Source organism: Coregonus lavaretus (assembly GCF_964263955.1).
Source record: "Coregonus lavaretus genome assembly, chromosome: 14".
Taxonomy (NCBI): Eukaryota; Metazoa; Chordata; class Actinopteri; order Salmoniformes; family Salmonidae; genus Coregonus; species Coregonus lavaretus.
This window is the reverse complement of record NC_140001.1, coordinates 48956467-49100645: the sequence shown is the minus strand read 5'-3', so window position 1 is coordinate 49100645 and position 144179 is coordinate 48956467. Positions and strand designations below refer to the sequence as shown.

General features: G+C 43.0%; 1 protein-coding gene across 3 annotated transcripts; it reads left to right on the top strand.

Moving 5' to 3' along the window:
- The first annotated feature begins 47025 nt into the window (after positions 1-47025).
- Positions 47026-120203, top strand: LOC311141628 (hypermethylated in cancer 2 protein-like). 3 transcript variants are annotated; one of them, XM_084177018.1, is made up of 3 exons: positions 47038-47099; positions 96376-96542; positions 112052-120203. In XM_084177018.1, exon 3 carries the CDS (start codon positions 112092-112094, stop codon positions 113832-113834), a length of 1743 nt encoding a protein of 580 aa, XP_084033144.1. In that variant the 5' UTR covers positions 47038-47099; positions 96376-96542; positions 112052-112091; the 3' UTR covers positions 113835-120203. The 3 variants fall into 3 exon arrangements, with proteins under 3 accessions (XP_084033143.1, XP_084033144.1, XP_084033145.1); XM_084177017.1 differs by lacking the exon at positions 96376-96542 and having other exon boundaries at positions 47026-47099; XM_084177019.1 differs by lacking the exon at positions 96376-96542 and having other exon boundaries at positions 47038-47066.
- Positions 120204-144179: the final 23976 nt, after the last annotated feature.

Sequence of the window (144179 nt, the reverse complement as noted above, 5' to 3'; positions counted from 1 at the left end):
ACTGCTCTCTCCTCGTCTGACCATGTGTTCTAGCATACTCCGAGAGCATCTGGTCAGCGGGTTGGTGGCACAGGAATCCTCATCTCTCCCAAGTTGACATTTTCTCTGTTTCCCCTGACCCATCTGTCTATCTCCTCATTTGAATTCCATGCTGTCACAGTCACTAGCCCATTCAAGCTTAACATCCTTATCATTTATCGCCCTCCAGGTTCCCTTGGAGAGTTCATCAATGAGCTTGACGCCTTGATAAGTTCCTTTCCTGAGGATGGCTCACCCCTCACAGTTCTGGGTGACTTTAACCTCCCTATGTCTACCTTTGACTCATTTCTCTCTGCCTCCTTCTTTCCACTCCTCTCCTCTTTTGACCTCACCCTCTCACCGTCCCCCCCTACTCACAAGGCAGGCAATACGCTTGACCTCATCTTTACTAGATGCTGTTCTTCTACTAATCTCACTGCAACTCCCCTCCATGTCTCCGACCACTACTTTGTATCCTTTTCTCTCTCGCTCTCCTCCAACACTACTCACTCTGCCTCTACTCAGATGGTAATGCGCCATCGCAACCTTCGCTCTCTCTCTCCTGCTACTCTCTCCTCTTCCATCCTATCATCTCTTCCCTCTGCTCAATTCTTCTCCCTCCAATCTCCTGATTCTGCCTCCTCAACCCTCCTCTCCTCCCTTTCTGCATCCTTTGACTCTCTATGTCCCCTATCCTCCCGGCCGGCTCGGTCCTCCCCTCCTGCTCCGTGGCTTGACGACTCATTGCAAGCTCACAGAACAGGCCTCCGGGCAGCCGAGCGGAAATGGAGGAAAACTAGACTCCCTGCTGACCTGGCATCTTTTCACTCCCTCCTCTCTACATTTTCTTCCTCTGTTTCTGCTACTAAAGCCACTTTCTACCACTCTAAATTCCAAGCATCTGCCTCTAACCCTAGGAAGCTCTTTGCCACCTTCTCCTCCCTGCTGAATCCTCCCCCCCACCCTCCTCCCTCTCTGTGGATGACTTCATCAACCATTTTGAAAAGAAGGTGGGTCCCTGCACGCACAGGAAGCGGCACAGGTCCTAATCCAGGCACTTGTCATCTCCCGTCTGGATTACTGCAACTGGCTGTTGGCTGGGCTCCCTGCCTGTGCCATTAAACCCCTACAACTCATCCAGAATGCCGCAGCCCGTCTGGTGTTCAACCTTCCCAAGTTCTCTCACGTCACCCCGCTCCTCCGCACACTCCACTGGCTTCCAGTTGAAGCTCGCATCTGCTACAAGACCATGGTGCTTGCCTACGGAGCTGTGAGGGGAACGGCACCTCTGTACCTTCAGGCTCTGATCAGTCCCTACACCCAAACGAGGGCATTGCGTTCATCCACCTCTGATCTGCTGGCCCCCCTACTTCTGCGGAAGCACAGTTCCCGCTCAGCCCAGTCAAAAGTGTTCGCTGCTCTGGCACCCCAATGGTGGAACAAGCTCCCTCACGACGCCATGACAGCGGAGTCACTCACCACCTTCCGGAGACACTTGAAACCCCACTTCTTTAAGGAATACCTGGGATAGGATAAAGTAATCCTTCTACCCCCCCCTTACCCCACCCCAAAGAAAGAAGAAAAAATATATATATTGTAAAGTGGTTATCCCACTGGCTATAAGGTGAATGCACCAATTTGTAAGTCGCTCTGGATAAGATTGTCTGCTAAATGACGTAAATGTAAATGTAATGACCGCAGTCAAATTCGACGGTGACTGTTTAGTCACGGGAACTACGCTTCTCCAAAACTGCGCTCCTATGCTGTTGATGGTCATTAGTAGCCTACCAACTTGCTTACTGCCAGTCGCTAATGGCCTGGTAGTCAGCACTCTATTGTCCCTCTAATCACTCTGACATCAATACAAATTTTATCGAAAATCAAATCAAACACTTAATGAGAGGCCATGAGGTCATGTTGCGCATCATTTCTATAGGCTATGGAATTGCATGAGAAAACAGAGGTTTGATGGCCTCTATTAAAAAGAGGAGGAGCAGCTTTCTATGGGCTTGGCCTACTATATTTATTTCTCAACTTTCCTAATATTAAGCACATTGCTTCTCTTTAGTATAGCCTACCTGGCTGGCATGAAAATGAACCACAGGAAAAGCATCCTCCATTCACTATTTAAGTGCATAGATGACATGTATTCTTTTTCCCTGCCCCTGTTCCGACAGGTGCATGATAATGATCCATTCTAAATCAAAACTAATTTCACACATAGCCTATATTATTTAGTATTACGAATAGTCTGATGGGTGACAATATTATCACTTGTGAATGATGTATTATCACTTGTGAATGGTGCCCAGTGCGTGCATTAAGGCAAGAAAAAGGGCATGCCTTTTTTTGTAACTTTTTCAAATCATAGTCGCATACGTCATGTAGCATAACCCATAGGCCAATATGTTTTGATATGGTTTGTATCCCAACTAAAGTGGCCAAATAACTTCTTAAAATTAAGAACATTAATCCACTTTACAGCTGGTGTAGAGCCTAACTGGCATACATAGGCGGCGCGTGAGTTTCAAGTTTGGGGAAGATAATTTTCACCATAAAAATGCACCTTTATAATAAAGCATTGCATCCATAAACGCATTTGCAGATTTATGTAAGATAGCCTACTATTCGTAATGTGATGAGTATATTGGATAGTCAAAATGTAGGCTAATAATATAACTCAATCACTGTTTACAAAAAAGACAGTTCAATGCATGGCTGAGCGTGTATAGCATAGAGTAGGCTTAGGCTATATCAGATATGTTTCTTCTTTCTTTTCATGGGAAAAATGTGACCTTTTATAAACACATTTCATGCAATACTAGTACACTTTATATGTGACTGGAGACATTAGCAGAATCTTTTTAAATAGGACAGATTAAAGGGTAGCCTAGCCTTCTCTGCTGACAGTGACAAAAATATTAATAAAAACAATGTTGTCCATATAATAGGCCTGTGATAAGGGGAGACACAATTAAAATATGACATCCATCTAAACTGGAGGAAATTATTGTCCAAAAACCAATATTTAAGTAGCACTGACCCAACAACAACAAATAGTGAATATGCGCTGGGCGCACTCATTGTCGATGCTCTCCACTGGTGCCAATAAGAGAGGCTATACTGTTGTTCGCTCAATTAAGTTGAGAATTTTGAGAACTAAAAGACAGATTAGTACATTCATTGTCTTCTCCTTACAGCAATAACCATTTGCTTTCCAAACTATGTTTTCCCACAATTGTATTTTGAATATTGTACTATGACAGGCTTGGCCTCTCACTTTTTACAGACAGTCGCAACTCAACAATAACCTGCCCAAATTGTGCATGCTGCCTTTCCTTCCGACTACAGGCAATGTGATTTAAAACAATCCACAACTTTTTAAAATAAGCTAAATCGGCCCATCCTCTGTGGCCAAATCATGCTTTTGTAGCCTATTTTGCATGATTTTATTCATTTATGTATAGACAGGACTAAGCTAATTAGGCTACATCATTTTGGCAATTTTTTTTTGGAAAAACTTCCCCTAGCCTTATGGACACGTCGTGTGTGCTTGCATATTAAAAACGCATGTAATTCATTCGCTATTCCAGTGCAGGCTACATATGACATGTATTTTTTTGGTGGGCCATTCCAATCAAAAGTAATTCCACACATATATTAGTAGGCTATATGTAAAGATCAGATTAAATTAAGAATAGTCTGATAGGTGAGAATTGATGTGCAGTGGTTGTATTAATTTGGGATCTATCGCATCCCACAACTGTCCAAGAATATGTTTGGAATATTTATTTCTGGCACAGAAGGACAAGTTGACCAATAGAATAGGTCAACTTTTGTACTATGGGGGAAATTAAATGCACATAGGCTAGTGATGTTGCTGTTCGTTAGGCCTACTCATCATGTTTGCTGATGAAAGCTAAATGTGGACCGTTCTTCTAACATCTTCAATATGCACCTCTCGATAAGAAGGACGCATGCATGTGTGTCTGATGTGTCTGTCTTTCGGAGCTGTGATGCCTGTGAGAAGGACCCGATCACGTGACAGGCATTGGCTAATAATAATTTAGATATCTGAGAGAGCCATGTGAGTGAGAGGTGCTTCAGAACACAGTGATTGGCAGCCGGGAGAAGGGAATTATATTGATTATATTCAGCCCAAGGGCACAACGGCCACTTTGGCCGCAAGACATGGCTTTATTTAAGGAGCATTATGGCCACACAAGGCCTTCGATGCCGGGAAATTCGAAGCCTGGTAAGAATATTAAAAAGTGCTTGTCTGTCACGATCGCTGACAGATGAAGCGGACCAAGGCACAGCGTGAAAAGCGTACATTCTTTATTTAGTACACACAACACGAACCAAAACAATAAACCAAACGATACGTGAAGTCCTAGGTTATACACAAAACCTTACGGAACAAGATCCCACAATAAACTAGTGAAAACAGGCTGCCTAAGTATGGTCCCCAATCAGAGACAACGAGCTACAGCTGTCTCTGATTGGGAACCACCCTGGACAACCTAGAAATAAACGATCTAGAACAAAACCCATAGAAAACTAAACATAACAAGTCCACACCCTGGCTCAACATTTAAGAGTCCCCAGAGCCAGGGCGTGACAGTACCCCCCCCCAAAGGCGTGGACTGTGACCGCGCCAACCAAACACAACAGGGGAGGGGCCGGGTGGGCATTCCGCCTCGGAGGCGTGACCACCACTCTCCCTCTACCCCCCCGTAGCGCCCCTGGTCTGGTCTGGCCCCGCTGGCCGGAGCTGGACTGGACACCGGTGGAGCGGCACCGGTGAAACAGGCACGGACCGTGCCGGACTGACGACGCGCACCACTGGCCTGGTGCAGGGAGCAGGAACAGGCCGGACCGGGCTGATGACGCGCACCACTGGCTTGGTGCGGGGAGCAGGAACGGGACGGACCGGGCTGACGACGCGCACCACTGGCTTGGTGCGGGGAGCAGGAATGGGCCGGACCGGGCTGACGACGCGCACCACTGGCTTGGTGCGGGGAGCAGGAATGGGCCGGACCGGGCTGACGACGCGCACCACTGGCCTGGTGCGGGGAGCAGGAACGGGCCGGACTGGGCTGACGACGCGCACCACTGGCCTGGTGCGGGGAGCAGGAACGGGCCGGACTGGGCTGACGACGCGCACCACTGGCCTGGTGCGGGGAGCAGGAACGGGCTGGACTGGGCTGACGACGCGCACCACTGGCTTGGTGCGGGGAGCAGGAATGGGCCGGACTGGGCTGATGATGCGCACCACTGGCTTGGTGCGGGGAGCAGGAACGGGCCGGACTGGGCTGACGACGCATACCACTGGCTTGGTGCGGGGAGCTGGAACGGGCCGGACTGTACTGGGAACACACACCACTGGCCTTGTGCGGGAATCAGGAACGGGCCGGACCGGACTGGTGACACACACCACTTGCTTGGTGCGAGGAGCGGGACTGGGTTTCCTTCTAAACCGCCGCTCCCTCTGCTGCCTAACCAGTTCCTCTCGCAGTGCCTCTACACTCTCCTTCTGCTCCCTCTGCACCAATGACCCCCTTAATCTGGTGGCCTCCTCTGCTAACCGGCTGAACCGCTCTATTGCGGCCTCCTGCTGCTTCGTCGTACACGGCGCGAGCCCCCCCTAAAAAAGTATTGGGCTTGTTTCTCCCCCGTGATCATAGCCTCCATCCCTCTCACCAGACTCTCTCTCCTCTCCTCCCAAGTCCATCCTCTCTCCTCGTCATGCTGCTTGATCCAGTCGAGGTGGGATCTTCTGACACGATCGCTGACAGATGAAGCGGACCAAGGCGCAGCGTGATAAGCGTATATTCTTTATTTAGTACACACAACACAAACCAAAACAATAAACCAAACGATACGTGAAGTCCTAGGTTATACACAAAACCTTACGGAACAAGATCCCACAATAAACTAGTGAAAACAGGCTGCCTAAGTATGGTCCCCAATCAGAGACAACGAGCTACAGCTGTCTCTGATTGGGAACCACCCTGGCCAACCTAGAAATAAACGATCTAGAACAAAACCATAGAAAACTAAACATAACAAGTCCACACCCTGGCTCAACATTTAAGAGTCCCCAGATCCAGGGCGTGACATTGTCAAATTGTGAATGAGAGACTGATGAAGTGTGTGCAGCCTGCGCAAGAAACAGAGCAGAGCTCATGCCTTTCATGCAACTTTTTTCAAATCATCATTAGAGTCACATCATGAAGACTTATAATGTATTAAAAATCCAAACATATAGCCCAACATTTGTATCACAACTAACGTTGCATATATAACTCTAAATTAAGCATATAGGAGGACCTGTATCTTTGTTAACCTCTCAACACAGAATAGACGCATGTGCGCACTCCCTCATAAATCACTTGGAGAAAATATCCTTTCTATTTTATTCAGCTATGTTCAGTTGTATTCTTCATACCATAAAATAATATAAAAGAATGTCATGGAATTCTAAGCAAATATTTTCTGCTAAATGAACTAGTGTTGCCCATAGCCATGTCTTCAATCTAAGCCTATTAGAAAGTGTGTGACCTCAGGCCTGGAGGGAAGCAAAAGTCATTCCACTACCCAAGAATAGTAAAGCCCCCTTTATTGGCTCAAATAGCCGACCAATCAGCCTTTTACCAACCCTTAGTAAACTTTTTGAAAAAAATATGTTTGACCAGATACAATGCTATTTTACAGTAAACAAATTGACAACAGAAAGCATCTACTCTTCCTGGGGTCCAGCAAAATTAAGGCAGTTACACAATTTAAAAAACATTACAATACATTCACAACAGATTTCACAACACATTAAGTGTGTGCCCTCAGGCGTCTACTCTACTACCACATATCTACAACACAAAATCCATTACTTGATGTGGAATAGAGTTCCATGTAGTCATGACTCTATGTAGTACTGTGCGCCTCCCATAGTCTGTTCTGGACTTGAGGACTGTGAAGAGACATCTGATGGCATGTCTTGTGGGGTATGCATGGGTGTCCGAGCTGTGTGCCAGTAGTTCAAACAGACAGCTCAGTTAATTCAACTTGTCATTACCTCTCACCCATACAAGTACTGATAAAGTCAACCTCTCCTCCCTTTTGAGCCAGGAGAGATTGACATGCATATTATTAATATTAGCTCTCTGGGCCAGCCGTGCTGCCCTGTTCTGAGCCAATTGTAATTTCCCACAAGGACCTGCCTTGTTGATAGAGCAGTTAAGAAGGCATAGCAGTACTTAATTATGGACAGACTTCTCCCCATAGCTACTGTTGTATCAATATGTTTTCACCATGACCGTTTACAGTCCCGGGTTACTCCAAGCAGTTTAGTCACCTCAACTTGCTCAATTTTTCATTACAAGATTTAGTTGAGGTTTAAGGTATAGTGAATGATTTGTCCCAAATACAATGCTTTTAGTTTATGACATTTTTAGGACTAACTTATTCCTTGCCATCCATTCTGAAACTAACTGCAGCTCTTTGTTAAGTGTTGAAATCATTTCAGTCGCTGTGGTAGCTGACCTGTATAGTGTTGAGTCATCCACATACATAGAAACACTGGCTTTACTCAAGGCCAGTGGCATGTCATTAGTAAAGATTGAAAAAAAGTAAGGGGCCTAGACAGCTGCCCTGGGGAATTCCTGATTTTACATGGATTATGTTGGAGAGGCTTCCATTAAAGGACACCTGTTGTGTTCTGTTAGACAGGTAAGTCTTTATCCACAATATAGCAGGGGGTGTAAAGCCATAACACATATATTTTTCCAGCAGCAGACTATGATCGATAATGGCAAAAGCCGCACTGAAGTCTAACAAAACAGCCCACACAATGTTTTTATCATCCATTTCTCTCAGCCAGTCATCAGCCATTTGTGTAAGTGCTGTGCTTGTTGAATGTCCTTCCCTACAAGCGTGCTGAAGGTCTGTTGTCAATTTGTTTACAGTAAAATAGCATTGTATCTGGTCAAACACCAAAAGATTACTAAGGGTTGGTAACAGGCTGATTAGTCGGCTATTTGAGCCAGTAAAGGGGGCTTTATTATTCTTAGGTAGTGAAAGGACTTTTGCTTCCCTCCAGGCCTGAGGGCACATACTTTCTAGTAGGCCTAAATTGAAGATATGGGAAATAGGAGTGGCAATATTGTCCGCTAACATCCTCAGTAAATGTCCATCCAAGTTGTCAGACCCTGGTGGTTTGTCATTGTTGATAGACAACAATATTTTTTTCACCTTTTCCACACTCACTTTACGGAATTCAAAATTACAATGCTTGTCATTCAAAATTTGGTCAGATATACTTGGATGTGTAGTGTCGCCGTTTGTTGCTGGCATCTAATCTTCTAATCTGGCAAGTAAAAAAATCATTAAAGTAGTTGTCATATCAGTGGGTTTTGTGATGAAAGAGCCATCTGATTCAATTAATGATTGAGCTGAGTTTGCGTTTTTGGCCAAAGTTTCATTTAAAGTGCTCCAAAGCTTTTACTATCATTCTTTATGCCATTTATCTTTGTTTCATAGTGTAGTTTCCTCTTCTTTTTATTCAGTTTAGTTACATGATTTCTCAATTTGCAGTACATTTGCCAATCGGTTTGCGCAGCCAGTCTTATTTGTCATGCCTTTTGCCTAAGCCCTCTCAACCATACCATTTTTCAATTCCTCATCAGTCCACGGGGATTTAACAGTTTTTACAGTCATTTTCTTAATGGGTGCATGCTTATTAGTAACTGGGATAAGCAATTGAATAAATATGTCAAATGCAGCGTCTGCTTGCTCCTCATTACATACCACTGACCAACAAATATTCTTTATATCAGCCACATAGGAATCACAGCAAAACGTCTTATACACTATTTTAGGCCCAGCCTTTGGAACTTTGGTTTTCCTAGATATGGCTACTATATTGTGATCACCACATCCAATGGATTTGGATACTGCTTTAAAGCAAATTTCTGCAGCATTAGTAAAGATGTGATCAATACATGTTGATGATTTCATTCATGTGCTGTTTCTAACTACCCTAGTAGGTTGACTGATAACCTGAACCAGGTTGCAGGCAGTAGTTACAGTTTGAAGCTTTCTCTTGAGTGGGCAGCCTGATGAAAGCCAGTCAATATTTAAATCACCTAGAAAATATACCTCTCTGTTGATATCACATACATTATCAAGCGTTTCACAGAAGTTATCCAGATACTGACTGTTAGCACTTGGTGGTCTATAGCTGCTTCCCACCAGAATGGGCTTTAGGTGAGGCAGATTAACCTGTAATCCAGGTAGAATCAGAAATTCCCCAGGCTATCTGTTCTGCTCTGCCTTCTAAACAACACTATCAACAAGGCAGGTCCTACAGGCCCTAGTTTTGTTGCACCTGGACTAATGTTCAGTCGTGTGGTCAGGTGCCACAAAGAGGGACTTAGGAAAATTACAATTGGCTCAGAATAGGGCAGCATGGCTGGCCCTTAAATGTACACGGAGAGCTAACCTTAATAATATGCATGTCAATCTCTGATGAATCAAAGTGGAGGAGAGATGGACTTCATCATTACTTGTTTTTGTAATAAGTGTGACATCATAATAATATGCCATTTAGCAGACGCTTTTATCCAAAGCGACTTACAGTCATGCGTGCATACATATTTTGTGTATGGGTGGTCCCGGGGATCGAACCCACTACCTTGGCGTTACAAGCGCCGTGCTCTAACAGCTGAGCTACAGAGGACCACCTATGCTGAATGCACCAAGCTGTCTGTTTAAATTATTATCACACAGCTCGGACACCCATGCATACCCCACAAGACATGCCACCAGAGGTCTCTTCACAATGCCCAAATCCAGAACAGACTATGGGAGGTGCACAGTACTACATAGAGCCATGACTACATGGAACTATATTCCACATAAGGTAACTGATGCAAGCAGTAGAATCAGATTATAAAAAACAGATACAAATACACTTTATGGAACAGCGGGGACTGTGAATAGATACACACACAGGTACACACACATGCATACACACAGACACGGTAGCACACACACTCTACACACACGTACATTGTAATATTGTTGTATGGTACTTTTTCTATTATCGATATGTAGTGGTGTAATAATATGATATGATGTACTGTTTAATATTTTGTTTTATGTGTGACGTAAGTGCCTTAATGTGTTTGGACCCCAGGAAGAGTAGCTGCTGCCTTGGCAGCAGCTAATGGGGATCCCTAATAAATACAAATACAAATACATCCATATGGCATAGCTAGATCAGGGCCCCATTAGGACAACTCAGAGCAAGCTGTTCTTCTGAAATAGACTACATTTTCTTCATATCATGTTTCTTTAGACATGTCTAAAATAAATAATGGATTTATTTTGATGGTGTAGGCTATATTACATGGGTGTTTTAGACTTTTAAAAATGTAGATGTTCCAAAGGTCTGCATCAGTGGCTTGTAGGCTATGCATTTTCTTCATATCATGTTTCTTTAGACATGTCTAAAATAAATAATGGATTTATTTTGATGGTGTAGGATATATTACATGGGTTCTTTAGACTTTTTAAAATGTAGATGTTCCAAAGGTATGCATCAGTGGCTTGAAGTTATTTGCTTGACAACCACCGGCTGACAACATTTCATGACTTCCACAGCCGTAGTAATTAGAATACAATATCAGGATATAACAATAAAACAATATTACAATTAAGTAACATAATAACACTGCTATAAAAAATATAAATTTGCAACGACAATTGAATGACAATTTTCCCTCAGAAAAGCCTTGATTCTTTGGGGCATGGACTCCACAAGATGTCAAAAGTGTACCACAGGGACGCTGGCCCATGTTGATTCCAATGCTTCCCACAGTTGTGTCAAGTTGGCTGGATGTCCTTTGCGTGGTGGACCTTTCTTGATACACACAGGAAACTGTTGAATGTGAAAAACCCAGCAGCGTTGCAGTTCTTGACACAAACCGATGCGCCTGGCACCTAGTTAACTTAAATATTTTGTCTTGCCCATTCACCCTCTGAATGGCACACATACACAATCCATATCTCAATTGTCTCAAAGCTTAAAACTCCTTCTTTAAGCTGTCTCCTCCCCTTCATCTACACTGATTGAAGTGGATTTAACAAGTGACATCAACAAGGGATCATAGCTTTCACCTGGATTCACCTGGTCAGTCTATGTCATGTAGGTAGGTCTGGGGTCTGAATGGATAGTTAAGAGTTTCTGCTCTTTTCTATAACTTGTAGGGAACACAATACATGGTTTATACTTGGCATGTAGGTTTCTGACTTATGGGTGGCACAAATTGGTATGTGGAGAATGGGAATTGGCAGGTTTTATCCAAATTAAATACTGTAGTATTTACTATATAACTCTACAGTATACTACAACATTCTATAGTAAGTACTACACATGATCGAGGGATACTACAGTGTGTAGTATAGTACTCTACAGTATACTACAGTTTACTACAGAATTCTTTAGTAAGTACTGTAGTATTTTATAGTAAATTGTTGTATTTTTTCATGTGGGTGATTAGCTTCCCACATTGCCATGTGAAAAAAACCAGATTTATAATTAAATAATACTCCCTCGCAAATATTCTTTACTTGCAACATTATCCTAATTTGATATGCTGCTTCAATGTATTCACTCCCATATCAGCTAAAAATAAAATGTAATAATATTTTGTCACAGAGAAAAACAAGCACATGGTGATCAGTTTTTACGTTTCAAAATAGCCAAGAATAACATTATCACTGTCACGCTCGTCTACCAAAGATGAGGACCAAGGCGCAGCGTTGCAGGCAAACATACTCATTTATTGAGCGAAACGCGAACAAAACAACAAAAGACGGAAACGTGACAGTACACGGTATAACACCACCAACTTGAAACAAGAACCCACAAAACACAAAGGAAAACCGACAGTTTAAATATGGCTCCCAATCAGACACAACCAGCAAACAGCTGACACTCGTTGCCTCTGATTGGGAGTCACTCAGGCCAACCTAGACATAGAACAACTAGACACTCAAAACACAGCACATAAACACACGGAATCTACACACCCTGACTCAACATATAAAGTCCCCAGAGCCAGAGTGTGACAATCACTTCTAAACAAAAACCTTTTGGGGGGATTCTAAGAAGGTGACAATGTTGTTTGGTTTATTGTTGGAACAGTCGCTGAGATTATATTTGCTTATTAATTAAAAATAGGCTACTTTGATGCATAGCCGATAGCAGGGCTCTCCAACTCTATTCCTGGAGAGCTACCTTCCTGTAGGTTTTCACTCCAACCCCAGTTGTAACAAACCTGATTCAGCTTATCAACCAGCTAATTATTAGAATTTGGTGTGCTAGATTAAGGATGGAGCAAAAACCTACAGGACAGTAGCTCTCCAGGAACAGAGTCGGAGAGCCCTGGCCTTTAGCCTATAGATCAGTTCAAGGAACCAAGTGAGCTTCACTGCCTACACAACACTTCCCCCACGGCTAAGCAAGGAATGATAACAAGTCAAGTCAGAGGGCACTCCCTTTTGTGATGAAAACGACACTGCACTTCACTCTGTAGGTTCCGTCTTCGTAGGGTATAAATAGCCCTTATGGGGTCTATCCGTGGCTCCAAAAAACTAAAACCTCCTTCCTATCCAAACGGCTCCGTTTTTTTCAAGCAAGCATGCTAAAAGTGTGTTAAAGCTGGAAAATGTTGTAAAAAGTGTTGTAAAACTTGTCAACTTTATACGGGCAAGGGGGCTTAACCATCGTCAGTTCATTCAGCTGCTCAATAACACAGAGGCAGAGCACCAGGACATTCAAATGTGCGCTGGCTAAGCCTGGGAAAGGTATTTCGCCGTGTGTGGGAACTGAGAGGGGAGATAGGTATGTTCCTTGATACGGTTGGTAAAGCTGACGACTTCTCAGAGTTGAAAGACACAGACTGGCTGGGCGACTTTGCTTTCGGTGTGGACATATTGGGGCATCTGAACGATCTAAATGTGAAACTGCAGGGAAATTGTGTTTTTGTGCATGAACTGTATTCCAACGTGAATGCATTCAAGGCCAAACTTATGTTGTTCTCCAGACAAATGAGCAGCCGGTCTCTCGCTCATTTTCACTGAACGCGCCCACATCGCAGTGCCTTACTGAGACATACAGTAGCACTTTGATCGACCTGCATGCTGAGTTTTCCCGCCGCTTCTCAGACTTCACCAAGATTGAGACTGAGCTGGAGCTTGTATCATGTCTTTCGACAGTGAGAAAGCACCACCAGACACACAATTGGAGCTCATCAACATCCAATGTGACAGTGCTTTGAAGGAGAAGTACAAAACAGCAACAGTAGACCAGTTCTATGGCTCACTGAATGAAACAAAGTTTCCAACCAAAGGATGCTTGTTTTATTCGGGTCCACATATGAGTGTGAACAAACGTTCTCAGTCATGAATTACAACAAATCCCGTCACAGGTCAAATTTAACAAATTACCACTTGTCAGATGTTCTGAGAATCTCTACATCAAAGATGACACCAGACTTTGATGCCCTTGCTAAGAGAAGTGACCAGACCCATTGTTCACATTAAGACTCGAATAACCGTGACTGGGGTAGGCAAGGATAATGCTTTTTCATGGTGATGGTTATGCAGTGAGAATTATCCAGCAATGCACTTGGATACAGGTAATAACTCATCAGTCAGATTTGGGCTGAGGTGGTTGGATAACTGTAAATATGGCTCACAATGGAGATGATAATTGTTCCTTAATAAGCTTTCAAAAACAGACCATTCAAATCAAATCAAATCACATTTATTCGTCACATACTGTCACGACTTCGGCCGAGGCTGCTTCCCCTCCACCGGCTTACTAACCACTGCCATCCCTTGTCTTGTTAATCACACACACCTGGTTCTAATCCCCTCATTAGTCCGTGTATAAGAGTTCCCTCTGCCCCCTTGTCCTTGTGGGTGATTGTTAGTTGTGAGAGTAGTATAGCTCGGTGGAGCTACTCATACATTTTATTACCAGGGTAGATTTTCCCCTGTGCCGATGTATTATTGGATTCTACCGTTACAGTGTATTTGCCAGGGATGTGTTTCCCCTGTGCCTGTTACGTTGATCGCTATTTGAGCGCATTTGTGTGTCAAACGAAGGAATAAACTCTGTATTTGCTGATTACCCTCCTGCGCCTGACTCCGTTCATCACACTCATCACACATACACATGGTTAGCAGATGTTATTGCGAGTGTAGCGAAATGCTTGTGCTTCTAGTTCCGACAGTGCATCAATATCTAGCAAGTAATATCTAACAGTTCCACAACAAAAACCTAATACACACAAATCTAAGTAAAGGAATGGAATAAGAATATATAAATATATGGATGAGCAATGTCATTGTCAGAGTGACATAGTCTAAGATGCAATAGATAGTATAGAATACAGTATATACATATGAGATGGGTAATGCAAGACATGTAAACATTATTAAGATTCTATAGAATACAGTATATACATATGAGATGGATAATGCAAGATATGTAAACATTATTAAGATAGTATAGAATACAGTATATACATATGAGATGGATAATGCAAGATATGTAAACATTATTAAGATAGTATAGAATACAGTATATACATATGAGATGGATAATGCAAGATATGTAAACATTATTAAGATAGTATAGAATACAGTATATACATATGAGATGGATAATGCAAGATATGTAAACATTATTAAGATAGTATAGAATACAGTATATACATATGAGATGGGTAATGCAAGATATGTAAACATTGTTAAGATAGTATAGAATACAGTATATACATATGAGATGGGTAATGCAAGATATGTAAACATTAAAGTGGCATTTGTAAAGTGACTAGTGTTCCATTTATGAAAGTGGACAGTGATTTTCAAGTCTGTATGTAGGCAGCAGCCTCTCTGTGCTAGTGATGGCTGTTTAACAGTCTGATGGCCTTGAGGTAGAAGCTGTTTTTCAGTCTCTCGGTCCCAGCTTTGATGCACCTGTACTGACCTCGCCTTCTGGATGATAGCGGGGTGAACAGGCAGTGGCTCAGGTGGTAGTTGTACTTGATGATCTTTTTGGCCTTCCTGTGACATCGGGTGCTGTAGGTGTCCTGGAGGGAAGGTAGGTTGCCCCCGGTGATGCGTTGTGCAGACTGGCCCACCCTCTGGAGAGCCCTGCGGTTGTGGACTGTGAAGTTGCCGTACCAGGCGGTGATACAGCCCGACAGGATGCTCTCAATTCTGCATCTGTAAAAGTTTGTGAGGGTTTTAGGTGACAGGCCAAATTTCTTCAGCCTCCTGAGGTTGAAGAGACGCTGTTGCGCCTTCTTCACCACACTGTCTGTGTGGGTGGACCATTTCAGTTTGTCAGTGATATGTACGCTGAGGAACTTAAAACTTTCCACCTTCTCCACTGTTGTCCTGGGGTGAACAGGGAGTACAGGAGTGGGCTGAGCACACACCCTTGTGGGGCGCCAGTGTTGAGGATCAGCGAAGTGGAGATGTTGTTTCCTAGCTTCACCACCTGGGGCGGCCTGTCAGGAAGTCCAGGACCCAATTGCACAGGGCGGGGTTGAGACCCAGGGCATCAAGCTTGATGATGAGCTTGGAGGGTACTATGGTGTTGAATGCTGAGCTATAGTCAATGAACAGCATTTTTACATAGGTATTCCTCTTGTCCAGATGGGATAGGGCAGTGTGCAGTGTGATGGCGATTGCGTTGTCTGTGGACCTATTGGGGCGGTATGCAAATTGAAGTGGGTCTAGGGTGACAGGTAAGGTGGAGGTGATATGATCCTTGACTAGTCTCTCAAAGCACTTCATGATGACAGAAGTGAGTGCTACGGGGCGATAGTCATTTAGTTCAGTTACCTGAACATTCTTGGGTACAGGAACAATGGTGGCCATCTTGAAGCATGTGGGGACAGCAGACTGGGATAGGGAGAGATTGAATATGTCCGTAAACACACCAGCCAGCTGGTCTGCGCATGCTCTGAGGACGCGGCTAGGAATGCCGTCTGGGCCGGCAGCCTTGCGAGGGTTAACACGTTTAAATGTCTTACTCACGTCGGCCACGGAGAAGGAGAGTCCACCGTCCTTGGTAGCTGGCTGCGTCGGGGGCACTGTGTTATCCTCAAAGTGGGCCAAGTACTTGTTTAGCTTGTCTGGCAGCAAGACGTCGGTGCCCGCGACGTGGCTGGTTTTCCAATTGTAGTCCGTGATTGTCTGTAAACCCTGCCGTTGAATTGCGTTTCCAAATGAAACGGATGCTCTTATGTTTCACTCAAATTTTAGAATAGTTTGTTTTTACACATCCGCTGTTACGTTTTGCATGTCTCCAGTCATATAATATATATATATATATATATATATATATATTTAAGTTTGCATATTGTGACTGTAAGTTTGATTCTACTTTACAAGGGTAGAGATGCAGGATCTGTGTGTGTGGTTGACTGTGTCTGTGATATTATAAATTATATCAAATTTACGAAAATTGGGTGAAAAATGTGTTCACAAAAAACAAGGGTATAGATGGTACAAGGGTAGTATTGTTCTGCAAGCATATGTACACATACAGTACCCTAGTAGTAGCCAAAATGTTTGCCCAACCCTGATCTAGTGCATCAGAATTGCCATCAGACTTCGATGGTGATTTTCTTGACCACTCCACCTCGTTGACCAAACATTACCATTGCTACCAGACCAGAGGCTCAATAAACACAAGAGGAGAGGGAGAAGAGGCAAGGGTACAACACGGACGCAACAAGCGTGGTGCGCGCAGGGGCCAGACCCACTACTAGTCAAACTATCTGCTGATACGCTCAGACTTTCCTTTGTCACTACACCGAGAACCAACCACTTTCTAACGAAGGTAGACCTTTTTTTACATTTATTTTTATCACAGATTATCCATTATATTGACCAGATACTCTAGTGACCGCTATAACAATGAAAATACATGTCTTTAAAAAATGCAAGGCAGCCGGGAAGAGGCAAGATCAGGTGGGACCATTTTAGCCAATGAGAGGGCTATACGCATGTGAACAACAGGCACAACTCCGATATAACGTTTATTTTTTCTCAAAGTTGCCGGGATGTCTCGTGTCCTACTTACATTAGTACATTCGTAACAACAGCATTACAAAACTTCGATCAAATAAGGCACACATAGCAAATAAGCCATTCCATCTTTTGTTATCCAAATTCTCTACTCTCATTGACATACAATACCAGTCAAAAGTTTGGACACACCTACTCATTCCAGGGTTTTTCTTTAATTTTAGTATTTTCTACAATGTAGAATAATAGTGAAGACATCAAAACTATGAAATTGTCACGCCCTGGCTCTGGGGACTCTAGTATGTTGAGCCAGGGTGTGAGTTTTCATGTGTGTTGGTTCTAGTGGTTGTATATCTATGTTGGCCAGGGTGGCTCCCAATCGGAGACGGCTGTAGCTCGTTGTCTCTGATTGGGAGTCATACTTAGGTAGCCGTTAGGCATTCATTCATTGTGGTTTCTTGTTCCGTGTTGGTTCGTGTATGTAACCAGGGACGTCACGTTTTCGTTTTGTTGTTTTGTTCGTGTGATCATTATATAAATAAATATGTTCGCATTCAACGCTGCGCCTTGGTCCTCCTCTCTCACCGACGATCGTGACAGAAGAAACCACCAAAACTGGACCAAGCAGCGTGTCCAGGAGCCATCGCTAGCAGATCTCCGTGGCAACCTCGACTGGGTCAAGCCTAGTGAGGAGCAGAGAGGGTGGACTTGGGAACAGTGGAGGAAGAGCTTCGACTGGGTCAAGCCCAATGAGGAGCTGAATGGCGGGAGTTGGAAGCAGAAGAGTGAGAGTTGGGCGAGAATTATAGAGGCCTGGCCCACGGGGAGGAGAGAACCCCAGAAATTTTTTAGGGGGGGGGCTCACGACGTCGGGGCAGCAGGAGGCCGCGATAGAGCGGTCCAGCGGGTTGGCAGAGGAGGCCGCCAGGTTACGGGGGCCACTGGTCGAAGAGGGGATGGAAGGTGTAGAGGCACGGCGAGAGGTACTGGGGTGTGTTACCAGTCCGGTCCGGCCCATTCCAGATCCCTGCGTAGGACCAGTGGTGTGTGTCCCCAGTACGGTCCGGCCTGTTCCTGCTCCCCGTACCAGGCCAATGGTGCGCGTCGTCAGCCCGGCTCGGCCCGTTCCTGCTCCCCGCACCAAGTCAGTGGTGCGCTTCGTCAGCCCGGCTCGGCCCGTTCCTGCTCCCCGCACCAAGTCAGTGGTGCGCTTCGTCAGCCCGGCTCGGCCCGTTCCTGCTCCCCGCACCAAGTCAGTGGTGCGTTTCGTCAGCCCGGTTCGGCCCGCTCCTGCTCCCCGCACCAAGTCAGGGGTGCGTTTCGTCAGCCCGGCTCGGGCCGTTCATGCTCCCCACACCAAGCCAGTGGTGTGCGTCGTCAGTCCGGCACAGCCCGTGCCTGTTCCACTGGTGCCTGGTTCAGCACGGGTCAGCTGCTTCACGCCGGAGCTAGAGCAATCCGCTCCACCAATGTGCAGTCCAGCTCCGGTCAGCAGGGCCAGACCGGACCAGGGGTACTTTGGGGGGTTAGAGACCGAGTGGGGATCTTGCCCGGAGCCGGATCCGCCGCCAAGGCGGAGTGCCCACCCGGTCCCTCCCCTGTGGTATTTGGTTGGCGCGGTCGGAGTCCGCGCCTTTAGGGGGGGGTACTGTCACGCCCTGGCTCTGGGGACTCTAGTATGTTGAGCCAGGGTGTGAGTTTTCATGTGTGTTGGTTCTAGTGGTTGTATATCTATGTTGGCCAGGGTGGCTCCCAATCGGAGACGGCTGTAGCTCGTTGTCTCTGATTGGGAGTCATACTTAGGTAGCCGTTAGGCATTCATTCATTGTGGTTTCTTGTTCCGTGTTGGTTTGTGTATGTAACCAGGGACGTCACGTTTTCGTTTTGTTGTTTTGTTCGTGTGATCATTATATAAATAAATATGTTCGCATTCAACGCTGCGCCTTGGTCCTCCTCTCTCACCGACGATCGTGACAGAAATAACACATATGGAACAATGTAGTAAGCATTCTACTCTCTATGTTTGTCTATGGAGATCGCATGGTGGTGTGCTCGATTTTATACACCTGTCAGCAACGTGTGTGGCTGAAATAGCCAAATCCACTAATTTGAAGGGGTGTCCACATACTTTCGTATATATATAGTGTATTTACTTGCTTAAGGTTTTAAAAAAAAAAAAAAAAAATTAAATTTTTTGTAATTTAGCAGACGCTCTTATCCAGAGCGACTTACAGTTAGTGAGTGCATACATTATTTTATTTTTCATACTGGCCCCCCGTGGGAATTGAACCCACAAGCCTGGCGTTGCAAATGCCATGCTCTACCAACTGAGCTACATCCCTGCCGGCCATTCCCTCTCCTACCCTGGACGACGCAGGGCAAATTATGCGTCGCCCCATAGGTCTCCCGGTCGCAGCCAGCTACGACAGAGCCTGGATTCGAACCAGGATCTCTAGTGGCACAGCTAGCACTGCGATGCAGTGCCTTAGACCACTGCGCCACATGTGTAACTATTGATGTTATTACACATTTTCTTGTTCCACTATGTAACTAATGTTTTGTAATTACACGTTTGAAAGTCACCTGTGAATTATCATGTTAATGACTCAAACCAAAATCTGACCTTTTTATATGTAAGTACAATGTGCCACTACCATCGAATCCACCTGTAATACCAGGGTTGATAAATAATAATATAATATAATATAATATAATATATGCCATTTAGCAGACGCTTTTTTCCAAATCGACTTACATTCGTGCATGCATACATTTTATGTATGGGTAGTCAAGGGAATTGAACCCACTATCCTGGCGTTGCAAACGCCATGTTTTACCAACTGAGCTAAATAGGACCAAATATGCTATCAACAATTGTAACAACGAACGCCCTGTCATTAGCTACCAGTCATTTTCAATTAGTTTATTTCTATGTTATGACCTGGCTCAAAGACTATAGTGAATCAAGTGAAATGTAAGAACAATGTAGTTACATGGGCTATACAGTGCCTTCAGAAAGTATTCACACCCGTTGACTTTTTCCACATTTTGTTGTGTTACAGCCGAAATTAAAAATGGAGATTGTGTGTCACTGGCCTACACACAATACCCCATAATGTCAAAGTTGAATTGTGTTTTTAGAAATATTCACAAAGAAATTAAAAACAGTAGCTGAGATTATATTATATTTGTTTTGAGTCAATAAGTATTCAACTCCTTTGTTATGGCAAGCCTCAATAAGTTCAGGAGTAAAAATGTGCTTAACGAGTTGCGTAATAAGTTGCATGGACTCACTCTGTGTTCAATAATATTGTTTACCATGATTTTTGAACGACTACCTTATCTTTGTACTCGACAACTACAATTATCTGTAATTATCTGTCCCTCAGTCGAGCAATGAATTCCATACACATATTGAACCACAAAGACCAGGGAGGTTTTCCAATGCCCTGCAATGAAGGGCACTTATTTGTAGCAGACATTGAATATCCCTTTGAGCATGGTGAAGTTATTAATTACATTTCAGATGGTGTGTCAACACACCCAGACACTACAAAGATACAGTCATCCTTCCTAACTCAGTTGCCGGAGAGGAAGGAAACCGCTCAGTGATTTCACCATGAGACCAATGGTGACTTTAAAACAGTTACAGAGTTTAATGGCTGTGATAGGAGAAAACTGAGGGTGGATCAACAAAATTGTAGTTACTCCACAATACTAACCTAAATGACAGAGTGAAAAGAAGGAAGCCTGTACTGAAGAAAAATATTCCAAAACATGCATCCTGTTTGCAATAAGGCACTAAAGTAAAACTGCAAAAAAAATGTGCCAAAGAAATGAACTTTATGTCCAGAATACAAAGTGTTATGTTTGGGGCAAATCCAACACAACACATCACTAACTACCACTCTCCATATTTTCAAGCATGGTGGTGGCTGCATCATGTTATGTGCATGCTTGTCATCGGCAAGGACTAGGTAGTTTTTTAGGATAAAAATTAATTGAATAGAGCTAAGCACAGGCAAAATCCTAGAAGAAAACCTGGTTCAGTCTGCTTTCCAACAGACACTGGGAGACAAATTCACCTTTCAGCAGGACAATAACCTAAAACACGAGGACAAATATACACTGGAGTTGCTTACCAAGACGACATTGAATGTTCCTGAGTGGCCCAGTTACAGTTTTGACTTAAATTGGCTTGAAAAACTATGGCAAGACTTGAAAATATCTTTCTAGCAATGATCAACAACCAACTTGACAGAGTTTGAAGAATTTAAAAAATAATAATTTGCAAATATTGTACAATCCAGGCGTGCAATGCTCTTATAGACTTACCCAGAAAGACTCAGAGCTGTAATCACTGCCAAAGGTCATTCTAACATGTATTGACTCAGGGGGTTGAATACTTATGTATTCAAGATATATTAATTTTTTATTTTGTTTTACAAATGTTAGAATTTTTCTTCCACTTTGACATTACGGAGTATTTCGTGTAGATCGTTGACAAAAAATGACAATTAAATCCATTTTAATCCCACCTTGTAACACAACAAAATGTGGAGAATGTCAAGGGGCAGGAATAGTTTCGGAAGGCACTGTACTTGTAACTCTCATGTACCTACCCAGGAGAAAGCAGGTATAACCTTTAGAATTACTATGTAGTTAAGATGTAACAACCTTTGCACGCAATAGACTAACCAGGAGAAATTAGGAGACATGAGAACATTAGGTACAACTTTTAGTTAAATGGTTCTTACAATGTAAGAATCTTTAACAACCAACTCTGTAATTACATTGTTGTTACAAGGGATATACACGTTTTTACAATGTACTTACCCAGGTTCAAGCAACTTAATGTAAGTTCCATTTTAATTACTTTGTAGTGACAATGTAATAAACTTGGCAGACAATAGGCTAACCAGGATAAATAAGGAGACAGGAGAAAAAAAGTCATTTTACTTTTCTTTAATGGAATTTTTGTGTGAAAATATAAGTACAAACAACAAAGCAAAAATGAAACACAAATAAGCAGAAAGAACATAACACATAAACAACACTACCACCATACATGATCCATACTGTACCACAACATGTCCACACTTGTCCGTAAACACACAAAAATACAAAGTAGCTTCCCCAATCAATACACATATATCAAATCCTTTTCACATGGAAGTGTCACATATATGGCTTCCAGATCGGATCAAACACATCCGTTCTCTGCACAACTTTATAAAACACAGAATCTAGTGGAATGTAACTACTTAGTTTTTTTACATTTTTTTTTTTTTTAGTCATTTAGCAGACGCTCTTATCCAGAGCGACTTACAGTTAGCGCATACATTATTTTATCGAACCCACAACCCTGGCGTTGCAAACGCCATGCTCTACCAACTGAGCTACATCCCCTGCCGGCCATTCCCTCCCCTACCCTGGACGACGCTGGGCCAATTGTGCGCCGCCCCATGGGTCTCCCGGTCGCGGCCGGCTACGACAGAGCCTGGATTCGAACCAGGATCTCTAGTGACACAGCTAGCACTGCGATGCAGTGCCTTAGACCACTGCGCCACTCGGGACACCCAGTTGCTTATTCAGCCCTCCAGTTGCTTATTTAAGTCGAATATGATGCTTTCCGATTGATAGCTACTGTATAATTTTTTTTGCAGCAATTAGACCTATGTTACAAAATTTATTTTATATTGGTCACCAATAATTACATTTCCCAACAGACATAATCGTAGAGATGGATGGATATAAATTCCTAAACACAATGATATGATAGCCCAGAAATGAGCCCCAAATAGTGTCAGTTTGTCACAGGACCACGGCATATGTAAAAACAACAACAACAAAAATGTGTATCTCCTACAGAGATATGACATTTCTGGGTGCATGTATTCTGGCAGGTGTGTAGTAACTCCTATGGATTATCTCGAATTGCAATGATTTTTGTCTAAGGTTGTAGGAGCAAATATGAACATTTTCACATACACTATATATACAAAAGTATGTGGACACCCCTTCAAATTAGTGGATTTGGCTATTTCAGCCACACCCGTTGCTGACAGGTGAATAAAATTGAGCACACCGCCATGCAATCTCCATAGACAAACATTGGCAGTAGAATGGCCTGTACTGAAGAGCTCAGTGACTTTCAACGTGGCACCGTCATAGGATGCCACCTTTCCAACAAGTCAGTTCGTCAAATTTCTGCCCTGCTAGAGCTGCCCGGTCAACTGTAAGTGCTGTTATTGTGAAGTGGAAACGTCTAGGAGCAACAACGGCTCAGCTGCGAAGTGGTAGGCCACACAAACTCACAGAAATTGGACCACTGAGTGCTGAAGCGCGTAGCGGGTAAACATCGTTTGTCCTCCTTTGCAGCACTCACTACGAGTTCCAAATTGCCTCTGGAAGCAATGTCAGCACAAAAACTGTTCGTCGGGAGCTTCATGAAATGGGTTTTCATGGCCGAGCAGCCGCACACAAGCCAAACATCACCATGCACAAAGCCAAGCGTTGGCTGGAGTGGTGTAAAGCTCGCCGCCATTGGACTCTGGAGCAGTGGAAACGTATTCTCTGGAGTGATGAATCACGCTTCACCATCTGGCAGTCCAACAGACGAATCTGGGTTTCGCCAGGAGAACGCTACCTGCCCCAATGCATAGTGCCAACTGTAAAGTTTGGTGGAGGAGGAATAGTGGTCTGGGGCTGTTTTTCATGGTTTGGGCTAGGCCTCTTAGTTTCAAAAGGGAAATCTTAGCGCTACAGCATACAATGACATTCTAGATGATTCTGTGATTCCAACTTTGTGGCAGCAGTTTGGGGAAGGCCCTTTCCTGTTTCAGCATTACAATGCCCCCATGAACAAAGCAAGGTCCATACAGAAATGGTTTGTCGAGATTGGTGTGGAAGAACTTGACTGGCCTGCACAGAGCTCTGACCTCAACTCCAACGAACACCTTTGGGATGAGTTGGAACGCCGACTGCGAGCCAGGCCTAATCGCCCAACATCAGAGCCCGACCTCACTAATGCTCTTGTGGCTCAATGGAAGCAAGCAATGTTCCAACATCTAGTGGAAAGCCTTCCCATAAGTGTGGGGGCTGTCATAGCAGCAAAGGGGGAACAACTTCATATTAATGCCACTGATTTTGGAATGAGATGTTCGACGAGCAGGTGTCCACATACTTTTGGTCATGTACTATATTGTCATTAATTGCTGGAGGTAATGTGGGGGTTTTCCAAATAGGGGTGCCTGACGATATGGGTTTCTTCCATTTCATGATTATATGTACATTTTCTACTAAGCTAACATATGGAATTATTTTAAAATGGTCATACCAAGGATCATTTAGCTATTTGATTTGGAATTTTAGGACCCTTTTAGGTATATAATAAAAATACATTAAAAAAATGCATTTGATGAATTTGGCCTTACTGCTATTAGCCCATAGAAACGCGTTGTATAACAGATTCATACACGGAAAAACAGATAGTCAAACAATATATCAAAAGGAAGTTTGTTTTGAAGTGTCTGTCCTATACTTGAGAGATAAGTACGATCAGGTAATTATTGTAAAACATTTTTTACACATATTGAACTCCTTTTTTGAAACACTAAACTACTTCCATATACTGTATACTTCCAATTCTTCTGAGTCTTGTGAGGCTTGTGGGCATCCTAGCTAGTGTGTAGCCCAAACTGTTCAGACGCTACATACAGAAGTTGGCAGATCGGCAGAACAGACTTCAGACGGGTCACCATCGTGTTTGTGAGAGTCTCATCTTTACATAGAGGGATCATATTAGTGTGTAGCCCAAACTGTACAGATGTTTTTGTGAGAAGACAGATTTTCGGAATGTCTCCTTGTCAGACAACACCGCTGTAGTGCTGCCACCTTCCATTGCAGATGCGGAAGGCCGACATCGGCCGATGCGGTGGATTGAGACGCAGCCCATGCAAAAAGATATCTGTAGCTTAAACAGACAGATGTTGTTATTATGCTAATTAGAAATTGCATGTGGCTTCCATTTTGTCTCCTAATTTCTCATGGTTAGCCTATTGTGTGAAAAGGTTATTACATTGTAACTACATAGTAATTATAAAGGTTATACCCTACTTGGTTTCACTTCACATTAAGTTTCTTGCATAACATAGAAATAACCTAATTGAAAATTTGCAGTAGTAAATGACAAGTTGTCTTGTTACAATTGTTGTTACCAGGTCCTAGCCTTTTTACCAACCCTGGAATTATATGTGGATTCAATGGTAGAGGCACCTTGTAGTTACGTGTAACAAGGCCATATTTTGCTTTGAGTTACTAACATGGAAATTCACAGGCGGCTTTCAAATGTGTAATTACAAAACATTATTTACATAGTGGAACAAGATAATGTTTAAAAACATCAGTAGCTACACATGTGGAATAACCTTTAGCAAGTGAATATGATTCCGCAACAACCCTATTACCATGTAATTACATAGTAAAACCTATGAAACTACTATCTTGTTAACACAGTTATTACTGTGTTAGTTACATGGTAATAGGGGCAACTTAATGTAAAGTGTTATCTGTTTACTTATTTTGTATACAGTTTTTGTCATTGTTGTTCTGAACCTACTGCCCCCAAGTTGTTATAACGTTGTCAAGTTCGCCACCCCCCACCCCTACCCCGTCCGTTGGTCTGCCCTGTATGGGCTCACGTCTGCCTTGTTGTGCCTTTCCACTGGGCACAAGCTGGTTGAATCAATGTTGTTTCAAAGTAATTTGTCAAATTATTGACACGTGGAATCTACAGTCGTGGTCAAAAGTTTTGAGAATGACACAAGTATTGGTCTTCACAAAAGTTCGATATTTTTGTCAGATGTTACTATGGTATACTGAAGTATAATTACAAGCATTCCATAAGTGTCAAAAGGCTTTTATTGACAATTACATTAAGTTTATGCAAAGAGTCAATATTTGCGGTGTTGACCCTTCTTTTTCACGACTCCTGCAATCCGCCCTGGCATGCTGTCAATTAACTTCTGGGCCACATCCTGACTGATGGCAGCCCATTCTTGCATAATCAATGCTTGGAGTTTGTCAGAATTTGTGGGTTTTTGTTTGTCCACCCGCCTCTTGAGGATCGACCACAAGATCTCAATGGGATTAAGGTCTGGGGAGTTTCCTGGCAATGGACCCAAAATGTCGATGTTTTGTTCCCCGAGCCACTTAGTTATCAATTTTGCCTTATGGCAAGGTGCTCCATCATGCTGGAAAAGGAATTGGTCGTCACCAAACTGTTCTTGGATGATTGGGAGAAGTTGCTCTCGGAGGATGTGTTGGTACCATTCTTTATTCATGGCTGTGTTAGGCAAAAAGGTGAGTGAGCCCACTCCCTTGGCTGATAAGCAACCCCACACATGAATGGTTTCAGGATGCTTTACTGTTGGCATGACACAGGAATGATGGTAGCGCTCACCGTCTTCTCCGGGCATGGTGTTTTCCGGATGCCCCAAACAATCGGAAAGGGGATTCATCAGAGAAAATGACTTTACCCCAGTCCTCAGCAGTCCAATCCTTGTACCTTTTGCAAAATATCAGTCTGTATCAGTCTGGCCATCCTCCAAAAGTATTTGCCTCACTGTGCGTGCAGATGCACTCACACATGCCTGCTGCCATTCCTGAGCAAGCTCTGCACTGGTGGTGCCCCGATCCCGCCGCTGAATCAACTTTAAGAGATGGTCCTGGCGCTTGCTGGACTTTCTTGGGCACCCTGATGCCTTCTTCACAACAATTGAACCTCTCTCCTTGAAGTTCTTGATGAGCCGATAAATGGTTGATTTAGGTGCAATCTTACTAGCGGCAATATCCTTGCCTGTGAAGCCCTTTTTGTGCAAAGCAATGATGACAGCACGTGTTTCCTTGCAGGTAACCATGGTTAACAGAGGAATAACAAGGATTTCAAGCACCACTCTCCTTTTTAAGCTTCCAGTCTGTTATTCTAACTCAATCAGCATGACAGAGTGATCTACAGCCTTGTCCTCGTCAACACTCTCACCTGTGTTAACGAGATAATCACTGACATGATGGCACCTGGTCGTTTTGTGGCAGGGCTGAAATACAGTGGAAAAGTTTTTTGGGATTAAGTTCATTTTCATGGCAAAGAGGGACTTTGCAATTAATTGTAATTAATCTGATCACTCTTCATGACATTCTGGAGTATATGCAAATTCCATCATCAAAACTGAGGTAGCAGACTTTGTGAAATTTGGTATTTTTGCCATTCTCAAAACTTTTGACCACGACTGTACAAGGAAAATACATTGGATTTGGAAAAAGTAATCATCACTGTTGTTTTGACAGTGACATTTCAACCACAGGATTATGTCATTATGGTAACCAAATTTCAACAGAGACAAACCTTGTCTAAAATACGCTGAATTTGTTCCTTTAAAACAACATCAGATTTTCAGCATTATATCCACTATCAAACAAAATGGCTGTAGGCTGGATAATTGATCTACAGTGGCTTGCGAAAGTATTCACCCCCCTTGACATTTTTCCTATTTTGTTGCCTTACAACCTGGAATTAAAATGGATTTTTGGGGGGTTTGTATCATTTGATTTACACAACATGCCTACCACTTTGAAGATGAAAAATATATTTTTTTGTGAAACAAACAAGAAATAAGACAAAAAAACTGAAAACTTTAGGCAAAACTGCTCCAGCTCCTTCAAGTTGGATGGGTTCCGCTGGTGTACAGCAATCTTTAAGTCATACCACAGATTCTCAATTGGATTGAGATCTGGGCTTTGAGTAGGCCATTCCAAGATATTTAAATATTTCCCCTTAAACCACTCAAGTGTTGCTTAGCAGTATGCTTAGAGTCATTGTCCTGCTGGAAGGTGAACCTCCATCCCAGTCTCAAATCTCTGGAAGACTGAAACAGGTTTCCCTCAAGAATTTCCCTGTATTTAGCGCCATCCATCATTCCTTCAATTCGTTTCCCAGTCCCTGCCGATTAAAAAGATCCCCACAGCATGATGCTGCCACCACCATGCTTCACTGTGGGGATGGTGTTCTCGGGGTGATGAGAGGTGTTGGGTTTGCGCCAGACATAGCGTTTTCCTTGATGGCCAAAAAGCTCAGTTTTAGTCTCATCTGACCAGAGTACCTTCTTCCATATGTTTGGGGAGTTTCCCACATGCCTTTTGGCGAACACCAAACCTGTTAGCTTATTTTCTTCTTTAAGCAATGGCTTTTTTTCTGGCCACTCTTCCGTAAAGCCCAGCTCTGTGGAGTGTATGGCTTAAAGTGGTCCTATGGACAGATACTCCAATCTCCGCTGTGGAGCTTTGCAGCTCCTTCAGGGTTATCTTTGGTCTCTTTGTTGCCTCTGATTAATGCCCTCCTTGCCTGGTCCGTGAGTTTTGGTGGGCAGCCCTCTCTTGGCAGGTTTGTTGTGGTGCCATATTCTTTAAATATTTTAATAATGGATTTAATGGTGCTCCGTGGGATGTTCAAAGCGTCAGATATTTTTTTATAACCCAACCCTGATCTGTACTTCTCCACAACTTTGTCGCTGACCTGTTTGGAGAGCTCCTTGGTCTTCGTGGTGCCGCTTGCTTGGTGATGCCCCTTGCTCAGTGGTGTTGCAGACTCTGGGGCCTTTCAGAACAGGTGTATGTATACTGAGATCATGTGATAGATTATGTGACACTTAGATTGCACACAGTTGGACTTTATTTAACTAATTATGTGACTTCTGAAGGTAATTGGATGCACCAGATCTTATTTAGGGGCTTCATAGCAAACTGATACAGATGATTTATGCTTTTCACCACTGGGACTGGTAAGTGTGGAAAGTGACCTGTTGAAGTCGATAAATGACACACTGGGCATACTAGAGTTGGTCAGTAATGATGTAAAAGAGTTGAAGGCGAGTCTTGAAATGAGTGATGGAAAAGCTGCGATAATGAAGAAAGATACAAAAAAACTAAAAGAGACAGTCACTAAGATTGAAACGGACGTTAAGGAACTTAAAAAGGAGAACAACTTTATGAGAGAAGCCTTACTAGACATGCAAACTAGATCGATGAGTGAAAATTTAGTACTTACGGGTATCCAGGAAAAAGAGGGAGAGGTAACCGAGACTATTGTGAAGGACTTCTTTCTAACAGCGCTTCAAATCCCACTCGAGGCTGTCGATAAAATCCAACTCGAACGTGTACACCGTTTCGGACAAAGAGGACAGAGATATGAGCGTCCAATCATTGCCAAATTGCTTTTTTTAAGGATAAAGTAATGGTTAAAAGCCTAGGTAAAAGACTTGCTGGCACCAAAATAGGAATGAATGATCAGTTCCCGAGGGAGATTGCAGAACGGCGCAAAATTCTGTACCCAATCTTCAAGGAAAATAGATTAAAAGGGAAGCGTGTTGCTCTCGTTGTCGATAAACTGTATATTGACAACCAAATGTACCGTGACACAAAGACTACTCCATGGCTATTCTGAAAGTTCTAATAGAGGAGTCGAATAATGGAGCATCCAATACTAGCCATGGTAGGGATTGTAATAATAAAGAACATTTATAGTATGTATAGTATTTTATAAAAGGATAAAACGGTATTACAAGAAAAGATAACAAGCAAAAATAATACACCTTCAAATACAACTAATTAGAACACATTTACTCAATCAACATAGTGGAGATAAAAACATAGCGAACAGAAGACATAGAAGGCACAGTATGTGGGTATATGTGAATGAATGGTGATGGAAGGTGTGGTGTCCGTTTTTGTGTTTGAATAAGTGTGGCGTTCAGTGAGTGAGAGAGGAAATGGTTGCATATCCCAGAACCAATGTGTGTCTGTGAGCAGGGGTTGTGGGAGAGAGCTTTCAATTTTGTGCAGATGAGGGATATATATTTCAAAATATAGTATACATCTAATCTATTTTTTTATTGTCCTTTCATGATGGAACAATCCCCAACCCTATATCCTAGACACCCACCTGAGTGACCCATACACCAAAGAGAAGTCCCCATCTGTTTTATGGACCTGCTGTGAGTTGCCTATATGCAGCCTAAACAGAAAAATAAATGCAGTCAGAGACCTACTTGAGCAGCACCGCCCCCTCAAGATTCTGAGCCTGCCTGGCAGGGTTGGTCCTACAAAGCCAGAGCCCCCTGATGGGAGAGCATTATATACAAGGAAATTGTCAAAGCTGCTAATGAGAACCTTGACGACCTTGTACCTAGCCGGTGGGGATTCCGGTGGGGTACCCCCACCCAGGTAGTGGCAGTGCTGGCAACACTGGCTGCAGTAACACATGGGGAGGGAGTCATACTCGGACAAACAGAGTGGGGGCTTATTATTGTGGCCCAAGTGGCACAAAATAATCAAAGGTCTGACTGCACGGAGATGCTTGGGAAAAATGGTTACAACGGGGTACCAGAGTGTTTGTGTCTCAGGTGAAGAGGATGGATCTGATCTCCATCACCTAGGACTTGACATAGATTAAATAGATTAATCAAATCTCACATTGTAGTCCATTTTTGCTCAATCTTGCATGATTTCTCAAACAGCTGTAACTGTATATGCATTCATAAATCAGGTCCTTTCTTGAGTTGGGCTCTGGGATGTAACAACCGTTGAGCATCTGATCTTATGGTTGATTGTGGAGGAAAGTGGTTGAGTGTGTTAGAGTATGTGCGTGTATGTTTATCCCACATCTGTTGCAAGGGGGTAAGGATGTTAGGGAGAATATAGGAACCTCAATAATTGTTTGCTAAAATAATAATTGCTTGTCAAAAATATAATGTAATACAATGGCAATCCGGGTTATAGGTTAAAATCCTACGCATGAACTGCCGACATTATTACGTACATTAATCGATAATGATGGAAAATAAGATATGCAAGATATTTGAATGGATATATATTTTTCAATAGCTATATATATATATATATATACAGTGGGGAAAAAAAGTATTTAGTCAGCCACCAATTGTGCAAGTTCTCCCACTTAAAAAGATGAGAGAGGCCTGTAATTTTCATCATAGGTACACGTCAACAATGACAGACAAAATGAGAAAAAAATATCCAGAAAATCACATTTGTCACGATCGTCTAATGAGGAGGACCAATGCGCAGCATTGAAGGTGAACATATTATATTTATTAAATGATCACACGATCAAAACAACAAACGAAAAACGTGACGTCTATGGTTACAACACAAACCAACACGAACAAGAAACCACAAACACAAAGTGAAAGACAGACAGCTAAATATGGCTCCCAATCAGAGACAACCAGCTGACACTCGTTGCCTCTGATTGGGAGTCACTCAGGCCAACATAGAAATCCAAACATAGAATTACACACCCTGGCTCAACATAACAGTGTCCCCAGAGCCAGGGCGTGACAGTACCCCCCCCCTAAAGGCGCGGACTCCGACCGCGCCAACTAAATACCACAGGGGAGGGACCGGGTGGGCACTCCGCCTCGGATCCGGCTCCGGGCCTGATCCCCACTCCCTCTCCAACCCCCCAAAGTACCCCTGGTCCGGTCTGGCCCCGCTGGCCGGGGCTGGACTGCACACTGATGGAGCGGATTGCTCCAGCTCCGGCGTAACGCATCTGACCGGTGCCGGACCAGGCACCAGTGGGACAGGCACGGGCCGTGCCGGACCGACGACGCACACCACTGGCCTGGTGTGGGGAACAGGCACGGGCCGTGCTGGACTGACGACGCACACCACTGGCCTGGTGTGGGGAACAGGCACGGGCCGTGCTGGACTGACGACGCACACCACTGGCTTGGCGCGGGGAGCAGGAGCGGGCCGGACAGGGCTGACGATAAGCACCACAGACTTGGTGCGGGGAGCAGGAATGGGCCGGACTGGGCTGGCGACGCGCACCACAGACTTGGTGCGGAGAGCAGGAACGGGCCGGACAGGGCTGACGAAACGCACCACAGACTTGGTGCGGGGAGCAGGAATGGGCCGGACTGGGCTGGCGACGCGCACCACAGACTTGGTGCGGAGAGCAGGAACGGGCCGGACAGGGCTGACGAAACGCACCACAGACTTGGTGCGGGGAGCAAGAATGGGCCGGACTGGGCTGGCGACGCGCACCACAGACTTGGTGCGGAGAGCAGGAGCGGGCCGGACCGGGCTGACGACGCGCACCACAGACTTGGTGCGGGGAGCAGGAATGGGCCGGGCCGAGCTGGCGATGCGCACCGTAGACTTGGTGCGAGTGGCAAGAACAGGCCGGACCGTACTGGGAACACCCACCACTGGCCCTACGTGGGGATCAGGAACAGGCCGGACCGGACTGGCAACACACGCCAGTACCTCTCGCCTTGCCTCTATATCTTCCACCCCCTCTTCGACCAGTGGCCCCCGTAACCTGGCGGCCTCCTCTGCCAATCCGATGGGCCGCTCTGCCGCGGTCTCCTGCTGGCCCGTCGTCCACGGCGTTAGCCCCCCCCTAAAAATTTTCTGGCCGTTTCTCCTACCCGTGGACCAGGTCTCCATGTCCCTCGCCAGCCTTTCGCCCTTCTGCCACAACGTCAAGCCCTTCTCTTCCTCACTCGGCTTGACCCAGTCGAGGAGGCGAAGGAGATCTGTTAGGGATCTCCCTGGCGATGGCTCCTGGACACGCTGCTTGGTCACATCTTGGTGGTTTCTTCTGTCACGATCGTCTAATGAGGAGGACCAATGCGCAGCGTTGAAGGTGAACATATTATATTTATTAAATGATCACACGATCAAAACAACAAACGAAAAACGTGACGTCTATGGTTACAACACAAACCAACACGAACAAGAAACCACAACCACAAAGTGAAAGACAGACAGCTAAATATGGCTCCCAATCAGAGACAACCAGCTGACACTCATTGCCTCTGATTAGGAGTCACTCAGGCCAACATAGAAATCCAAACATAGAATTACACACCCTGGCTCAACATAACAGTGTCCCCAGAGCCAGGGCGTGACAACATTGTAGGATTTTTAATGAATTTATTTGCAAATTATGGTGGAAAATAAATATTTGGTCAATAACAAAAGTTTCTCAATACTTTGTTATATACCCTTTGTTGGCAATGACACAGGTCAAACGCTTTCTGTAAGTCTTCACAAGGTTTTCACACACTGTTGCTGGCCCAATTTTGGCCCATTCCTCCATGCAGATCTCCTCTAGAGCAGTGATGTTTTGGGGCTGTCGCTGGGCAACACGGACTTTCAACTCCCTCCAAAGATTTTCTATGGGGTTGAGATCTGGAGACTGGCTAGGCCACTCCAGGACCTTGAAATGCTTCTTACGAACCCACTCCTTCGTTGCCCGTGCGGTGTGTTTGGGATCATTGTCATGCTGAAAGACCCAGCCACGTTTCATCTTCAATGCCCTTGCTGATGGAAGGAGGTTTTCACTTAAAAATTCACGATACATGGCCCCATTCATTCTTTCCTTTACACGGATCAGTCGTCCTGGTCCCTTTGCAGAAAAACAGCCCCAAAGCATGATGTTTCCACCCCCATGCTTCACAGTAGGTATGGTGTTCTTTGGATGCAACTCAGAATTCTTTGTCCTCCAAACACGACGAGTTGAGTTTTTACCAAAAAGTTCTATTTTGGTTTCATCTGACCATATGACATTCTCCCAATCCTCTTCTCGATCATCCAAATGCACTCTAGCACACTTCAGACAGGCCTGGACATGTACTGGCTAAAGCAGGGGGACACGTCTGGCGCAGCAGGATTTGAGTCCCTGGCGGCGTAGTGTGTTACTGATGGTAGGCTTTGTTACTTTGGTCCCAGCTCTCTGCAGGTCATTCACTAGGTCCCCCTGTGTGGTTCTGGGATTTTTGCTCACCGTTCTTGTGATCATTTTGACCCCACGGGGTGAGATCTTGCGTGGAGCCTCAGATCGAGGGAGATTATCAGTGGTCTTGTATGTCTTCCATTTCCTAATAATTGCTCCCACAGTTGATTTCTTCAAACCAAGCTGCTTACCTATTGCAGATTCAGTCTTCCCAGCCTGTTGCAGGTCTACAATTTTGTTTCTGGTGTCCTTTGACAGCTCTTTGGTCTTGGCCACAGTGGAGTTTGGAGTGTGACTGTTTGAGGTTGTGGACAGGTGTCTTTTATACTGATAACAAGTTCAAACAGGTGCCATTAATACAGGTAACGAGTGGAGGACAGAGGAGCCTCTTAAAGAAGAAGTTACAGGTCTGTGAGAGCCAGAAATCTTGCTTGTTTGTAGGTGACCAAATACTTATTTTCCACCATAATTTGCAAATAAATTCATAAAAAATCCTACAATGTGATTTTCTGGATTTTGTTTTCTAAATGTGTCTGTCATAGTTGACGTGTACCTATGATGAAAATTACAGGCCTCTCTCATCTTTTTAAGTGGGAGAACTTGCACAATTGGTGGCTGACTAAATACTTTTTTCCCCACTGTATATAAATATATATATAGAGAGAGAGAGAGAGAGAGAGAGAGAGAGAGAGAGAGAGAGAGAGAGAGAGAGAGAGAGAGAGAGAGAGAGAGAGAGAGAGAGAGAGAGAGAGAGAGAGAGAGAGAGAGAGAGAGAGAGAGAGAGAGAGAGAGAGAGAGAGAGAGAGAGAGAGAGAGAGAGAGAGAGAGAGAGAGAGAGAGAGAGAGAGAGAGAGAGAGAGGTAAGAGCGTTGGAAATGCTTTTGGCAGTTGACCTGCTTCTGTTTTGTGGGTGGCACTGTGTGCTGTTTTCGATGGATGGGTCCTGGCCTCTAGGGGGCCTAGGGATTCGGGAGGACGGGGGTGGTATGCTGAACACTAGGATGACGGCCCAACTTGGGATGGGGTGTGGCTTTAGCGGGGGAATTAGTGGAGAACAATTGGAGGGTTACTTAGTAGCAATGCAAATATCATGGTACAGCTAAATGGACAGTCAATTGCTATGGTATTTTTTATTGGTAAATTTACAAACATATATAATGATAAATAGATTTATCATAAGGAATATAATATCTATTTTATATAGTGGGGAGAACAAGTATTTGATACACTGCCGATTTTGCAGGTTTTCCTACTTACAAAGCATGTAGAGGTCTGTAATTTTTATCATAGGTACACTTCAACAGTGAGAGACGGAATCTAAAACAAAAATCCAGAAAATCACATTGTATGATTTTTAAGTAATTAATTTGCATTTTATTGCATGACATAAGTATTTGATCACCTACCAACCAGTAAGAATTCCGGCTCTGACAGACCTGTTAGTTTTTCTTTAAGAAGCCCTCCTGTTCTCCACTCATTACCTGTATTAACTGCACCTGTTTGAGATCGTTACCTGTATAAAAGACACCTGTCCACACACTCAATCAAACAGACTCCAACCTCTCCACAATTGCCAAGACCAGAGAGCTGTGTAAGGACATCAGGGATAAAATTGTAGACCTGCACAAGGCTGGGATGGGCTACAGGACAATAGTCAAGCAGCTTGGTGAGAAGGCAAGAACTGTTGCCGCAATTATTAGAAAATGGAAGAAGTTCAAGATGACGGTCAATCACCCTCGGTCTGGGGCTCCATGCAAGATCTCACCTCGTGGGGCATCAATGATCATGAGGAAGGTGAGGGATCAGCCCAGAACTACACGGCAGGACCTGGTCAATGACCTGAAGAGAGCTGGGACCACAGTCTCAAAGAAAACCATTAGTAACACACTATGCCGTCATGGATTAAAATCCTGCAGCACACGCAAGGTCCCCCTGCTCAAGCCAGCACATGTCCAGGCCCGTCTGAAGTTTGCCAATGACCATCTGGATGAGATTCCGTCTCTCACAGTTGAAGTGTACCTATGATCAAAATTACAGACCTCTACATGCTTTGTAAGTAGGAAAACCTGCAAAATTTCAGACATAAAAGGTACAGCAAATCCCCTTATTGTATGGGACACCTTTAATTGTGCCATTAGAGGCCATGCAATTCAGTACTCATCTCGAAAACAAAAGCAATTTAGGTCAAAAGAGTCCACACTAACAAAGGAAATAGAAGGTCTAACAGAACAGATAGATAGCAATAAAAACTGTAACATAGAGGCTCTGTCACGCCCTGACTCAGGGGACGCTTATATGTTGGGTCAGGGTGTGTATATTCCTTGTTGTGCTTTTTCTATATGTGGTAATCTATGTTTCTATTTCTATGTTTGGCCGGGTGTGATTCCCAATCAGAGGCAGCTGTTGCTCGTTGTCTCTGATTGGGGATCATACCTAGGCAGCCAGTTTTCCTGCCTGTGTTGTGGGATCTTATTTGTGTTCAGTGAGTTTGGGCTTGTTAGTGATTAACCTTCCGACGTCACGTTTCATTGCCTTTTGTTGTTTTTGAATGTTTATTCAGTACAATAAACATGGATGCATTTCACGCTGCGCCTTGGTCTGACCCGTTCATCAACGATCGTGACAGAAGATCCCACCAAATGAGGACCAAGCAGCGTGCCCAGGAGCAGCAGACACCCTGGACACAGGTGGAGGAGCAGAGAGTATGGACTTGGCGGGAGATAAGAGAGGATCTGGCAAGGCAGATGGAGGCCCTGAAAGGGATCAGGGTGGAGAAGGAGAGACAGCCCCAATAAAAAAATGTGGGGGGGCTAAAAGGGTGGTCGGGGAGCGACAGAGAGGAGCCCCGACCACTGCACTCGTGGGGGCTCAAGGAGGAGTCCTCACTGGAGGAGGACGGGGCGCGGAGTGTAAAGGACGGAGACAGTCATAGACCTCCAGTGCCGGTTCCCAGTCCGGTACGCCCCATACCTTCCCCGCACCAAGCCAGTGGTGCGTGTTCCCAGTCTGGCCTGGCCTGTTCCTGCTCCTCGCACCAAGCCAGTGGTGCGTGTTCCCAGTCCAGCCCGGCCTGTTCCTGCTCCTCGCACCAAGCCAGTGGTGCGTGTTCCCAGTCCGGTCCGTTCTGTTCCTGCTCCTCGCACCAAGCCAGTGATGCGTGTTCCCAATCCGGTCCGGCCTGTTCCTGCTACTCGCACCAAGCCTGTGGTGCGCGTCGCCAGTCCGGCCCGGTCTGTTCCTGCTCCTCGCATCAAGCCAGTGGTGCATGTTCCCAGTCCGGTCCGGCCTGTTCCTGCTCCTCGCACCAAGCCTGTGGTGCGCGTCACCAGTCCGGCCCGATCTGTTCCTGCTCCTCGCACCAAGCCAGTGGTGCGTGTTCCCAGTCCGGTGCGGACTGTTCCTGCTCCTCGCACCAAGCCTGTGGTACGTGTCGCCATTCCGGCCCGGTCTGTTCCTGCTCCTCGCACCAAGCCAGTGGTGCGCGTCACCAGTCCGGCCCGGCCTGTTCCTGTTCCTCGCATCAAGCCAGTGGTGTGCGTTGCCAGTCCGGCCCGGCCTGTTCCTGCTCCTCGCACCAAGCCAGTGGTGCGCGTCACCAGTCCGGACCAATCTCTTTCATACTTTCTTACTCAATAAAAGCTAATTTACCAACATTTCTGAAAATGGTTATATAGCGTTTTGGAATGAAACTCTTTACATTATTACTATAATTAGATGTTTTATTTACTTCTAAAGACGGTCATATTAGACTGTTAATTTACCATGGTAAGGTATAGCCTACCTCTACTTTTCCTTTGAGGAACATTAAGTCTTCCTTTAGGCTAGTTTGGATGAAAATGTACCTGTCTGTGAGCTCGTTAAAATTCCAACTGTAGAAGACCTAAAGACTATGGTTGTTTAATGTCCGAACGCTTCTGTGTCCCCTTTTCTCCAGCATGAATCCGGGACCATGGCGACCTGGACCTAACGGACATCCGGTCACTACTGTCTTCAAGACATGAGGTTCCCTTACAAACAAGAGAGGATAATTTAAAACAATAGGAATGTGGCGATAAATGGGGGATGAAACATTGAAGTGAATTTGATTATCAAGTCTGAATACGTTGAAAATAGGCCCTGAAATGTATAGGTTATGCCTACAGTGTATAAATATTTATCATGCAGGCAAAATATATTTAATGCAACTCTGTTTCGTATACACCACGATCAGCTCCTTTGCTTTGCTGATGTTGAAGAAGAGGTTGTTGTCCTGGCACCACACTGTCAGGTCTCTGACCTCCTCCCTATAGATTGTCCCATCGTCGTCGGTGATCAGGCCTATCGTGTCGTCAGCAAACTTAATGATGGTGTTGGTGTTGTGCGCGGCCACGCAGTTATGGGTGAACATGGTGAACAGGAGGGGACTAAGCACGCACCCTTGAGGGGCCCCCGTGTTGAGGGTCAGCGTGGCGGATGTGTTGTTGCCTACCGTCACCACCTGGGGGTGGCCCATCAGGAAGTCCAGGATCCAGAGGGAGGTGTTCAGTCCCAGGGTCCTGAGCTTAGTGATGAGCTTGGAGGGCACTATGGTGTTGAATGCGGCGCTGTAGTCAATTAACAGTATTCTCACATAGGTGTTCCTCTTGTCCAGGAAGGAGAGGGTAGTGCGGAGTGCAATAGAGATTGTGTAATCTGTGGATTTGTTGGGGCGGTATGCGAATTGGAGTGGGTCCACGGTGTCTGGGATGATGGTGTTAATGTGAGCCATGACCAGCCTTTCAAAGCATTTAATGGCTACAGTTGTGAGTGCTACGGGGTGATAGTCATTTAGACAGGTTACTTTGGCATTCTTGGGCACAGGGACTATTGAGGTCTTCTTGAAACATAGGGAAAGTGAGGGAATAAAGTATTTGATCCCCTGTTGATTTTGTACGTTTGCCCACTGACAAAGAAATGATCAGTCTATCATTTTAATGGTAGGTTTATTTGAACAGTGAGAGACAGAATAACAACATAAAAATCCGCTGTATGAGTGTTGTCAAAAATGTCAAAAATGCATGTCAAAAATGTTATACATTTATTTGCATTTTAATGAGGGAAATAAGTATTTGACCCCTCTGCAAAACATGACTTAGTACTTGGTGGAAAAACCCTTGTTGGCAATCACAGAGGTCAGACGTTTCTTGTAGTTGGCCACCAGGTTTGCACACATCTCAGGAGGGATTTTGTCCCACTCCTCTTTGCAGATCTTCTCCAAGTCATCAAGGTTTCGAGGCTGACGTTTGGCAACTCGAACCTTCAGCTCCCTCCACAGATTTTCTATGGGATTAAGGTCTGGAGACTGGCTAGGCCACTCCAGGACTTTAATGTGCTTCGAGACGGCACGTACCGCAGCCCAGCTGGGCACTGAGGTGGAGATGGCTCTGTGCGTAATGCCCGATCTATGTCCGCGTCCACCGCCCACACCACCGGCGCCACAATGCAGGAGGCCGGGAGTATGGGGCTGTTGTCTATGGGCCTCTCCTCTGTGTCGTACAGCCCTGACAGTACGTCTGCCTTCACGTTCTTGGTACCCGGTATGTAGGACAGTGTAAAATCAAACCGGGTGAAGAACAGGGCCCACCTGGCCTGACGAGGGTTCAGCCTCCTCTCTGCCCGGATGTACTCCAGGTTACGGTGGTCAGTCCAGACGAGGAAAGGGTGTATCACCCCCTCGAGCCAGTGCCTCCACAACAGCCAACATCTCCCGATCACCAACGTTGTAGTTCTGCTCCGCAGGGCTGAGCTTCTTGGAGAAGAAGGCACAGGGAAAGAGCTTGGGTGGTGTGCCCGAGCGTTGAGATAGGACAGCGCCTATCCCTACCTAGGACGCATCCACCTCCACTGCGAACGGTAATGATGGGTCGGGATGGGCCAGTACCAGGGCTGAGGTGAACAGAGCCCTCAGGTTACTGAAAGCCCTGTCAGCCTCAGCAGACCAGCAGAGCCGGGACGGCCCACCCTTCAACAGAGAGGTGATGGGAGCTTCGACCTTGCCAAAGCCCCGGATAAACCTCAGATAGTAGTTGGCAAAGCCAATAAAGCGCTGCACCTCCTTTACCGTGGTTGGAGTCGGCCAATTACGCACGGCTGAAATGCAATCTCCCTCCATCTCCACAGCTGAGGTGTTGATGCGGTATCCGAGGAAAGAGATGGACTGTTGGAAAAACAGACACTTTTCTGCCTTGGCATAAAGGTCACGTTCCAAAAGTCGGCCCAGCACTTTGCGAACCAGGGACACAGGCTCGGCGAGCGTAGCGGAATACACCAGAATGTCATCGATGTAGACTACTACACCGCGACCAAGCATGTCCCGAAACACCTCGTTCACAAAGGACTGGAAGACTGATGGAGCATTCATCAAACCGTACGGCAACACCAGGTATTCGTAATGCCCCGTGGTTGTGCTGAACGCTGTTTTCCACTCGACCCCTTCTCGGACACGCACCAGGTTGTATGCACTCCGGAGGTCTAATTTTGTGAAGAAGCGTGCCCCATGCATTTACTTGATTACAGATGGAATGAGGGGTAGAGGATAACTATAACGAATTGTCCCCTTGTTAAGTGCTTGGTAATCAATGCAAGTGTGCAGACCTCCGTCTTTCTTCTTCACAAAAAAGAAACTTGAGGAGGCGGGCGAAGTGGAGGGACGTATGAACCCCTGGCACAGGGACTCGGAGACGTATGTCTCCATCGCCTCCGTTTCAGCCTGCGACAGGGGATATACATGACTCCTGGGAGGCACAGCGTCTACTCAGAGGTTTATTGCGCAATCCCCCGCCCAATGAGGTGGTAATTTGGTCGCCTGCGTTTTGGAAAATGCGTGCACCAAATCGAGGTATTCGGGGGTCATGTGCACGGTGGAGGTAGTGTCTGTACTTTCCACCGTGGTTGCACCAACAGAAACAGCTAGACACCTACCCTGACACTCTCGCGACCACCCCGTGAGAACCCTCTGCGGCCATGAAAAGGTGGGGTTGTGTAGTGCTAACCAGGGAAGACCCAGCAAAACAGGGAAATCAGGAGACTCAATAATAAAAAGGTGACTTACTCTCTATGGGTCTCTTGCGTAACCATTGTGACTGGTGCTGTAACCTCCCTAACGAACTCTGACCCTAATGGTCGACTGTCAAGTGTGTTGATGGGCAGTGGAATGGATAGGGGAACCAATGTAATACCTAGACTATGAGCTAATGACCTGTCCATAAAGTTCCCAGCTGCGCATGAATCGACCAGCGCCTTACACTGGGGAACTACCATGTAATCAGGGAAGTGGACATGTATGGTAAAGTGCGCAGCAGAGGGCTCTGAACGAGTGTGGGTTTGCGCTACCTGGGGTGACGTGAGAGTGCCCTGCCTGCCGCCTCCAGACCCGGAAGAACCCTGACAACAGCGTGCAGCAGAATGTCCTCTCCTGCCACAAGAGTGACACTGGAGCTGTCATCCTCCTTTGTCCCGGATGGCTGCACCACCCAGCTCCATCAGAACGGAATCTGGGTTGAAGGGGGGTGAAACGGTCAGGCCACATCCAGGACGTCCTCTTGAAGCTAGCAGGTTGTCCAACAGGATGGCCATGTCCACCAGCTGGTTGAAAGTCAATGTGATGTCCCGGCAGTCTAGCTCCCTTCGGACATCCTTTCGCAGGCTGCACCTGAAGTGGTCGATGAGGGCCTGCTCATTCCACCCGGACCCAGCCACTAGAGTTCGAAACTCCAGGGCAAAGTCCTGCGCGGTCCTCATCCCCTGCCTCAGGTGGACTACTGCCTCTCTTCCTTCGGGGGGGTGAATGAAGACTGCCCAAAGAAGCGAGCGAACGCCCCGTAGTTGTCCAACGCATCTCCTCCTTCACTCCAGACCACATTGGCCCTCTCCAGGGCTTTCCCCGAGAGGCAGGAAACGAGGGTGGACATATTCTCCTGCTGATAGTCGAAGAATAGAGGTCCAGCTGCAGGAGGAATCCCTGGCAATGGGCCGCTGTCCCATCGTACTCCCTCAGTCATGATAGGTGAATCACTCTGGGCGCTGGGGTGTGGGTGGCTAGATCCGGTCGCTCAGCTGGTCCCGAAGTGTCGGGTCCTCTCCTCTCCAGGCGTTGGACGACCTGGAGAACCCGATCCATCGCTTCTCCCAAGCTGGCTAGCATGTTGGAGTGCTCTCGGACCCGCTCCACAACTCCAGGCATGTTCTCTGCTCCTGCTGACTCCATGTTCAGGTGTGTGATTCTGTGGTGAGTGATTTAGAAGGAGTCAGGCGCAGGAGGGTAAATCACAGAATAAATGGTTTATTCCGTAACACAGCGGTACGCAGCAATGCGTAAAACACTCCAGTGTGGAAATACGGCACACTGGAAAACATCAAGGCACATGGGTGAATATCCCAGCAATACAAAATACAATATAGCTCCACCGAGCTATAGTAACCTCCACAATAAACAATCACACACAAAGACAAGGGGGCAGAGGGAACACTCATACACGTAATGATGAGGGGATATGAACCAGGTGTGTGTAATAAACAAGACAAAACAAATGGAATGATGAGTTGAGGAGCGGCAGTGGCTAGAAGGCCGGTGACGATGAACGCCGAAGCCTGTCCGAACAAGGAGAGGAGGCAGCTTTGGAGGAAGTCTTGACAATATTTCATCTTCAAACATGTAAAATGGATGTTAGCGGATTTAAAATAATATTAAAACAGTTAATAGGATAACATTGCATAAAACAGAGAACTAGAAACTTGTCGCATTCATTACAATGTAAAATTCCATAAGAATGCCATAGGCCTAGTTAATCTAAATGAAGACGTATTCTTACTATGGGTCCATAGCAGATTGGTCTGTTACTAGAATTCTAAAAGTCATATAATTGGCCTCAACAGGCCCAACATTTGATTTTACTACATTGTAACTGGGCGGGTATATAGTTCTCATAATGAAAACGGCTACAAGGATAACATTGTTTATCATTTTAATAAGCTCACTTCTATGACTATTCTCATGTACATATCCATTTTACATGTTTGAAGATGAAATATCGCAATTATTGAACATAATTCCTCTAATCATAGTCTATAAGTCAAATGGGTTTAGCATAGCCTATCTAAAAATGAAGATAGGCCTATTGATAATATTGAGTCTGTGATTTTGCAATCCCCTTGGTTTCTGCATGTTTTAGGCCTATCAGCTTCTTGGAATAGGAGTGCTGATCTAGGATCAGCTCTCCCCTTTCCAATTTTATTCATTGTGATCTAAAAGGCTAAAAGGCCTCAGTTGAGTATGGCGCTCACGACTAAAAATGTAAAAGTAGGCTACAAAAAAGTAGACTAAAAACATTCCAATCCAAATTAAAATGCAAGGCTATTTATGGTATTGGTTGGATGGCTTGCTTTAGGACCATGTGGAGCATCACTCGGAGAGACGCTGCCAGCCTGCCTGCCTTTCCATCACCAAACAGTTTGCTTTGCAGGTCAGCCGTTTAGGCAGTGCGCCGATTGCTTTGAATTTGATGTCTGCATTTGAACTCGGCCTTGTAAGCCTCAAAGCCAGCTGTTTTATGCACCGGTTACCTTCACATTGATGTCGGCATAGGCAGCACGTCCAATAGGCTAAAGGAAGATAAGCTTCCCCTAAAGTAAATGTAATTAAATTTGCCTAAATGAGCTATATGATTACTCGTACCTATGCATAAATAAATACAATCCTTCAAAATACTACAGCAGAGAGCATTAGCTTCTTTAAAAAAATTAGCTGTGGATTATTTTAAGCATGCAATTTTGGAAGCGCTTGCTGCAAATAACCTACCCAGTGGTGTAAGGTACTTAAGTAAAAATAGTTTAAAGTACCACTTAATTAGTTTTTTGGGGTATCTGTACTTTAATTTACTATTTATTTTTTTGACAACTTTTACTTTTACTTCACTACATTCCTAAAGAAAATAGTGTACTTTTTACTCCATACATTTTCCCTGACACCCAAAAGTACTAGTTACATTTGGAATGCTTAGCAAGACAGGAAAATGGTCCAATTCACACAAGTATCAAGAGAACATCATTGGTCATCCCTACTGCCTCTGATCTGATGTCTCTGTGTTGGAGTGTGCCCCCTGGCTATCCATAAGTTAAAATATATATATATTGTGCCTTCTGGTTTGCTTAATATAAGGAATTTGAAATGAATAATACTTTTCCTTTTGATGCTTAATTATATTTTAGCGATTATATGTACTTTTGATACTTAAGTATATTTAAAACCAAATACTTTTAGACTTATACTCAAGTAGTATTTTACTGAGTGACTTTCACTTTTACTTGAGTCATTTTCTATTAAGGTATCTTTACTTTTACTCAAGTATGGCAACTGGGTACTTTTTCCACCACTGAGCCCACCAAATAGCTGATTATTGAGTTGCAGTGGTCAGTGAAAAGCAGTTAAATAGGCCTAGGTCTATGGCAATATTTCAAAATACAATCTAGGAAAAACAGTTTAGTAAGCAAATGGCTATTGTTGAAAAGAGAAGACAAAGAAAATAATCTAATCTGTTTCTACTCAACTCCCAATTGAGCAAACAGTAGCATATCATATTGGCACCAGCGGAGTCCATCAGCCGTATCCAGGTGAATGCAATCATATTCACTCTCTTTATCATCATTATCTTCCTCAATTGTTTTAGGAAACTACTCCGACAGGAGGTCGTGTCCTGTCGTCAGTGCTTCGGTCGTGGGACTATATTGTTCGATGCAGTTTTAATAGCAACCGCAGAGTGTCAGGAGAGCTCCTTGGCACCGAGCCATAAAATGGGCTGGGCCTGCTCCTTGAGCCATCCGTGGAATGTGAACTATCCCATATGGCCATGAATTATTCGCACAACGCATGAAAGGTCCTGTTCACTAGGCTACTCCCACAATGACATCACCTAACTGTTGGCCTACTAGTCTATTGCGGCACCTTCCAACATTAAAATCCTTAAAAGTAGCTTATTTTTTCTTTAGGCTACAATACCTTGACAGGTCATAAACTAGGACTAAAATGATGAAATGTCTGCAGCTATTCTAAGCAATCACTTATTTCAAGCAGCAATGTCAGTTTTGTGTTCAGTGTGGCGCAATGAAAAAAATTCCAGGGTGCTTACAGTAATCCGAAGTGGCAATTTTATTAATTAATATGATTAATTAAAATTAATATTTTTTTAAAATTACATTTCAAATTACAATACAATAACCCCCCCCCCCCCCCCCCCAAAAAAAAAAGAAACATAAAATAACATTCAAATAAAACAAATAAACAAAAACAAGAAATGTAAATCACTAGACAACAGTTTCAAAAGTTAAAGCACCTCAAATAAAATAAAATAAGGCCAGGGCTTACAATTTATTTTTATTTAACCAGGCAAGTCAGTTAAGAACAAATTCGTATTTACAATGAAGGCCTTCACCGGCCAAACACGGCCGACGCTGTCCCAATTGTGCGCCGCCCTATGGGACTCCCAGTCATGGCGGGTTGTGATACAGCCTGGAATCGAACCAGGGAGTCTGTAGTGACGCCACAAAAACACTGTGATGCAGTGCCTTAGACCGCTGCGCCACTCGGGAACCAATTGTATAAAAGTTGTATGAAACCAATTGTATAAAACAAATGACAGAGTTGTAAGAATACTTTTTGTTGTTGTTGTTATTGACTAATTCTAGAGATTTTATTAAATATTAGATTTCAAGTGAAAATATATTGCATTTGGGGACAGATTTCAAATATTTGTTTTTGTGTATGTAAAATTTACCAGAGAGAATGAATAAATTAACGAATAATTCAGTAGTTTTGTTTTCATTTGAATAATAACATATTACATTTACACGGGTCTTGTTAATGAAATAAAAAATGGAATTACTTAACTCGCTCCAAAATAACTTCAGACTCATTTGATTGCCATTTGATGTGTGCTACGAGGTGAGGCCAATAGATTACCTCACTTCCGTTTAGAACATCTGGTGCTAGGGATCTCCATTCTTGGCTAAAATGTTTTGTAAGGGACACTTTACAGACTAAATACTCAATGACAACACTATTCAAAACACCATGCAAAATCAAAGCAAAGTGTCACAATGTTAGATTAGGCGGAAACTGTAGATTGCCAATTACAAATGCCATTGATATTATATTTTATTATAGGCCTATTTCGGCGGTCGTTATGTTAGTCATTGTTTTGTGTAATTACGGGCTATTCTCTGGGTGCTGAAATCAGTAGTTTGTGATAAAAACATAATTTAATGTGACGTCGGAGCTCCAGTCACGCTCAACCATCTTAAATCGTGGAGTTGAGTTTAGTCGGCTATCATTATGTGGGCCTAGTCTACGACCTGATATAATTAATGGCTGCAGGCCTACAATATCCCAATAGTGATAAGGAAATTAAACCATACACTCCACAGAGCGGTCTCCTAATCCCAAGTGTTCATTCGCATATGTCTTGTTGTATGAAATTGCCCACAAGGCCTTCCACGGTTCCCCTGAAATTGAAAATAACCTAATTTAAACCAACCATGATGACAATATGCATTGATCTATTGGATACTTTATAGGCCTACTAATCATGCCCAGTCAATATAACACTATTAACGTGTTATTACACATGTATGTTACGTTTGAGTTTTGGAGCATGTAGGGTTAATTTGCAATTAGGCCTACAAACAATTACAAAACACAAAAGTATGAAATTGCCTAATGTAAGTTGTCTACGGCCTTAGTGTGAGAAATAGAAGACTTGTATTGCTAATCAAGGTATGACTACAAATCGACAGATGTGATACAAAGTAGCGTTTTGCACCATGGTGGGTGATACGCCTAGACCAGGTTCACAGTATCCTATCGTCTGCATATGGGAAACGTTATTAGGCTACGCCGAGCTACATTGCGAAGGAGCTTCGTGTTGAAAAATCCGACACTCCGCAAACCGCCATGTAACACCCCGAGGAGGAAAGAGCCCGATGTTTTCTCCCTTTCCTCCGCTCTTGTTTGGCTTCTATTCAAATTTGGGTCAGGGGTGAGAAAGCCCAACGTCACAAGCTTGCAACATGGCGTCCCGAAGGTTGTGAGATGAGCAAGAGGATGGTAAATTGAGAACGATTCTACCGATGTAATAAGGTATCTAAGCGTTATTTCTCTTATTCTCCGATGCGTGGGATAGTATGATAGTGAGGGTTTATTGTCGGTTGTGAACCGATTGATTGCGCACAGGGGGATGAATCGCAAATGATCTTCGCTGTGGTGGTGGCTTTCTATCGCGTGCCAACAAAAAGGGCTTCGGTTATGGTGCCTATACTGGCTCTACCAGCTTGGCAAGATGTCAGCTCCATTTTTGTCTGCATGAACAGCTTTGAAAACCTGCTGTCGAGCACAGCATGAATTTTCAAACGTTTTTGGTTTTGTAGATAGGATATCATGGTTTATATTTATGTTATTTCGCAATGTTGGGTGCCCCCGAGGATAGCCTGCCACTGTTTAATGCTTGGGTAAACTAGCTGGAAACCTGAAAGAAAGGAGCGATCTCAATGCAATTAGTTTAACTTGCGCACTACGTTTCTCCCTCATTTCTAAACACATTTGTATTTATTTAATAATTAAATGATTTCGATGGTACACGCCATTTCATATGTATTGTATTACTCATGGGAATGCCTTTTTCATATTTGGATTTCGAGGCTATGTTGATCACAACACCTTTTATGGATGCAATTATGTGATTCAGATAGGCTACAGTAGACATTCATCGTCATGTTCATTTCCTAAACCTTACAAAATCGAATTAGGCCAAAATCGAATTTGGCGGCAGCTTTTTATTTTGACGAGCGTTTCTCATTCCTGTTTACATTGTAGATGTAACGTTAGGCGCATGCCTTACATGATGCTAAACACAGCATTGTTTACCTTATCTATCTTATAGTCCATTTATTGATACAACATGGCACTTTAATTGATGAACGAGAACTCATAGTATGTTTCCTCGCAGTGTTGTCTACATAAATACGCTACACTAGTGAAGCTTTTATGATGATGTGACCGCTCTACAGCTGCATACATCGACTAGCTTTGTGGCAGTCCGCGAATGTATATTGTTACGTTGTAGCCAAGCAGGTACGCTTGTAGTAACGTAGCAACGTAGCCAGGCTTATGTTGCATAATGTGTAACCAAGCCTTTCAGTCATTTGGCATTTTCATAAAAATGTAAAAAGTAAGTAAACAAAACGGGTTGTTTACTTTGTAAATGTTGTTTACTCATAGCCAATATATTTAGGCTATGTTACCAGTTTTTCTGAGCAGTTTTTTTGGGGGGTGTAGGCTAATAGCCTGCTCAGGTGACTTGTGTTGTTAAAGTACCAAGGGGCAAGGAGATAATCAATAGCTGGAATGTCATGGTGTGTAGTCGCAACCAGGTGTATACACACACACACACACACACACACACACACACACACACAGTGTGTCGTGTGTACATTGTGGTCATGGTTTACAGTGTGTGGGCTATAAGAAGGGGACTTAGGCTATATGTTCTGCTGACATGTTGGCCTGGGACTTATGGATTGTGCTTAGCTGGCACGTGCAGCACTTTGTTTGTTCCTGCCTGGGTCGTATGGTTTGTTCAGTGGCTAAACCTCCTCAGGGCAGGGTTGTTGTTTAAAGAGAGGAAACAGTCCTTGGAATGTTGTGCTGATAGCCTGCAGGGTGTGCAGTCTTTGAAGGCAGGTGAAGGGGAGAGGGATCTGTTAGTGGGACCATAAGGATCTTTACCCTAACATGCCCTCTGTCCCTTACTGTGGATATCGTAGTGCTGGTCGTGTGGGTCAATACACACACACACACACACACACACACACACACAGACATTAGTGTGTAGCGGATACACTGTAGGTATAACGTGTGTGAGGAGGTGATCATCCTTTGTCAATTGATTGCAACATTGCATGGATACACATCAGCTGTCCATTAAATGCATCTCTACTACCTGAGTTATTTCTGACAAACTTAAAGGGACACTAAGCAAAAAAAAAGTATATGTTACACAATTCTTAGGAATTGTATATGTCAGCAGTCAAGTTTTCAAGATAGAGCGAAAACAGCCTCAATTATGTGTTTTGCATTAAAAATAATATGTACAAAGTGCTGATGCTAACCATTTAGCTACCTTTAGCTAGCAAGCGAACTGGCACTGGCAGTATGACTAATGGCAAGTTAATTAAATTATTAAGTGGAATTATGTTTTTCAAAATATTTTACAAATTAATTAAAACACATTTGTTATAGTAAGCCTAAATAAGTTCAGGGGTAGACATTTGCTTAACAAGTCACATAATAAGTTGCATGGACTCACTCTGTGTTGACGAATAGTGTTTAACATGATTTTTGAATGACTACCTCATCTCTGTACCCAACTTATACGATTATCTGTAAGGTCCCTCAGTCGAGCAGTGCTTTTCAAACACAGATTCAACCACAAAGACCAGGGAGTTTTTCCAATGCCTCACAAAGAAGGGCACCTATTGGTAGATGGGTAAAATAAAAAAAGCAGACATTAAATATCCCTTTGAGCATGGTGAAGTTATTCATTACACTTTGGATGGTGTATTAATGCACCCAGTCACTTCAAAGATACAGGCGTCCTTCCTAACTCAGTTGCCGTAGAGGAAGGAAACCGCTCAGGGATTTCACCATGAGGCCAATGATGACTTTAAAACAGTTACAGAGTTGAATGGCTGTGATAAGAGAAAACTGAGGATAGATCAACAACATTGTAGTTACTCCACAATACTAACCTAATTGACAGAGTGAAAAGAAGGAAGCCTGTACAAAACCTTGTTCAGTCTGCTTTCCACCAGACACTGGGAGATGAATTCACCTTTCAGCAGGACAATAACCTAAAACACAAGGCCAAATCTACACTGGAGTTGCTTACCAGGAAGACAGTGAATGTTCCTAATTGTCTGAGTTACAGCTTTGACTTAAATTGGCTTGAAAATCTATGGCAATACTTGAAAATGGTTGTCTAGCAATGATCAACAACCAATTAGACCGAGCTTGAAGAATTTTGAAAATAATAATTAGGATATATTGTACAAACCAGGTGTGAAAAGTTCTTAGACTTACCCAGAAATACTCACAGCTGTAATTGCTGCCAAAGATGATTCTAACATGATCCTTACACGGCACCCCGACCTACGTCCCCAATGTCTCCATCTCGTTCTCCTGCGATTGACGGGGATTTGGGCGTTGTCAGGTGTCTGAAGTAAATCCTTTGCGTCCGACTAGTTAAAGATAAAATCTTCGTCCAGTACAAGGTGAGTAATCGCTGTCCTGATATCCAGAAGCTGTTTTCGGTCATAAGAGACGGTGGCAGAAACATTATTATGTACAAAATAAGTTACAAATAACGCAAAAAAAACACACACAATAGCACATTTGGTTAGGAGCCTGTAAAACGGCAGCTATCTCCTCCGGCACCATTTCACCCCATTTCTGTCGGCTCCCCCACGTGGAGACTAGTGCTCTCTGACTGGCTCAAAGTCAAGTTCCCGGCCAATGACGAGCATTGCTATTCTACAAGTAGATACGGCAGTTTCGTCGGTACCAGTTCGGTACTCCGCAGAGTTATCTTACAAGCAAGTGTTAAGCTTTTCCCCCTGTAAAGTGAATTAATGGCTTTTGGCTGAAAATTAACTTGTGTTGATTGAGGCCCACTCTTTTAAACGGTTTTCTGTAGTCTGTTAGTAGTTGTTAGCCTAGTGGGTAGCAGCTTATGAAGGGTTAATGGGGATGGGCGTTAGCATGTCCTGTCTGCTAAATGGGCTATCTTTATGAAGATAGGGGATGTATCTATGAAGATAGGGGATGAATTTTGGGGACTAGAGGAGTGTGTGTTTGTTATGTGTAGATTGACCATTCTGCCTCCTGTACCCTTTGGATTACCCCTCAAGAGTGCAACATCCACACCATAGCAGAAATTCACAACATGGCTGGTTGAGAATAGGTCTTCACTGTGCCTCTCACTTTTCCATAGTTTTCAGATCAGTTCAATTGGCCCTATTGTTTAACAATAATTTGCGTTTGAGAACAGATGTCTTGGAATATGGGTTATTTTGCTATTTCTGAGATCTGGGTAGCCCCTCTGCGTGTGTGAGGGTAAAACGGGAGGGGGACACGCATATCCTTTCTTCTCTCGCTGAACCACGTGGCACGTCTGTCTGGGGGTACGAATAAGCAGCGTACTCCGCCTGTGATGAAATGGATGGGGCTCTTTTCTTTGCCTGCTCCACCCCGGGCAGGGTTCTGTTTGTGGTGGGCTTCTCTCTATTTGTGTACATCATGGCTGACCATATTGAAAACGGGGGCTTAATTGGAGGGGTGTCACCTGGACCAGCGCAGGGGCACTGTAAATGAAGTGACCCCCCCCCCCCACCAGGAGTAAAACACTGGGGTCACTGCACCTGTTCACCAGTATTTATTCTCACGAATTCTATACAATTCCTCTTAAGGAGTTAGATTTTATGAAGGATTTTATAGCCCGTTTACAATAGCCCTCAAATCAAATGAAATTTTATTGGTCGCATAGACATATTTAGCAGATGTTATTGCAGGTGTAGCGAAATGCTTGTGTTTCTAGCTCCAACAGTGTAGTAGTATCTAACAATTCACAACAATACACACAAATCAAAATGAATGGAATTAAGAAATATATAAATATTAGGACGAGCAATGTCAGAGTGGCATTGACTAGAATACAGTAGAATACAGTATATACATATGAAATTAGTAAAACAGTATGTAAACATTATTAAAGGACCAGGGATTTTTCTGAACTGAGCTTCAGGACAAGAAGGAAACTGCTTAGGGATGTCACCATGAGGCCATTGGTAATTTTTAAAACAACTAGAGTTTAATGGCTGTGATAGGAGAAAACTGAGGATGGATCAACAACATTGCAGTGACTCCACAATAATCACCTAAATGACAGAGTGAAAATAACAACAAAATGTGGAATAAGTCAAGGGGTATGAATACTTTCTGAAGGCACTGTGAAAAAGTATTTGCCCCCTTTCTAATTTTCTCAACTTTTGCAAATGTTTTATACTGAACGTTATCAGATCTTCAACCAAAACCTAATATTAGATCAAGGGAACCTGAGGGAACAAGTAACACAACAATTACATACTTATTTCATTTATTTAATAAACAATGTCCCATTATGCCTGGCGAAAACCAAACATTGCACTCCACAGTAAGCACCTCATACCAACGGTCAAGCATGGTGGTGGTAGTGTGATGGTTTGGGGATGCTTTGCTGCCTAGGACCTGGATGACTTGCCTTAATAGAAGGAACCATGAATTCTGCTCTGTATCAGATAATTCTACAGGATAATGTCAGGCCATCCGTTTGTGAGCTGAAGCTGAAGCGCAGCTGGGTCATGCAGCAAGACAATGATCCAAAACACCCAATGAAGTCTACATGAAAATGGCTAAAGAGCAACTCATTTGAAGTGTTGGAATGACCTAGTCAAAGTCCAGATGTTGTGAGATATTGTGGCAGGACTTGAAACAAGCAGTTCATGCTTGAAAACCCACAAATGTCGCTGAGTTAAAGCAGTTCTGCATGCAAGAGTGGCCCAGAATTCCTCCACAGCGATGTGAGAGACTCATCAACAACCACAGGAAGCATTTGGTTGCAGTCATTGCAGCTAAAGGTGGCACAACCAGTTATTGAGTGTAAGGGGGCAATTACTGGAATTGGGTGTTGCATAACTTTGATAATTGTATAAATAAAATAAGTATCAGACTGTTTTGTTATTTGGAAACTCAGGTTCCCTTTTATCTAATATTAGATTTTCAGTATCAAAAATATGCAAAAAAATTTAATCTGAAAGTGGGCAAATACTTTTTCATATATACATGAAAATGTCCAAATTGGGCCCAAAGTGTCAATATTTTGTATGGCCACCATCATTTTCCAGCACTGCCTTAACCCTCTTGGTCATGGAGTTCACCAGAGCTTCACAGGTTGCCACTGGAGTCCTCTTCCACTCCTCCATGACGACATCACGGAGCTGGTGGATGTTAGAGACCTTGCACTCCTCCACCTTCCGTTTGAGGATGCCCCACAGATGCTCAATAGGGTTTAGGTCTGGAGACATGTTTGGCCAGTCCATCACCTTTACCCTCAGCTTCTTTAGCAAGGCAGTGGTCGTCTTGGAGGTGTGTTTGGGGTCGTTATCCTGTTGGAATACTGCCCTGCGGCCCAGTCTCCGAAGGGAGGGGATCATGCTCTGCTTCAGTATGTCACAGTACATGTTGGCATTCATGGTTCCCTCAATGAACTGTAGCTCCCCAGTGCCGGCAGCACTCATGCAGCCCCAGACCATGACACTCCCACCACCATGCTTGACTGTAGGCAAGACACACTTGTCTTTGTACTCCTCACCTGGTTGCCGCCACACACACTTGACACCATCTGAACCAAATAAGTTTATCTTGGTCTCATCAGACCACAGGACATGGTTCCAGTAATCCATGTCCTTAGTCTGCTTGTCTTCAGCAAATTGTTTGCGGGCTTTCTTGTGCATCATCTTTAGAAGAAGCTTCCTTCTGGGACGACAGCCATGCAGACCAATTTGATGCAGTGTGCAGCGTATGGTCTGAGCACTGACATGCTGACCCCCCACCCCTTCAACCTCTGCAGCAATGCTGGCAGCACTCATATGTCTATTTCCCAAAGACAACCTCTGGATATGACGTTGAGCATGTGCACTCAACTTTTTTGATCTACCATGGCGAGGCCTGTTCTGAGTGGAACATGTCCTGTTAAACCGCTGTATAGTCTTGGCCACCGTGCTGCAGCTCAGTTTCAGGGTCTTGGCGATCTTCTTATAGCCCAGGCCATCTTTATGTAGATCAACAATTCATTTTTTCAGATCCTCAGAGAGTTCTTTGCCATGAGGTGCCATGTTGAACTTCCAGTGACCAGTATGAGGGAGTGTGAGAGCGATGACACCAAATTTAACACACCTGCTCCCCATTCACACCTGAGACCTTGTAACACTAATGAGTCACATGACACTGGGGAGGGAAAATGGCTAATTGGGCCCAATTTTGACATTTTCACTTAGTGGTGTACTCACTTTTGTTGCCAGTGGTTTAGACATGAATGGCTGTGTGTTGAGTTATTTTGAGGGGACAGCAAATTTACACTGTTATACAAGCTGTACACTCACTACTTTACATTGTAGCAAAGTGTCATTTCTTCAGTGTTGTCACATGAAAAGATATACTCAAATTTACAAAAATGTGAGGGGTGTACTCACTTTTGTGAGATACTGTATATACAGTGAGGGGGAAAAGTATTTGATCCCCTGTTGATTTTGTACATTTGCCCACTGACAAAGACATGATCAGTCTATAATTTTAATGGTAGGTTTATTTGAACATTGAGAGACAGAATAACAACAAAAAAATCCAATAAAACACATTGATTTGAATTGATTTGCATTTTAATGAGGGAAATAAGTATTTGACCCCTCTGCAAAACCCTTGTTGACAATCAGAGGTCAGACGTTTCTTGTAGTTGGCCACCAGGTTTGCACACATCTCAGGAGGGATTTTGTCCCACTCCTCTTTGCAGATCTTCTCCAAGTCATTAAGGATTCGAGCCTGACGTTTGGCAACTCGAACCTTCAGCTCCCTCCACAGATTTTCTATGGGATTAAGGTCTGGAGACTGGCTAGGCATTCCAGGACCTTAATATGCTTCTTCTTGAGCCACTCCTTTGTTGCCTTGGCCGTGTGTTTTGGGTCATTGTCATGCTGGAATACCCATCCACAACCCATTTTCAATGCCCTGGCTGAGGGAAGGAGGTTCTCACCCAAGATTTGACAGTACATGGCCCCGTCCATCGTCCCTTTGAAGCTGTGAAGTTGTCCTGTCCCCTTAGCAGAAAAACACCCCCAAAGCATAATGTTTCCACCTCCATGTTTGACGGTGGGGATGGTGTTCTTGGGGTCATAGGCAGCATTCCTCCTCCTCCAAACACGGCGAGTTGAGTTGATGCCAAAGAGCTCGATTTTGGTGTCATCTGACCACAACACTTTCACCGAGTTCTCCTCTCAATCATTCAGATGTTCATTGGCAAACTTCAGACGGCCCTGTATATGTGCTTTCTTGAGCAGGGGGACCTTGCGGGCGCTGCAGGATTTCAGTCCTTCACGGCGTAGTGTGTTACCAATTGTTTTCTTGGTGACTATGGTCCCAGCTGCCTTGAGATCATTGACAAGATCCTCCCGTGTATTTCTGGGCTGATTTCTCACCGTTCTCATGATCATTGCAACTCCACGAGGTGAGATCTTGCATTGAGCCCCAGGCCGAGGGAGATTGACAGTCTTTTGTGTTTCTTCCATTTGCGAATAATCGCACCAACTGTTGTCACCTTCTCACCAAGCTGCTTGGCGATGGTCTTGTAGTCCATTCCAGCCTTGTGTAGGTCTACAATCTTGTCCCTGACATCCTTGGAGAGGTCTTTGGTCTTGGCCATGGTGGAGAGTTTGGAATCTGATTGATTGATTGCTTCTGTGGACAGGTGTCTTTTATACAGGTAACAAGCTGAGATTAGGAGCACTCCCTTTAAGAGTGTGCTCCTAATCTCAGCTCGTTACCTGTATAAAAGACACCTGGGAGCCAGAAATCTTTCTGATTGAGAGGGGTCAAATACTTATCCCTCATTAAAATGCAAATAACTTTATAAATTTTTTTACATGTGTTTCTCCGGATTTTTTTGTTGTTATTCTGTCTCTCACTGTTCAAATAAACCTACCATTACAATTATAGACTGATCATTTCTTTGTCAGTGGGCAAACGTACAATTTTGGCCCATTCCTCCATGCAGATCTCCTCTAGAGCTGTGATGTTTTGGGGCTGTCGGTGGGCAACACAGACTTTCAACTCCCTCCAAAGATTTTCTATGGGGTTGAGATCTGGAGACTGGCTAGGCCACTCCAGGACCTTGAAATGCTTCTTACGAAGCCACTCCTTCGTTGCCCGGGCGGTGTGTTTGGGATCATTGTCATGCTGAAAGACCCAGCCACGTTTCATCTTCAATGCCCTTGCTGATGGGAGGAGGTTTCACTCAAAATCTCACGATACATGGCCCCATTCATTCTTTCCTTTACACGGATCAGTCGTCCTGGTCCCTTTGCAGAAAAACAGCCCCAAAGCATGATGTTTCCACCCCCATGCTTCACAGTAGGTATGGTGTTCTTTGGATGCAACTCAGCATTATTTGTCCTCCAAACACGACGAGTTGAGTTTTTACCAAAAAGTTATATTTTGGTTTCATCTGACCATATGACATTCTCCCAATCCTCTTCTGGATCATCCAAATGCACTCTAGCAAACTTCAGACGGGCCTGGACATTTACTGGCTTAAGAAGGGGGACACGTCTGGCACTGCAGGATTTGTGTCCCTGGCGGCGTAGTGTGTTACTGATGGTAGGCTTTGTTACTTTGGTCCCAGCTCTCTGCAGGTCATTCACTAGGTCCCCCCGTGTGGTTCTGGGATTTTTGCTCACCGTTCTTGTGATAATTTTGACCCCACGGGGTGAGATCTTGCGTGGAGCCCCAGATCGAGGGAGATGATCAGTGGTCTTGTATGTCTTCCATTTCCTAATAATTGCTCCCACAGTTGATTTCTTCAAACCAAGCTGCTTACCTATTGCAGATTCAGTCTTCCCAGCCTGGTGCAGAAAATACAGAAAATCACATTGTAGGATTTTTAATGAATTTATTTGCAAATTATATTGGAAAATAAGTATTTGGTCACCTACAAACAAGCAAGATTTCTGGCTCTCACAGACCTGTAACTTCTTCTTTAAGAGGCTCCTCTGTCCTCCACTCGTTACCTGTATTAATGGCACCTGTTTGAACTTGTTATCAGTATAAAAGACACCTGTCCACAACCTCAAACAGTCACATGCCATACTCCACTATGGCCAAGACCAAAGAGCTGTCAAAGGACACCAGAAACAAAATTGTAGACCTGCACCAGGCTGGTAAGACTGAATCTGCAATAGGTAAGCAGCTTGGTTTGAAGAAATCAACTGTTTGAGCAATTATTAGGAAATGGAAGACATACAAGACCACTGATAATCCCCCTCGATCTGGGGCTCCACGCAAGATCTCACCCCGTGGGGTCAAAATGATCACAAGAACGGTGAGCAAAAATCCCAGAACCATACGGGGGGACCTAGTGAATGACCTGCAGAGAGCTGGGACCAAAGTAACAAAGCCTACCATCAGTAACACACTACGCCGCCAGGGACACAAATCCTGCAGTTCCAGACGTGTCCCCCTTCTTAAGCCAGTAAATGTCCAGGCCCGTCTGAAGTTTGCTAGAGTGCATTTGGATGATCCAGAAGAGGATTGGGAGAATGTCATATGGTCAGATGAAACCAAAATATAACTTTTTGGTAAAAACTCAACTCGTCGTGTTTGGAGGACAAATAATGCTGAGTTGCATCCAAAGAACACCATACCTACTGTGAAGCATGGGGGTGGAAACATCATGCTTTGGGGCTGTTTTTCTGCAAAGGGACCAGGACGACTGATCCGTGTAAAGGAAAGAATGAATGGGGCCATGTATCGTGAGATTTTGAGTGAAAACCTCCTCCCATCAGCAAGGGCATTGAAGATGAAACGTGGCTGGGTCTTTCAGCATGACAATGATCCCAAACACACCGCCCGGGCAACGAAGGAGTGGCTTCGTAAGAAGCATTTCAAGGTCCTGGAGTGGCCTAGCCAGTCTCCAGATCTCAACCCCATAGAAAATCTTTGGAGGGAGTTGAAAGTCCGTGTTGCCCACCGACAGCCCCAAAACATCACAGCTCTAGAGGAGATCTGCATGGAGGAATGGGCCAAAATACCAGCAACAGCGTGTGAAAACCTTGTGAAGACTTACAGAAAACGTTTGACCTGTGTCATTGCCATCTAAGGGTATATAACAAAGTACTGAGAAACCTTTGTTATTGACCAAATACTTATTTTCCACCATAATTTGCAAATAAATTCATTAAAAATCCTACAATGTGATTTTCTGGCATTTTTTTCTCATTTTGTCTGTCATAGTTGACGTGTACCTATGATGAAAATTAAAGTGGGAGAAGTTGCACAATTGGTGGCTGACTAAATACTTTTTTCCCCCCACTGTATATATTGACGTCATGGAAAGACCTCATTTTGAATTGATGGTAAAATCTGGTTGACTTTCTTGCTCAACTTCATGTGGATATGGCAAACCTTTTTTCTCAAAATGTAAATAATTTCTGACGTGTGTGTGTGTCTGTGTGTGAATGACTGTGTGCGTGACGTGAGTGTTTATAGTATAACCAAAACATCTAGGATTGCAACACATCTGAGGGCATAAAGAGACCAGGCTTGCCTGTGCAGTGTTGAAATGACTGGTGTAGTTGCTAACTGTTAGCGTTTCAAACTGGCCTTGCCCCATCTCAACCCCTCCCACACTCCCCTTACACATACAGACACACAGACAGAATGGCCTCTCTGCTTCTGGATCCCCCAGTGTCTCTCTCCCAGAGATTGTTAGCTATAAGCCCACACATTCTCCATGATGACAGCAAGACATCACAGCTAAATTGATGGTGAAGGAACATTTAGAAATTATTTTCCATTAGTCAGCATCGCATCACATCACTCTATGGGTGTGTGTTTAGGGCAATTCCACAGTAAAATATACAATATCCTCCTTTTATATTTTTGGGTATTATTCTACACACGGCTATTATTGTAAATATGTTCAGTAGAGTACATTATACTCTATTCTAGTGTGCTCTACTGCTCTACAACTGACGATGAGGCAGTCTATAGGGAGGAGGTCAGAGACCTGGCAGTGTGGCGCCAGGACAACAACTTCTCCCTCAACTTCAGCAAGACAAAGGATCTGATCGTGGACTACAGGAAACGGAGGGGCAAGCACGCCCCCATCCTCGTTGATGGGGCTGTAGTGGAGTGGGTTGAGAGCTTCAGGTTCCTCGGTATCCACATCACTAAGGAATGAACATGGTCCACACAGTTGTGAAGAGTACACAACAGCGCCTCTTCCCCCTCAGGAGGCTGAAAAGATATAGCATGGGCACTCGGATCCTCAAAAACTTCTACAGCTGCACCATAGAGAGCATCTTGACTGCAGGGTTTCTGTTAGGAAAATGTGGTGCTGGACATTTGAGCGGCAGTGTTTTAATTTAACTGACATTTATTCAATTTACTGGACCAATATGCATTGGTTGCGTAACCTGATTAGGGTGCCCACCCATGGGTCTCAGAATGACTGAAATCACATTTATTTTATGGTAATTCATCTTAACAGAACATTCAACTCGGATGCAACGGCGTGCGTCATTCTTACCGAATTTCGATGAGCAATTTGAAGATCTTAGAATACATAGGTGGCACGTCCATAAGGCTAGGGGAAGCTAAGCTTTCCCTAAAGTAAATTGAATTACATTGCCTAAATTATATATCCTAATAAGCTTACTCCTGTCTATACAGAAATAAAGAAAATAATTCAAAATAGGCTACTACACCAGAAAGCATCGTTTGTCCACAGAGGATCATTCTGTGGATCTCTGGATTGTTTTAAATCGCACAGCCTACAGTCGGAAGGGCCCACAAATCAAATCAAATTTTATTGGTCACATACACATATTTTGCAGATGTTATTGCGGGTGAATTGAAATGCTTGTATTTGGGAATAGTGTGCGGCAAATACCAAATAAATGATTGCTGAGTTGCGACTGTCAGTGAAAAGCAGCGAGACCCATCCAGGCATATTGCAATATTTAAAAATACAATAGTGGAAAAACAGGTTGGGAAAACAAAAGGCTATTGCTGTAAATAGAAGTCAATATAGTTATATTGTTAGCCTAAATGATGACTATCCAATTTAATCATCACATAAGGAATAGTAGGCTTCCTTACATAAGTCTGAAAATGTGTGTATGCATGGAATGCTTTATTATAAAGGTGCATTTTTATGGTAAAAATTAGCTTCCCCAAATGTGAAACCCACGTGCCGCCTATGTTAGAATAACTGCCCACATTTACTTTTCCTCAGCCAACAAGACGAGTAACAAACAGCAAAATCACTAGCCTATTTGAATCCACTATACCCCTATTCTATTGGTCAGCTTGTTGTTCTGTGCGAGAAAGAAAGCCTATTCCAAACTGACTCTGGGACAGTTGTGGGACGATAGATTCCAAATTCATACAACCATGAGGTTTAGGCTACATCCAAAAAAACAATAAAAAGCAATGAGGCTCATGCAACAGATCAGAACGTTTAGCATAAAATGTTGGTAAACTATTATTTCTTCACATTATAAGCACAGCAAAGCGCACAAGGCAGTAGACTACACCCGCATGTTCGTTCCATAATGCAATTAGCGGAAAAACACCATTGTGAGCGATTTTCATCTGACAGAATATCAGTTAGAAATGTAGAAAGAGGGGAGATCTAAAGATGCAACAACTAGCATGGGTTACTAATATGACTAGGATTGTGCCTTTGGCTACTGGACAGTGAAAGAAAGTTGATTTGAAAACCAATAGAACATGAGAGAAAAAGGCTACTGGTTTCAATGGCAAATGGAAGTCTTTTATAAAATACTTGCCTGCACGTTTGGTTGGATTTTGGCTAGGTTACTTTGAAGCAAGGTAAGACATGCCTCATAATAAACTATATATACAAAAGTATGTGGACACCCCGTCATTAGTGGATTCGGCTATTTCAGCCACATCTGTTGCTGACAGGTGAATAAAATTCATGCCACCTTTCCAAACAAGTCAGTTCGTCAAATTTCTGACATGCTAGAGCTGCCGCGGTCAACTGAAGGGCTGTTATTGTGAAGTGGAAACGTCTAGGAGCAACAACGGCTCAGCCGCGTGGTGGTAGGCCACACAAGATCACAGAACGGGACCGGCGAGTGCTGAAGCGTGTAGCGCGTAAAAATAGTCTGTCCTCAGTTGCAACACTCACTACCGAGTTCCAAACTGCCTCTGGAAGCAACGTCAACACAATAACTGTTCGTTGGGAGCTTCATGAAATGGGTTTCCATGGCCGAGCAGCCGCACACAAACCTAAGATCACCATGCGCAATGCCAAGTGTCGGCTGGAGTGGTGTAAAGCTCGCCGCCATTGGACACTCGAGCAGTGGAAACACGTTCTCTGGAGGGATGAATCACGCTTCACCATCTGGCAGTCTGACGGACTAATCTGGGTTTGACGGATTCCAGGAGAACGCTACCTGCCCGAATGCATAGTGCCAACTGTAAAGTTTTGTGGAGGAGGAATAATGGTATAGGGCTGTTTTTCATGGTTCGGGCTAGGCCCCTTAGTTCCAGTGAAGGGAATTCTTAATGCTACAGCATACAATTACATTCTAGATGATTCTGTGCTTCCATCTTTGTGGCAACAGTTTGGAGAAGGCCCTTTCCTGTTTCAGCATGACAGTGCCCCCATGCACAAAGCGAGGTCCATACATAAATGGTTTGTCGAGATTGGTGTGGAAGAACATGACTGGCCTGCATAGAGCCCTGACCTCAACCCCATCGAACACCTTTAGGATAAATTGGAACGCCAACTGTGAGCCAGGCCTAATCGCCCAACATCAGTGCCCAACCTCACTGGTGCTCTTGTGACTGAATGGAAGCAATTCCCTGCAGGAGGGGATCAACTACATATTAATGCCCATGATTATTTTATGAGATGTTCGACCAGCAGGTGTCCATATACTTTTGGTATATAGTGTATGTAGTAAAATTCTAGTTTCAAACAATTAAGTATATGTTTTTGTTTGCTACTTATTACCCCCTTACCCCCAAAATACGACCCCGCCAAGCCACACTGCTTGCTTAACCTGGAAGCCAGCCGCACCAATGTGTTGGAGGAAACACCGTACAGCTGGTGACCGTAGTCAGCATGCATGCACCTGGCCCGCCACAAGGAGTCGCTAGAGCGTAGTGGGACAAGGACATCCCGCCAGCCAGCCAAACCCTCCCCTAACCCAGACGACGCTGGGCCAATTGTGCACCTCCTCATGGGTCTCCCGGTCGCGGCCGACTGCGACACAGCCTGGGATCGAACCAGGGTCTGTAGTGACGCCTGTAGCACTGTGATGCAGTGCCTTAGACCGCTGCGCCACTCGGGAGGCCAAGTATATATGTTTTCAAAATGTATACTGCCTCCAGCTCATTGCAAAATGGTTTGTGAAGCGCTGAAGCCTGCCTATTTGCCTATGCACTTTAATGGTGAATGGGAAGTGCGCTTCAATTACCAGTTGAGAAATACAAATAGTAGCTATTTTTAATCATGGCCATTTGTTTGTTTTTTACATGTGATTGCCTTTAGAATTGTTGCTCAATGAGCAAATGTTTCACTCCAGCAGCAACAAACAGCTGTTTGAGCTGTATCAGCAGCTCTCGCGCTATGTCGACTGGAATTTCAATCAATGAATAGGCAAAAATGCATTATTTCGCAATTAGGATTTTTCTTTTCTCCCGGACAATTGGCCAAGCTGACCACCCTCTTTAGCGCCTTGCAGCCAGTAAAGCAGGGTTTCCAATAGCTGGTAATACCCGGCTTTTGGCCGATAAAGAAAATGAAAAGCCGGGTATTACCGGCTATTGGAAACCCTGCTTAACTGGCTGCAAGGCGCTAAAGAGGGTGGTCAGCTTGGGCACAAGGCTTTAAATTGTTTGACTTGGGTCGAACGGTTCGGGTAGCCTTCCACAAGCTTCCCACAATAAGTTGGGTGCATTTTGGCCCATTCCTCCTGACAGAGCTGGTGTAACTGAGTCAGGTTTGTAGGCCTCCTTGCTCGCACACACTTTTTCAGTTTGCCCACAAATGTCCTATAGGAATAGGTCAGGGCTTTGTGATGGCCACTCCAATACCTTGACTTTGTTGTCCTTAAGCCATTTTGCCACAACTTCGGAAGTATGCTTGGGGTCATTGTCCATTTGGAAGACCCATTTACGACCAAGCTTTAACTTCCTGACTGATGTCTTGAGATGTTGCTTCAATATTTCCACATAATTTTCCTTCCTCACAATGCCATCTATTTTGTGAAGTGCACCAGTCCCTCCTGCAGCAAAGCACCCCCACAGCATGATGCTGCCACCCCCATTCTTCACGGTTGGGATGGTGTTCTTCGGCTTGCAACTCCCCCCTTTTTCCTCCAAACATAACGATGGTCATTATGGCCAAACAGTTCTATTTTTGTTTCATCAGACCAGAGGACATTTCTCCAAAAAGTACGATCTTTGTCCCCATGTGCAGTTGAAACCGTAGTCTGGCTTTTTTATGGCGGTTTTGGAGCAGTGGCTTCTTCCTTGCTGAGCGGCCTTTCAGGTTATGTCGATATAGGACTCATTTTACTGTGGATATAGATACTTTTGTACCTGTTTCCTCCAGCATCTTCACAAGGTCCTTTGCTGTTGGTCTGGGATTGATTTGCACTTTTCGCACCAAAGTACGTTAATCTCTAAGAGACAGAACGCGTCTCCTTCCTGAGCGGTATTATGGCTGCATGGTCCCATGGTGTTTATACTTGCGTACTATTGTTTGTACAGATGAAAGTGGTACCTTCAGGCATTTGGAAATTGCTCCCAAGGATGAACCAGACTTGTGGAGGTCTACAAAAATTTTTTGGGAGGTCTTGGCTGATTTCTTTGGAGTTCCCCATGATGTCAAGCAAAGAGGCACTGAGTTTGAAGGTAGTCCTTGAAATACATCCACAGGTACACCTCCAATTGACTCAAATGATGTCAATTAGCCTAACAGAAGCTTCTAAGCCATGACATCATTTTCTGGAATTTTCCAAGCTGTTTAAAGGCACAGTCAGTTTAGTGTATGTTAACTTCTGACCCACTGGAATTGTGATACAGTGAATTATAAGTGAAATAATCTGTCTGTAAACAATTGTTGGAAAAATTACTTGTGTCATGCACAAAGTAGATGTCCTAACGGACTTGCAAAAACGATAGTTTGTTAACAAGAAATTTGTGGAGTGGTTGAGAAACTAGTTTTAATGACTCCAACCTAAGTGTATGTAAGCTTCCGACTTCAACTGTACATAGCTACCGCAATTACTTTGTACCCCTGCACATCGACTCGGTACTGGTACTCCTTGTATATAACTATGTTACACAAGATGGCGCCGACAGACACGGTTGCCCTGTTTCTAGCTCCTTGCCAACTTTCCAGTATTTTTTGGGGTGTTTTTTCTTACATTATTTGCACAGAACGTTTCTTGTATTATTACCTACAGCCGGATATAACTTTTGTATATGGGAGTGGCTTCTAATCCGTGACCGGATCTTTTATTTCTGAGGCTCTGTATATGTGAGTGCGCTAATTCTGTCAGTATTTCGCGGGAATTTGGGACTTCACTCATTTTCTCATGCCGAAACTGGATTAGAGACCAAAATGCCAAAAATATGATATTCGCAATGTCACTAAGCAAAAAACCAACAACCGAACATTAATAGCCACTACAATGTCAAAACATGATTTCAGTACTATTTGCTTGATTTTTGCGGACCCACGACTATGATGTATCGACATTAGCTAGCTAACGTTAGCATGCTAGCGATGCTAGTCAGCCTAGCAAGCCCTAGTCTAATGGAAACTGATGCAACCCTGTGTTCTAACAGCTAGCTAGATGACCTGGTGTGACAGTCCTGTCCCTATGAGATTCAAGGCTTTAATAAATGCCATCATGCAGAAATATCAAAGAAACTACTGATTGATGAGCTAGCTAAGTTAGCTAGCAAGATAGCTATGACAGTTACCAGTGTGTATGCATAAATACATGACGACACGTTGTATCGAAGTCAAGAGGGCATGTGGAACGGACTGCCTCTCTGGGACTGGACTGACCCATCTAGCTAGCTAGTAGAGGGCTACAAAACGCTGATGCATAGCTCATACAATTATATTTTGTTTTAGTCAATGACAATCTATGTTCCAAAGTAAATATCTGTGTCAAATGCCTTAAAAGTATTAACAGCCCTTGACATTTTCCACATTTTGTTGTGTTACAGACTGAAATTAAAATTGATGAAATTGTGATTGTGTGTCACTCGCCCACACACAATAATGTCAAAGTGGAATTATGTTTTTAGACATTTTTACAAATTCATTCAATTTAAAGCTGAAATGTCTTGAGTCAATAACTATTTGTAATGGAATGCCTAAATAAATTCAGGAGTAACAATTTGCTTAACAAGTCACAAGTTGCATGGACTCACTCTGTGTGCAATAATAGTGTTTAACCCATAAGACTCTAAGCCCTGTCTAAACCGGGGGAGGGGGTGCTACTAAGCTATATGGAATTGTTTTAAGAAGGTCATACCAAGGATCATTTTGCTATTTGATTTAGAATATATATATATATATATATATATATATATATATATATATATATATATATATATATATATATATATATATATATATTGTACATGTATTTAACCCCTTAATTTTGGCACTAAACAGTCTCCATATATACACTGAACAAAAATATGAACGCAACATGTAAAGTGTTGGTCCTATGTCTCATGAGCTGAAATAAAAGATCCCAGAAATTTTCCATACACACAAAAAGCGTATTTCTCTCAAATGTTGTGCACAAATGTATTTACATCCCCGTTAGTGAGCATTTCTCCTTTGCCAAGATAATGCATCCAGCTGACAGGTGTGGGATATCAAGAAGCTGATTAAACAGCATGATCATTACACAGGTGCACCTTGTGCTGGGGACAATAAAATGCCACTCTAAAATGTGCAGTTTTGTCACACACACACAACACAATGCCACATATGTCTCAAGTTTTGAGAAAGTGTGCAATTGGCATGCTGACTACAGGAATGTCCACCAGAGCTGTTTCCAGATAATTGAATGTTCATTTCTCTACCATAAGCCGTTTTAGAGAATTTGGCAGTATGTCCAACCAGGTCCACAACCGTAGACCACGTGTATGGCGTCATGTGTGCGAGCAGTTTGCTGATGTCAACATTGTGAACAGAGTGCCCCATGGTGGCGGTGGGGTTATGGAATGTGCAGGCATAAGCTACGGACAATGAACACAATTGCATTTTATCGATGGCAATTTGAATGCACAGAGATACTGTGACGAGATCCTGAGGCCCATTGTCGTGTCATTCATCTGCCCCCATCACCTCATGTTTCAGCATGATAATGCACAGGCCCATGTTGCAAGGATCGGTACACAATTCCTGGAAACTGAAAATGTCCCTGTTCTTCCATGGCCTGCATACTCACCAGACATGTCACCCATTGAGCAAGTTTGGGATGCTCAGGACCGACGTGTACAACAGAGTTTTCCAGTTCCCACCAATATCCACCAACTTCTCACAAAGACATTGAAGAGGACTGGAACAACATTACACAGGCCACAATCAACAGCCTGATCAACTCTATGCGAAGGAAATGGGTCGCGCTGCATGAGGCAAATGGTGGTCACACCAGATACTGAATGGTTTTCTGATCCACGCCCCTACCTTTTTAAAAAAGGTATCTATGACCAACAAATGCATATCTGTATTCCCAGTCATAGATTATGGCCTAATTTATTTATTTCAGTTGACTGATTTCCTTATATGAACAGTAACTCAGTAAAATCTTTGAAATTGTTGCGTGTTGTGTATATATTTTCGTTCGGTGTATATTTTAAGAGTTTAGTTCCTAACCAACATAAATGCAAATGGCTGTCAGGGGGGTCCCTGTTCATCAAACCAAATGTGTCAAAACCATTTTGTGACAAAAGGGCATAAAGTCGTGGTCAAAAGTTTTGAGAATGACACAAATATTAATTTTCACAAAGTCTGCTGCCTCAGTTTTTATGATGGCAATTTGCATATACTCCAGAATGTTATGAAGAGTGATCAGATGAATTGCAATTATTTGCAAAGTCGGTCTTTGCCATGAAAATGAACTTAATCCCCCAAAAAACATTTCCACTGCATTTCAGCCCTGCCACAAAAGGACCAGCTTATATCATGTCAGTGATTCTCTCGTTAACACAGGTGAGAGTGTTGACGAGGACAAGGCTGGAGATCACTCTGTCATGCTGATTGAGTTAGAATAACAGACTGGAAGCTTTCAAAGGAGGGTGGTGCTTGAAATCATTGTTCTTCCTCTGTTAACCTTGGTTACCTGCAAGGAAACACGTGCCGTCATCATTGCTTTGCACAAAAAGGTCTTCACAGGCAAGGATATTGCTGCTAGTAAGATTGCACCTAAATCAACCGTTTATCGGATCATCAAGAACTTCAAGGAGAGAGGTTCAATTGTTGTGAAGAAGGCTTCAGGGTGCCCAAGAAAGTCCAGCAAGCGCCAGGACTGTCTCCTAAAGTTGATTCAGCTGCGGGATCGGGGCACCACCAGTGCAGAGCTTGCTCAGGAATGGCAGCAGGCAGGTGTGAGTGCATCTGCATGCACAGTAATGCGAATACTTTTGGAGGATGGCCTGGTGTCAAGAAGAGCAGCGAGGAATCCACTTCTCTCCAGGAAAAACATCAGGGACAGACTGATATTCTGCAAAATGTACAAGGATTGGACTGCTGAGGACTGGGGTAAAATCATCGTCTCTGATGAATCCCCTTTCCGATTGTTTGGGGCTTCCCAAAAAAAGCTTGTACAGAGAAGACAATGTGAGGGCTACAATCAGTCCTGTGTCATGCCAACAGTAAAGCATTCTGAGACCATTCATGTGGGGTTGCTTCACAGCCAAGGGAGTGGGCTCACTCACAATTTTTCCTAAGAACACAGCCATGAATAAAGAATGGTACCAACACATCCTCCGAGAGCAACTTCTCCCAACCATCCAAGAACAGTTTGGTGACTAACAATGCCTTTTCCAGCATGATGGAGCACCTTGCCATAAGGCAAAAGTGATAACTAAGTGGCTCGGGGAACAAAACATCGACATTTTGGGTCCATGGCCAGGAAACTCCCCAGACCTTAATCCCATTGAGAACTTGTGGTCAATCCTCAAGAGGCGGGTGGACAAACAAAAACCCACAAATTCTGACAAACTCCAAGCATTGATTATGCAAGAATGGGCTGCTATCAGTCAGGATGTGGCCCAGAAGTTAATTGACAGCATGCCATGGCGGATTGCAAGGGTCTTGAAAAAGAAGGGTCAATACTGCAAATATTGACTCTCTGCATAAACTTAATGTAATTGTCAATAAAAGCCTTTTGACACTTATGGAATGCTTGTAATTATACTTCAGTATACTTAGTAACATCTGACAAAAATATCTCATAACACTGAAGCAGCAAACTTTGTGAAGACCAATGCTTGTGTCATTCTCAAAACATTTGACCACGACTGTATATATTCCCTTTATGAAAACGAGACACACTGCAAATGACACGGGGTAAAATAGGCTACTTGTTGTGGGAGATCAGGAGGACACAGCGGAAAGCCCGATATACTCTATATAAAGTGATTTTCTGAAACACTCATGTGAAAAGAAACTGAATGAAAGAGAGTACAGGGAGGAAAGACCGACTGGCAAATCGTCTGTATTCATCCCATTAATGCACATTGTGCAAAGCCGTCATCAAGGCAAAGGAAGAATCTAAAATATATAATATATTTTGGATTGTTAAACACTTTTTTGGTTACTACATGATTCCATATGTGTTATTTCATAGTTTTGATGTATTCACTATTATTCTACAACATAGAAAATTGTACAAATAAAGCAAAACCCTGGAATGAGTAGTTGTGTCCAAACTTCTGACTGGTACTGTATGTGCATGTGCGGTAGACTGATAGCCATTGGCTTATCTGCAGAAAAGATTGTAGCCTAATGTTTAAAGGCTGCCGATTTTATTGATTGTGTAAGGCATGGATAGGCATAAGAAATATCTGGACAACTTCTCTCTTCAATGATTAGTCTTTTATTAACTCTCACAGCCGTGTCGTAGAGGACTTCTCTCTCAAACCCACATACAAACCAATCTCAGGGTGTTTTCACATATAGTCCTCTTTAAAATAACCTATCTCTGTCCTCTTTAAAGTGAACTGGGGTGACAAAAAAAAGAAGCTAAAGAACTCTGTTCTCTTTGTATTCACACTTCCCTTGCCTTTTGAATGAGGACTCAACTTTCTTGCCAGTTCACTTCACCTATTGTGTGGGTCGAGTCCTCTTTGCATTCACATTGCTATGTTTAGAAAGGAACCAAAATCTTTTTCCAACATGCACTCTGGGTTTTTACAAAGTGCCGGACAAACCACTAAATCATTGTTATCGGACAGCTAGATATACCTACTTACATTTTGGAAGCTAAGAGATTGCATTTAATTAAAATATGAGACATAATAATTGTAATCAGAAGATACTATTAACCTGTACATTTTATTGCTAACAAAATAAATAGCAATAGAATAACTGCAGAATAAATAATGCTGTAATTGAAAATTGTACACCCAAGGTAGGCTATTTTGGAATTTCTGTGCATCCTTGACAATCGCTAATCAATATCCAAAAGCAGAACACATTTTTTCCTGCGAACCTGCACATCATCATCTTCTCTCTATTGTGCCAACAATGTGAGGGTTTATGGCAAGGGAAACAGAGTTGCAATAGTCTAGTGTGTGGTGCGGGAATAATGACAAGTGAACCTGGGGAGTTTTGCGTTCACATTGCCCTAAAAAAGGGAACCGGATTACAGAATTCAAGCGACCGAACTCGGACCACCTCGCGAGATGGTCTCAGTTCGGTTCACTTCGGGGGCTCTTTTGTGGGGTCGGAGTTCCTTTCGGAGTGTTCACATTGCACAAAAAAGTGCAGTGTGAAACACCCTCAGGCTGTGTAGGCTACATCTGTAGGCCTAAAGGATATATCTACATTTAATTTAGAACAAAGAAGATTAGGTTATTATAATGAGTTTGACCTGAGTTATAGAAATAGCCTACCAAAATAAGTCTAACACACAGCACTTGCTAGTGTCCTAAAATCAGCACATAAAAAATCTCTAATCTCAAAAATGTGGTCTACAGAAACAAAATGAACAGATCTCTGAAAACCTCAAAATATTCTACATTTAATTATAGCGTTGTCATAGCAGGAATATTAACCTTCAAATCCCAATTGTTGGAAATTACATGGAATGCAGATGGGTGACTCCCTTCTTCCGTAGCCTATTCAAAATGTATTTACAATTTGAAGCTTGCTGGTCAAACACCTTTAGTCTAACACCTTTAGTCTAAATCAATGTTGATCAAAACAGTAACAGTGCCTTCACACCCCTTGACCTTTTCCACATTTTGTTGTTCCAAAGTTGGATACAAATTAATTTCATTGTTATTTTTGGTCAATGATCTACACAAAATACTTAAATGTATTACAAATGAATAAAAAATAAAACATTAATATATCTTGATTAGATAAGTATTCACCCCCCTGAGTCAATAGATGTTAGAAACACCTTTGGCAGCAATTACAGCTTTTTGGGTAAGTCTCTAAGCTTTGCACACCTGGATTGTGCAATAATCGTAAGCAGCTCCAGTGCAGATTTGGCCTTGTGTTTTAGGTTATTGTCCTGCTGAAAGGTGATATAATCTTCCAATGTCTGTTGGAAAGCAGACTGAACCAGGTTTTCCTCTAGGATTTTGCTTGTGCTTAGCTGTATTCTGTTTCTTTTTATCCTAAAAACTCCCTATTCCTTGCCGATGACAAGCATGATGCAGCCACCACCATGCTTGAAAATATGAAAAGTGGTACTCAGCGATGTGGTGTGTTGGATTTTCCCCAGACATTATGCTTTGTATTCAGGACTAAATGTACAATTTTTTGCAAACAGGATGCATATTTTGGAATATTTTTTTATTCTGTACATGCTTTCTGCTTTTCACTCTGTCAATTAGGTTAGTATTGTGAAGTAACTACAATGTTGTTGATCCATCCTCAGTTCTCTCATATCACAACCATTAAACTCTGTAACTGTTTAAAAAACACCATTGGACTCTTGGTGAAATCCCTGAGCAGTTTCCTTCCTCTCAGCTACTGAGTTAGGAAGGACACCTCTACCATTTTAGTGACTAGGTGTATTTATACACCATCCAAAGCCTCATTAATAACTTCAATTATGCTCAACGGGATATGTAGAGTCTGCTTTTTAATTTTTTACATGTCTCCCTGGTCTTTGTGGTTGAATCTGTGCTTGAAATTCACTATTCGATTGACGGAGAGAGATGGGGTAGTCATTCAAAAATCATGTTAACCACTATTATTGAACACAGAATGAGTCCATACAACTTATGTCATTTGTTAAGCACATTTGTACTTCTGAACTTATTTAGGCTTGCCATAACAAAGAGGTTGAATACTTATTGACTCGAGATTTCAGCTTTTCATTTTTAATAAATGTGTAATGTGTTAATGTGCAGTGCTAACTGTGCCACTAGAGATCCTGGTTCGAATCCAGGCTCTGTCGCAGCCGGCCGTGACCGGGAGACTCATGGGCGGCGCACAATTGGCCCAGCGTCGTCCAGGGTAGGGGAGGGAATGGCCGGCAGGGATGTAGCTCAGTTGATAGAGCATGGCGTTTGCAACGCCAGGGTTGTGGGTTCGATTCCCACAGGGGGCCAGTATAAAAATATATATATATATATATATATATATATATATATATTGTGACGTCACGAGAGGCTACACAGCTTTCAGCGGGATTGCTCAAGTAGTGCAAGGAGACAAGGTTCAAACAAAACAAGGATTTTATTAAAGGTCTTGGGAAATTAACGAAAATATAACCAAATTCTGTTCTCTTGTGGCTCTTTAAGGGTTAACAGTTCAGGGATGTCTCTTCCACATCCAAAATCATAGTTCTCACTCGCTCAGTTAACTTTTCCCCAGCCTTACTGTAGTCCACGTTGCAGCTAGTGGCCAACCCAGCAAAAAGTCCTTCCCAATGTCTCTCCCGTAGTTCCACAGGCGAATATATCCAAAGGTGAGTATTTCCCAAAGGTAAGTATCTCCAAATCCTTATATTCCTCATGGAAGTGGACGTGCAGCACTCTTGTCCTCCAGAGAGCCCAGGTTGGAGACTGTGTTACTTCACAACCCACACACCCCCTCAGTGTGTCTCTTCCCTTCCCAAAACCTTCAGCTCATCAGCTCCTGATTTGTTTCAGCTGCGTGGGAAGATTGGCCATAGAGGGGTGGAGTTCCCGACCATACCAGCAGATGGAGCCATAGCTGTCTGGGTTTGCAGCCATCTCAGGGGGATGTAACGTCCCTCCAGGACACAGCCTCTCGTGACATCACAATATATATTCACTAACTGTAAGTCGCTCTGGATAAGAGCGTCTGCTAAATGACGTAAATGTGTAAAATGTCTAAAAACAAAATTCCACTTTGATATTATGGGGTATTGTGTGTAGATCAGTGACGTAAAATCTCAATTTAATAAATATTAAATTCAGGCTGTAAGCTATAAAAATTAAGTGAGTCGCACACTACCAGTACCAGTCAAAAGTTTGGACACACCAACTCATTCAAGGGTTTTTCTTAATTTTTACTAATTTTTACATTATAGAATAATAATGAAGACATCAATACTTGAGATTCTTCAAATAGCCACCCTTTGCCTTGATGACAGCTTTGCACACTCTTGGCATTCTCTCAGCCAGCTTTACCTGGAATGCTTTTCCAACAGTCTTGAAGGAGTTCCCACATATGCTGAGCACTTGTTGGCTGCTTTTCCTTCACTCTGCGGTCCGACTCATCCTAAACCATCTCAATTTGGTTGAGGTCAGGGGATTGTGGAGGCCAGGTCATCTGATGCAGCACTCCATCACTCTCCTTCTTGGTAAAATAGCCCTTACACAGCCTGGAGGTGTGTTGGGTCATTGTCCTGTTGAAAAACAAATGATAGTCCCACTAAGCCCAACCCAGGTGGGATGGCGTATCGCTGCAAAATGCTGTGGTAGCAATGCTGGTTAAGTGTGTCTTGAATTCTAAATACATTACAGACAGTGTCACCTGCAAAGCACCCCCACACCATAACACCTACTCCTCCATGCTTTACGGTGGGAACTACACATGCGGAGATCATCCGTTCACCCACAGTGCGTCTCACAAAGACACGGCGGTTTGAACCAAAAATCTAATTTTGACTCCAGACCAAAGGACAGATTTCCACCGGTCTAATGTCCATTGCTCATGTTTCTTGGCCCAAGCAGGTCTCTTCATATTTGTGTCCTTTAGTAGTGGTTTCTTTGCAGCAATTCGACCAAGGAGGCCTGATTCACACAGTCCCCTCTGAACAGTTGATGTTGGGATGTGTCTGTTACTTGAACTCAGTGAAGCATTTATTTGGGCTGCAATTTCTTATGCTGGTAACTCTATGAACTTATCCTCTGCAGCAGAGGTGACTCTGGGTCTTCCAGTCCTGTGGCGGTCCTCATGAGAGCCAGTTTCATCATAGCGCTTGATGGTTTTTGCGACTGCACTTAAAGAAACTTTCAAAGTTCTTAACATTTTCTGTATTGACTGACCTTCATCTCTTGAAGTAATTATGGACTGTCATTTCTCTTTGCTTATTTGAGCTGTTCTTGCAAAAAGATGTACTTGGCCTTTTACCAAATAGTGCTTCTTCTGTATACCCCACCTATCTTGTCACAAAACAACTGATTGGCGCAAACGTATTAAGAAGGAAAGAAATTCCACAAATTAAACTTTTAAAAAGGCACACCTGTTAATTGAAGTGCCTTCCAGGTGACTACCTCATGAAGCTTGTTGAGAAAATGCCAAGAGTGTTCAAAGCTGTCATCAAGGCAAAGGTTGGCTATTTGAAGAATATCAAATATCAAATATATTTTGATTTGTTTAACACTTTTTTGGTTACTACATGATTCCGTATGTGTTATTTAATAGTTTTGATATCTTCACTATTATTCTACAAGGTAAAAAATTGTAAAAATAAATAAAAACCCTTGAATGAGTAGGTGTCCAAACTTTTGACTGGTAGTGTATATATAAACTCCCAGTCATTTATTGGGTAAGACACCAACGTTTTGGCATCACTGTGCATTCTTCAGGGTAATGTCATGAATGCTTGAACCGGGTTATGTAGACAAACAGTGCAATTAGTGCAACCAATGTCTGAACACCGCAGCTCAATCAGGTGTAAGAACACTGACTATCCAGTAGCAGCTCACTTTGTTGAAGCTAACCATCCCATCTCCTCCCTCAAATACACAGGTATTGAGCATGTTGCTCTACCAAAGAGAGGAGGTAACATCGACATCCTACTACTACAGAGGGAGGCCTACCGGATATCTTATTTAAAAACATTGACCCCTAGTGGTCTGAATACTTTGAGCTCAAGCCCTTCTTATGAACAATTATTTTTCATGAACAAGTCTTATAAATGAATATATATTATTTCTACAGCTTCTCAGGGTACACCCAATATGTTCCCCCTGTTGATGACGCGTGTTATGCATTATGGTTGAACCAAAAGATTACATGTAACAAACATTTAATGAAATTGGAAACAATTAAATATATATGTGAAATTAAATTAAACAATGTATGTTGATGCTAATCTTATGCTAATACTACATAACCTGGTTCAAGCATTCATGACATTACCCTGAAGAAGGCACAGTAATGCCGAAACGTTGGTGTTTTACCCAGTAAATTACTGGGAGTTTATATATAGAGAGAGTGTGCGACTCTCTATTTTTATAGCTTATAGTTTATTCGCCATTTGTCAGCACCTCCACACAAAATAATTTGCTCTGCGTGTGCGCCAGCTCATTCTTTTTATTAAATTCAGGTTGTAACACAACAAAATGTGGAAAGGTAAAGGGGTGTGAATACTTTCTGAAGGCACTGTAAAATGGGTTAGCTTGTAACGTTGTTCAGTAAAATAATAGGTCTACAGAATATTAGGTTACAGACAAAAGTGAACTATTCGTTGCTCTGTCTGGATCATCACATACAAAAAGTATCCTACTCAAACATATGTCCAACAGAAATAAGGGAAACATTTCTTAAAAAACCTCAATGTTCTACGTCAAACTATAGGGATGTCATTATGAAAATACTAAGCTGTAGACCTCAAATCAGTTATTTTCGATACAACCAAAAATGCACGTTGAAGTTCACTGCTAGACAACTCAAAACAATAAAGCTGCATTTTTAAACTTACGGATCCATTTCGGTTGGATACAGACCCGACCCAATTTGGATCCGATTATCTCTCAGCTCTGACATGTTTTGGGTCGGATCTGGTCCATCTCGGATCCGAATCGAATTGATTTTATTTTTTTAAATACCAGATGATGTTAGGGTCGGGAAGGAATTTAACGGATCCAATTCCCGTTCGAATATCAATTTTGGGATCCGAGAAGACCTCTACTGCAGATCCACCCTGCCCTGTTAAGTTGACCTGCAGCACACACACCCTACACTCTATATATATATATATATATATATATATGTATGTGTGTGTGTGTGTGTATATGTATGTATGTGTATATATATATGTGTATGTATGTGTATATATATATATATATATATATATGTATGTATATATGTGTGTGTATGTATATGTATTGTGTACACAGATGGTAGCTGCTCTGGTGCTGGCCTACCTCTCCGCTCAGTCCCCAGTGGTAGGAATAAACCATGTTTTCCTGGGCATCTCCAGGGAGAGGGGGAGCTGAGTCTACACATGTCCCACCCTGGCTGCATATAGATCAGCCGTAATCCATTACCAGCTCCCTGGAATCCAGCAGGGGGGGACCAGGGGGAGAGCGCTGGCTGGCTGGGTGGATGATGGAGGGGAGGAGAGAAGGATGAAAGGGGGATGGGGGAGGACTCTTAAAAACAAAACAAAAATCCTGAGCTGGGTTCTGCACTCTGAGCCCAGCCCCCTTTGCATCGAATATCCTCTTGAGTCCCCCCATAAAGCCTGCAGAGGTGTGTTTGCCTGTGTGTGTGAGTGAGACCTGGCTGGCATCACAGCAGAGCCTTCTTTCTTTCTCTGCTTCCCCCTCAACCCTCTGTCAGTGAGTTGAGTACTGGACATAATTTTAGCACATTGCTTTTAACCGCTGATCCAGGGCCCCGTGTTATTGAATAGCTTATAATGTTTTATGTTAGGTAGGGATGTGCACGGTTATTTGAATATCCAACTGGAAGTTAGTATTAAATTATTTGTGTGAGTTTTAATTTTTGTGTGAAAATACAATTATAGGCTGATTTTAACACTGTAAAGGCTTTTACTAAATTAAATTAAAATAGAAGGATTACATACAAGGATATACCATGCCATTTGTAATTATTAATATAATAAAACAACAACTTTTCAATGTAGTTTTTTTTCTTCTTCTACACGCACGGTGCACCCCATAAAAAGACTGGTAGCCGACCGGTAGCCTTCACATGTAGCTTGTTGTTTAATTTGGCCAATCAAAGCGGCAAAGAGCCTCAATGTGTAGCAAGTGGAGTGAAAGTTCACTAATGCAAGGCAAGATTGAGTAAAATTACGGAATTAAAAGTTGGCAAAATGAGAAGGAGTAGGCTTCAACGAGCAACCAACAGGTAGATTGTTGTTTTATCTGAATGGCGTTGGGGAGAAATCGCAGCATGTGGCCTCAATTAGCCCAGTTGCTATAGCTGGTTAGCTTAGCTAGCTAGCTTCTCTAGGCTACTCCAGTCAAGACGGGCACTGTTATATGGGATGAGAAATAACATGGTTGCTGCTACAAATTAGCTAGTCTTGGCTGTAGCCAAGTTGCCTTGCCGTCTCTCTCTCTCCCTCCATCTGCTTGCTGCACACACAGCAATAGAGCACCAGCCTCTTTCACTCGCGCAGCAGTGTTCAGGTTGTATTTCAAATATCCAGATAACCAACAAAAATTCATGATACTATTCGAATAGTGAAATTATTTCAAAACCCCATACCTAATGTTAGGGTATGGTGGCGTTAACTAATCCTAGCTCAGTCATTAGGGGCAGAGGGTAACTGATGCATTGGCCACCTCCGAAGGGACAATCAGAGGGAGCGAGAGAGTGATAGAAGGGGGAGGGGATCCAGAGAAAGCAGTGTGAAAGCAGAGGGTCATTTCCATGTAAAAGGACACATGAACACCAACATGCAAAGTTCATAGGAGCATGTCAAATTGGGTGTCACTTTTTTTATTAAGGCATGTATACATTTTCAAGGCTGTGATTTGTGGTCAAACTAATGGAAAAGGACAACATCTACCAGAAAAAGTCTTAGGAATACAGTACCAGTCAAAAGTTTGGACACACCTACACATTCAAGGGTTTTTCTTTATTTTTACTACTTTTTACATTGTAGAATAATAGTGAAGACATCAAAACTATGAAATAACACATATGGAATCATGTAGTAACCAAAAAAGTGTTTAACAAGTCAAAATATATTTTATATTTGAGATTCTTCAAATAGCCACCATTTGCCTTGATGACAGCTTTGCACACTCTTGGCATTCTCTCAACCAGCTTCACCTGGAATGCTTTTCCAACAGTCTTGAAGGAGTTCCCACATATGCTGAGCACTTGTTGGCTGCTTTTCTTTCACTCTGCGGTCCAACTAATCCCAAACCATCTCAATTGGGTTGAGGTCGGGTGATTGTGGAGGCCAGGTCATCTGACGCAGCACTCATCACTCTCCTTGGTCAAATAGCCCTTACACAGCCTGGAGGTGTGTTGGGTCATTGTCCTGTTGAAAAATAAATGATAGTCCCGCTAAGCGTAAACCAGATGGGATGGCGTATCGCTGCAGAATGCTGTGGTAGCCATGCTGGTTAAGTGTGCCTTGAATTCTAAATAAATCACAGACAGTGTCACCTGCAAAGCACCCCCACTTCATCACACCTCCTCCTCCATGTTTCACGGTGGGGACCACACATGCAGAGGTCATCCGTTCACCGAAAGACACAGTGGTTGGAACCCAAAATATATAATTTGGACTCATCAGACCAAAGGACAGATTTCCACCGGTCTAATGTCCATTGCTCGTGTTTCTTGGCCCAAGCAAGTCTCTTCTTCTTATTGGTGTCCTTTGGTAGTGGTTTCTTTGCAGCAATTCAACCATGAAGGCCTGATTCACGTCATCTCCTCTGAACAGTTGATATTGAGTTGTGTCTGTTACTTGAACTCTGTGAAGCATTTATTTGGCCTGCAATTTCTGAGGCTGGTAACTCTAATGAACGTATTCTCTGTAGCAGAGGTAACTCTGGGTCTTCCTTTCCTGTGTCGGTCCTCATGAGAGCCAGTTTCATCATAGTGCTTGATGGTTTTTGCAATTGCACTTGAAGAAACTTTCAAAGTTCTTGACATTTTCCGGATTGACTGATCTTCATGTCTTAAAGTAATGATGGACTGTTGTTTCCCTTTGCTTATTTGAGCTGTTATTTTACCAAATAGGGCTATCTTCTGTATACCACCCCTACCTTGTCACAACACAACTGATTGGCTCAAACACATTAAGAAGGAAAGCAATTCCACAAATTCACTTTTTAAGAAGGCACACCTGTTAATTGAAATGCATTCCAGGTGACTACCTCATGAAGCTGGTTGAGAGAATGCCAATAGTGTGCAAAGCTGTCATCAAAGCAAAGGGTGGCTACTTTGAAGAATCTCAAATATAACATATATTTTGATTTGTTTAACACTTTTTTGGTTACCACATGATTCCATACAGTGGGGGAAAAAAGTATTTAGTCAGCCACCAATTGTGCAAGTTCTCCCACTTAAAAAGATGAGAGAGGCCTGTAATTTTCATCATAGGTACACGTCAACTATGACAGACAAAATGAGAGAAAACAATCCTGAAAATCACATTGTAGGATTTTTAATGAATTTATTTGCAAATTATGGTGGAAAATAAGTATTTGGTCAATAACAAAAGTTTCTCAATACTTTGTTATATACCCTTTGTTGGCAATGACACAGGTCAAACGTTTTCTGTAAGTCTTCACAAGGTTTTCACACACTGTTGCTGGTATTTTGGCCCATTCCTCCATGCAGATCTCCTCTAGAGCAGTGATGTTTTGGGGCTGTCGCTGGGCAACACGGACTTTCAACTCCCTCCAAAGATTTTCTATGGGGTTGAGATCTGGAGACTGGCTAGGCCACTCCAGGACCTTGAAATGCTTCTTATGAAGCCACTCCTTCGTTGCCTGGGCGGTGTGTTTGGGATCATTGTCATGCTGAAAGACCCAGCCACGTTTCATCTTCAATGCCCTTGCTGATGGAAGGAGGTTTTCACTCAAAATCTCACGATACATGGCCCCATTCATTCTTTCCTTTACACGGATCAGTCGTCCTGGTCCCTTTGCAGAAAAACAGCCCCAAAGCATGATGTTTCCACCCCCATGCTTCACAGTAGGTATGGTGTTCTTTGGATGCAACTCAGCATTCTTTGTCCTCCAAACACGACGAGTTGAGTTTTTACCAAAAAGTTCTATTTTGGTTTCATCTGACCATATGACATTCTCCCAATCCTCTTCTGGATCATCCAAATGCACTCTAGCAAACTTCAGACTGGCCTGGACATGTACTGGCTTAAGCAGGGGGACACGTCTGGCACTGCAGGATTTGAGTCCCTGGCGGCGTAGTGTGTTACTGATGGTAGGCTTTGTTACTTTGGTCCCAGCTCTCTGCAGGTCATTCACTAGGTCCCCCCGTGTGGTTCTGGGATTTTTGCTCACCGTTCTTGTGATCATTTTGACCCCACGGGGTGAGATCTTGCGTGGAGCCCCAGATCGAGGGAGATTATCAGTGGTCTTGTATGTCTTCCATTTCCTAATAATTGCTCCCACAGTTGATTTCTTCAAACCAAGCTGCTTACCTATTGCAGATTCAGTCTTCCCAGCCTGGTGCAGGTCTACAATTTTGTTTCTGGTGTCCTTTGACAGCTCTTTGGTCTTGGCCATAGTGGAGTTTGGAGTGTGACTGTTTGAGGTTGTGGACAGGTGTCTTTTATACTGATAACAAGTTCAAACAGGTGCCATTAATACAGGTAACGAGTGGAGGACAGAGGAGCCTCTTAAAGAAGAAGTTACAGGTCTGTGAGAGCCAGAAATCTTGCTTGTTTGTAGGTGACCAAATACTTATTTTCCACCATAATTTGCAAATAAATTCATTAAAAATCCTACAATGTGATTTTCTGGAAAAAAATGTCTCAATTTGTCTGTCATAGTTGACGTGTACCTATGATGAAAATTACAGGCCTCTCTCATCTTTTTAAGTGGGAGAACTTGCACAATTGGTGGCTGACTAAATACTTTTTTCCCCCACTGTATGTGTTATTTCGTAGTTTTGATGTCTTCACGATTATTCTACAATGTAGAAAATAGTAAAAAGAAAGAAAAACCCTTGAACGAGTAGGTGTGTCCAAACTTTTGACTGGTACTGTACATCAACCCAGGTATTAGGAATACATCAACCCACATGAAATAAATACTGTATTATTCACTGTAGTTTTTTTGCAGACTTTATAGTAGTATTCACAGTCGTGTTTTTGCGGACTAAAGTCAGCAAATAAACTACAGTGAATACTGTAGTATTTACTGTAGTGTACTGTATTATTTGCAGGTAACTATAGTATAAATACTGTAGTAAAATAACTAGTATATACTATAGTAATTAATCTAGTGTTTTGCAGAGTGTAGGATATGGTAGTATTTATTATAGTGTTTTAGTTGTATTATCTTTGACTTAGAAGTGGAGGCTTACTCCTTGAGTAATCTCCTCTACTGGAGAAATACTACAAGAGCAAATGTTCCATAACCTGTGGATAAGTCGGACTGGGGTCTGAACAGATAGTTCAGAGCTTCTGCTCTTTTCTATAACCTGTAGGGAACACAATATATGGTTTATACGTGGCATGTAGGTTTCTCACTTATGGGTGGCACAAATTGGGACATGGGCGAGGGAAATGGGTAAATTAAATACTGTAGTATGTACTATAGTTCAAAAATGTTGGTGTTTTTGCGGACATTACAGTAGTATTTACTATAGTATTCTACAGTGTACTACAACATTATATAGTAAGTACTACACATGATCGAGGGATACTACGGTGTGTAGTATAGTATTCTACAGTGTGCTACAGTTTACTAAATAATTATATAATAACTACTGTAGTATTCTATAGTAAACTGTAGTATTTTTTCATGTGGGAAAACACAATCATGTTGAAGTAAAGACGTCTGACAAATAATATCAACACTTAATATTTAGCGCTTAACCATTTTTGAGGTCTTAGAAAAATCTGAGACATTTTAGATTTTTTAGTGTAGTTAACCTTTAATTCAGTGTTTCTGTAGCGCAGGTGTGATGGAGTTTTCAAAACAAATGGCCACTGGATTGATGCAAATAATCATGATTCTTCCAGGTAGGCATAGGCTATTTTGTAGTTACCAGGCCTGGAATTTAGGGGCAAGGCCATTTGGCCTTCAAGAGGTGCCCAATCTGCCATTGCACCAAGACCATTAACCAAAATGGGCAATTCAATTGATTAGAAAGCCGAAAAACGCTAGGTGTTCTATTAAGAAAAACAGAAGTGTATGTAAATATACATAAATAATTTGCCTACATGTCAAAGTGTAGGTGATAGTCTATGCGTATTGGTTACAGCCTCTCATGTCCACACCGATGCTTGATTCTGTCGACACACTCGAGGCACCGCAACATCACCCACCTTGAAATCTGAGCTGAGGCGGTCAGCATTTTCAAACTATTTAACCATGAACTTAATTGTTTAAAACCTTTTTTTATTTTATTTTATTTTATGAGGCATGACTACCTTGTTTGAAAGTAAAGCCAAAATCCGACCATAGCCTATATGTTGAGGGAATTATTTTTTATAAACACTTCCTTATGCCATTGAAACCAGAATTTCTCTCATGTTCTATTGGGTTTCAAACCAGCTTTCTATCGTTGTCCAGTAGCCAAAGGCACAATAATCATATTAGCAACCCATTTTACATTTAAATTTAAAATGTTAGTTATTTAGCAGACACTCTTATCCAGAGCGATTTACAGTTAGTGAGTACATACATTTTCATACTGGCCCTCCGTGGGAAACGAACCCACAACCCCTGGCGTTGCAAGCGCCATGCTCTACCAACTGAGCTACAGGGGACTGCTAGTTGTTGCATCTTTAGATCAAATCAAATGAAATCAAATGTTATTTGCCACATGCGCTGAATACAACAGGTGTAGACCTTACAGTGAAATGCTTATTTACAAGCCTCTAACCAACAATGCAGTTTTTAAGAAAAGAAAAAAATAGCAAATAATTAATGATCAGCAGTAAAGTAAAATAACAGTAGGGAGGCTATATACAGGGGGTACCTGTACAGAGTCAATGTGCGGGGGCACCGGTTAGTCAAGGTAATTTAGGTAATATGTACATGTGGGTAGAGTTAAAGTGACTATGCATAAATAATAAACAGAGTAGCAGCAGAGTAAAAGAGGGGGTTGGGGTGGGGGGCAATGCAAGTAGTCCGGGTAGCCATGATTAGCTGTTCAGGAGTCTTATGGCTTGGGGGTACAAACTGTTAAGAAGCCTTTTGGACCTAGACTTGGCACTCCGGTACCGCATGCCGTGCGGTAGCAGAGAGAACAGTCTATGACTAGGGTGGCTGGAGTCTTTGACAATTTTTAGGGCCTTCCTCTGACACTGCCTGGTATAGAGGTCCTGGATGGCAGGAAGCTTGGCCCCAGTGATGTACTAGGCCGTACGCGCTACCCTCTGTAGTGCCTTGCGGTCAGAGGCCATGCAGTTGCCATACCAGGCGGTCATGCAACTAGTCAGGATGCTCTCGATGGTGCAGCTGTAGAACTTTTTTAGGATCTGAGGAACCATGCCAAATCTTTTCAGTCTCCTGAGGGGGAATAGGCTTTGTCGTGCCCTCTTCACGACTGTCTTGGTGTGTTTGGACCATGATAGTTTGTTGGTGATGTGGACACCATGGAATTTGAAGCTCTCAACCTGTTCCACTACAGCCCCGTCGATAAGAATGGGGGCGTGCCCAGTCCTCTTTTTTTTTTTTCCTGTAGTCCACAATCATCTCCTTTGTCTTGATCACGTTGAGGGAGAGGTTGTTATCCTGGCACCACACAGCCAGGTCTCTGACCTCCTCCCTATAGGCTGTCTCATCATTGTCGGTGATCAGGCCTACCACTGTTGTGTCATCGGCAAACTTAATGATGGTGTTGGAGTTCTGCCTGGCCATGAAGTCATGGGTGAACAGGGAGTACAGGAGGGGACTGAGCACGCACCCCTGAGGGGCACCCGTGTTGAGGATCAGCGTGGCAGATGTGTTGTTACCTACCCTTACCACCTGGGGGCGGCCCGTCAGGAAGTCCAGGATCCAGTTGCAGAGGGAGGTGTTTAGTCCCAGTGTCCTTAGCTTAGTGAAGAGCTTTGAGGGCATTATGGTGTTGAATGCTGAGCTGTAGTCAATGAATAGCATTCTCACGTAGGTGTTCCTCTTGTCCAGGTGGGAAAGGGCAGTGTGGAGTGCAATAGAGATTGCATCATCTGTGGATATGTTGGGGCGGTATGCAAATTAGGGTCGGTCTAGGGTTTCTGGGATAATGGTGTTGATGTGAGCCATGACCAGCCTTTCAAAGTACTTCATGGCTGCAAACGTGAGTGCTACGGATCGGTAGTCATTTAGGCAAGTAATCTTAGTGTTCTTGGGCACGGGGACTATGGTGGTCTGCTTGAAACATGTTGGTATTACAGACACAGTCAGGGACATGTTGAAAATGTCAGTGAAGACACTTGCCAATTGGTCAGCACATGCTCGGATTACACGTCCTGGTAATCCGTCTGGGCCTGCGGCCTTGTGAATGCTTAAAAGTCTTACTCACATCGGCTATGGAGAGTGTGATCACATAGTCATCTGGAACAGCTGATGCTCTCATGCATGCTTCAGTGTTGCTTGCCTCGAAGCGAGCAGAGAAGTGATTTAGCTCGTCTGCTAGGCATGTGTCACTGGGCAGCTAGCGGCTGTGCTTCCCTTTGTAGTCAATCATAGTCCTCTATTGACGCTTTGCCAGAAAAAATCTTCATCCAATATGAGGTGAGTAATCGCTGTCCTGATATCCAGAAACTATTTTTGGTCATAAGAGACGGTGGCGGAAACATTATGTACAGAATAAATTACAAATAACGGGAAAAACACACATAATAGTACAATTGGTTAGAGGTCTGTAAAACGGCAGCCATCTTCTCTAGCGCCATTCTCAGGGAATTTCTAATGGATATTTTCATCTCTGTCACATGAAACTGCTCGCATGTGTGGTGCACTTTTGCGAACTGTGTTTTCCTGCTAATTGAATTTTGGAACATTCACACGTGTAGCCTAATGTCGTGTGCGCATTGCTGCGCTTATAATGTGAAGAAATATCCTAATATTTTATTAACATTCTGATCAGTGGCATCAGCCTTATTGCTTTTTAATGTTTTTTGATGTAAGCTACAATGTTTGTATGAATCTGGGATCTATCGTCCCAAAACTGTCCCAGAGTCAATTTTTTGAATATTTATTTATCGCACATAACAACAAGCTGACCATTAGAATAGGTCAACTTTTCTACTTTGTGGGGTAGTAGATTGACATAAGCTAGTGATTTTGCTGTTTGTTAGGCTACTCGTTTTGTTGGCTGAGGAAAAGTAAATGTGGACAGTTCTAACATCTTCGAAGTGCGCCTCGGAATTGAATAAGGGACGCACGCCGTTGCATCTACAATGTCTTTCTTCACTTGTACTTCGGCGTTGTGAGGCCTGTGAGAAGGATCACGTGACGGGCATTGGCTAATACAAATTGAGATATCTGAGAGAGCCATGTGAGTGAGAGGTGCTTATGGCCGCACAAGATGCCGCTGGGAAATTCGAGGCCTGCAGTTACCTTTTAATTGCCTTTCTACCCGAAGACGGTTAGGCTATCATTAGCATCACTAATGGCTACACAAAGTGGTAGACATAGGCCCTACGCGCACCCCACACACACAGACAGGCATTCCCGTGCCATTGTTGCCTCTTCAGAAAGTTGGTTTATTTTTGGTTGATTGCACATTACTGTTTGAGTAAATCATTATAATTAAATAAAGGTGGTCAAATGGTCGCAAATGCAACTGTTTTGGTCGCAGTATCGAACCTTGCTGTACTGTACTGAACTGTACTCTTCTTTGCTGTGCTGTGCTCTACTGTGCTGTACTGTGTTGTCCAAACTTGTCAAATATAGACGCCTATGATTGGTTCCGATTTGGTCTGGTCTGAACCAACCAAATGTGGTCTTGTTTGGGGGCAGAGTTCATTAGAATTATAGCCAGTGTATAGAATAATACCCAAATATGCAAAGGAGGATATAGCATATTTCTACCTTTTGTGTACCTATTCAGGATCGAAGCACCGCCACAACGCGTAATATTTTACTGCGAACGTCTTCCTCCGCTACGCTTACATCCGCGTGAGGCTACAATATGTTGAGTTTCCCTGGGAAGCTGTGAAGCACTGGGGAAGCTGTGAAGCCAGCTGTATGCTATTGCGTGATTGTATTTATGAGTCGGTTGTTAAAGAATGTGAAACAATGTTGTGTATGTTAACTATTGCCTGATTGTGTTCATGAGTCTGTTTATTAAATGTGTATGTTTACTGCTCTTCAGTAAATCATGTATGGCTACAAATATTGTATATACGTTCCTTAATATGGGAAGAATATTGTAGCCTAAGCCTAAATCCAATCTAGAACTGTGGCAGTCATGAAATTATGTCAGCCAGAAACTGTCATGCAAATAACTGCCGGTCTCATGGTAGTTTACCGTTAATTAACATAAACACATTTAGCATCTCCGGGCTTCTCACGCAGTTGCATAGCATAGCCTATAGAAATGTTGCGCAACATGGGCTTATAGGAACACTTATTTCATTCAATTTGATTTGATTTTTGATTGTGTTTGCATTGATATCAGAGTGATTAGAGGGACAATAGCGCGCTGAGTACCAGGCCATTAGCGACTGGCCGTTAGCAAGTTTGGTAGGCTACTAACGGCTATTAGCAGCATCAGAGTGCAGTTTTGGAGAAGCCTAGTTACCTTGAGTGAAGTGGAATTAGACTGCGGTCATCACTCGTGACTGCCGGTGTGGCAGTAATACGGTCACTATTACAGCCCTAGTCCAATCCTTTAAAATCTACCAGAAGTTCCTTAGAGTCTATGGATGGTATTGTCACTGGTGTCATTTCATTAATATTTGCTTGTGTTCTTATATTCTAGTACATGGTTCTCTGTCTTGAAAAGAAGGGGCACAACGAGGAGCACCTCCCTCAACTGTCTGGTTCTGCCAATGTGGGCTGGGTTGTACTCCTTAGTGCATACCATTTATGCTGTTTGCTTCTATTTGGTTCCTAGTGAACACACCCCAGGGGCGCGTTCAGCAGGACACAATGTTTTGGAAGGTTTAGATATACATGTTTGTTCTGCATAACATATTTCTAACAAGGAATCATGCCAGCTCTATTCAATACATTTCTATTTGCAACGCTTAACAACGTTTGGCAACTGAAAGTGGCCCTGGGTTGTCTTCAAGGCATGAAATAGGAGACATACCGTATTGGTCCGAATATAAGACGACCCTGATTATAAGACGACCCCCCGTTTTTCAACACAAACATTTAGAAAAACAGATTTGCAGACTAGATTTGCCGAACAAAGAACTTCATTTTATTTTAAAATAACAATATTAAAAACACAGTGAATTAAACACAAAGGCAAACTATGTACAGTATGATTCAAAATTAATATCAAGCAATAATAAAGCAACATCTCCCTTTCTATTGACAGTCACCGATGTTGGCATGTCGAAATAAACGGGTGTCTGATCAGCATTGCCGATCTGATCCAGCGGGTAGGAGTGCTTCTTCCTCAGGTTGATAACAAAGCGCTGAAACGAAAGCAGCTTCTCTCCGAAGTCTGACGGCAGGCGTTGGGCCAAACTCGTTCTCCGTCTAAGTGACAGTCCATTACGCCGCATCATCCTACGACACCAGCCGAGGCTGGCTTTAAATCCAGTGATGTTGAGCTCTCTGGCGATTTCCAGGGCCTTAACCTGGATGACAGCTCTGGTAATGGGCATTCCCTCACTTCTTTTTTCCCTGACATATTCAAAAACCCTCCGGTCAACCTCAATGAAACGACCACTTTGAGGACCACGGAAGGATTTTCGCTGACTGTTAGCATCTTTTAGACGTTGTTTTTCTGCTCGCCATCTTCTTACATTACACTCAGTGACCCCGAATGTCTTGGCAGCTTGGCAGTTGTTAGATGACTCTGCCTTATTGACAACCATTATTTTGAAATTGGCATCATAGCTCCTCCGCTGTTGTTTATTGACCTGGCCCACTTTTGAGCCACTTGTCTCTAAATGGTCAGCCTGTCTTTCCATCTTTAAACACCGGTAACGGGCTGGTTGTTAAGGACGCCTCTTCCCTCCGTCCGGAACGAATTTTTGGCGCCATCTGTGCCCGCGAATGTGTATTGACATTTAAAGGGAGCGCCGAAGAAGAGAAACTGCGCTCTGAATACTAGACCCCGAATATAAGACGACCCGACTTTTTTGGACCTATTTCGAGGGGAAAAAAGGCCGTCTTATATTCGGACCAATACGGTATTTGTTTTGATATTAAGGAGAGACTATTTTAATCTGTCAATCAAATACAAAGGGTAATTTTAGTTTTCTGTTTGAATTTTAGTTCCTGCTTATAAGTGACTAATGTGATCTAGAACTAGCATCTTCAAATGAAATAGAATAACTGCAACATAGTGCTTGATAGTACTTCATAATACGGTATAGCACTGCGCAAAATACCCCTGTATCAAGATCGGACAGGTGTTGACACACATTCCAACACAGCATATGTCCATGAGTATCCAAATGTGTCCAGGTCAGATACAGACCTTATCACCACTTTGAAACACAAATGGGCACACCAACAAACAGACCACCTTGGTTTTTAGACATTTTAGAAAATTGGCTACAAGCTTGGCACACCTTTATTTGGGGAGTTTCTCCCATTCTTCTCTACAGATCCTCTCAAGCTCTGTCAGGTTGGATGGGGAGCGTCGCTGCACGGCTATTTTCAGGTCTCTCCAGAGATGTTTGATCGTGTCCATGTCCGGGCTCTGGCTGGGCCTCTGAAGGCAATTCTGAGACTTGTCCCGAAGCCAGTCATGAGTTTTCTGGGCTGTGTGCTTAGGGTCGTTGTCCTGTTGGCAGGTGAACCTGCGCTCCAATCTGAGGTCCTGAACAATCTGGAGCAGGTTTTCATCAAGGATCTCTCTGTACTATGCTCCGTTAATCTTTCCCGCGATCCTGACTAGTCTCCCAGTCCCTGCCGCTGAAAAACATCCCCACAACATGATGCTACCACCACCATGCTTCACCGTAGGGATGGTGCCAGGTTTCCTCCAGGCGTGAAGTTTGGCATTCAGGCCAAAGAGTTCAATCTTGGTTTCATCAGACCAGAGAATCTTGTTTCTCATGGTCTGAGAGTCCTTTTGGTGCCTTTTGGCAAACTCCAAGCAGGCTGTCATGTGCCTTTTACTGAGGAGTGGCTTCCCTCTGGCTACTCTACCATAAAGGCCTGATTGCTGCAGAGATGGTTGTCCTTCTGGAAGGTTCTCCTATCTCCACAGAGTAACTCTGGAGCTCTCTGAGTGACCAGCGGGTTCTTGGTCATCTCCCTGACCAAGGCCCTTCTCCCCGATTGCTCAGTTTGGCCGGGCGGCCAGGTCTAGGAAGGGTCTTGGTGGTTCCAAACTTCTTTCATTTAAAAATAATGAAGGCCACTGTGTTCTTGGGGACCTTCAATGCTGCAGAATTTTTTTGTTACCCTTCCCCAGATCTGTGCCTCGACACAAACCTGTCTCGGAGTTCTACGGACAATTCCTTCGACCTCATGGTTTGGTTTTTGCTCTGACATGCACTGTCAACTGTGGGACCTTATATAGACAGGTGTGTGCTTTTCCATATCATGTCCAATCAATTTAATTTACCACAGGTGGACTCCAATCAAGTTGTAGAAACATCTGAAGTATGGTCAATGGAAACAGGATGCACTTGAGCTCAATTTCGAGTGTCATAGCAAAGGGTCTGAATACTTATGTAAATAAGGTATTTCAGTTTTTAATTTTTAATACATTTGCAAACATTTCTAAAAACCTGTTTTTTCACTTTGTCATTATGGGGTATTGTGTGTAGATTGATGAGGGAAACAAATAATTTAATCCATTTCAGAATAAGGCTGTAAAGTAAAAACATTTGGAAAAGGTCAAGGGGTCTGAATACTTTCCGAAGGCACTGTATACTTCCATAAATTTTTTCAACTAGTACTGGGGGACCTTCAGACGAGTCTTGTGAGTCCTGTGGGTGTCCTAGAGCAAAAGAGAGACATGTACGTGTTCGTGAAAGTCTCACGTTTACACAGACGGGTCAAATTAGTGTGTAGCCCAAACTGTTTGGACCCTACAGACAGAAGTTGGCAGATCGGCTTTACCGACTTCAGACGAGTCCCAAGGCGCTTCTGGGGTTGTAGCAAAAACGGAGAACACCATCGTGTTCGTGAGTGTCTCCTCTTTCCAAAGGGGGGTTGTTCATAATAGTTTGTAGGCCAAACGGTTTGTCATGGTCTGACAAACAATGCTCTAGCTCTGTCACCTTTCACCGCAGATGCGGAAGTGCGACATAGGCATATCCGGTGGATTGAGATTCATCCAACGCAAAAAAACAGATACAGTATCTCTAGCTTAAACTGGTAGTTTTTTGTGGGGATTTTTTTTATTATGCTAGTTAATATTTCCGCGGGGGGCAGACACCTTATGGAGGTAATGGTGTAACTGCCTAGTTCTTCCCTCTGAAGGCAACCGGAAAGCAAGCACGTGGTGATGTAGCTTATTCAATTTGTTTTATTCAGTGGGTAATAAGCACATAACATAGCAGTAGTGTTAATTGACTTAAAGGAATCTCTCACTCCTCACATTCTCTCCAGCAACATAAAACTGTCTGAGGAGAAAATGCGTCAAGGGGTGCAACACTGTTGACCAACCACAAGATGTCACTAAACACACATGAATGTAAATCCAGGTCAACATGAATTCAAACATTAATTCAATAGCTAGCTATGTAGCTATGAAATCCACCTTGGTGAACTCTGTTACACTGGGTCAAAAGATTGGAGCCCTGTACCAAATAAGTGGAGTAGAGAAATGTGATTAATGTAGCTAGGTTACAACCGCAGTTGGCTGTAGAAATAAGGGCTCCTCTCTGCTGGTAGTGGCTTCCCCATGAGTTTGCCTACTCCTGGCTGTCTACGATACAGCTGCCTGACGAACGTTAGCCAAGGTGTTAGCTACAGTTGAAGTCAGACGTTTACATACACATTCCCTGTTTTAGGATCACCACTTTATTTTAAGAATGTGAAATGTCAGATTAATAGTAGAGATAATTATTTATTTTAGCTTTTATTTCTTTCATCACATTCCCAATGGGTCAGAAGTTTACATACACTCAATTAGTATTTGGTAGCATTGCCTTTAAATTGTTTAACTTGGGTCAAACGTTTTGGGTAGCCTTCCACAAGCGTCCCACAATAAGTTGGGTGAATTTTCGCCCATTCCTCCTGACAGAGCTGGTTTAACTGAGTCAGGTTTTGTAGGCCTCCTTGCTCGCACATGCTTTTTCAGTTCTGCCCACACAGTTTCTATAGGATTGAGGTCAGGGCTTTGTGATGGCCACTCCAATACCTTGACTTTGTTGTCCTTAAGCCATTTTGCCACAACTTTGGAAGTATGGTTGGTGTCGTTGTCCATTTGGAAGACCCATTTGCGACCAAGCTTTAACTTCCTGACTGATGTCTTGAGGCGTTGCTTCAATATATCTACATCATTTTCCTTCCTCATGATGCCATCTATTTTGTGAAGTGCACTAGTCCCTGCTGCAGCAAAGCACCCCCACAGCATGATGCTGCCACCCCCGTGCTTCATGGTTGGGATGGTGTTCTTCGGCTTGCAAGCAACCCCCTTTTTCCTCCAAACATAAAGATGGTCATCATGGCCAAACAGTTCTATTTTTGTTTCATCAGACCAGAGGACATTTCTCCAAAAAGTAAGATCTTTGTCCCCATGTGCAGTTGCAAACTGTAGTCTGTCTTTTTTATGGCGGTTTTGGAGCAGTGGCTTCTTCCTTGCTGAGTGGCCTTTCAGGTTATGTCGATATAGGACTCGTTTTACTGTGGATATAGATATTTTTGTACCTGTTTCCTCCAGCATCTTCACAAGGTCCTTTGCTGTTGTTCTGGGATTGATTTGCACTTTTCGCACCAAAGTATGTTCATCTCTAGGAGACAGAACGCATCTACTTCCTGAGCGGTATGACGGCTGCGTGGTCCCATGGTGTTTATACTTGTCTACTATTGTTTGTACAGATGAACGTGGTACCTTCAGGCGTTTGGAAAAAAATGAACCAGACTTGTGGAGGTCTACAATTTTGTGTTCTGAGTTCTTGGCTGATTTTCTTTCGATTTTCCCATGATGTCAAGCAAAGAGGCATTGAGTTTGAAGGTAGGCTTTGAAATACATCAATAGGTACATCTCCAATTGACTCAAATGATGTCAATTAGCCTATCAGAAGCTTCTAAAGCCATGACATCATTTTCTGGAATTTTCCAAACTGTTTAAAGGCACAGTCAACTTAGTGTATGTAAACTTCTGATCCACTGGAATTGTGATACAGTGAATTAAAAGTGAAATAATCTGTCTGTAAACAATTGTTGTAAAAGTTACTTGTGTCATGCACAAAGTAGATGTCCTAACCGACTTGCCAAAACTGTAGCTTGTTAACAAGAAATGTATGGAGTGGTTGAAAAACTGGTTTTAATGACTCCAACCTAAGTGTATGTAAAATTCCGACTTCAACTGTAGCTAGCTATCTAGCTAGCTGGCTGGGGTTGTTAATTACTAGCTTACTAGCAAGCCAGCTAGCTACAGTGGCTTGCGAAAGTATTCAACCCCCTTGGCATTCTTCCTATTTTGTTGCGTTACATCCTGGAATTCAAATGGATTTTTTGGGGGGGTTGTATCATTTGATTTAAACAACATGCCTACCACTTTGAAGATGCAAAATATTTTTTATTGTGAAACAAACATGAAATAAGACAAAAAAAAACAGAACTTGAGCGTGCATAACTATTCACCCCCCCAAAGTCAATACTTTGTAGAGCCACCTTTTGCAGCAATTACAGCTGCAAGTCTCTTGGGGTATGTCTCTATAAGCTTGGCACATCTAGCCACTGGTATTTCTGCTCCTTCAAGTTGGATGGGTTCCACTGGTGTACAGCAATCTTTAAGTCATACCACAGATTCTCAATTGGATTGAGGTCTGGGCTTTGACTTGGCAATTCCAAGACATTTAAATGTTTCCCCTTAAATCACTCGAGTATCACTTTAGCAGTATGCTTAGGGTCATTGTCCTGCTGGAAGGTGAACCGCCGTCCTAGTCTCAAATCTCTGGAAGACTGAAACAGGTTTCCCTCAAGAATTTCCCTGTATTTAGCGCCATCCATCATTCCTTAAATTCTGACCAGTTTCCCAGTCCCTGCCGATGGAAAAACATCCCCACAGCATGATGCTGCCACCACTCTGGGGATGGTGTTCTCGGGGTGATGAGAGGTGTTGGGTTTGCACCAGACATAGTGTTTTCCTTGATGCTCAAAAGCTGAATTTTAGTCTCATCTGATCAGAGTACCTTCTTCCATATGTTTGGGGAGTCTCCCACATAGCTTTTGGCTAACACCAAACATTTTTGCTTATTTTTTTCTTTAAGCAATGGCATTTTTCTGGCCACTCTTCCGTAAAGCCCAGCTCTGTGGAGTGTACGGCTTAAAGTAGTCCTATGGACAGATACTCCAATCTCCGCTGTGGAGCTTTGCAGCTCCTTCAGGGTTGTCTTTGGTCTCTTTGTTGCCTCTCTGATTAATGCCCTCCTTGCCTGGTCCATGAGTTTTGGTGGGCGGGCCTCTCTTGGCAGGTATGTTGTGGTGCCATATTCTTTCACATTTTTAGTAATGCTTTAATGGTGCTCCGTGGGATGTTCAAAGTTTCTGATATTTTTTTATAACCCAACCCTGATCTGTACTTCTCCATAACTTTGTCCCTGACCTGTTTGGAGAGCTCCTTGGTCTTCATGGTGCCTCTTGCTTGGTGGTGCCCCTTGCTTAGTGGTGTTGCAGACTCTGGGGCCTTTCAGAACAGGTGTGTGTATATATATATATATATATATATATATATATATATATATATATATATATATATATATATATATATATATACTGAGATCATGTGACACTTAGATTGCACACAGGTGAACTTTATTTAACTAATTATGTGACTTCTGAAGGTAATTGGTTGCACAGATCTTATTTAGGGGCGTCATAGCAAAGGGGGTCAATACAAATGCACACACCACTTTTCCGTTATTTATTTTTTTGAATTTTTTGAAAAAAGTAATTTTTTTCATTTCACTTCACCAATTTGGACTATTTTGTGTATGTCCATTACATGAAATCCAAATAAAATCAATTTAAATTACAGGTTGTAATGCAACAAAATAGGAAAAACGGCAAGGGGGATGAATACTTTAGCAAGGCACTGTTGCTAGCTTCCTCAACAAATGAAACTCCCAGACAAACACTAGTTAACTAGCTAGCAACAACCCTAAACTCCTGCTATACGCAATCTAGCTAGCTATAAATACATTTTATTCATCCATGCTGGTTAGCTGATATTAGCTAACTTTGACTAAATCAGTAGCTAGCCAAAAGTTAGCTGGCTAGCTAGCTAGCTCTCTACATTCAGCTGGAGAGCAAAAAATGTAAATGTTCAACAAATATTAGATGTCCAGACATTAGACCTACTGTATAAATTGTTACCTTACCTTATCAAACCACTCTGCCTGCTAATTATCTATAGGCTATGTTTCAACTTGTCAATTTCAAATGATTTTTTACCTTTTCACACGTACCAACAAACGGGCGTGATCATTCTATAGTGGTCCCTGCAGTGTACGCTCAAACCGGTGTGATTAGAACGCTTATTTAGAACGTCCAGTTTCGATTGACGCAACAGTCAGCATTTAAGCTAGCCACACTGTTTTTTCATAGAAACTTTTTTCACAAACACAGTCCTTACAAAGTTATGTCCTGAATGTGACCAGTTTATTTTCTGATGCAATGTTCAGACATTCACAGAAGTAGCGACAGCATACACAATCATCCAAACCGGAAAATGTAGGCTACATTAGTCCTAGCGCCAACTGAGGAAAGATTGACGTAACACAAGAGGTCATATTTAGATAACTCTCGGCTGTCAGAAACCACAATATGAAGTAGCTAATAGCAGTTACTATTTATATTTCATCACATCACGGGTGAGCTCACCATTGATCAAAATAACTGAGTAAAACACTTTCTATAAATTGAAAGTAATCCGACGATGGGTAGTTTGTGCGCGCCGCCATGTTTGTTTTTTCGCGTCAACCAAAGATAATAAGAGGAGACAAGATGAGTTTGGTCTGTTTGCAGTATGCATGTTTAAGGGGGTGTGTCGTCTACGATCATTCACTTCCCTTCATTCACTTCCAGAAGTTTACACTTCACCTCATTATAACATCTTTGGTCTGATAGAAGTTTACTTGACACCCAGAATGCATTGTATAATGTCAACAAACATGGCACCACACATAGCTGGCAAATAGCTTAGCATTAACTCATAATCAGTACAACCTTCAAAAAATGTATTTTACACGCATTATATGTGTCGGAATGCATTATTTGTCACCAGTACTTGAAAACGTGAATAATAAACCATTATGCTCCATACATACATACATACATACATACTGTATGCTACAGTAGAAACAACAACACGATATATAGAAAATAAGGCACTTACTTTGATAGGAACGCACACATGTCCAAAGTTATTATTTGTAAGGAAAACAACAAGGAAGGCAATGCGAGTGCCAGCCAGAAAATTTTCCAATTCGTGCAAGACTGCGCAAATGTCTGCGGAAACATTGGTGAAGTGCGTGGGCTCTCCTTGAAGACAGAAGTTTGTCCGGCTCCGTAAAGCCTCAAGCATAAATTGTCCGCAGTGCTGAAATGGGCTACTTCTATGTGAATTAATGAGGAGGCAGAACACTTGTTAGAAAATTATTTGAAATTGACAAGTTGAAACACAGCCTATAGATAATTAGTAGGCAGTGTGTGTTAACTGTCCTGTTGCGTAACAATCACATTTTGGAACAGAGAGTGCATTCTGACATCACGTGCATAAAACAACTCACGCTGGGGCCACCGTTAGAGATATTTGGAACTCACATGTGAAAAGGTTAAAGAAATGTTTTTCATACAACAGTTTGAAATAATGTGAGTTCCGCTTCATTAATTCACATAGAAGTAGCCCATTTCACTGTGGCGGACAATTTACGTTTGAGGCATGCTATGCTAATGTAAGGCGAGGATTAGCTAGATGAGCAGGACAATCTTCGATGAGAGCCCAAGCACTCCCCCAGTGTTTCCCCAGGTCAAGTATGCAGACATTTGCGCATTTCCAGTCAGAACAGAACATGCCCAAACTTTTTCCCTCTTGCACATTTTCCGGCTGGCGCCCACATTGCCTTCATTGTTGTTTGCCTTACTAATAATTACTTTGTACATGTGTGCATTCCTATCAAAGTAAGTGCCTTATTACCTTATCATAATACAGTTTCTGTATATTGTGTTATGTCATTTCTACTGTGGCACACCGTATGTATGGAGCATAATGTATTCTGTTGCCTTTACAACCACAGACACTCATTTCATAACCTTTATGGTGTTATACACAATTGATCTTATGTAGCTACATTCTTCTATTAGTTCTGTAAAACAATGCTAATGGTGTCAGAGAAGTATTAGCTTGTGTTGTATCGTTTGAAGCTGCCCTGGCCTTATCATGACCGTTGCATTGGCCTGTGTATTCATTTTGCCTGTTTAGCATACTTCTGCCCTGCCCTGCCCCCTTGTGGAGCTCTTCAGTTATCATTCATAAGTATCATATTGTCAATGCAACTTATTATTTTTATATATTTTATATATGTTACTTCATTGTAAAATTGTTTTATTGCTATATACTGTTTGTATTTTAAATTCCTAATAATTCCTCTTAATTCTGTACTTTCAGAAACCACACACACAAACAGTATTGAACATTATTTGTCCACATCATAACTGGAACTGGACACCTTTCTTGCCGAAGATTGAAGCCAGCTTTTGTATGCTAGCAACATACTGTTTGGAGAGGGATTGGGGAGGATGAGGGAGTGGAGAGGATGATGAGGCAGTGGGGAGGTGGGTGATATATTGTCAATATAATTGCATAATGGAGCTGTATTTGATTTGTATGTGAACTGTATGTCCAATTACAAAAAACCTAGTTCAGTAATCATCTCACTTGTTAGCTGGCGGTGAACTATGTGGCCATTGAGGGCAGCAGTGTTGATCAGATGGAAACATATTTTCTTATACCATTTGGTGGTTTTCCAAGCACATACCATAAAGCTGTTAATCATGCCTGCCTTATCCATTGCCAACACCAGCATCTTCAGAGGGACCTGGGACTTCGTTGGTGGGCAAGGGGTCCTCAGATTCAGGGTTCTCAATGGCCACAAAGTTGGGGGGCAGCTCCTCACTGTCAGTTTCAGAATCGGATTCCTCACTTTCATACTTAGACTCATTCAGAATTTACAAAACATATTCAGATTTTTCTGCATTTCCACTAACTACATACATAAACAACAACAGTGCATGGCTCCAGGTGAGTGTCAGGGGTGACGTGATTGGCTGCCGGTGTGGTGATACTGTTTATTTGTCTCTACAGATGGTTTGTTTACATAGCAGGTTAGGAGAACTAACGCAGCAGGTTAGGTGAATTAATGTAGGAGGTTAAGAGAATGAGTTTAAGGTTAGGAAAAGGGTTAGGGTTAGGCTTAGCTACAATGCTAGTTGTCAGCAACTGTTGTCCCTGACACGACCACTAGATGGAGTTGTTGTAGGCCTAGCTACTTCATCTAGCCACAACGGTAGAAACATAAACAAACCATCTGTGGCAACAAATCATCAGTATCATAACACCGGCAGGCGCCATCTGTATCGATAAATCACAATCAGAAAATGGTTTGTGTGGTAATTATTTATTTATTTACTGTTGTAGTCACGTTTTCAAGTACTGGTGGCAAATCATGCGTTCCGACTCTTGCATAGATTGTAATGGACACATATAATGTGTGTAAAATACTTTTTTGGAGGTGGTACTGATTATGATGAGCTAATGCTAAGCTATTTGCCGGCTATGTGTGGAGCCAGGTTTGTTGACGTCATTCAATGCATTCTGGGTGTCACGTAAATGTCTGTCAGACCAAAGATGTTATAGCAAAATGAGGTGAAGGGATGGTTTACTCATCTTTTGAGTAAACTCCCGGAAGTGAATGATGGGAAATGACTGATGGTAGACGACACACCCCCTTCACCTTCAACATGCATACTGCAAACAGACCCGTTTCATCTTGTTAGCTCGTCTTATCTTTGGTTGACGTGGAAAAGCAAACTCTACTCGCTGTCGTTTACTTTTAGAAAGTGTTTTACTCATTTATGTTGATCACTGGCGAGCTCACCCATCATTGTTATATATTACATAATATAGTTTCTATCAGCCGAGAGTTAGCTAAACATGACCGCTTTATGTTCACTCACACTTTCTTCAGTTATCACTAGGACTAATGTAGCCTACATTTTCAAATTTGGATGAGAATTGTGTTATGCTGTTACTACTTCTGTGAATGTCTCAACATCTGCATCCAAAATTAACTGTTTGTGCTAAATGTTTCTGTGAAAAAACAATGTGATCAACTCAAACGCTGACTGTTGCATCAATCGTAACAAGACATTGTAATGTAGTGTTTGTTTCTTTAAAATGTATTTTAAAATTGTAAAAATTAAAAAATCCACTCCAGATAAAAACTTAAACATATGATTTACAGACGCACATAAACAATGACTACATCTACCAGAACTGCATGCTCACACCCCCATCCCTAGTGCCTGCATTATTGTTTGCCACTTGGCCTTAAATATATTTCTCGGTCACCCATGCTATTTCAATATTTCAGTAATAAATAATTAGATTTTTCCATTGTGTTAATGATGAGTGATAGCCTATCTCACTACACTCCCAAATGCCATGTCTTGAAATATGCAGACAGACGGATTAAAAGTAAATTGACATTGTAATACTTCTGAAAGCCAACTTTGAAGCTCCACCCATAACTTTTGGACTTTATAGCATTCCCAGAAAGCATGGATTATTGAGTCATTATTAGTTTTACACTTAAGACAGGACTCTGGGATGAAGAATTTGTGAATTTTGTCTCTTCTATAATAAATTCTATACATTAGTTTATACTGTTTATGTTTTTTTTTTAATCAATTAGTAAATTTGAGTTTAACCATAATATTTTTTCTAATATTTGTTCAGTCTTTTCTGGTGGATTAAACTGAAATTGCAATCAGTTTTCTATTGCTTGTTTTAAAAATAGTGATATTTTAGAGATTATTTCATTGTCAAATAACCGAAAGTGAGCACAGGGTGACCCATTCTTACTAATCTGCTAGAGAACCAGTTTGGATTTAAGTATAGTTTTTGTATGACTGAAGCCTTTAGTGAGAGTTCCAATGCTTTAATATTTAATCATTTCTGCCCTTCGAATTCATATTAATTATATAAATAGGCCCATTTAATTTTGTCTGGCTTGCCTTTCCAAATAAAGTGGAATGTTTTTTAGGTGTAGGCAGGTCCACAAGTAAATAGGTAAACTGGGATATGACTTAATAATTAATCAGGGTGATTCTTCCACAAATAGACAGGTATTGTCCTTTCCATGGTAGCAAAATCTTATCTAATTTGGCTAACTTTCTATTAAAATCTATTGTAGTGAGATTATTTCTTTATTTTTGGGATATGAATACAGAGTATGTCCACATCACCGTCGGACCATTTAAATGTAAAAGTTGGATATTGTTTTAGATCCAATACCTAATATGGTACACTTATCATAATTTGGTTTTAATCCAGAGAGGTTCGTAAAATTATCTAGATCCTCTATGAGACTGTGCAGGGATCCAAATTGCAGATTTAGAAGAAAACATGAATCATCAGCGTACAATGACACCTTTTGTTTTTAAACCCTGGATTTCTAGCCCCTTGATATTATTGTTGGATCTGCTTTTAATATCTAACATTTCGATGGCTATAATTAATAGATATGCCGATAGTGGACAGCCTTGTTTTACTCCTCTTGACAATTTAATACTTTCTGAGAAGTAGCCATTATTTACTATTTTACACCAGGGGTTACTATACATAACTTGAACCCATTGCATAAGAGATTCTCCAAAATTAAAATAGTCCAGGCAGTTGTATATGCTATGAATACCAGGCCTGGTTTCCCAGATTAGTGTTATATTGTCTTATATTATCTCCAATGTATCGTCCAGGTAAAAAAATCTGTCTGATTAGGATGAATAATATCCGATAATACCTTTTTAATTAATTTTGCTAGGATTTTGGCATCACAACACTGAAGTTTATGGGGTCTCCAGTTTTTTAGGTGGACTGGATCTTTACCATCTGAGTCATGTTTCAGTAATAGTGAAATCAGACCTTTTGGCTGAGCATCTGATAGTCTACCATTCTTATAGGAGTGATTAAAACATGTTAATAACGGACCTTTGAGTACATTGAAAAATATTTTATATACCTCAACTGATATGCCATCCAGCCCTGGAGTTTTCCTGGACTTCAAAGCTTTAATTGCATCTAGAAGTTCCTCCTCTGTAATTAGGCCTTAACATTAGTCTTTCTGTATAGCTGTTCATATTACAGTATTAATAGAAAAAAAATCCTTACAATTAACTTCAGTTAGTGGAGATGGAGGAGACTAAAATGAAAACATATGCTTAAAGTACTTTGCTTCGTCTTTCAAAATATTGTTTGGAGAATCATAGATGACTCTGTAATTTGAAACTAGTTTCTATAAATTATTTTTGGTAGCATTTCTATGTTGAAGATTCAAAATAATTTGGTGCATTTCTCCTAATATTCCATCCAGTTTGCTATATTTAAAAAAAAAAATATATTACACTGGATCTTTCTTGAATAGGTTCCTCCATTTATTTTTGTTTTTCCTCTAACTCATTGTGTGCCTCTGTTACAGTTTTTATTGCTATGTATATGTACTGTTAGTTCCTCTATTTCCTTTTTTAAGATGAACTCTTTTGACCTAAATTGTTTTAGTTTTAAATATTAGTATTGAATTGCATGGCCTCTAAAGGCATATTTAAAAGTGTCCCATACAATAAGGGGATCTGCTGTACCTACAGTGAGGGAAAAAAATATTTGATCCCCTGCTGATTTTGTACGTTTGCCCACTGACAAAGACATGACCAGTCTATAATTTTAATGATAGGTTTATTTGAACAGTGAGAGACAGAATAACATTTAAAAAAATCCAGAAAAATGCATGTAAAAAATGTTATAAATTGATTTTCATTATAATGAGGGAAATAAGTATTTGACCCCTCTGCAAAACATGACTTAGTACTTGGTGGCAAAACCCTTGTTGGCAATCACAGAGGTCAGACGTTTCTTGTAGTTGGCCACCAGGTTTCCACACATCTCAGGATGGATTTTGCAGATCTTCTCCAAGTCATTAAGGTTTCAAGGCTGATGTTTGGCAACTCGAACCTTCAGCTCCCTCCACAGATTTTTTATGGGATTAAGGTCTGGAGACTGACTAGGCCACTCCAGGACCTTAATGTGCTTCTTCTTGAGCCACTCGTTTGTTGCCTTGACCATGTGTTTTGGGTCATTGTCATGCTGGAATACCCATCCACGACCCATTTTCAATGCCCTGGCTGAGGGAAGGAGGTTCTCAACCAAGATTTGACGGTACATGGCCCTGTCCATCGTCCCTATGATGCAGTGAAGTTGTCCTGTCCCCTTAGCAGAAAAACACCCCCAAAGCATAATGTTTCCACCTCCATGTTTGACGGTGGGGATGGTGTTATTGGGGTCATAGGTAAACATGGCGAGTTGAGTTGATGCCAAAGAGCTCGATTTTGGTCTCATCTGATCACAACACTTTCACCCTGTTCTCCTCTGAATCATTCAGATGTTCATTGGCAAACTTCAGACGGGCCTGTATATGTGCTTTCTTGAGCAGGGGGACCTTGCGGTCGCTGCAGGATTTTAGTCCTTCACGGCGTAGTGTGTTACCAATTGTTTTCTTGGTGACTATGGTGCCAGCTGCCTTGAGATCATTGACAAGATCCTCCGCGTAGTTCCTGGCTGATTCCTCACCATTCTCATGATCATTGCAACTCCACGAGGTGAGATCTTGCATGGAGCCCCAGGCCGAGGGAGATTGACAGTTCTTTTTTGTTTCTTCCATTTGTGAATAATCGCACCAACTGTTGTCACCTTCTCACCAAGCTGCTTGGCGATGGTCTTGTAGCCCATTCCAGCCTTGTGTAGGTCTACAATGTTGTCCCTGACATCCTTGGAGAGCTCTTTGGTCTTGGCCATGGTGGAGAGTTTGGAATCTGATTGATTTATTGCTTCTGTGGACAGGTGTCTTTTTATATAGGTAACAAACTGAGATTAGGAGCACTCCTAGTACCAGGGAGCTCCCTGGGAGCCAGAAATCGTTCTGATTGAGAGGGGGTCAAATACTTATTTCCCTCATTAAAATGCAAATCAATTTATAACATTTTTGACATGAATTTTTCTGGATTTTTTTGTTGTTATTCTCACTGTTCAAATAAACCTACCATTAAAATGATAGACTGATTATGTCTTTGTCAGTGGGCAAACGTACAAAATAAGAAGGGGATCAAATACTTTTTTCCCTCACTGTATGTTATGTAGAGAAAGTCAGTTATAGATTCTTCTGTCTTGGTTAAAAAACAGATTTTCATCCAGTAGGTATTGGTTACATTTCCAATATCCTCGCCCTCGCGGAAATTCTGTAAGAGGAATATGTATTCCAATTATTTGATGGTAATACCGCATTCTGTCCCCTATCAACACTCTTTTAACTTTTGGTGCCAGCAAAAATGACATAAGAATGTAGTCAAGAAGACTAGCTTGATTGAGCCTCCGCCATGTATACAGCGGGGAAAAAAGTATTTAGTCAGCAACCAATTGTGCAAGTTCTCCCACTTAAAAAGATGAGAGGCCTGTATTTTCATCATAGGTACATGTCAACTATGACAGACAAATTGAGAAAAAAAATCCAGAAAATCACATTGTAGGATTTTTAATGAATTTATTTGCAAATTATGGTGGAAAATAAGTATTTGGTCACCTACAAACAAGCAAGATTTCTGGCTCTCACAGACCTGTAACTTCTTCTTTAAGAGGCTCCTCTGTCCTCCACTCGTTACCTGTATTAATGGCACCTGTTTGAACTTGTTATCAGTATAAAAGACACCTGTCCACAACCTCAAACAGTCACACTCCAAACTCCACTATGGCCAAGACCAAAGAGCTGTCAAAGGACACCAGAAACAAAATTGTAGACCTGCACCAGGCTGGGAAGACTGAATCTGCAATAGGTAAGCAGCTTGGTTTGAAGAAATCAACTGTGGGAGCAATTATTAGGAAATGGAAGACATACAAGACCACTGATAATCTCCCTCGATCTGGGGCTCCACGCAAGATCTCACCCCGTGGGGTCAAAATGATCACAAGAACGGTGAGCAAAAATCCCAGAACCACACGGGGGGACCTATTGAATGACCTGCAGAGAGCTGGGACCAAACAAAGCCTACCATCAGTAACACACTACGCCGCCAGGGACTCAAATCCTGCAGTGCAAGACGTGTCCCCCTGCTTAAGCCAGTACATGTCCAGGCCCGTCTGAAGTTTGCTAGAGTGGATTTTGATGATCCAGAAGAGGATTGGGAGAATGTCATATGGTCAGATGAAACCAAAATAGAACCTTTTGGTAAAAACTCAACTCGTCGTGTTTGGAGGACAAAGAATGCTGAGTTGCATCCAAAGAACACCATACCTACTGTGAAGCATGGGGGTGGAAAAATCATGCTTTGGGGCTGTTTTTCTGCAAAGGGACCAGGACGACTGATCCGTGTAAAGGAAAGAATGAATGGGGCCATGTATCGTGAGATTTTGAGTGAAAACCTCCTTCCATCAGCAAGGACATTGAAGATGAAAAGTGGCTGGGTCTTTCAGCATGACAATGATCCCAAACACACCGCCCGGGCAACGAAGGAGTGGCTTCGTAAGAAGCATTTCAAGGTCCTGGAGTGGCCTAGCCAGTCTCCAGATCTCAACCCCATAGAAAATCTTTGGAGGGAGTTGAAAGTCCGTGTTGCCCAGCGACAGCCCCAAAACATCACTACTCTAGAGGAGATCTGCATGGAATGGGCCAAAATACCAGCAACAGTGTGTGAAAACCTTGTGAAGACTTACAGAAAACGTTTGACCTGTGTCATTGCCAACAAAGGGTATATAACAAAGTATTGAGAAACTTTTGTTATTGACCAAATACTTATTTTCCACCATAATTTGCAAATAAATTCATTAAAAATCCTACAATGTGATTTTCTGGATTTTTTTTCCTCATTTTGTCTGTCATAGTTGACGTGTACCTATGATGAAAATTACAGGCCTCTCTCATCTTTTTAAGTGGGAGAACTTGCACAATTGGTGGCTGACTAAATACTTTTTTTCCCCACTGTATGTCACTAGGTCAGGATATTTAAGCCTCAGTATATCCAATATTTACATAATATTCGTAATTTCCTTAATTGCATGAGGGTAATAGTTTGTAGCGCGATTTCCTTTACTTGAAACCATATTATAGTCTCTCAGCATAATAATTGAGTCATCTATTGCCAGTAAACTCGATAAATTATTATATATATTTTCAAAGAAGCGTGGATCATCATTATTTAGACTATATAGATTAATTAGCAAAATCTGTTTATGGTCCAATAGCAAATTTGAAAGGATCCACCTTCCTTGTGGATCTGTTTGAACAGTTTGCACATTCGGATCAAAATGATTGTTAATTCATATCATTACTCCTTTTGAGTTTCTTTGCCCATGAGAGAAATATATTTTGCCCCCCCAGGGTCCTTTTTCCATACAACTTCGTCTACAGATGTATCATTAATTGCTATATTATATTCCTTCTCTTTTAGCCATGTAAAGACTGATCGTCTTTTTTAATTATCTGCTAAGCCATTAAAATTATAACTAACTATACTTATTTCACCACTGACCATAATGAGATACAAGTTTTGATTATACTTACCATAATATATGTTTGTAAACTTACCATTAAGAAGTACCATGATAATTGAGTGTCCATATAGCTGTACCATGATATTTGCACTGTTAAGCATACAGTAGCTGCAACTGGGGCTGTTTCACACATATTATTTAGTGTATGTAAACACAAGATTAAATCAAGAATAGTCTGATGGGTGACAATATTAGCCTATCACTTGTGAATTATATATTATCACTTGTGAATGATGCCCAGGGAAAGGCAAGAAACAATTTACCACCTGTGGTAAACTCAATTGATGGGACATGATTTGGAAGGGCACGCACCTGTCTATATAAGGTCCCACAGCTGACACTGCATGTCAGAGCAAAAACCAGGCCATGAGGTCAAAGGAATTGTCCGTAGAGCTCTGAGAGAGGATTGTGTCGAGGCACAGATCTGGGGAAGGGTACGAAAACATTTCTGCAGCATTGAAGGTCCCCAAGAACACAGTGGCCTCCATCATTCTTAAATGGAAGACGTTTGGAACCACCAATACTCTTCCTAGAGCTGGCTGCCCGGCCAAACTGAGCAATCGGGGGAGAAGGGCCTTGGTCAGGTAGGTGACCAATAACCCTATGGTCACTCTGACAGAGCTCTAGAGTTCCTCTGTGGAGATGGGAGAACCTTCCAGAAGGACAACCATCTCTGCAGCACTCCACCAATCAGGCCTTTATGGTAGAGTGGCCAGATGGAAGCCACTCTTCAGCCCCTTTACACCCCCTGCTATATTGTGGATAAAGAGTTTCCTGTTTAACAGAACACAGAGTGTGTTCTTTAATGGAAGCCTCTCCAACATAATATAGGTAGAATCAGGAATTCCCCAGGACAGCTGTCTAGGCCCCTTCTTTTTTCAATCTTTGCTAACGACATGCCACTGGCTTTGAGTAAAGCCAGTGTGTATATGTATGCGGATGACTCAACACTATACAAGTCAGCTTCCACAGCAACTTAAATAACTGCAACACTTAACAAAGAGCTGCATTTAGTTTCAGAATGGGTGGTAAGGAATAAGTTAGTCCTAAATATTTCAAAAACTAAAAGCATTGTATTTGGGACAAATCATTCACTAAACCCTAAACCTCAACCAAATCTTGTAATGAATAATGTGGTAATTGAGCAAGTTGAGGTGACTAAACTGCTTGGAGTAACCCTGGATTGTAAACTGCCATGGTCAAAACATATTGATACAACAGTAGCTAGGATGGAGAGAAGTCTGTCCATAATAAAGCACTCCTCTGCATTCTTAACAGCACTATTACAAGGCAGGTCCTACAGGCCCTAGTTTTGTTGCACCTGGACTACTGTTCAGTCGTGTGGTCAGGTGCAACAAAGAGGGACTTGCAATTGGCTCAGAACCTGGCAGCACGGCTGACCCTTAGATGTACACAGAGAGCTAACATTAATAATATGCATGTCTATCTCTCATGGCTCAAAGTGGAGGAGAGATTGACTTCATCACTACTTGTATTTGTGAGAGGTATTGACATGTTGAATGCACCGAGCTGTTTGTTTGAACTACTGGCACACATCTCGGACACCCATCCATACCCCACCAGACATGCCACCAGAGGTCTCTTCACAGTCCCCAAGTCCAGAACAGACTATGGGAGGTGCACAGTACTACATAGAGCCATGACTACATGGAACTGTATTCCACATCAAGTAACTCATGCCAGCAGTAAAATTAGATTTTAAAAAAACAGATTAAAATACACCTTATGGAACAGCAGGGACTGTGAAGCAACACAAACATAGGCACAGACACATCCATACAAACACACGATAGCATACGCACTATACACACGCGTACACATGGATTTTGTGTTGTAGATATGTGGTCGTAGAGTAGGGGCCTGAGGGCACACTTAATATGCTGTCAAATATGTTTGGAATGTATTGTAAAGTTTAAAAAAATGTATAACTGCCTTAATTTTGCTGGACCTTAGAAAGCTAATGGGGATCCATAATAAATACAAATACAGCCCACTTACAGTTTGCCAAAAGTTATGTAAAGACTCTCAGACCATGAGAAACAAGATTCTCTGGTCTGATGAAACCAATATTGAACTCTTTGGCCTGAATGCCAAGCGTCACGTCTGGAGGAAACCTGGCACCATCCCTATGGTGAAGCATTGTGGTGGCAGCATCATTCTGTTGGGATGTTTTTCAGTGGCAGGGACTCGGATACTAGTCAGGATCGAGGGAAAGATGAACGGAGAAAAGTACAGAGAGATCGTTGATGAAAACCTGCTCCAATGCGCTCAGGACCTCAGACTGGGGCGAAGGTTCACCTTCTAACAGGACAGTGACCTTAAGCACACAGCCAAGACAATGCAGGAGTGGCTTCGGGACAAGTCTCTGAATGTCCTTGAGTGGCCCAGCCAGAGCCCGGACCTGAACCCGATCAAACATCTCTGGAGAGACCTGAAAATAGCTGTGCAGCAACACTCCCCATCCAACCTGACAGAGCTTGAGAGCATCTGCAGAGAAGAATAGGAGAAACAATTTTTTTTTAAATACAGGTGTGCCAAGCTTGTAGCGTCATACCCTAGAAGACTCGATGCTGTAATCGCTGCCAAAGTGCTTCAACAAAGTACTCAGTAAAGGGTCTGAATATTTATGTGAATGTGACATTTCCGTTTTTATTGTTAATAAATTAGCAAACATTTCTAAACCTTTTTTTGCTTTGTCATTATGGGGTATTGTGTGTAGATAGATGAGGAAGAAAACCAATTGAATCCATATTATAATAAGGTTGTAATGTAACAAAATGTGGAAAAAGTCAAGGGGTCTGAATACTTTCTGAAGGCACCGTGTGTATATAAAACTCTTGCATATCTTAATTTATTCCCAGAATTTATTCCCAGAATTGACGGATAATACGCATAATAATATAAGCACTTTTACGACGGATTGTTACCTATAACAACGGCCGGTAGTAGGAATGAATTTTTGTCAACAGATGTGGGATGCATACACTGACTCACCCCCCCCCCCCCCCCACACACACACACACACAAACAAAAGCTTAAATGTTCAACAGTTGTTCCGTCCCAGAGCCCAACTCAAGAGAAGACTTGATGTGTGAATGCATATACAGTTTGGCTGTTTAAGAAGGCATGCCAAATTTCCAAATTGAGCAGGAATGGGAAGATTTGATTAACCAATATCTAGTACTAGGTGATGGAGCTCGGACACCCCCCTTACCCCCAACACCCACACACGCTGTTCCCCCGTTGAGACCCATCTTCCCAAGCACCTCTGTGCAGTCAGACCGTTTGATTATTCTGTGCCGCCAGGGCCACAATAATATGATATGTCCCCTCTCTGATTGTCAGAGTGTGACTCCCTCTCCATGGGTTACTGCAGCCAGTGTTACCAGCAGTGCCACTACCTGGGTGGGGTACTCCACCGGAATTCCTACGGCTAGGTACGAGGTCGTCAAGGTTCTCATTAGCAGCTTTGAGAAAATCCTTGTATATTATGCTCAGACTCTTGAGGGGGCGGTGCTGCTTTAGTGGGTCCTGACCACGTTCACCTTTCTGTCATGGCTGCGTAGGCTACTTGCAGTAGGCCTATAAAACGGATAAGGACTTCTCCTTAGTGGGTAGGTCGCTCAGGTCGGTGTATAGGATATAGGGTTGGCACTGTTCCATCATGATAGGACAAAAATAAACAAACTATATATTTGTATTTTAATTAGAAAATGTATATCCCATATCTGCGCAAAAGTGAAGACTGTCTGTCACAACTCCTGCTCGCAGACACACATGGGTGCTGGCATTTGCAACCATTTTCCTTACTCACTCACAACACAATCATACAAAACACACAGGCACCCCATCTTCCGACACACCCGCACCCCCTCACATATACAAGGAACTGGAACACAAAAGAACCCGAAGCCCGAAGTACCCACATACTGTGCCTTTTATGTCCTCTGTTTGTTGTGTTTTTATTTCTACCTTGTTGATTCCTTCCTAATTTTGGGCTTTGGGTACTTTTGTGTTCCAGTTCTTTGTATTTGGGGATTTATTATTTAACGAATTGTGCTATCTTTTATCTATTTATAAATACTATACATAAAACATAGAATGTAAATTATTTTACAACGTTCCCTAACTTGAATAGTATAGTGTATTTATAGTTTCTTTATTAATTGTTGTATTTTAATATTTCATTATATTTTTTTTTATTACGATCCCTGCCATTAATAGTATTGGATGTTCCATTTTATTTAGAATAGCCATGGAGTGGTCTTGGAGTCTCAAAACAGTTGGTTATCAATGTAAAGCTTGTCGACTACGAGAGCTACACGTCTCCCTTTTAGTCTGTCTTTGAAGAGTGGATACAGTACTTTGCGTCGTTGTGCGATTTCCTTTGGGAACTGATCGTTCATGCCTATTTTAAAGCCGGCGAGTCTTTTGCGTAGGCTATATTAACCGTTATTTTATCTTTAAAGGATGCAAATTTGGCAATGATTGGGCGCTCGTATCTCTGTCGTCTCTGTCCGAAAAGATGTACGCGTTCAAGTTTAATTTGGTCGACAGTGTCGCCTGGGATCTGTAGCACTTTAACCATGAATTCTTTCACCACACTCTGGATCTCTTTAATTCCGGTAAGCACCAGATTTTCGCTCATTGATCTGGTCTGTGTATCAAGTAGGGATTCTCTTAACAACTTGATCTCTCTTTTTAAGTTCATTAACGTCAGTTTCGATTACATTGACTGTACCCTTCAGCTTTTTAGTTTATTTTTCCAGTGTCGCGGCTTTCTCATTCACTCATTTCAAGGCTTGCCTTCATCTCATGTACAGTACCAGTCAAAAGTTTGTACACACCTACTCATTCAAGGGTTTTTCTTTATTTTTACAATTTTCTACATTGTAGAAAAATTGTGAAGACATCAAAACTATGAAATAACACATATGGAATCATGTAGTAACCAAAAAAGTGTTAAACAAATCAAAATATATTTGAGATTCTTCACATAGCCACCCTTTGCCTTAATGACAGCTTTGCACACTCTTGGCATTCTCTCAACCAGCTTCACCTGGAATGCTTTTCCAACAGGCTTGAAGGTGTTCCCACATGCTGAGCACTTGTTGGCTGCTTTTCTATCACTCTGCGGTCTGACTCATCCCAAACCATCTCAATTGGGTTGAGGTCGGGGATTGTGTAGGCCAGGTAATCTGATGCAGCACTCTATCACTCTCCTTCTTGGTAAAATATCCCTTACACAGCCTGGAGGTGTGTTGGGTCATTGTCCTGTTGAAAAACAAATTATAGTCCCACTAAGCCCAAACCAGATGGGATGGCGAATCGCTGCAAAATGCTGTGGTAGCCATGCTGGTTAAGTGTGCCTTGAATTCTAAATAAATCACGGAGTGTCACCAGCAAAGCACCCCCACACCATAACACCTCCTCCTCCATGTTTTACGGTGGGAACTACACATGCGGAGATCATCCGTTCACCCACACTGCATCTCACAATGACACGGCGTTTGGAACCAAAAATCTCCAAATTGGACTCCAGACCAAAAGACACATTTCCACCGGTCTAATGTCCATTGTTCATGTGTCTTGGCCCAAGCAGGTCTCTTATTATTATTGGTGTCCTTTAGTAGTGGTTACTTTGCAGCAATTCGACCATGAAGGCCTGATTCACACAGTCTCCTCTGAACAGTTGATGTTGAGATGTGTCTGTGACTTGAACTCTGTGAATCATTTATTTGGGCTGTTATTTCTGAGGCTGTCCAAACGTTTGACTGGTAGTGTATATCTTTAAGGACTATCTCAAGCCTACCTAATTGATCATTTATCAATTTTAGCAGTTCGGTTTCCACGCTTACCGTACAGGGTGGTGGAAATGGGTCCGTGTCAGTCAAAGAGTCTTAGTTTTCTTTTAGAGTTCGGTTCTTAATTATTTCCGTGTTTACTCTCAGCCATGTTTTTGTTTGGATTGTATTGGTAGTGTTTATCTATAAAAATTCTCTAGCCTTACAAGTTGTTTTGAGTTATTATCCAGTTTGTATGTTGTTGCCCACGAGTTAGCAGATCAATGTAAAAGTGCTATTATTTGGTCAGTTTTAGGGACATTAACTTCTACGCTTTTTCACGAGGCATTCTGCACCGCCATTTTGTTGTTGGGGTACATGGATTTTATAATGTAGTATGTTTTTCTAATGTACGCCTTAATGGTATCCAAAATTATATAGGTTGTCGGCTTTTCTCTGTCCTCAATCTACATTTGTAATGGTGGAGGTTTTTATTTTTTATTTTACGTATTTTATAAATTTTGGGTCCTCTGTTCATTCTCCAAATTCTGTTGCTAAGTGTGTTTTCTATTGGTGTAATGAATTAACTAATCACACCGGTTTGAGTATACGCTGCAGGGACCACTGTAGAAAGATCACACCCATGTTCTTTTACACGTCAAAGGATGACATCAGGAGATGCGCTGTGTAGAAGCACCTTTGGCAGCGATTATCTTTCTGGTTAAGTCTCTAAGAGCTTTCCCCTCCTGGATTGTGCAACATTTGCCCGATATTCTTTAAAACATTCTTCCAGCTCTGTCAAATTGGTTGTTGATCATTGCTAGACAACCATTTTCAGGTCTTGCCATTTTCAAGTAAATTTAAGTCAAAACTAACTCGGCCATTCAGGAACATTCACTGTATTCTTGGTAAGGAACACCAGTGTAGATTTGGCCTGTTTTAGGTTATTGTCCTGCTGAAAGGTGAATTCATCTCCCAGTGTCTGGTGGAAAGCAGACTGAACCAGGTTTCCTCTAGGATTTTGCCTGTGCTTAGCTCCATTCCGTTTCTTTTTTATCCTGAAAAACTCCCCAGTCCTTAACGATTACAAGCATACCCATAACATGATGCAGCCACCACTATGAAAATATGGAGGGTGGTACTCAGTAATGTGTTGTATTGGATTTGCCCCAAACATAACACTTTGTAGTCAAGACAAAAAGTTAATTGCTTTGCAAAAAAAATTTCAGTATTACTTTAGTGTCTTGTTGCAAACAGGATGCGTTTTGGAATCTTTTTTATTCTGTACAGGCTTCCTTCTTTTCACTCTGTCATTTAGGTTAGTATTGTCGAGGAACTACAATGTTGTTGATCCATCCTCAGTTTTCTCCTATTACAGCCATTAAACTCTGTAACTAATTTAAAGTCACCATTCCTCTCCGGCAACTGAGTTAGGAAGGACGCCTGTATCTTTGGAGTGACTGGGTCTATTTATACACCATCCAAAGTGTAATTGACAACTTTACCATGCTCAAATGGATATTCCATGTGTGTTTTATTTAATTTTTTGAGGCATTGGGAAACCTCCCTGGTCTTATGCCTATTTTTGATAACTCTAACACGCCTCTCTCTCTCTCTCTCTCTCTCTCTCTCTCGCTCTCTCTCTCTCTCTCGCTCTCTCTCAACTCCAGGTGTTGCTTGTGTAGGAAGAGAGAGAAAAGGAAGGTGGAAATGGAACTGCCAAATCATGCCAAACAACTGCTGCTGCAACTCAACCAGCAGAGGGCTAAGGGCTTCCTGTGTGACGTCATCATCGTGGTGGAGAACGCTCTGTTCCGAGCCCACAAGAACATCCTAGCAGCCAGCAGTATATACTTCAAGTCCCTGGTTCTCCACGACAACCTCATCAACCTGGACACAGAGATGGTCAATCCCTCGGTGTTCCGACAAGTCCTGGACTTCATCTACACGGGGAAGCTCCTGTCCTCATTGGACCAGAGTAGTGAGCAGAACTACAGTGCCCTCTTGACTGCAGCCAGCTACCTCCAGCTCCATGACCTCGCCGCGCTGTGCAGGAAGAAGCTCAAGCGAAGCGGCGGCAAGCCCCTGCAGGGTAAACCTTCCACCTCGGGTCCGCTCAGCCGACTGCGCCACAACAACCAGCGCCTCTCGTCCTCTGCCCCTGCCGCCTCCAACAACCACTACACCCCTGCCCCCTCCGACGCAGACCAGCCACAGCCCGATGACGGCCTCCGGGACAAGCTCTCGGACGATGAGATGTTCATCGGGAGCACCGCCGGGAAGAATGGGACCGGCGGGAGCGGTAGTAATGGAAATCTCAGTAACGGTTTGAGCAGCAGGGAGCCAGATCTCGGGCTGGACCTGTCCAAGAAGAGCCCTCCATCGGCGGGCACCACAACAGACGCACTCAGCCCTCACAGCAACTCCCAGGGTTCCCCTCAATCTGCCTCAGTATCCACAACCAACAGTGCCTCACTGGATGATTCCACCACCACTCTGCCCAGTCTGGACACCACCGGCCTAGAGCCCATGGAGCTCATACCCACCCACAAAGCCCCTGAAGACAGCCAGGCCCAGCCAGACGCTCCCCCGCCCCGCAAGAGCTCCCGCCAGGTAGCCCGCAAGAAGGAGTGGCCCAAGAGAGAGGCCTCTGGCCTGAAGGCTGAAGATCGTGACCGGCCCCTGGTCAACGGTGTGATCGTGGGACCTAAAGAGGGCCGCTCATCCAGTGGCGTAGGCGGGGACAGTGGGTGCAGCTTTGCCTCAGACCAGTCCTTCCAGTGTAAAGACGAGGAGGAAGGAGGGGAGAATGGGCAGGAGCACAGCGACCAGAGCGGGCAGAGTGATGGAGAGAGTGGAGGAGGAGGGCACCACAGCGCCAACTATGTGTACCGGCAGGAAGGGTTTGAGCCAGCATTCGGGGACAACCTGTATGTGTGCATCCCCTGTGGGAAGGGCTTCCCCAGCTCGGAGCAGCTCAACGCACATGTGGAGACGCACACAGAGGACGAGCTCTACATCAAAGAGGAGGGAGGGGCCTTTGTGAAAGAGGAAGAAGCTGAGGACCTCTCGGCCCCCGTGGCTCCCACCACATTCGGTATCTCCGAGCCACGGCCCTTCAAATGCACCGTCTGTAGTAAGAGCTATAAAGACCCGGCGACCCTGAGGCAGCACGAGAAGAGCCACTGGCTGACTCGACCCTTCCCATGTAACATCTGCGGGAAGATGTTCACCCAGAGAGGCACTATGACGCGCCACATGCGGAGCCACCTGGGCCTGAAACCGTTTGCATGCGATGAGTGTGGCATGCGCTTCACACGACAGTACCGGCTGACGGAGCACATGCGCGTCCACTCGGGAGAGAAGCCGTACGAATGCCAGCTGTGCGGTGGAAAGTTCACCCAGCAACGCAACCTCATCAGCCACCTGAGAATGCACACCTCGCCCTCCTAAAACACAACAACAAGCCAAAGAATGCTTTTTCATTTTTTCCCCACCTCACAACCAAACAAATGCACATGTACACTCATGCAGAAACACAGGTACACACTCTCTCACACACATACACATAAACATAGATTTCTATACACAACCACCTGGCTTAGTGTGTGTAGTAGTTGTCCAGAGTCAGCCTGTGGCAGGATGGTCTTGGAAAACAACCTCAGCATGTCCACCACCTCTGGAAGTCGAGACGTGCGGTGTACCTCCCCTTCCCCCCCTCTCTCTGAAGTCACCTATGGTGGGTGTGAGGGCATGGACTGGTGGTTGTCTCTCTTATATCTTGTAAATGTGAATCGAGGTACTGCTGTAACCTCAGGCCCACCTCTTGCCTCTCAGTCCTAATACACCCTCAACACCTTTACTTGGGAGTATTTAGGCCTTTGAGTTTTTCAAACTGATCCCTTCTGGGTGTATTCAGGGTTCCCTCTATACTCCAACCTCATTGGTCAACCAAGAAGACCAACTATATCATGCCTCCTTTTTTATTTAAACAGGTCTAATATTATTCACTCTGTCAATGATGTACACTACAGGCAATAATTTCAAAGAATGTGTTTTTGTTGTAACCAAACAGCAGCTACTGTATATGTCCAATGCTAATGTGATTGAACCTGGAGATAATGGGGATGTCTGCATTAGGATGTTGTTGGCCATACCCATGCTTTACCTAAAAGTTTGATGTCTGAGTTTCCAGATGAGTTTCTGACTGATCAGGGGCTCAATTTCGTTTACTCCAGACACACACTCACCTTAAAGTCTCCACTCTACAGCTGGTCTCTGAGTAAGAGAAAGAGGGGAGGTGGGGTTAGTCATTTTGCCCGCGAAAGCTCATCCTGGGGTAAAAATTAAAAAAAAATAGAGGTACTTGTTTTACTGAAATAACCTGTAATGTTTCTGTGAATGTTTAAACTGGAAGGTCTTCGAATGTTTCATCTTGGGGAGGGGGGATATGGGGTGAGGGTGGGGCAGTTAGTTGAACAGGGAAGAGATGGGAGGGAGGGGGGTCGGTGTAGGCTGAACTTCTCGTTCGGCAGGTATGTTTATTTTCTGTCAGTATAGCTTTCCTCCCCTCACAAAAAAGAAAAGCTTATTTCGATAGGCTTGTGAACTCGCTACCTCTGATTACTCTTACGAACTCTACGTTGATTAGTTGAAAGTTCTTAAATGTAATTAATTGTGTAAAGTGTGTAGATTATAGTAACTTTTCCCCTAATGCTTTAACCTGCTTTAACCTGCCCATCTCTCAACACAGGTTTTTAATGCTTTTTAGGTATTTACGTGTTAACATTATTTTAACTGTCGTTTTCTACTTCTTGTCATAAAGATAGCTTTCCGGGTGCTCTTCTCAACGAACGGGCCCCCACCTCACAATGTACTGTATCTTCTTGCAAATAGTGGTTAGTGATTTTAGATGCACAGTGTTCCAAAGATCTAATGAATGTTAAGGCGAACAGAGCTGACTAACACATTTTGCTAGACAAGTTCATAACCAAAGTAAAAAAAAAAAAAGATGTACTTAAGATATATAGCGTACTAAATTATTTCACTTTTGATTTGTCTTTTTACTGTATAAAAAAACAATTTAAGAATTTTATTCTAGGTCCAGACAAATGAAACCCATAGTTGTGTTGGACTATTGACCAATGACTCTTGAAAGTTGCTTTTGGTTTGCAAAGAAAGCTTGTGCTGATTGGTGGGCTGGTATTAATGTAAACTTTACATGTAAAGTCACAGTATAGTTTACAATCTTCCCTGAACTTTATTTTTATTTGTAACAAGGGTCCTTCTCATCACTTTATATTCCCTGACCTAAAAGCAGGACTTGATTACATTTTATGTGTTCTGTTCAGACCAAAAAAAAAGAAGAAAAAAAGAAATTATAATAATCAAAATTTTAATGTGAATTCTAAGTTTACTTGTTAGTTTATTGAGCCAGACTTGTGAGAGCTTGTATTGGAAGGGAGAGGCAAGGATGCACTGGACAGCTCGATTCTTCTCTCACCCATAACATCAATTTCTCTCGATTGTATTCACTCATACCACATGGTTGTGAAAATTTATATTTTAGTCATTTTGCAGTGCTCTTATCCAGAGCGACTTACAGTAGTGAGTGCATACATTTTATTACTTTTTTTTGTACTCCCATATGCCAATTGCCTCCCATATGGGACATTCTTATTGAATATTTATTTATTAGCATAGTACTACAAATTGCAAACACTACTACAAGAGGGATGCATGTCCCTCTACTGTAATCATTCTCCACTGAAACCCAAGCTGTCTGTCTTAGCTTGTCCGGTGTGTCCTGACTCTTATGGTAAACTATGGAGGAGAGAAACCTTCAGTGCAAGTTTTTGGTATAGGCATTCCTCTATTATGTTGGTTTTACCTGTCTTTTTATTTCTATTCCTCCTTCATCCTCATGGTTGGTCTGTGAAATGTTTTGTCATCATATAGGGATGCAGCTGCAGTCATACAAGCATCACTATCGTTTCAAGGTAACTGCGTCTTGGACTCTGAGATTTTACTTTTAAAAAATGTATGTCTTGTTGTTCTTGCCGAGGTAATTGCATGGTACGTGTTTATTTTTAACACTCCCCCCCCACTACCCTCCAACCTGATATCCATCATGTAATTCATTGTTTCCCTGTGACCTCTTCTTACTTATTCGGGAGTCCACGATGCATTGCCTTCAGACGCTATTGTTCTTGTCAGCACTTAAGCAGTACAGAGTAATGTCTGTGACGCTCAAAAGGTCTTTTTGTACAGCAAGATCTCTAGCCATCTCTGCAAAGTCTTTGCAGCTGCAGCCGAACTAGCGTTTGTTCATTCGGCGAAAAGAAAAAAGATGAACTAAAACTGCGATACTACTACTACTCAAATACTTCAGGGATTGTTCTGCGTCTATGAATGTAGGACTCTCAGCTACATTTGTAAGACATAGTATTGTATCAATTTCTCTGTATTTTACTCATGGGAAAACCAAAACACTAGTTTCATATTTAAAAGATTAAAAGAAATGGGGGGTACTTTTTCAACTAACACAAAGAGCCTTAACAAAAGGCGGGGCAGCTCAATACAAAAGTCGACTTTTTAGTTAGTATCATAATATGTTCTGAAATAGTCGCAAAGTTGTACAAAGAACTAAGATGTAAGAAGAAGAGAAAAAAAAAGCTCATACCCAAATCCACAAACTATTTTTTAAACCAAAGCACATTTGAATGATTATGGAACAGTGTGTGGCAAAAAAATAATAATGATACATATGTATTTATCTCATTGTTTACATAAACTTTTACAGTTTTACAGACCTCAGTTGAGGCTCGGCCAGTCAGAGGCGTGGTTGTATGTGTTTTCTGCTTTTTCCACAGAGGTTTTGATGCCAAAACAAAAGCTTCAGCGTCAACCCTGCCGCAGACTGCTTCATATTTAAATAGCGGGGGGTTGCAGTTTTAGGGGTGCATCGCCCCCCTCTGCCAGCTGGCTTTGGGGTGACCTTGTCCCCCTGCCCTATGAACCAGGGTGGAGGAGGAGGAGGAGGAGGGTAGGGGTTAGGGTGCAGGGTGCAGGGGTGGGTGACAGGTAGGGGGTTGCTGTTGCGCGAAGGGCTGGGAACGACTTTAGAACTCTCTTAGGCTGCGTTTACACAGCGAGCCCAATTCAGATTTTTTGCCCACTTATTGGCAAAAGAGCTGATCTGATTGGTCAAAAGACCAATTAGTGGAAAAAATCATTCTAATTGGGCGGCCTGTGTAAATGCAGCTTTACTGTACCTTGAGACTTTAAAAACATTATTGAAAACTATAGTGACTGTGATTTGTTAATTGCATGTGAGCAGGTCTGTTTGCTGGGGTCTTAATGGAAAGATTAACCCATTTTGAATGTTATATTGTATTTGTGCATCTCTGAGCGATATTCTATGGATTCCCGGGGTCATTTAATGTTTAATGGGTATCTGAGCTATTCACTGTTCAAGCAGGCAGAAATTCTGCCGTTATGAAGCGTTTCTCATCATATGACGCAAAACTCATCATGCCTGCTGTATTTCTGCCTGCTTCAACGGCGAATAAGTCCTATACACATTAAATGACCCTGGGACTCCATAGAACATCTCTCAGAGATGCACAAATACGATATAACATTCAAAACGGGTGAATCTTTCCTTTAACTGAATGTTCTTGATGTTTCTGCTTATTTGATGTTTGTAAAGGATGATGATGATTTCTTAGCTGCCTGTGTTCTGCCTATTTGTAAAAGCAACACAATCTTCTGGCTGGCCTTGCCTCATACAAAGTTGGTGCAAACACTTATTGACAGTGTTCTTTTTTTAATCAAATGTCTATTGTTGTCAGTGATGAATGTATTTATTTCTCTGGTCCTGCACTTGCCTCTGCTAAGACTTTTCTCAGTGTGTGAGACTGAGGTTCAGGCAGGACCCTTTTTGGTTTTATTTTATTTTGAGGATTTCAAGCGGAGAAACAAAAATGAGACACAAAACATAGCCATTAACCACAATCTGTGAAGATGTAGACTTTTTGGGGATGAATAGATTTGTTTTTATGTCAAAATGACGACGACGTTCTATGGCATTTTTGTATCTTCTCTCTCAGCTAAAACAAACAAGCAGACAGTCTGTATGGTTTTTATGCCATGTTATTCACAATGGGTGTTTGTGCCCACATGTTTTGGGTGCCAAGAGGAGTTACTCACTGGTTGGCTGGACATGGGGTGGGGGGGGGTGGGGGGGTAAACAATTAACTTTAACCCCCTGTGTACCTCTGTAGATGTCTGTTGGCCATCATGGCTCATCTGTGGGCCATATATTGTATCTCTTCACAAACACGCTCTGCCTGGGTGTTGCCAAGCCACTGCCATTTAGAAAACCTGTTCCTCCTCGTCAACCTCACCCCTTTCTTTCTCCAAACGATAGAGTCGTCTCTATGATGTACATTTTTTGTCTTAAACCACTCGCCGCTTATCGTTTCTCTTGGACTTTTTTTTTTTGTTTGTGTCTCTGACAATTCTATAGAGTGAGGGGGGTTTAGGGAAGGTCCAGGCTCATATCGGTTCACATTAATTGCGGTTTACTCTTTCTCTTACCTCATTATTGTAGTGTTTCTGTGCGTTTCAAAAATATCATATCATTATGCAGTGTTACAAAGCTTTAAGAAACATTATACAAAGTTCTGGGAATTCAAACCATGATGTTTTCCCTACTCGAAGCTTGTCCGAGTTACCTCTCTTTGTATTACTGTAGTTACACCCATACGATTGTCTAGTTTCACCTTTTTCCTCCCTGTTGTTGTTGTCCCCTGTCTGTGTTCATCAGGTCTGGTCTGTGCTGTGACTACGGAGTAGCTCCAATTTACCTAATCAGACTAAACCAAAGCTAGTTTTGAAATGCGTCTGGCAAACCGCAGTGTGTTCTAAAGCCAAGGTGTATCTTTAACCGCTAACCTTTACTACCACTCGCTTTACCCACAATGCAGCTCACCCTACACCAACTGCCCTTTGACCCCATCCTTAGCTTCCATTACTCTGCGGCTAACGAAGCTAGTGATCGTGATTTCTCCCCGTACATCTGTGACTCCAGTGTGTTCCACATATTCCACATCAGTATTTACCTCCAGGGCCAAAAAAAAAAAGAAACAAAATTACCTCAACTCTGTGTTTACAGTGATATGCTAACTTGCCATTTACATCTCAGCATTTCTGCAGATGCATTTTTTAGTTTTACTCTTTTTATTTTATTTTTACCGTCCAGTTGTAACCAAAATATCACTTATTTTTGAAATAGTGTTTGTTAGTCTTGTCGAATGACTCCATGTTGATGGAAAGACATTATTAGCTGCTAAACTAGTACTTGAAAACTTGATTTAAGGAGTCCGTGAAGCAGGTATATCTAGCTTCTCTCGGGTCCATGAACAGCCGCCGTTCAATAATGTATCAGGATCCAGGTGCTCCAAGGTTCTGGAATGGACATGTAGGGTCTTTGACTATGAATAATTGAGGGCTAACATTCCCTCCCCCCTTACACACACATACACACACTCGTCTACACTTGTTTACACACACACACACGGCCTAATGCCATGACCTCCTCTAGCTAACGGCAGCACCCAGGCTGAGCCCTTCTCTCCACTCCTCTGAGAGCTCGTATTCAGGTCAGAGCTGTCGCTACGGCGATGGGACTCGCTAACTCAGTGTCATAAAAGTGTAATACAGCTGACCTCAGCACTCACAACCTTGCAGTCTTAATATACAGTGGTGAGAAAAATAAACTGTTATTTTGTGATCTTTTCATTAAAAGCTTGATCGAAAAGCCAACCCTGTTGTTGTCGTCTGTCTTTAACTGTTGTCTGTGGGCTTGTCTATTTAAAAGTGTGTCTGTGCGCGTGAGTGCACGCACGTGTCTGTGAAGTATGCGCTTGTGTATGGGCTAAACAAGTGATGGATATGTCCTATACAGTATATGTAAATCTTTCCGTCTACCTTGAAAACGATTGTTGCCTCAGGGTTTGAGTTGTGTGTGTGTGTGTGTGTGTGTGTGTTTGTTCACTCTGTGCCATTACTGAAAGCCCCATTATTGCTTTTGTCTGTCTGACATGGAGAGAATGTCGAAATGGCCTACATCTATGGCAGTTATGACCTCTCCATGTCAGTTAAGAATAAGTGGCACATAAAGACCTAGTTTGCAATGGGAGCTGCTGCAGTATGTATACATGGCCTATCCCCCTACACACACACACACACACACACACACACACACATAAATACACATTCTACTGCCCAGGCAGTGTGTGGCTGCCATAGCTGAGGGCTATTGGCTTGACTATCAGATATAGCCAGTGGTAGGTTGATGGAAAAGGTGTGGCACATGCTCTTGACTGCCTGCATGGTGATTATTATTATTTTTTTTATATACAGTTGAAGTCGGAAGTTTACATACACTTAGGTTGGAGTCATTAAAACTCGTTTTTCAACCACTCCACACATTTCTTGTTAACAAACTATAGTTTTGGCAAGTCGGTTAGGACATCTACTTTGTGCATGACACAAGTAATTTTTCCAACAATTGTTTACGGACAGATTATTTCACTTATAATTCACTGTATCACAATTCCAGTGGGTCAGACGTTTACATACACTAAGTTGACTGTGCCTTTAAACAGCTTAGAAAATTCCAGAAAATGATGTCATGGCTTTAGAAGTTTCTGATAGGCTAATTGACATCATTTGAGTCAATTGGAGGTGTACCTGTGGATGTATTTCAAGGCCTACCTTCAAACTCAGTGCCTCTTTGCTTGACATCATGGGAAAATCAAAAGAAATCAGCCAAGACCTCAGAAATAGAATTGTAGACCTCCACAAGTCTGGTTCATCCTTGGGAGCAATTTCCAAATGCCTGTAGGTACCACGTTCATCTGTACAAACAATTAGTACGCAAGTATAAACACCATGGGACCATTCAGCGTCATACAGCTCAGGAAGGAGACTTGTTCTGTCTCCTAGAGATGAACGTACTTTGGTGCGAAAAGTGCAAATCAATCCCAGAACAACAGCAATGGACCTTGTGAAGATGCTGGAGGAAACAGGTACAAAAGTATCTATATCCACAGTAAAATGAGTCCTATATCGGCATACCCTGAAAGGCTGCTCAGCAAGGAAGAAGCCACTGCTCCAAAACCACCATAAAAAAGCCAGACTACGGTTTGCAACTGCACATGGGGACAAAGATCGTACTTTTTTTAATGGTCTGATGAAACAAAAATATAACTGTTTGGCCATAATGACCATCGTTATGTTTGGAGGAAAAAGGGGAACGCTTGCAAGCCGAAGAACACCATACCAACCATGAAGCACGGGGGTGGCAGCATCATGCTGTGGGGGTGCTTTGCTACAGGAGGGACTGGTGCACTTCACAAAATAGATGGCATCATGAGGAAGGAAAATTATGTAGCAACATCTCAAGACATCAGTCAGGAAGTTAAAGCTTGGTCGCAAATAGGTCTTCCAAATGGACAATGACCCCAAGCATACTTCCAAAGTTGTGGCAAAATGGCTTAAGGACAACAAAGTCAAGGTATTGGAGTGGCCATCACAAAGCCCTGACCTCAATCCTATAGAAAATGTGTGGGCAGAACTGAAAAGGTTTGTGCGAGCAAGGAGGCCTAAAAACCTGACTCAGTTACACCAGCTCTGTCAGGAGAAATGTGCCAAAATTCACCCAACTTATTGTGGGAAGCTTGTGGAAGGCTACCTGAAACGTTTGACCCAAGTTAAACAATTTAAAGGCATTGCTAACAAATACTAATTGAGTGTATGTAAACTTCTGACCCACTGGGAATGTGATGAAAGAAATAAAAGTTCTCTCTATATTATTCTGACATTACACATTCTTAAAATAAAGTGGTGATCCTAACTGACCTAAGACAGGGAATTTTTACTAGGATTAAATATCAAGAATTGTGAAAAACTGAGTTTAAATGTATTTGGCTAAGGTGTATGTAAACGTCCGACTTCAACTGTATGTGTATGCGTATGTATCTCAGGCCATTCACTGAAGTCAAATACTCTCTTCTCTTCTGCTCTTTCTGTCCCTTCCTGACTTTCATGCCTTATATTCTGGCTCTGGCTCTCACGTCTTCTGTTTCCCTCTCTCTATACCACTTTCCCTTCTTCCTCCCCCTTAGTTCTTCTATCTTAATTTCTTCTGCTCTCTTTCTTTTTTCGGCTCCTTCACCCTCTTTCCTTTTGCTCTTCCCTCTTTTCCTCTGCTAGTAGAAGAGGAGAGGAGGGAGCTGGCACTTTGATGTTTGTTGTATGTGTGCCATGTGTAATGTGTGCTGCCCCTGGAGGTGTCATATGCTAAATAACCCTGAATGGGGTCAGGGAGGAACAATGACTCTGTCGATACCCCTGCACTGCCCTCCCAGCCTCCAGCCCTCTATATTTCCCCCCCTAGCACCAGCGCCAAGCTAACACAATGTGTGTGAAGTGGAATGGGTGTGGGGAGGGGGTGGTCGGGCACTCAAGGCTTATACACAAATTATCGTCTGCATGGCTAGTGCGCACACACGTGGATCCCAGGCTTTTCATTTTGAGTCATACTCAATTTATTTCATTGAGTTTGGCTGAAGTGCAGGTCTAGGATCAGATTGCTCTACCTCCAATTCCAAACATAACCATTAGAGGCATATAAAATACCTGACTCATATCTTCAACGTGTCTCACCAGTGTTCCCATTAGGAGGAAGCTTTGGGAATGAGTGGAATTTCCATGCCCTGCCCAGGTGGGTCAGGGCTTGCCTGTGCTCGTCTGGGAAGGCCTACAGAGGAGCCGCCAGGCTGGGGAATGTGAGAGGGATAGCTGCCCTGGGTGGGTAAGGAGATGGATGGCTGTTCAACACTACACTTATGCTGCTTTTCGACTGTAACACCAGTGCTACACTAGTGTTTACACCCTTATGTTATACTAGGGAAATTGTGTTGTTAATAGCTAGGTCTGATAGTGAGGATTTTGAAGAGCAGAATCAAAACAGTTGCTTTGAGAAAGTGTTAAAGTTCACAGTTAGTCATTGTTATGTAAACTTCACTTTTTGGTAGCTGTTCAATAGACAACTTTCCAAGTCAAATAAGGTCTCATTTGTCCTGCAAACATTTACACATGTTTTGTTGTTGTTGATGTTGTGGCTATTGTAATCGGCACTAAAACGAATGTTGTCTAGTTAAAGGTTTCTCTGGATTTTATATGTTTAGCCCCTTTTCTTGCAATTATGATAGGCCCCCCCCCCCCCCCCTAGGTTTGACTCCAAATCCAATATGGCATCCAATATGGCTGCCACATTACCATTAAATGGTGGTTTATTCACCTGTAAATGTACATGTTTTAAATGAGACCTTTTTTCAGATTTTTGGGTTAGGAATCCAATATACCCACCATATACACTCAAACACCTTTGTCTGGATATACAGTATAAAAAGTCTGGCATGGCAACACCAAGTATTCCAAGTCACAAGCCTCTTTGAGGATCAATGAGGGAACTGGGAGGCTCCAAAGAAAGGAAAGAGAATCCAATCCTGGGCTCTGACACCCTCTCCCTAGCTCTACAACTTGCGTCTCCAGGGTTGAGCTCTTAAGTCACCTCCTTATCATTTAGAAGTGAGCTTTGATTCATTGCTAGTCCAATATGTCTGCCTGACTCCAACATGACCTTCATTTGTGATGAACATTGGGATTTTCCGTTGCACTCTTATCCTGTTCGGGTTGAGCTGGCACATTGCTTCTTCCAGAAAATAATGTCCACTATCCTGGCTGTCTGCCCTGGAGTTGCTGTATATGTTGACTTGGTGACAGTTATGGTGTATGGGGAGGATACAACCACACATGACAAGTGCATAAGGCAGGTGTTCACTACAATGAACCAACACAACCTGATACTCATTGACAAGAAAAGCCATCAACTTAGTGGGCCTTCACATGACTGAGGAATTGCACCTATCCAATTTCAATGCCATCCTGAATCTCCCAGAACTGTGCTTGATAAGCCCACTGCGCCATCAGTCCTCCCCTCAGGCAGTTACTAGAGACAGAGACACCATGGAACTGGACTGCCACATGTCAGGAGGCCATTTAACATCCAAAATGCCGTCTGGAAATTGTTTGTGTGCATTGCCGTCATATGTACCGATTTTGCTGCCAACCATGGCTGGCCTGCCAATGGGACACCTGTACTGGACTCGCATGTGAAGAATGTGCTTTCATGCTGGGGTGACTCATGCATTGGTCTGGGAAACTGTGCAGTAATCCCAACATTCCTGTATGGGAGGCACCTTAGGATGGTAAAACTTGCTGTATGTAATCGTTTATGGTGGCTGGGGATTGACTGTGAGATAGTGGTCTTTGTGCACCATGCTTGATCAGCTCCACCTCCTCTGCAACCCTTTTACTGTCCATCAAAGCCCAGGAATCATCTTCAAATGTATGTGTGTGGAGCTGTGCTATATCCCTCACAACCAATGGTTCTTAGTCATAGTCGATGACCTAGCTACACTCTAAATAACCTCTAATGTAACCTGAGATCACTCTCCACATCTCTTGCTGGGCATGCCCCAGTCCGTAATCAATGCCAACCACCCACAGTTAATATCGGCCAAATGGTCATCCAACCTGACTTCCAAAGGAATATAAAGAAATATGTAGGGTGTGACCTGCAATACTTTTTGCCACATTCAACATAAAAAACTGCCCACAGGCCATTTGGGTATTGGAAAGATCTAAAGGCAGGTCTTTTTCACAGACTCTCCTTCACCACCAGACAACCAACCATTCTACTAATGGAGCATCCCCAGCATAATTCAGGCTGGGATAACATTCCAGTTAGTCAATGGGTCTTTGTGGTATGCAACCTGCATCTGCTGACTGCCTGAAATAAAAGATCCCAGAAATGTTCCATACGCACAAAAAGTGTATTTCTCAACTTTTTTGAGCACAAATTTGTGGGGGGGGATTTCTCTCTGTAATAAAGCCCTTTTGTGGGGAAAAACTAATTCTGATTGACTGGGCCTGGCTCCCTAGTGGGTGGACCTATGCCCTTGCCCAGTCATGTGAAATCCATAGATTAGGGCCTAATGAAATTATTTCAATTGACTGATTTCCTTCTACTGTATGAACTGAACAGAGTAAAATCTTTGAAATTGTTGCATGTTGCGTTTTATATTTTTTTTGTTCGGTATATGTATCCACTCTTTTCATTGGCCTATGCTATTGGTTGCATTTAAGACATGGGTCGTTCGTTTTATTGATCTCAGTATGTCAATGTCGGAGCATCCTGTCATTTTGGTCATTTGTGTGGTATTAAAAAATATTATTGTAATGTCTCCAGTCATGTAAATTGACGTAGAATTGCAGGAAATTATTTTAGAAAAGGCTATTTTTTAATGTTCTTCAGGGCTGAGACCCAAATGTAATGAAACTCTGGTGACGTCCCTGCCCCAGAATAGCCTCAATTCAGCCACCACATTTAACCACGGCAAGGTGACTGAGAATATGGTTGAATAAAAACAGTCAATTTATGCATTCCGTCAGGCAATCAAACAGGCAAAACATCAGTATAGAGAGAAGTCACAATTAAATGGCACACACACGAGATGTATGTGGCAGGGACTCCAGACAATAACGGATTACAAAGGGAAAACCAGCCACATCGTGGGCACCGACGTCTTGCTCCCGGACAAGCTAAACACCTTCTTCGCCCGCTTTGAGGATAACACAGTGCCGCCAACGTGGGCCACTCCCGAGGACTGTGGGCTCTCGTTCTCTGTGGCCGACGTGAGTAAGACATTTAAGCGTGTTAACCCTCGCAAGGCTGCCGGCCCAGACGGCATCCCTAGCCGCATCCTCAGAGCATGTGCAGACCAGCTGGCTGGAGTGTTTACGCACATATTCAATCTCTCCCTTCCCAGTCTGCTGTCCCCACTTGCTTCAAGATGTCCACCATTGTTCCTGTACCCAAGAAAGCAAAGGTAACTGAACTCAATGACTATCGCCCCGTATCACTCACTTCTGTCATGATGAAGTGCTTTGAGAGGCTAGTTAAGGATCATATCACCCCTACCTTACCTGAAACCCTAGACCCACTTCAATTTGGCCACGCACGCCTCCATCTCAATCATGAAGTTTGCAGATGACACAACAGTGGTAGGCCTGATTACCAACAACGATGAGACAGCCTATTGGGAGGAGGTGAGAGCCCTGGCAGAGTGGTGCCAGGAAAATAACCTCTCCCTGAACGTCAACAAAACGAAGGAGCTGATTGTGGACTTCAGGAGACAGCGGAGGGAGCACACCCCTGTCCACATCAACGGAGCCGCAGTGGAGAAGGTTAAAACCTTAAAGTTCCTCGGCGTACACATCACTGACAATCTGAAATGGTCCACCCACACAGACAGTGTGCTGAAGAAGGCGCAACAGCGCTTCTTCAACCTCAGGAGGCTGAAGAAATTTGGCTTGGTCCCTAAGACCCTCACAAACTTTTACAGATGTATCGTTGAGAGCATCCTGTCGGGCTGTATCACCGCCTGGTATGGCAACGCCATGCCATACCCTGTGGATGGCGCTTAATTGGAGCCAATTTCCTCCTACAACAGGACAATGACCCAAAGCACAGCTCCAAACTATGCAATAACTATTTAGGGAAGAAGCAGTCAGCTGGTATTCTGTCTATAATGGAGTGGCCAGCACAGTCACTGGATCTCAACCCTATTGAGCTGTTGTGGGAGCAGCTTGACCGTATGGTATGTAAGTGCCCATCAAGCCAATCCAACTTGTGGGATGTGCTTCAGGAAGCATGGGGTGACATCTCTTCAGATTACCTCAACAAATTGACAACTAGAATGCCAAAGGTCTGCAAGGCAGTAATTGCTCCAAATGGAGGATTCTTTGACGAAAGCAAAGTTTGAAGGACAAAATGATTATTTCAATTAAAAGTCATTATTTCTAACCTTGTCAATAACTACATGTCCTATTCATTTTGCTATATTTCCTATTCAAACTCATTTCATGTATGTTTTCATGGAAAACAAGGACATTTCTAAGTGACCCCAAACTTTTGAACGGTAGTGTATATACAGTACCAGTGAAAAGTTTGGACACACCCACTCATTCAAGGGTTTTTATTCATTTTTACTATTTTCTACATTGGAGAATAATAGTGAAGACATTAAAACTATGAAATAATACATGGAATCATGTAGTAACCAAAAAAGTGTTAAACAAATCAAAATATATTTGAGATTCTTCAAAGTAGCCACCCCTTTGCCTTGATGACAGCTTTGCATTCTCTCAACCAGCTTCACCTGGAATGCTTTTCCAACAGTCTTGAAGGAGTTCCCACATATGCTGAGCACTTGTTGGCTGCTTTTCCTTCACTCTGCGGTCCAACTCATTCCAAACCATCTCAATTGGGTTGAGGTCGGGTGATTGTGGAGGCCAGGTTATCTGATACAGTACTCCATCACTCTCCTTCTTGGTCTAATAGCCCTTACACAGCCTGGAGTTGTGTTGGGTCATTGTCCTGTTGAAAAACAAATTATAGTCCCACTAAGCACAAACCAGATGGGATGGCGTATCGCCGCAGAATGCTGTGGTAGCCATGCTGTTTAAGTGTGCCTTGAATTATAAAATAAATCACAGACAGTGTCACCAGCAAAGAACCCCCACACCATCACACCTCCTCCTCCATGCTTCACGGTGGGAACCACACATGCAGAGATCATCCGTTCACCTACTCTTCCTCTCACGAAGACACTGCTGTTGGAACCAAAACTCTCAAATTTGGACTCATTAGACCAAAGGACAGATTTCCACCAGTCTAATGTCCATTGCTCGTGTTTCTTGGCCCAAGCAAGTCTCTTCTTATTATTGGTGTCCTTTAGTAGTGGTTACTTTGCAGCAATTCGACCACAAAGGCCTGATTCACGCAGTCTCCTCTGAACAGTTGATGTTGAGATGTGTCTGTTACTTGAACTGTGTGAAGCATTTATTTGGGCTGCAATTTCTGAGGCTGGTAACTCTAATGAACTTATCCTCTGCAGCAGAGTTAACTCTGGGTCTTCCATTCCTGTGGCGGTCCTCATGAGAGCCAGTTTCGTCATAGCGCTTGAAGGTTTTTGCGACTGCACTAGAAGAAACTTTCAAAGTTCTTGAAATGTTGTGGATTGACTGAACATGTCTTAAAGTAATGATGGACTGTCGTTTCTCTTTGCTTATTTGAGCTGTTCTTGCCATAATATGGACTTGGTATTTTACCCAATATGGCTCTCTTCTGTATACACCCCTTACCTTGTCACAACACAACTGATTGGCTCAAACGCATGAAGGAAAGAAATTCCACAAATTAACTTTTAACATTGTAGTAATTTAGCAGACGCTCTTATCCAGAGCGACTTACAGTTAGTGAGTGCATACATTTTCATACTGGCCCCCCGTGGGAAATGAACCCACAATCCTGGCGTTGCAAGCGCCATGCTCTACCAACTGAGCTACATGGGACTACTTTAAGAAGGCACACCTGTTAATTGAAATGCTTTCCAGGTGACTACCTCATGAAGCTGGTTGATCGAATGCCAAGCTTGTGCAAAGCTGTCATCAAGGCAAAGGGTGGCTACTTTGAAGAATCTCAAACATAAAATATATGTTGATGTTTTTAACATTTTTTGGGGTTACTACATGATTCTATATGTGTTATTTCATAGTTTTGATGTCTTCACTATTATTCTACAATGTAATTTTTTAAATAAATAAATAAAAACCTTTTAATGAGTAGGTGTGTCCAAACTTTTTACTGGTAGTATATATATATATATATATATACGCTCCAGACTCTGACATTGCTTGTCCTAAAATGTCTATATTTCTTCATTCCATTGTTTTACTTTTAGATTTGTGTGTATTGTTGTGTATTGTTAGATATTACTGCACTGTTGGAGCTAGGAACACAAGCATTTCTCTACATCCGCAATAATATCTGCTAAATATGTGTATGCGACCAATTATAATTGATTTGATTTGACAAGGTGTTGAAAGCGTTCCACAGGGAATCTGGCCCATGTTGACTCCAATGCTTCCTACAGTTGTGTCAAGTTGACTGGATGTCTTTTGGGTGATGGACCATTTTTGATACACACAGGAAACCTTTGTGCGTGAAAAACCCAGCAGCGTTACAGTTCTTGACACCAACCGGTGTGCCTAGCACCTACTACCATACCCCTTTCAAAGGCACTTAAATATTTTGTCTTGCCCATTCACGCTCTGAATGACACACATACATATTCCATGTCTCATTTGTCTCAAGGTAAAAAATTCCTTCCCTTCATCTACACCGATTGAAGTGGATTTAACAAGTGACATCAATAAGGGATCATAGCTTTCACCTGGATTCACCTGGTCAGTCTGTCGTGGAAAGAGCAGGTGTTCTTAATTGTTTGTATACTCAGTGTACACTCCCCTCCATACGTATTTGGACAGTGAGGCTAACATTTTCTATTTGGATCTCTAATGCAGCATTATACTGTTGATTTGAGATAATGTTTCATATTAGGCAACATAACAGAACGTCAGCTTTTATTTGAGGGTATTTTCATACATATCTGTTTTACTGTTTAGAAATTAAAGCACTTTATATATCTAGTCCCCACATTTGAAGTAATTTTACAAATGTACTTATAGTGTATTAAAGTAGTCAAAAGTGTAGTATTCCTTGCACACAATAAATACATCAAGCTTGTGACTATGAACTTGTTGGATACATTTGCGGTTTGTTTTGGTTGTGTTTTGGATCATGTTTCTCCCAATAGGACCCTGAATGGTTAATAATGTCAATTTTGGAGTCACTTTTATTGTAAGTAAGAATAGAGGATTTTTCTGAACACTTCTACAGTCATGTGGATGCAACCATGATCATTGATCGTCATAAATTAATCGTGAATAATGAATAATGAGCGGTGAGAGATTAGCATGCTTTGTTGTAGCCTCTGAACGGTGGTGTCTCACTCATTATTATTATTCATGATTCATTCATGATTTTTCTTAATCATGGCATTATCAGGATTAATTTAGAAGTGTTCCGAAACATCTTATCTACTCACTTAGAAACAAAAGTACTCTAGTTATCATTGACCATTCAGTTACTATTGGGCAAAACATAACACAACCATAACAAACGGCAAATGCATCCAATGAGTTTGTAGAGTCACAAGCTTGATGTAGGCATTGCGTGCAAGGAATATGGAACCAAATACTAAACCTTTGACTATTTTGATACACTATAAGTGAATTTGTCAAAATACTTCACATGGGGGGACTAGATACATAAAGTGCTTTAATTTCTAAATGGTAAAACAGATATGTATGAAAATACCCTCAAATAAAATATGACATTCTGTACTGTCGCTTCATATGAAACATTTTATCTCAAATTGAAAATGCTGGAGTACAGAGACACATTTTTAAATGTAGCTTCACTGTCCAAATACATATGGAGGGTAGTGTAACTGTAGGCTTTGTATAGAAGTGTCTGATAATATTTAAATCCCTTACATTTTCCCAAGTAAAGTTTGTTTTTGTGGACAAGAACTTCCTCAATTCGTTGGGGCATGGACTCTACAAGGTGCCGAAAGCGTTCCACAGGGATTCTGGCTCATGTTGACTCCAATGCTTCCGAAAGTTGTGTCAAGTTGGCTGGATGTCCTTTGAGTGGTGAACCATTCTTGATACACACGGAATCTGTTGAGCATGAAAAACCCAGCAGGGTTGCAGTTCTTGACACAAACTGGTACACTTGGCACCTACTACCATACCCCGTTCAAAGGCACTTAAATATTTTTTCTTGCCCATTCACCCACTGAATGACACACATACAATCCATATCTCAATTGCCTCAAGGCTTAAAAATCCTTCTTTAACTTGTCTCCTCCCCTTCATCTTCACTGATGGAAGTGGATTTAACAAGTGACATCAATAAGGGATCATGGCTTTCACCTGCATTCATCTTGTCAGTCTAAGTCATGCAAAGAGCATATCATGTTTTGTACACTCAGTGTATAGAGATCGCAAAGTTGCACCTGTCCCATTATAGTGTCTGTGAGCACACGGACAGCGCCAATGAGGCCATTTCCATTTTGAAGTAGTTATTCTACTACTATGAGTTGGTAAACAAACTGAAAGGGTGCATACTGCCACCTGTAGTGTGTTGTTTGAACAGGTAAAAAGCCAAGGTTGTTTACTGTCGCTTGCAGTTATGGAGTGTTTGCTCACAAGTAGGCTATAATTCATTGGCTGATCCCTCCTGATGACCTGAATGGAAATATGTGATCATTCCTTAACCCATAGGAAGTCCCACCCGGAAAACTACTTAAAAATGGTGAAGGTCCCCAATGGCGCTGCCCATGCTAAAACAAGCATTTGGGCACTGGAGTCCTCTATACATCTCTATGGTCAACACAGGCTGAGTGGTCAGTAAGATGGTTCTCTACTGGTCAACAGACTGAGCTGTCAGTAAGATGGTTCACTATTGGTCAACACAGGCTGAGTCAGCTTGAGCCAGTTGCCTTTATAACAGAAGGAAAAACTGCTCTTGACAGCACCAATCATTCGTAGATGTTTGATATTCTGCTCTTGTGTATAGAGTACATATTTTATGTTGTACTCTTCATCAATTATTGATTGCAGTGTTTAATTAATGCAAAAGACCTGAAGCAGCTATCTCTGCGATGGTGTGAGTCAGATCCCACACCTGGTAGGGCAGACTGAAGTAGAAATGTAGCTCCTCTCTTCATCCCTCCTTCCCTCCATCCCTCAGCTCTCCTGCATGGAGCTCTTGGGGCCATTCCTTCTGACACATGCTCTGCTCTCTCTATGTAAACATCCCTCTACAACAGTGCTTTACAACTCAACAGTACATATTGTTGTTGTGGCCCCGGACAAGCACACCTGATTCTACTTGACAAGTTGAATCAGGTGTTTTTTTCCAGGGCTACAACAAAAATGTGTGCTGTTGGGGGTACTCAAGGACCGCAGTTGGGAAACACTGCTCTACAACATCCATCCAACCATCTCTCCCTCCACTCTCTTGGTGCTCCTAGGGGGAGAGCGGAGTGTGCCCCAGGGAGGCACTTTCCTGGGCACAAAGGTGAAGCACTGCAGGCGGTGTGTTTATCTCCAGCTGGATGATATTTCATTGATTGTGTGTATGTGTGTGTGTGTGTCTGTTGTGGCATTGCACAGAGTTCACTACGCAGCAGTTGAGTCTGCTCATACAGGCTTGATCTTGTGAGATATAAAAGTTGAGTCCCTCGTCAATTAACCAGAGGTATTGATGGGCGGTCACAGAATTCACTGGGTTCTCAGTAAGGAGCTAAGGACGGATGATGGCTCAAGGTCTTCAGGCAGAGGGGGCTACAAGGCCGATTCACATACATACACGCTATGGCCAACGTCACTTTTCTCTCTACACACCACACACAAGGTCGAAACATACTCCCTCTACACAACACATATTTAAATGCACTTCTTTTACACACACAGGCACACACATTAATAACCAACATGCTTCTCCTGGCTTTACACAACACACAAATAAGGCCTTGTGATACACGTAGAGGTTAGATGAAATGTGACACTTTACGCAAAACTTTCCATGGGGTATATGTTTACTGAACCCCCAAAGCCCCCCCTCTAAGACACAACCAGGTGCAGCGTAAACCCCCCCTGGTAGCCCCCTTTCTTTCAATGCAAAATAAAATACAGTACCTATGTCTATCTCTCTCTCTCTCCCTCTCTCCTCTTTCTTCTTTGTCAAACCCTTGTTTTCTGTTGTTGCGTGAGGCCTCTGGCTGAATTGAACCCAGAGTCTGCTGACTCACTGTGCTTGATGGTGAAAGGGAGAGAAAGCGAGAGGAGAAAGAGAGGAGGGAGAGAAAAGGCTCAGCAGGTGGTGGGCACCGCCACGAAGCTTCAGCCTGCAGACTCCTTTCAGCGGGCACAAAACCGCTAGGCTGCCACAGAGAGGCCCTGCTTTCCATCAGAATATTCCCCCTTCGTTTCCCCCTTCTTTAAACGCTAAACGGAGAGAACAGGCTTGGGTTGGGATAATGGGATCTTTTCTCTCTCTCTGCCGCCGGGGGTGAAAATGGCAACAATGGACAGGACCGGGAGGCGAAATGATTCAAAGGGAGCTTTTTCACCTGCTCCCCTTCTTCTCCCCAGCTATCTGTGTCTTTCAGAGGATGCTAATGCCAGCTAATTTACCAGGAGGTACTGTATGACATGCACACTCTCACTCACTCACTCACTCACTCACTCACTCACTCACTCACTCACTCATACAAAATGAAATTGCACAAAGCCTTTTTGCTGTTAGTGAAAGACAATGGAGGCTATAGTTCGTAATCCATCTCAGTATCGTTGTGGTTATCATCATTAACCTATTTGGATGCTGGCTACAGAAGTTTTTCAGCTGGTCAACTTTCCCAAATGCCACCCTATTCCCTATATAGTGCACTACATTTGACCAGGGCCTAATGCACTACAGTATATAGGGGATAGGGTGCCATTTTGGAAACAGAGTGTTTCTTTCACTCAAATGAAAATGCACATTATTGTTTGCTTCAGGTCTCCAGGGCTCACTTGAGAAATATATGTTAATCTCAATGTGACTTACCTGGTTAAATAAAGGATAAATACACATTTTTTTTAAACTTGATGGTAATTTTCCATGAAATTGTGAGACTTGCTTTAACTGTAAAAAACAATTTTTCTGGCAGTGGAAGAAGATTAACCTCATATTCATTATCTCCAGCACCAAACCAGTGTCAGTTAGATCACAAAAATGTCTAAACTAGAGTTGTTGCATGTGAACTGAAAGAAGACAGGACAAAGTGATCTTCTGTCAGTTAATGGGAATAAAAGACAGGATCATGTGGACAACACTCTTAGGAAAACAAAGCAACTCTGAATCATTCATGCTGTGGGTTTCAGATAAATAGATGCTTGATTTACTTTTGTAAAATGTTCAGTGTAAATGAAGTTTGATTTGAGATGAAGTTATATATATATATATTTTTTTTTTTTGTCATTTAGCAGACGCTCTTATCCAGAGCAATTAGGGTTAAGTGCCTTGCTCAAGGGCACATCGACAGATTTTCACCTAGTCGGCTCGGGGATTAGAACCAGTGACCTTTCGGTTACTGGCACAATGCTCTTAAACACTAAGCTACTTGCCGCCCGCCATCAAACAGTACATAGTATTGTAGGAAACTCACAGGTCTGCTGTTCAAAGTCAGATAGAAACTCGAAATGTATTATATTAGACTCACATTGTCTTGTTGGTGTTACGCAGTGCACGTTAGTCACGTTGCTGTTGTGGTGGAAGGGAGGAACTCATAAGGAATTAGAATGTTTTAGGCTATTGTTTGGGGAGAGAAATATGATGATGCATCTAGTGATGATAGTTCTTCAAAATTATTTTTTGGGTAGTTGAAAAACTATGTAGAATAGAATGACTCCTGGCTGTCCCCAGTCCACCTGGTCGTGTTGCTGCTGACCTGTTCACCGGACGTGCTACCTTGTCCCAGGCCTGCTGTTTTTGATTCTCTCTCTCTCTCTACCGTACCTGCTGTCTCGACCTCTGAATGATCGGCTATGAAAAGCCAACTGACATTTACTCCTGTTGCACCCTCTACAACCACTGTGATTATTATTTGACCCTGCTGGTCATCTATGAACGTTTGAACATCTTGAAGAACAATCTGGCCTTAATGGCCAAGTACTCTTTTATAATCTCCACCCGGCACAGCCAGAAGAGGACTGGCCACCCCTCACAGCCTGGTTCTTCTCTTGGTTTCATCCTAGGTTCCTGCCTTTGTAGGGAGTTTTTCGTAGCCACCGTGCTTCTAGATCTGCATTGCTTACTGTTTGGGGTTTTAGGCTGGGTTTCTGTATTGCACTGTGACATCTGCTGATGTAAAAAGGGCTTTATAAATAAATTAGCTTGATTGATTGAATAGGTTTGTATGTAGACCTACTGATAGCTAGCTCTAGTTATATCTAATAAATACACTTGTTAGGCTAACAGTGATCACCATTTCAGCTTGAATAACAGTGAAGTAGAGGAAGATGTCATACACTCTAAGTTTCTGTCTGACCTGTTGGGAAAGTAGTCAGAAATTTGAAAGAGAAGAAAAGCAGAAAGGCAAGACATTTTAGCATGAGCCCTACCCATGCCGGCGACATTCAGGCCCTACCTTACCCTGGCCCGATTGCTCAACACAAAATTTGAAATAGAGTAACTTCTTCCCTTAGTACCCATAGCTGATTGTCACTGTATGTCTCTGGCGCTCCTCTGCGTGTATGAGTATCCATAGCAATGGCTCCATTTGGGCTGCTCAATGACGAGACATGAGAAAGGTGTTAACTGACATTAGCTAGCTACTTTTTGTCACGCTGAACTCTCACAAACAGCTGTAACTCTTGACTGTATTCGTAATTTATGAAAATGTATATGTATATACACTGAACAAAAATATAAACGCAAAATGCAACACTTTCAACGATTTTACTGAGTTACAGTTCATATAAGGAAATCAGTCAATGAAATAAATTCATTAGGCCCTAATCTATGGATTTCACATAGAGTTGATCAGGCTGTTGATTGTGGCCTGTGGAATGTTGTCCCACTTCTCTTCAATGGCTGTGCGAAGTTGCATACACGTCGATCCAGAGCATCCCAAACATGCTCAGTGGGTGACATGTCTGGTGAGTATGCAGACCATGGAGGAACTGGGACATTTTCAGCTTCCAGGAATTATGTACAGATCCTTGCGACATGGAGCCATGCATTCTCATGCTGAAACATTAGGTGATGGCGGGCAGATGAATGGCATGACAATGGGCCTCAGGATCTCATCACGGTATCTCTGTGCATTCAAATTGCCATTGATAAAATGCAATTGTGTTCGTTGTCCATAGTTTATGCTTGCTAATACATAACCCCACCGCCACCATAGCGCACTCTGTTCACAACGTTGATATCAGCAACCCACTCGCCCACACGACGCCTGCCATCTGCCAAGTACAGTTGAAACCGGGATTCATCTGTAAAGAGTACACTTTTCCAGTGTGCCAGTGGTCATCGAAGGTGAGCATTTTCCCACTGCAGTCGGTCACGACCTTGGTGAGGACGAGGAGCATGCAGATGAGCTTCGCTAAGATGGTATCTGACAGTTTTTGCAGAAATTCTTTGATTGTGCAAACCCTCAGTTTCATCAGCTGTCCGGGTGGCTGGTCTCAGACGATCCCACAGGTGAAGAAGCTGGATGTGAAGGTCCTGGGCTGGTGTGGTTACACATGGTATTCAGTTGTGAGGCCGGTTAGACATACTGCCAAATTCTCTAAAACGACGTTGGAGGTGGCTTATGGTAGAGAAATTAACTTCAATTCTCTGGCAACCACCCTGATGGCCATTCCTGCAGTTAGCATGCCAATTGCATGCACCCTCATAACCTGAGACATCTTCATTGTGTTGTGTGACAAAACTGCACATTTTAGAGTGGCCTTTTATTGTTATTGTTATATTGGCAAAGGAGAAATGCTCACTAACAGGGTAAACACATTTGTGCACAACATTGGAGAGAAATAAGCTTTTTGTGCATATGGTACATTTCTGGGATCTTTTATTTCAGCTCATGAAACATGGGACCAACACTTTACATGTTAAGTTTATATTTTGGTTCAGTATAGTTATAGTTGATAAAAGTGTTCAAGAATTTGAAGTTAGGATAGCCTGAACATGTGAAAGTTGTCTTCAGAAAGTATTCACACCCTTTACTTTTTTCAAAAAAAAATTGTGTTACAGCCTGAATTTAAAATGGATTAAATTGAGATTTTGTGTCACTGGCCTACACACAATACCTCATAATTTCAAAGTGGAATTATTACATTTACATTTTAGTCATTTAGCAGACGCTCTTATCCAGAGCGACTTACAGTTAGCGCATACATTATTTCATCGAACCCACAACCCTGGCGTTGCAAACGCCATGCTCTACCAACTGAGCTACATCCCCTGCCGGCCATTCCCTCCCCTACCCTGGACGACGCTGGGCCAATTGTGCGCCGCCCCATGGGTCTCCCGGTCGCGGCCGGCTACGACAGAGCCTGGATTCGAACCAGGATCTCTAGTGGCACAGCTAGCACTGTGATGCAGTGCCTTATACCACTGTGCCACTCGGGAGGTGGTGGAATTATGTTTTTATACATTTTTACAAATTTATACAAAATGAAAAGCTGAAATGTCTTGAGTCAATAAGTATTCAACCCCTTTGTTATGGCATGCCTAAATAAGTTCAGGAGTAAACATTTGCTTAACAAGTCACATAATAAGTTGTATGGACTCACTCTGTGGGCATTCATAGTGTTTAACATGATTTTTGAATGACTACCTCATCTCTGTACCCCACACCTACAATTACCTGTAAGATCCATCATTCGTGCAGTGAATTTCACAAGACATTCAACCAAAAAGACCAGGGAGGTTTTCCAATGCCTCACTAAGAAGGGCACCTATTGGTAGATGGGTAAAAAATACAAATAAAAAAAAGGAGACATTGAATATCAGTTTGAGCATGGTGAAGTTATTAATTACACTTTGGATGGTGTATCAATACACCCAGTCACTACAAATATACAGTTGAAGTCGGAGGTTTACATACACCTTAGCCAACTACATTTAAACTCAGATTTTCACAATTCCTGACTTTTAATCCTAGTAAAAATTCTTAGTCTTAGTTCAGTTAGGATCACCACTTTATTTTAATAATGTGAAATGTCAGAATAATAGTAGAGAGTGATTTATTTCAGCTTTTATTTATTTAATCACATTCCCAGTGGGTCAGAAGTTTACATACACTCAATTAGTATTTGGTGGCATTGCCTTTAAATTGTTTAAATTGGGTCAAACATTTCGGGTAGCCTTCCACAAGCTTCCCACAATAAGTTGGGTGAATTTTGGCCCATTCCTTCTGACAGAGCTGGTGTAACTGAGTCAGGTTTTGTAGGCCTCCTGCTCGCACACGCTTTTTCAGTTCTGCCCACACATTTTCTATAGGATTGAGGTCAGGGCTTTGTGATGGCCACTCCAATACCTTGACTTTGTTGTCCTTAAGCCATTTTGCCACAACTTTGGAAGTATGCTTGGGGTCATTGTTCATTTGGAAGACCCATTTGCCACCAAGCTTTAACTTCCTGACTGATGTCTTGAGATGTTGCTTCAATATATCCACATAATTTTCCTTCCTCATGATGCCATCTATTTTGTGAAGTGCACCAGTCCCTCCTGCAGCAAAGCACCCCCACAGCATGATGCTGCCACCCCCGTGCTTCACGGTTGGGATGGTGTTCTTCGGCTTGTAAGCAACCCCCTTTTTCCTCCAAACATAACGATGGTCATTATGGCCAAATAGTTCTATTTTTGTTTCATCAGACCAGAGGACATTTCTCCAAAAAGTACGATCTTTGTCCCCATGTGCAGTTGCAAACCGTAGTCTGGCTTTTTAATGCGGTTTTGTAGCAGTGGCTTCTTCCTTGCTGAGCGGCCTTTCAGGTTATGTCGATATAGGACTCGTTTTACTGTTGATATAGATACTTTTGTACCTGTTTCCTCCAGCATCTTCACAAGGTCCTTTGCTGTTGTTCTGGGATTGATTTGCACTTTTCGCACCAAAGTACGTTCATCTCTAGGAGACAGAACACGTCTCCTTCCTGAGCAGTATGACAGCTACGTGGTCCCATGGTGTTTATACTTGCGTACTATTGTTTGTACAGATGAACGTGGTACCTTCAGGCATTTGGAAATTGCTCCCAAGGATGAACCAGACTTGTGGAGGTCTATAATCTTTTTTCTGAGGTCTTGGCTGATTTCTTTTGATTTTCCCATGATATCAAGCAAAGAGGCACTGAGTTTGAAGGTAGGCCTTGAAATACAGCCACAGGCACACCTCCAATTGTCTCAAATGATGTAAATTAGCCTACCAGAAGCATCTAAAGCCATGACATCATTTTCTGGAATTTTCCAAGCTGTTTAAAGGCACAGTCAACTTTGTGTATGTAAACGAGTAGATCAGGATATCGTCGATGTACACCACCACCTGTATACTCAGCATGTCCCGGAACACGTCATTGACGAAGGACTGGAACACTGAAGGTGCGTTGGCGAGGCCGTAGTATTCATAGTGGCCTGCGGTGATGCAGTATTCATAGTGGCCTGTGATAGTGCTGAATGCCGTCTTCGACTCGTCTCCTTCCCGGATACGGATCAGGTTGTAGGCACTCCTCAGGTCCAACTTGGTAAAGTACCGGATCCCTCGTAGCTGCTTGATGGCCGACGGAACCAGAAGGAGGGGGTACCGGTGCTTGATGGTGACTGCGTTCAGCCCCCTGTAGGCAATACACGGCCTCAGTCCTCCATCTTTTTTCGCCACGAAGAAGAAGCTGGCAGAGGCAGGAGAGGTAGAGAATCTGATGAACCCCTGTTTCAGGGTCTCCGCCACATACTTCTCCATGACCTCAGTCTCCGCCATGGAAAGGGAGTAAATGCGACTCTTCGTGGGGTGTTGTCCCTCCAGCAGGTCAATGGCGCAGCAGGTCAATGGCACAGCCTGTGAGGAGGGAGATACATAGCCTTTGATGAAGAGAAGACATCGGAGAGATCTGCGTACTCACGTGTAATGTTGGGCTGGAGGGCAGCCTCCGGACACACCACTGACGTGGAACAACAAACCACCGGCAGGCAGGTCTTCCGGCATGAGGTGGACCAGGCTGTGATCCTCTTGGTGATCCAATTGATGGTGGGGTTGTGTAGTCTGAGCCAGGGCAATCCCAAGACGATCCGGTGAAGGGGTGACGTGACGATGTGGAATGACAGCTCCTCCTGGTGCTCCGGCAGTGTGGGAATGGTGATGGGGAGAGTGACGTGCGTAATGGTGCCTGATCCAAGTGGTTTATTGTCCAGTGAGGTGACGTGTAGCGGAGAAGGCAGTGGCACAGTGGGCAACCCCCATTCAGAGACCAGTACCCTATCTACAGTGAGGAAAAAAAGTATTTGATCCCCTTCTGATTTTGTACGTTTGCCCACTGACAAAGACATCATCAGTCTATAATTTTAATGGTAGGTTTATTTGAACAGTGACAGACAGAATAACAACAAAAAAATCCAGAAAAACGCATGTCAAAAATGTTATAAATTGATTTGCATTTTAATGAGAGAAATAAGTATTTGACCCCTCTGCAAAACATGACTTAGTACTTGGTGGCAAAACCCTTGTTGGCAATCACAGAGGTCAGACGTTTCTTGTAGTTGGCCACCAGGTTTGCACACATCTCAGGAGGGATTTTGTCCCACTCCTCTTTGCAGATCTTCTCCAAGTTATTATGGTTTCGAGGCTGACGTTTGGCAACTCAAACCTTCAGCTCCCTCCACAGATTTTCTATGGGATTAAGGTCTGGAGACTGGCTAGGCCACTCCAGGACCTTAATGTGCTTCTTCTTGAGCCACTCCTTTGTTGCCTTGGCCGTGTGTTTTGGGTCATTGTCATGCTGGAATACCCATCCACGACCCATTTTCAATGCCTTGGCTGAGGGAAGGAGCTTCTCACCCAAGATTTCACGGTACATGGCCCCGTCCATCGTCCCTTTGATGCGGTGAAGTTGTCCTGTCCCCTTAGCAGAAAAACATCCCCAAAGCATAATGTTTACACCTCCATGTATGACGGTGGGGATGGTGTTCTTGGGGTCATAGGCAGCATTCCTCCTCCTCCAAACACGGCGAGTTGAGTTGACCACAACACTTTCCCTCAGTTTTCCTCTGAATCATTCAGATGTTCATTGGCAAACTTCAGACGGCCCTGAATATGTGCTTTCTTGAGCAGGGGGACCTTGCGGGCGCTGCAGGATTTCAGTCCTTCACGGTGTAGTGTGTTGCCAATTGTTTTCTTGGTGACTATGGTCCTAGCTGCCTTGAGATCATTGACAAGATCCTCCCGTGTAGTTCTGGGCTGATTCCTCACCGTTCTCATGACCATTGCAACTCCACGAGGTGAGATCTTGCATGGAGCCCCAGGCCGAGGGAGATTGACAGTTCTTTTGTGTTTCTTCCATTTGCGAATAATCGCACCAACTGTTGTCACCTTCTCACCAAGTTGCTTGGCGATGGTCTTGTAGCCCATTCCAGCCTTGTGTTGCTCTACAATCTTGTCCCTGACATCCTTGGAGAGGTCTTTGGTCTTGGCCATGGTGGAGAGTTTGGAATCTGATTGATTGATTGCTTCTGTGGACAGGTGTCTTTTATACAGGTAACAAGCTGAGATTAGGAGCAATCCCTTTAAGAGTGTGCTCCTAATCTCAGCTCATTACCTGTATAAAAGACACCTGGGAGCCAGAAATCTTTCTGATTGAGAGTGGGTCAAATACTTATTTCCCTCATTAAAATGCAAATCAATTTATAACATTTTTGACATGCGTTTTTCTGGATTTTTTTGTTGTTATTCTGTCTCTCACTGTTCAAATAAATCTACCATTAAAATTATAGATTGATCTTTTCTTTGTCAGTTGGCAAACGTACAAAATCAGCAGGGGATCAAATACTTTTTTCCCTCACTGTATAAGGTTCCCCGCTGATCCGGTATCTATCATTGTAGTGGAAATGGAAGAGAAGGAATAACCAGTCACCGTTATGGGAACTAAAAACAATGGTTTTGTGATAGGAGATGACTTAACACTCACGGAGCGGCGACGGGAGTCATACTGCCTAGATTGGGAGCCGCCAGGAGATCTGTGGTCCGTGGTGGTGTAGGGGGTGCTTCCCACCTCCATGGGTGAGGACTCGGAAGTAGGGCGGCTTCCTCAGCTCAGATGTGGTAAGGGTCGAGGCTCCGGGAGGTGTTGGGAAAGCCGTCTGTCTCCCAACATGTCGTCAATATGGATGGACGTGGCAATGAGGGTATCAAGGTCCATCTCGTCGTCCCGACATGCGAGTTCCATCTTGATGTCCTCCCGTAAGCCTCTCCTGAAGGCCGTACACAGAGCACGCTCATTCCAGCCGGAAGACGCTGCCACCGTGCGAAGGCTCAGCGCGTACTCGGACGCGGGCCCCTCTCCCTGTTGTAGCTGGAAGGGACGCTCACCCCCGTCCTTTCCAAGAAGGAGAGTGATGGAGTGCTGCATCAGTTGACCTGGCCTCCACAATCCCCAGACCTCAACCCAATTGAGATGGTTTGGGATGAGTCGGACGGCAGAGTGAAGGAAAAGCAACCAACAAGTGCTAAGCATATGTGGGAACTCCTTCAAGACTGTTGGAAAAGCATTCCAGGTGAAGCTGGTTGAGAGAATACCAAGAGTGTGCAAAGCTGTCATCAAGGCAAAGGGTGGCTATTTGAAGAATCTCAAATATGTTTTGATTTGTTTAACACTTTTTTGATTACTACATGATTCCTAGAGCAAAACATATATACAGTGCCCTCCACAATTATTGGCACCCCTGTTTAAGATGTGGTCGAGGACTTCCAAAAATTCTCATTTTTTTTAAACAACATAGAACCCAAATGCAAAAAAAGAGAAAAATCCAACCTTTTATTTAAGTACATTACTTTGGTGTAAAAAAAAAATCACACATTTAGAAAAAAAAAAACTTGAAATCATGTGTCCCACAATTATTGGCACCCCTGATGTTAATACTTTGTACAACCCCCTTTTGCCAACAAGACAGCACTTAATCTCCTCCTATAACATTTCACAAGATTGGAGAACACATAGAGAGGGATCTTTGACAATTCTTCTTTGCACAATCTTTCTAGATCATCCAGTGTCCTGGGTCCTCTCTTATGTACTCTCCTCTTTAGCTCGCCCCACAGGTTTTCGATTGGGTTGAGGTCTGGGGACTGAGATGGCCATGGGAGGACCTTGAGTTTGTGACTGCTGAACCATTTTTGTGTAGATTTTGCCGCATGTTTTGGATCATTATCCTGCTGAAAGACCCAATGACGACCCATCTTCAGCTTTCTGGCAGAGGCCATCAGGTTTTTATTTAAAATGTCCTGGTAGTTCAAAGCGTTCATAATGCCATGCACCCTAACAAGGTTCCCAGGGCCTTTGGAAGAGAAACAGGCCCACAGCATCACAGATCCTCCCCCATACTTCACTGTGGGCATGAGGTGCTTTTCGGCATACTCATCTTTTGTTTTACGCCAGACCCACTTAGAGTGTTTGTTGCCAAAAAGCTCAATCTTAGTCTCATCTGACCAAAGCACACGATCCCAGTTGAAGTCCCAGTGCCGCTTAGCAAACTCCAGACGTTTACGTTTGTGAGTGTTAGTGAGAAAAGGCTTTTTCCTTGCATGCCTCCCAAACAGCTTGTTGGCATGTAGAGAGCGTCTGATGGTTGTTTTGGAGACTTTGTGACCCCAAGATGCCACTCTTTGATGCAATTCTGTGACAGTGAGCTTAGGACTTTTTTTTACTTCTCTTACCATCCTCCTCACTGTGCGTTGTGGCAAGATAAACTTGGGACCTCTTCCAGCCTTGTTTGTCACTGTTCCAGTTGTTTTAAACTTCTTAATGATTCCTCTGACTGTAGATACGGGCAAGTTAAGGCGAGTGGCTATTTTCTTGTAGCCATTGCCTGACTTATGAAGGTCGACACAAATCTGCCTTACTTGAATGGTGTGTTCTCTTGTCTTTGCCATGTTGACA

What these genes read in the sequence shown, in the direction of transcription:
- LOC311141628 (XM_084177017.1), top strand. Translation starts at nt 112,092, where the DNA reads ATGGAACTGCCAAATCATGCCAAACAACTGCTGCTGCAACTCAACCAG.